The 139847-nt window shown below is 38.4% G+C and overlaps 3 protein-coding genes across 5 annotated transcripts; 1 reads left to right on the forward strand and 2 right to left on the reverse strand.

Annotated features, from left to right (window-relative positions):
* The first annotated feature begins 47661 nt into the window (after nt 1–47661).
* On the forward strand, nt 47662–95045 carry RBM15 (RNA binding motif protein 15). Of its 2 annotated transcripts, XM_074262964.1 has the most exons (4): nt 47662–51607; nt 55553–57103; nt 75060–77502; nt 79589–95045. In XM_074262964.1, exons 1-2 carry the CDS (start codon nt 48772–48774, stop codon nt 55591–55593), a joined length of 2877 nt encoding a protein of 958 aa, XP_074119065.1. In that variant the 5' UTR covers nt 47662–48771; the 3' UTR covers nt 55594–57103; nt 75060–77502; nt 79589–95045. The 2 variants fall into 2 exon arrangements, with proteins under 2 accessions (XP_074119065.1, XP_074119064.1); XM_074262963.1 differs by having other exon boundaries at nt 75060–95045.
* Nucleotides 71161–95048, reverse strand: SLC16A4 (solute carrier family 16 member 4). Of its 2 annotated transcripts, XM_074262966.1 has the most exons (9): nt 94925–95048; nt 93875–93995; nt 85466–85598; nt 84189–84332; nt 83847–84008; nt 81462–81938; nt 79581–79792; nt 78592–78685; nt 71161–71614 (listed from the first exon to the last, which is right to left on the reverse strand). In XM_074262966.1, exons 2-9 carry the CDS (start codon nt 93956–93958, stop codon nt 71460–71462), a joined length of 1461 nt encoding a protein of 486 aa, XP_074119067.1. In that variant the 5' UTR covers nt 93959–93995; nt 94925–95048; the 3' UTR covers nt 71161–71459. The 2 variants fall into 2 exon arrangements, with proteins under 2 accessions (XP_074119067.1, XP_074119066.1); XM_074262965.1 differs by lacking the exon at nt 94925–95048 and having other exon boundaries at nt 93875–94048.
* Nucleotides 95049–97018: 1970 nt separating this feature from the next.
* LAMTOR5 (late endosomal/lysosomal adaptor, MAPK and MTOR activator 5) lies at nt 97019–103128 on the reverse strand. The gene is made up of 4 exons (XM_074262967.1): nt 102738–103128; nt 102483–102544; nt 98581–98698; nt 97019–97773 (listed from the first exon to the last, which is right to left on the reverse strand). Exons 1-4 carry the CDS (start codon nt 102770–102772, stop codon nt 97713–97715), a joined length of 276 nt encoding a protein of 91 aa, XP_074119068.1. The 5' UTR covers nt 102773–103128; the 3' UTR covers nt 97019–97712.
* Nucleotides 103129–139847: the final 36719 nt, after the last annotated feature.

The following is a 139847-nucleotide window of genomic DNA, read 5'->3' on the forward strand; positions in this document are numbered from 1 at the left end:
AAAAAGGGAAAAGGACCCACATGCGCAAAAATGTTTGTAGCAGCCCTCTTTGTTGTGGCAAGAAACTGGAAACTAAGTGAAGGATCATCAGTTAAGAAATGGCTGAATAAGTTATGGTACATGAATGTTATGGAATATTATTGTTCCATAAGAAACGATCAGCAGGATGATTCTAGACAGGCCTGGAGAGACTAACATGAACAGATGCTAAGTGAAGTGGTAGAACCAGGAGATCATTGTACATGGCAACAACAAGTTTATATGATGATCAATTCTGAGGGAAGTGGCTCTCTTCAACACTGAGGTAATTCAGACCAATTTCAATAGACTTGTGATGGCTCTGCACCCAGAGGCCTAAGGAGACTGAATGTGGATCACAACTTAGTATTTTCACTTTTTTGTTGTTGTTTGCTTGCGTCTTATTTTGTTTCTTATTTTTACCTTTTTGATATGATTTTTTTCTTGTGAACCATAATCATCATGGAAACACATATAGAAGAATTGCACATGTTTAACATATATTGGATTGTTTGCTGTCTAGGCGAAGAGGTGGGGGGAAGGTGGAGAAAAAATTTGGAACACAAAGCTTTGCAAGGGTGAATGTTGAAAACTATTTATGCATATATTTTGAAAATAAAAAGCTTTAATAAAAAAATAGTCAGTTGGACTATAAGCTCCCACAGAATATGTTTCACCAAGCACAGTCTTCATAGGATCAGAGGCTTGCTGTGGGAAGAAATCTCAGAGGGCATTAGTCCAACTATCTTGTTTTACAGATTAAGTTGTCTAGGATCACACAATAAGATCCCTGTGTCTAGGTAGTAAGTCTATGTCCTATTCCTCCTAAGCTCTTTTTAAGAGGAAGAGGAATCTGCATTCTTGTCATTCTAAGAGAAGAGGAAGGTCCAGATGTTTTGAAATTCTTAATAGATATTCACTTTCATAAAGAGGCATTGATTAATTGAAGGATGGACACTGAGGGGAACTTGGGTAAAACCAAATTAGTCAATCAATGAATAATTTGGAAGCACCTGGCATCTATAAGGTTTTGTGTTAGGTGCAGATACAGAAATAGAAAGAGAGCAGGATGTTCCACATTGGATCTCAAAGTATTCTCTTAGGACCTCAGGGCATCCTGAGACTTTTCCCACAAAGTCCAAATATTTTCACAATAATGATGAGAAGTTGTCTATTAAAATATGCCTCCCTTTTCCAACTACACATGTGGGTGAGGATTTTCTTCCTGTAAGACAATCAAAATAATATATTATAGTTGGCTGTTATTCTTTGTATTCAAAGAGGAACAGAAACAATTGTTATTTACATTTTCTCTAAGCCATCAAAACCCAAACGATGAAGAAGTGAGGCCCATTATTGACCAATCAGTGAAAGCCAGAGTAATTTTGGTTTAAAGATATAATCACGGAGCTTGAAGATTGATTCTTTGGGGAAGGCATACTTAGTCATCTTTTCCCTCAGTTCTTACCTAGCTTAATTGATGAATGAGTATTGCCTCAGACAAACTAAGACCTGGGAAAGAACTTAGCTTTAAAAAGACAACCTCTCCCATTGTATCCTAAGCCACTGCCAGTCTTCTTGACTGTTTTGTTTTACCACTGGACTCTGATAACTCTGGAGGAAAGAGTGCGGCTGATAATTCTGCACAGCCTTTAAATCCAATTCACTTGCAAGTCAACACATCACCTTGCTGATGTCTTTGGTCCTCTTTCAGAACCCAGGACTAACAACAACATTAACCCAATTCATAGAGGACCACAAAATTGCCACTATGTCTAGGTCAATGTTCAATGTATGTAACTGTGGTTGATCAGACCAATACAAGCTCGGAAGGTTTTGCCGTAATCAGACACAAAAACAGTCCATTTGACCATCTCATAACACATTGAATGAATGCAAAAGAAGAAAGGAGAATCTGGCTGTGTTCTATTAAATCAGACATTAAACAGGCTTGAAAAAATATATAAAACAAGGCTATTCTTCCTACTAATTTATTTTATATTAGAAAATAGTTGTTTTCCTTAAAACATGTTATTTATGTTAACATGTTAGGAATTTTTAATTCTTAAAGAAATGAATAAAAATATAGTTTGAATTTATAACACATCATATATATGGTATATAATATATTATACATTATGCATATATTTAAAGAAATTAATAAAAATATTGTTTGAATTTATAATAATTATATATAATATAATACAATATGCATATATTTAAAGGAATTAATAAAAATATTGTTTGAATTTATAATACATTATATAATGTATATAATATATAATACATTATGTATATACTTAAAGAAATTAATAAAACTATTGTTTGTACTTATAATACATTGTATATAATGCATATAATATATTAGTATAAATTTTAATAGATATAAGCCATATAATTGAAAACTTTTTGAGGTACTTAATAACTTTTAAGCATGTAAAGAAGGTCCTAAGCCAAGAGTTTGGCCTTAATTTTAATATCTTACAACCACTTCTATAACAATAACAAATGAAATTTAATGTAATAATAACAAATAAAAATTTACACAGGTACATATGTGTGTGTATGTACATATGCATAATCTCATTTGTTTCTCTGAAGTAGGCACAATTATTATTTCCTTTTTATAGGAGATTAAATCTGAGAAGAATTAAATGACTTGCCTATCATTACACAGCTAGTAAGTGTCTAAGGCAGGACTTGAACTCCAGTCTTTGTCTCCAAATCTAGTATCTGTCCACTATGCTACCTAACTATAATAGAATCAAGAAAATCTAAATTCAAATCCCACCTCAGACACTACCTGTGTGTCCTAGGGATATCATTTAATCTCTCTTTGTTACTCACTTCCTTAAATGAGAATTTTGGATTTTATGGTTGGACGACCTTCCAGTTTCAAAATCTCTGACTCGATGACAAAAGTCAGTTTCTACCATGATACCCCACTCAAGGAATTTATAGTCTGTTAGGAAGGATAAGAGGAACCTATGGAAGATAATCCACAAAAGGCTCAAAATCTGTAACAAATGCATGATGCAGTTATTGATGCTGTAGGAGATGCCAGAAAGAGGCAACCCAGCTGGAGAAAGGAAAGAACCAGGTGGTAAATTGCAGATCCAGGTTCTGTGGATGTTTCCTGCTAATGAGGAGGGGGGGAAGGCAGTTGATTTGGAAGCCAGAAGAGTCACATCAAGAGTGTGGCTGAGAACCAAGTAAAGTTTGCCATCAGGTGTGGAGGAGGAGGTTGGCAGGGTTTTGGCAAAGTTGAGAAGAGAATAAACTAAAGAGAACAGCCAAGGATAGAAGAAAGGGAATCTTGGCTGCTTCTTGAAGGCTGAGGAAGGGAGAGGGATCAGGAAGGAGAGCCCTCCACAAAATCCACCTTCAGATTAAGACAATAGTCTGGAATGAGGGGAATGTGTCCCACGAAAGAATTTTGAGATCTTTGATGCCAAATTTAGGAAGAGAAGGGTATGGGGAAAGGGAACAATGAAATGTAGAGGAGGAATCAGTGAAGCTACCCCTTATGTCATAATGGAAAGATCACTGAATCTAGATTCTGGAAACTTGGTTTTAATCACGACTCACATTTCTTAATTGTGTAAATCTGGGCAAATCCCTCATCTGTATAATGGGTATGACAAAGAGTAAACCACATCTTTCATATATCCAATTTGTTAACAAGTCCTCTGGATTCTATCTTTTCAACCTTCCATGTGTACATCTCTCCTTTGACATTATCACTGTTTTCTTTCAGACCAAGACTACTGCAATAGCCCTTTCATTGGTCTCCCCAACTCAAGTCTCTTTCCACTCCAATCCAGCTTTCACAAAGCTACCAAAATTATTATTATTATTTTCCTGAGGGAATTGAGGTTAAGTGACTTGCCCAGGATCACACAGCTAGTAAGTGTTACGTGTCTGAGGTCGGATTTGAGCTCTGGTCCTCCTGACTTCAGGGCTAGTACTGTATCCACTGTGCTATCTAGCTGCCCCCAAAATGATCTTAAAGAACAGGACTCACCCTATTCAACAAAATTTAGTGGCTCCATGTTATCTCCAGGATCAAATATAAAATTACAGCCATAAAAATATACCATTGTGAACTCAATGACTACTGCCCAATTCTGGATTTAAAAGCCCCATCATTATCTGGCCTCTTCTTACCTTTTTAATCTTACATTTTATGCCTTCCACTGTGATCCAGTGATACTTTCCTTCTTGCTTCTCCTCATGCAAGATGCTCCATTCTCCCCACTCCATGTCGCATGCCTGGAAAACTCTCCCTCTTCATCTAAATCTCAGCTAAATTCCCATTTTCTGCAAGAAACCTTTTTCACTTCCTCCTTCATTCCAGTATCTACCCTCCACAGATTATCTCAAATTTATCCTGTATATATACCATTTGTACATGTTTGTTTTCATACTGACCCCCTCCAGTAAATTTTTATTTTGCTTTTTAAAAAAATACCTCTTCCAACTCAGCACAGGGAAGGAAGGAGAAAATACCTAATACATAGTAGGTGTTTAATAAATCATTTATTGATTTGACCTGTTGATAGGGTTATTGCAAGAAAAGTGGTTTTGTAAATTTCAAAGCATAATAATTATTCTTGGAGTCAGAAGAAGAGTTGGGTCTGATTCTCCACTCTACTGGCTTCTTACAAAGGGACAAATAATAGGATACAAGCAAAATATTTGGAAAACTTAAAAGAACCACATAAAATCAACTGTGATTATTGCTAGTCATGGATCCTTAAGTCATGCTCAATTTTTTCTGAGCCTCAGTTTCCCAAATATGTAAAATGGAAATAATGACACTTGCACTACCTCCATGTATTGTTTTGAAGGCATCATGTTCTATAAATGTTCTGATTATTATTATTACTATTATTACTGTTACAGATTGAAGGATTTCTTTTTTGACCTTAGTGGTTGTATTTGCTTCTTTAAACAAGAGGACTGGTCATCAGTAAGTTTATAAGGCAGTTTTTAGGGCAATGCAGATTAACCCAGCGGATGGCCTTACATGGGGTGTTGCAAAAGGTTTCCTGTAATGCTAAGATAGTAAGACTTAACATTTAAAAATAATTTAATTTTTTTTAAATAAAAAAGCTTAAAATTACTGTAAGACTTTTGTAACACCCTATACAGAGTTTTAAAGCTTGCAAATCATTTTGTGGATGTCATATCATTTAAACCTCACAACTGTCCAACAAATGAGAAGGTACCATAAGTATTATTGTAGTCCTATTTCCCAGATAGAAAACTGAGATTCAGAGGAGATAAGTGATTTTTTTTACTCATGGTCATGTAACTAATAATGTCACAGGTGGGATTTGATCCCAGACCTTTCCTACAGCTAAGCAATCCTAAATCCAGTAAAGCCATCCAATACCCCAAGCTGCAGCTTTAATATTTTTCTTCAAAGGAACTTCAAAATATAAGTGAAGTTGACTTTCTACAAAGGAAGCTCAGGATCCAGTTTCAGAGATGAGATAAACCAGCATGAATAGAAATTAAAGACAATTCAGTTTCCTAAGCAACAAAAGAGTAAGGCTGATCAGGGCTAAAAGTCTTGAGGGCAAAGAGAGATCAAGGAAGGCTTCTGGGAGAAGGTAGGACTTGAGCTGACCTCTGAAGGACAATGAGGAGCAAAGGCCATAGGGTTATGGAATCCTTTTAGATCTGGTAGTGGGATGTCGTGTGCTTAAGGTGAGCAACCCCACCTCTGCCACCTTGTCTACAGTCACGGGAGGTACTCTGAATATATCCCAGAAGTGACAGTCCTCCATCTTCCTCCTATTATTTTTCTGGATAAGTTTGGCCTGAATTGGACCAACCAGTCTTGCATCATGTACAGGAGTGAAAAACAAGCCTTTCCCAGAGGAGAGGATAATAGAGAAGAACAAAAAAGAAATGAGCCAGCATTGAAAATGGAAAGAAAGGCATTAGTGTCTGCTTTGCCACCTCTGGTTATGGGCTGGATCAGAGAGCGGCTCACAAGTACTGCCTGATGGGTTAGAATCAGTCCCTGAGATGCAGGACCACAAATTCCTTTTACCAATTACTAGAAGATTTGCTAGAGATGCTGTGCAACAAGAAAATGGAGCTGGACAGACTTGTTCAGGGCTAATGATCATTTTGCAGTTTGTGGGGCAATAGGGGACAAGCAGACTGTGGGGCTGATTTGATTCAGGTGATCTGGGAATTGGGAAAACTGAAGGAAGGGCTGCTGATTCACAAAGAGAGTCTCACTACCACATAGACCATTCAGGTAAAACACACCCAGATCCTTTGAATAGCTTTCATATGACCCAATTTTGGCAACCATTGTCTTCGTACTCTGGATTGCCATTGCATGCCAGCTCTTCTCCCAAATTCCAGGATTTGGCTGTTCCCTGCAGGGGCTTACAAAGTCAAGAAGTCTATTTTAAGCATTCTACTATGTGCCAGCCACTTTGCTACACCCTGATAAAGTAAGAGATTTAGGACTAGAATTGAGTACAAATCTCTCTTCTGAACCAGCTCATCTGCCCATGTATCTTCCTTTTCTCTTGCCAGTCAACAAGAGAATATTAAGCATTTGCCATGTGCCAGGCACTGGAGATACACAAAGAGGCTGACCTCGGTCACTGACCTCAAGGAGCTCACATTCTTCTGGGAGAGAGGATGTACAAATAATTGTGCATGTAAGACAGAGAAGGTAACATTGGAGGAAATGGATTTGAAGGGGGGAGGAAGGAAATAACAGGAAAAGCTGAGCAGAATGTAGGATTTGAGCTGATTCTGAAGGGGAGCCAGGAAGAACAGAAAAGGAAAAGTATTCTTGAGAAACATCCCCCTGGACCCTTTAGCTCTCTAGACCAAAGGGAAAAAATATTTTTACCTTTTTTATCTCAGGGTGATTCCTGCCTCATTGTGCCACACAGGGGCAAATCACTTAACCTTCTGGTATTGCTTTCCTTAACTAGATTTACATTGTTTTATTGTTATTCATTCATAGCCAATACTTCAGATTATCCCACCTACAATAAGAGATGAGGCAGAAGTCTGAGTCAATAGCCAATGGCACCCTATTTGAGGTTTTCTTGGCAGAGATACTAGAGCAGTATGCATTTCCTTCTCCAGATCATTTTACAGATGAGGAAACTGAGGCAAACAGAATTAAGTGACTTGTCCAGGATCACACAGCTGGTATCTGAAGCCAAATTTAAACTCAGGAATTTGCTCCAGGTCCAATGCTCTATCCACTGCACCAATTATCTGCCCGTTTAAAATATAATATGATAAAATCATGCTGGTGGAACTTATTGACCCAAACATAGAAGTAAATAAGTCAGCCATTATTCTAAATGACTGTAACCTGGAACACGTCACTTGAGCAGTTCTCTCGTCTGTAAAATGTGGAGAATAATGCTTGCACAACTATCCTATTTGATGGCTATGAAGAAAGTTTTGTTTTTAGGGGGAGGAGTTTGGAGCAAATCCTTCAAATTGATCAATAATGGGAGTTCCAAGGGAGAAGCTCCCTTGACCAATGCTGATCTCTCTGTCGCTCAGAATGATAGAGAGTTTGTTTGAGGGCATTAAGAGGTTGAGGTACTTGTCCAGGTTCCAAAGTTGTCCTGAAGCCCATTCAAAGGACTCATGGTTAAATTTCCAATGAGAGCAATTACACCTCGGAAATCTGCAAAGGTCACAAAGCTAGGGCCTGATTTATTGTTTTGTTGATGTCTAGACTTAATAAAATGATGGAAAAATGTTAATAATGCAGATGAAGCTTAAAAATTCATTGTGCCTACCTTCCTCCTTGCCCTCTCCATCAATTATTAAATTTTTACCAGCATCCCTTTGCCAGGGTCACACAGACATCAGGGTTCGGGTACAAGTGAATCCCAATTTTCCTGACTAGAGCCATTTATCTCCTTATTCACTAAATCACATTGCCTCTGAAAATGGCTTTGCAAAATTTTTAAAAATGCAATACAAAAATGAGATATTATTATTAATGCTGATCATTTTGCTATAATGTACTATGGAGTGTGGAGATTAAAATTATCCTGCCTACAATAAGAGAGACTGAGGTAGAGGTCTGAGCCAATAGCATTTTATTAAAAGATCCATAGTCCCCTCTAATAAAGGGATCTTCCTCATCCTCTGAGATGTCACCTCCTTCCAAGGCCTTTTTTTATAGGGCTAGATGACCAATAATTCCAGAAAAGTCATACAAAATATAGAATAATTCCACTGAATAAGCAATATATCAACAGAGTCACAAGTTGGGTAAAGTAAGAAATATCTCCACATAAGATGGTCAGGCTTCTCTTTAATTTGAGCAGGAAGAAATGGTACAGCTATCATAGTGACCTACGTGATTATAAGATGATCATCTGCTCCCACTGGACAAAGGATTGTTCTGGAGATACAAAAATATCTTGGGGGACTTTCCATGTAGTTGTCACCTCTGCCAAGCTAAACTTGGTCATCATCACAAGGCAAAATGGGTAGAGGGTCTAAAAGCTAACTTTCTATAGTTAAGCAAGTGAACTTAGAATCTGTAGCTCACAGCCCTGGGGCCTTATGTACAAAACTTTGATATGATTCTATCAAATTGATTAATATTGATAATATTGATTGGAATAGAAATCCAAGATAAATTATGTCTCTAAAGAGGAATCCTTGAAATAACTTCTTGAGAGGTAGATATTGTTATTCTTATTTTACAAATAAGGAATTTGAGTCAAACAGATATTAAAGACAGGGCTGACAGCAAGTGTTTGTGACTGGATTTGAACAAAGACCTGCCTCATATCAGGCTCAGGGCTCTATCCACTGTACTATCTAGCTGTTGGTTTACTAGAACTCTAATTAGTCATATTTTAGACTTAAAGAGCTTCTACCTACTGCAGAGATAGAGATGCTTCCAGTTCTAGGAATTCTGGACTCTGCTGCCCTCGACTTGGGCTGGTAACAGCAGCAGAGAGGGATGGGCTTCCACTCATAGATGTGATGTTTTCAACTCAAGATGCATTTATTAAAGGCCTATTGTATACAAAGTGCTGGACACATGTGACATCCTGAAAATCTTAGCACGCAAGCTGCGACACTCCTGTCTCCCACAGTATTTTTCTTAGAGGGTTTCACTCTACCAATCCTCTATACTGCATCCAAAGTCCCTCCACAGTAAGATATGTTACTTGAAAGTAGAGACTATCCCGTGACATCTAGAACAGCATCTGAAATATAATAGGTGCTCAACTAATGCGCAGCAAAATGAATCCCCTTGTATGAGAGGAGCCCTCCTGTATTCTGGCTGCCATATTACTTCACCCCTGTTATTGCACCCACACCCCATGCTCAAATCCAGCTGGATTCCAAATTTATTCTCTTGTTAGCTATCCAAAATCTTGCTCACTTTGGGAATTATTCCAGTCAGAACAGGTAGAAGCTGGGGCAGGGGCAGGAAGGTCATTTACACTCAGGTTATTACTTAAAACAAGCTTGATTCAGATAAAATCACTCACTAGGCTGCTGGCATACTGTAAAATCTGCCCGTTACTTCCAGAATAGCAGGTAAACATGCTCCTTTAGCCCTGACCCTCACTGGGGTCAAACTTCACCTTTTGATTTCAGGCCGCCATTAATCCACCTGTGTTCTTGTTGATCCTGAACAGCAGTTTTTGATTCTGCCTCGGACTCCAAAACTGTAACTATGACAGGGCAATGAATCTTTTCCCCCAGGGCACTGCTTTTAGAGGGAGCATCTTAGTACAAGGATGAACCCTTCACTCTATCTTACCCCTCCAAAATCGAGGAACAGCCTCCCTAACCCTGGCCACATGCTTATGTCTAGTATGTGTTTCCCCCACAGCACAAAGGACAGTGTCCTTCCTCCCCCTCAACAGAGTACCTTGCCAGCTGCTGTCAGAAGGCAGGTGTACTCCCCAGGTGCAAAAATACCTACTTATAAATTATGGGTTCCACCTGGTCTTTTTATCTAATCTATTACTCTAAATCCTATCAAGTTTTTCTTCTCTAAATCCTTTCTGTCTGGACACAATCTGCTAAGCAATGCATCCTGCTGTGCAGCTTTTTCAAGCAGACCTAACAGAATAAGTACTTAATAAATCTGGATTCAAATCCAGCCACAGACACCTGCTAGCTGTGTGACCTGGAACTTTTAAACATTGACTTATTAATGGGGCAGCTAGATAGTGCAGTGGATAGAGCACCAGCCCTCAAGTCAGGAGGATCCGAGTTCAAATCTTATCTCAGACATTTAACACTTCCTAGCTGTGTGCTGCTGGGCAAGTCCATTAACCCCAAATGCCTCAGGAAAAAAAAAAAAAAAAAAAGAAACTAACATTGATTTATTCACAAATGTGAGTAGTAATAATTACTCTGTGTTACTGAGGAACGAGTTTTCCCCATTCACTATCTTTTGTCCTTATTACCTGGACAACCTTCTTGTTTTCCTCAATTTCCTCATCTGTAATGTGAGGATAATAATAGCACTTATCTCCCCAAAGTGTTGTAAGGATCAAATGAAATAATAAATAGTGTCTGGCATATTGTAAGAACTATATAAATGTTAGTTTTGTTTTTCCTCGTGGTACCCATGGTACCTGTCATTTTTGCTCTTGATTCATCTTTGCTAAGGTATCGACAATTAAAGCATTAGCTATGAATTCATAGAATGCTCCCCTAATTTCAGCAACTTATAAGTTATAATTTACATAAGTTATAAGTGTAACTAATAAATCAGCAACTTATTTTAAAAGGAGGGGAAGAATCTTGACCCCGTTTGTGCTTTCTCCCCTTGACAAAATAGGTCCCGGGGCTTTGGGCACCCCTCCAGAAGGGAAACTATGGCCCCACAGCTCCATACCATGGTGCTCAATTTGCCCTCTCACATGTAAACTACGCTAGAGCATTTATAATTGTTCAAAATAACTTAACATTTGTTACTTCATTTGATGTTCATCTATCCCTCCCCCCATAACCTCTAGGACAAATAGCATCCTAACTTCCCCATGAGGTTACCTAAGGTAGCTTTGCTCAGAAATTTGCTATTTAGTCGAGTTGGGGTTTTTTGTCGTTTGCTTTGTAGAACAGATTGTCTGCTACTCTGTTTACTCTTACTGATTTATAGTGTGCCACTGTATCTTTCCCAGGTCAGATCCCATCTAGAATTACAATTGCCTAACTTGATGCCTCCTATTTTGGGGAATGACACTAACAAGAGGAAACAGATTGAAAGTCCTATCACTTGAAACCTTAGGGTTTGAGGGTTTATGCAAAAGAATATTCTAGGTGACAGATATTTGTAGCCTTGGTAGCCACATGGGAAACATTTTCTGTGCTCCACTTGGTCCTGAAGTCCAGGTTTCAGTTCTGCATAAGCAATGGTATCTTAACTCTTAGAGCGATTCAAATGTGGAAGGGGTGACCTTAGCAAAGGAGGAACTTTTCTAGAGAGATCTATCACTGAGAAGGCTAGACCTATCAAAAAAATCATTTGCAATGTGGCTTGGAAGGGATTTCTTTGGCCCGCTGGTCCAAGCAAGTGGCTACCTAGCTTCTGCCTGAATGTTGCAGTGAATGTTTAATAATAGTTGATTTTGAAAAATACCACACCTCCTTTTTTATAATAGTTAATTTTTAAAAATACCACACTTCTTTTTTATAAGTTAATTTTTAAAAATACCACACCTCTTTTTTATGTTATTTTTTAAAAATACCATACCTCCTTTTTTATAATTGTTAATTTTTAAAAATACCACACCTCTTTTTTATGTTAATTTAAAAAATACCACACTCTTTTTTATAATAGTTAATTGTTTAAAATGCCACATCTTTTTATAATAATAGTTAATTTTTAAAAATACCACACCTCTCTTGCTCGGAGGCCCCTCTTCTTCTTGTACTTGAGCGTGAGTATTTGGATCTCCATCCTAATAAAACTGCTGTTTGTCTCAAGCTTTGGGCTTCGCTGAAGGGCCTCTGATCCTGGCCCAAAAGTTCTGGCCTTTTCACTTCCAGGCCTAGTTTTAGATTCTAGATTTAGATTTTAGATTCAACTCACACCTGATGAGCATTTCCAAAGAGTAGAACGGATCCTTGAGTCTGAGAAAATTTCATGGGTCTTTCGCAAGAGAGAATCAATCTCACCTTGTCGAAGACTTGCTGTGTCTGGAAAAGGAGTTTGAAGGGGTCTGTCTCCAGCATCTCGATGCCAGAATTCGACGTGCGTAGAAGATAGAGACGTTAGCTTCTCGTTGGACTTGAGACCAGATTGGCCCAAGCGGATGGACACGGCCTTACCAAGTAGCACAGCATCTCCTTCCATTTAGCAGAGTAATTGACATTCGGTCCACGCCATTGATCCGCATGGCCCACTGCAGAGGTAGGCGGCCCGGGACGTACTCCTTTCACGTCCAGAACTGAAGACGACTCCGCTAATTGCATTTTAATGAGAACTCTTGGAAATCATCTGGACGTGAACGTAGAACGTGCTCCCTCCTACCACAGCCCTCTCCCGCTTTCCTTTAATCTCAAATAAAAATTCACCTTCCTACTAGAAGCCTTCCTGTGGAAAGTGTTTTTCCTCTTAATTATTTCCTACTTATTCTTTACATTGCCAGCTTCCCAAATATTTGTTTGCCAGTTTGTCTTTATTTGTTTGTAAGGTGGTGAACTTGAGGGCAGGAACTGTCCATTGGCTCTTTTTGTATCCCCCGGGCTTAGCACAGCCCCCAGGGAGAAATAAGAGCCTAATGAATGGTTACTGAGTTGAATATTACGTAAAAATTGAACAAAGTTAGGAGTCCTCCTTCAGAAGACTAAAATGAAGAAAGGATTGAATATTTCCTAGAGGTCTTTGGGGAAAATGCTTCTAGTTTGTTCTAGTTTGTAAATCTTCTAAATAAATATTCTTTTGCAAAAGCTAATTGATATAAAGGGTTAAAAGGAGAGCTAGTTACAAACCGCAAAAGAATTGGGGATTAGGGGACTACCCTCGGTGGGGCTAGAGCCTCCAGGATAAAGGAATTCTCCAACCCCTGAGGTTACCCCATAAATTGTCCTTATTTGCCATTTACGTTCTTTGCAATGCCAGGAGTTGTGAGAGGCTGTACACCTAATATATGACTTAGGGGAAAATGTTGCCTGCTGGCCATATGCATAATAAATATTCAACCAACGAGTAGATAAAAATCTGGAGGATGAGACTAGTTTTAATCCCAGCCTGTTTCCCCAGCACTGCTTTTGTCTCCACTGTGGGTTTTTGTTGCTGTTGTTGTTGTTGTTGCTGTTGCTGTTGTTGTTGTTGTTGTTGTTGTTGTTGTTGTTGTTGTTGTTGTTGTTGTTGTTGTTGTTGTTGTTGTTGTTCTTTTCTTTTTTCTGCTATGGAATCCAAACAAACCCGAGAGCTCCAGCCATGTTCCCTTGTTCAGGTCTTCATTGGTTTCCCAGATCACGGAAGAGGAGGTAGCTTTCAAGGAGCAGCCTCTGAGTCCTGAGCCGCAGACCGAGTTTTCTCAGTTTCTGCTAACACCAGCTCTGACTGGCGCTGCCTTAGGCAGCAGCCCACATCTTTCCCTGGAAAGCTCCGGGCTGGGATTGGACAATGTCAGCTCAGAGATAGCTTTGGGGGGGGGGGGAACCCTACAGCAACATCCAGATCCAGCCCCTCCTGTCATAGGGAGAAACAGGAGGGAGTCTTGGAATAAATGCCATACTTCAAATGATGCCGTTTCTTGTTGGGATGTTAAAGAATGCAATCTAGACAGAATGACCTTGTCATACGTGGCTCTTGCCTCTGTCTTGCCTGCTAGTTTATTATTTTTTTCCAGGACAGGAAATCTTTAGCTTATTCTCTCCCCTCTCCCACTGTGTTGTCCCTTTTGGTAGAGGATCAGATGTGGAGGAATAAATGATGGAAATCTCGTGTTTCTAGGTCTGAAGAGAGCTTTGGAGGTGGAAGTGGGGGGAAGAAGGGAAGGGCCAATGGGAAGATTTCCCTAGTTTAGTAGAAATGACATAACACTGTCCCAGCTCTGTCCCTGATTGGTCCAGGTACTCTGAGCAATATTTAATCTCCTTCTGGTAGAAGACTTGGTTCACATGCCATCTCCTTCAAGAAGCCTTTCTTGATTTCTCCCAGTTTTTAGCATTCATCAAAGAAAACATTTTGTATTTTTTTTCTATAAAATATGTGTATATTTAATAGATGAATGTGTGTGTATATACACAGAGAGACAGAAACAGAAAGAGATACAGACAGATGTAATTTGGACTCTAAACACCTCCGGTCCCGTCTTATCTTGGAAGATAAGCAGGATCAGGTATGATTGGTCCTTGGTACCTGGATGGGGACAGTCCTCTGGAAAACTGTAATCTGAGCTTTAGCTTTCAGAGGCAACATGACTGGATAGCCAGCCTGGAAGCCAGAAGGTCAGAATTCAAGTCCTCTCTGATGAATTCTGTGTGACAAGCAAACACTGAGCTTCTAAATGTTCTAGACCAGTGGTCCTCCTCAAACTTTTTAAATGAGGGCCAGTTCACTGTCCCGCAGACTGTTGGAGGGCTGGACTATAGTAAAAAAACAAACAAACAAACAAACCAAAAAACTCACACTCTGTCTCCGCTCCTCAGCCCATTTGCCATAACCCGCATCTGGGCCGCATCTGGCCCGAGGGCCATAGTTTGAGAACCCCTGAATCTAGACAATTCTCCAACACTAGAAATTGCAGAGAAAGCACCAACCTGCATTGGTATAGTTAATTTCCTATACAAATGAAATCATAGCTCTTGTCCTTCTATCCCTTTCTATTTGATTTGAATCTATATCATACAATCTATATTATATTAAAACTTGTATTTATCTGTGAACAGCTATCTCTGAGAGCAATGTGATAAAGTGGATAGTCAGTCCCTGAACCAGGAAGACTTAATTGCAGGTATTTTTAAAGTAGTGATTACCCTCTAAATGCCCAAGGGTATTTAGTTAAGGCTATGTTCACCTAGTGGTTGATAAAATGAAATCTTCCGGGTGAAAGTGCTTTGTAACTATAAGTACTTTGTTGTGGCTGTGAGTGTTTTAATTATGTCTGACTCTTCTGGGAAAATCCATTTGGAATTTTCTTGGCTAACTCCTGGAGGGATTTACCATTTCTTTTTCTAGTTCATTTTATAGATGAGGAAACTAAGGCAGTGATTTTCCAGGGTCACATAGCTAGAAAGTGTCTGAGGTCAGATTTGAACTTGTGAAGATATCTTCCTGACTCCAAGCCCAATGTGCCACTGTGTTTCCTTACCACCCACAGAGAGAAGGTTATATATGAAACTGGAGTTTCTATTATGTTCTCTTTCCACAAGGATCCTCTTGCCTTCTTCTGTGTTGTTGAACTGTTTTTCAGTTGTGTGCAACTCCTTGTGATCCCATTTGGGGTCTAAATGGAAACAATAATCCATCTGTCTTATGAATCTCAAAATTGTTGTGAAAATCAAATAACAATGAATTTTGAAAAAAACTGCTAAAGAAAAAATACATTAGCATTACTTCTTCATGTCTTATTAATTTTTAAAAATTTCATTGGTATTATGTCTGTTTCTACTTGTGTCGATCAAAATTTTGGATGGTTTCCAGGAATGTCTGGGAAAATAAAATTATATGATAAATGGTCAAAGGATATGAATAATTTTTTTTGATGGGAATATCATATTTCTTTTTATTTCAATATAGAAACTTAGTATTTCCACATAAGAATCCTAGGAATTAGGTTGACTGACACAATAAATGCATTACATAGGATACTGGAGATAGAAGGCCCCTGAGAGATCTTGGAGTTTAACTTCTTGATCTGATTGATAAGAAGCTTAGAAAGATAGACTGACTCATAGCCATGTTGTTTGTCAGTAGCAGAGCTGTACTACAATCCAAGTATTATGTCTCCCAATTATGAACAATTTTTAGATGAAGAAATTGAAATCATTTTTAAGTCATATGAAAAAATGCTCTAAATCACTATTCATCAGAGAAGTGCAAATTAAGACAATTCTGAGATAAAACACATCTCTAAGACAAACCTTTCAGGTTGGCTAAGATGACAGGGAAAGATATGATAAAATGTTAGAGATGTGAGAAAACTGGGACACTACATTGTTGGTGGAGTTGTGAAGTGATCCAATCATTTTGGAGAGCAATTTAGAACTATGCCCAAACTCTTCATACCCTTTGATCCAGCAGTGTCTCTACTGGGTCTGTGTCCCAAAATGATCATAAAAAGGGGAAAAGGACCCACATGTGCAAAAATATTTGTGTCAGCCTTTTTGTAGTGTCAAGGAACTGGAAACTGAGTGCATGATCATCAGTTAAGAAATGACTAAATAAGTTATGGTATATGAATGTTATGGAATATTATTGTTCGATAAGAAACGATCATCAGGATGTTTTCAGAAAGACTTACATGAACTGATTCCAAGTGATGTGAGTAGAACTGGGAGGACATTGTACACAGCAACAAGATTATATTATAATCAATTCTGATGGATGTGATTTTTTCAACAATGAGATGATTCAGGCCAGTTGCAATGATCTTGTGAAGGAGAGAGCCATCTGCATCTAGAGAAAGGACTTGTGGAGATTGAGTGTGGATCACAAACATGGTATTTTCACTTTTTGTTGTTGTTTGCTTGCTTTTTTCCCGTTCTCATTTTTTTCCTTTTCAATCTGATTTTTCTTGTGCAGCAGGATGATTGTGGAAATATGTTTAGTAGAATCACATGTATAACATATATTGGATTACTTGCTGTCTAAGGGAGGAGGTGAAGGAAAGGGAGGGAGAACACAAGACTTTGCAAGGGTGAATGTTGAAAATTGCATATAGTTTGAAAAGAAAAAAAAGAAAAAAAGAAAGAAAAGAAAATTATTATAAAAATGAAATGATGAAACTAACTCATCTGAAGATAAGCATTCCCAAAAGTTAGGCTATACCGCAGACTGTATCCATTGTTAGACCCATATTTGAAGACCTTTTCTCCTTGGTAAGACTTTATAGGGTTTATCATAGGGAATCCAATCTCACTTCCAGCTATGTTGAGGCAGGGAGGAAGATTTTAGCCAAGAATTATTATTTCCTACTTGAGAAATGAACTTCCTCAAATTTGTCCATGGGCCAAGTACTATCATTTCTGAGCTTTTGTCATGTAAGGCTGGAGAAATGCATGTTTTGGCTAATGGAAAAGCTGAAGGGAGTAGGGGGCCTCTCTCTAAAACTTAGGGATCTGGTTACCTCCATACAAATTTAGAATACAATACATGAGTCTCCCCCTTTCAAGTGTCTCTAGTAATCTTCCTAACTCATGAATCTGACTGCATCACCACTATTTAATAAATTCCAGGGGCTTCTTCTCATCTTAAGGAATTTCTCTGTCTTCCTTTCAAAGCCTTTCATAACCTAGCACTTTCCTGCCTTTACAATCTCCTTACACTTTACACCTCTCCAATACTGTAAAATCCAGTCACATTGGCTTCCTCTCTGTTCCTCCCACACAGCATTCCATCTCCTGACTCCATGCATTTTTGATGGCAGTCTCCCATGCCTCAGTACCCAGTTCTTTGGATTATGTACTGGAGGGCAGGAGGAATTGAGGATGGCCAGAACAACCTTCTTCCCATTTCTCACTAATCATTCTCTGGGTATCTTCTCCCTTCTTTCCCCATTTCTCTCTGGCTTCTCAAGTGTGATGTTTTAGGATGTAAACTCCTTGAGAACAAAGATTGTCTTTATTTGACCTTCCATTAGAAGCCTTTCCCAACCCTCTTAATGTTAAATGCCTTCCCCCTGTAGATTATTTCCAATGTATCCTTATATACATTTTTGTTTATATCCTGCCTCCCCCATTATACTATTATCTCTTTGAGAGCAGGAACTATATTTTACCTTTTTTGGTAATCCCTAGTGTTTAGCACAATAACTGGCACATAGTAGGGACACTCACTGATAGACTGAGATTAAGATTCCAGTAACAAAGGGGAAAAGTAGCAAAAACAGAGATTGGGTAGATAGAGAGAGGAGAAACTAGATTAATTTTCTAGACTTGCCCTTCCTATGCACAGTAAGATTTCAATTCAGTTATCAAAGGCCAAGTTAAAATCAGGTCGGGGACCTTCTCTTTAAATCTCTGCTTATCCAGGAAAAATCTCACTTTACTTTGGTCTCCAGTATGTAACCATGCAAGTCAATACAGTTTCTGAACAATTAGATCTTATAAGAGATCAACTGAGTTGCCTCTTTTGCTCTTCATCCCAGATTTCTCTTTGAGAAATAGAATCAGCTGATTTTTCTTGTGCAGCATGATAATTATGGAAATATGTATAGAAGAATTGCACATGTTTAACATATATTGGATGACTTGCCATCTAAGGGAAAGGGGAGGAGGGGGGGAGAAAAATACTTGGAACACAAGGTTTTGCAAGGGTGAATGTTGAAAACTATCTATACATGTGTTTTGAAAATAAAAAGCTTACAAAAAAAAAGAAATAGATCAGTTTCATATATTCATTTCTTATCAAAACAGTATTGATCACTGGTTAAGAAACAATATATTTTTTAAATTATGTAGCTATTGGTAGCTTGAATAGTCATCACCATGTGGAGCCTTACAGTCTTGGCCCTAGGCGATCCACAGGCACAATCCACAGGCGCCCTCCTCCCTTGCTGCTTGGAGGGACTGGTCGACCCAGATTTCCCCAGCACCCAGTGGTATGTAGTCTGGACTGGCAGAGAAAGGCTCGGACATCTGTGTATCATTTCTGCCCTCTGCTGGTCTCCGTAGAAGGAGAAAAAGCAATTATTTACGCAATCTCACTGGAGATTTTGTGAAAGGAAATTGACACTCAGCTCAGTAAATATTTGTTGAATGAACTGAACCAATGAGTGTCCTGAACTGGATTTTAATAATCTAAAGGGACGTGAAGACAGGAATAGAGGGAATGCTCTTTGACAGCATCCCATATTCCCTTTCAAGGACCCTTCCTGGCCTTTCCTTCTGTCTCTCATAATACTGAGGACCATTCTCTCAAGGATGTTGGGCTTGCCAGTGTCCTCTAATCTAAGCTGTTGTTGTTGTTGCTGCTGCTGCTGGAGAATAGTGAGAAGGATGAAATAATTACAAGGATACTCACTTTTAGTGCTTTAACAGTCTTCATTTAGGTTATCCGATGTGGTTTTCCTCCTGATCCTAGGAAGTAAGCCGAAAGAGCATTAACCTCATAATACCTATCTTACAAAATTGGTGTTTTTCCTTTTCAAAGAGGCCCGATGACATCAGGCTATGTCTTGACTCATGCAAGAATTGGGTTTTAAATAAGACAGAGTTGCATAGTCATCAGACTCACTCTCTCTTCCAAAATCATCAAAGTCTAGCGGCAAGACAAAAGTCAAGATGATGATGGTGGATGACTTAGGAATCTCCAGGGTCTGACCAGGCTCTCAGCTCTCCGCAGGGCCTGCTTCAGCCAACTCCAGGGCCTTTGGAACAAATGGTTCCCATTCTGCTCATTCCATTGGAGGAAGTCCTCACATGCTTGGGGCAGATATCCCTTAATTCACCCACAAGTTTAAGACTTGTCAGTTCTTCATCTTCCAAGATGGTTTTACTGGGGTATGGCTGCTTCACCTGCTACACCTTCTTGGACCCACAGATCAGAGCTGGGTAAAGATAGACAGCAAAGGTGGATGAGCAGCTCTGAAAAAAGCTTGGCAAGCCTTCACATCAGAGTGCTAATCTAGAATGTCAGGCTTGGAGTCAGGAAGACTCATCTCCATGAGTTCAAATCTGCCTAACTGTGTGTTCCTAGGAGAATCACTTAACACTGTTGCCTCAGTTTCCTCAGCAGTAACATGAGTTGGAGAAAGAAATAACACTCTTGGATCTTTGCCAAGAAAACTCCATATGGGGTCATGAAGAATAGGATGTGACTGAACAACAACAATACAACTAGCCAATTTAAATATATATATATATATATATTGAGTGCTGTATGAAGATATATTCTGATGGAAGTGGATATCTTCAACATAAAGAAGATCCAACCCACTTCCAGTTGTTCAATGTTGGACAGAAACAACTACACCCAGAGAAGGAACACTGGGAAGTGAATGTAAATTGTTAGCACTACTGTCTATCTACCCAGGTTACTTACACCTTCGGAAGCTAATACTTAATGTGCAACAAGAAAATAGTATTTACACACATATATTGTATCTAGGTTTTATTGTAACACATGTAAAATGTATGGGATTGCCTGTCATTGGGGGGGAGGGAATCGAGGGAGGGGGGGATAATTTGGAAAAATGAATACAAGGGATAATATTATAAAAAAAATTACTCATGCATATATACTGTGAAAAAAAATTCTAAAGAAAAAAAAAAAGAAAAAATATATTGAGGCTTAGGAAAGTTAAATAGTTTTTAGACTGACAAGTGATAGCCCAGGGATTTAAAATCAGGTGGTCTTATTTTATTAAAAATGTTAAATATCAAAATAAATAACTATATTTGCTTAGTAGCTATTTACACTTAAATTTATTGCCTTAGTGGAAGGATTACTGACTCATAATAATAGCACCTGCCATCAGGATTATTGTGAGGAGGAAGTGAAATGATGTATGCTAAGTAGCTTATAAAATATAAATCCTGACGATTATTATTAGTAGTAAAAAGAAAGGGTAGTACTAGATACCTGTAAGGTCCCTCCTGGCTCTGTGTTTATGATGCTATTTTCCTAGTTTCAGTACATGAAGTATCGTAATATTTTCTCAGGTCTTTTAGTTCCTTAACAATTTTCTTTGTACATACATTTTCAATCATATTAGACAGAATGGCTTAGTGATTTAAGAGCCAGCCTTCCAGGTGAGAAAATCCTGGTTTTGTTTCAGACACATATTAAGTGATAGTAGGCAAATCACATCACCATTTAATGTCCCAGATAACTCTCAAAGAATTACAAATAAGAAATAAATTGCCATGAAATCATAAGTTCATACCTTCTAGGGAGTTTACATTTTAAAAGATTACTCTTGAAGATGAAAAGGCCTGTGTCTAATCAAGTATTTATTTATTTATTTGAATATTTTATTTTTTTCTAATTACAAGTAAAACCAATTTTAACATTCATTATAAAAATGTTAAATTCTAAAATCTATCTCCTTTCCCCACCTCCCCTTTCCCTTACATAGTAAGCTATTTGCTATAGCTTATATATGTGCAATCATGTAAAACATTTCCATATTAATCATATTGTATTTTTCTTTTACAAAAAGAAAAAGAAAAAAAAAACAAAAAAATTAAGTAAAAAATAGTATACTTTGATCTGCATTCAGATTCCATTGTTCTTACTCTGGAGGTGGATAGTATCTTTCATCATGGGTTCTTTGGAATTGTCTTCAATGGATATTTATTAAATCCCCACTACATTTAAATACTTGTGCTAAGTGCTAGGGATATAAAAGGAAGCAAAACCAATTCTTGCTCTCAATTCAGTCTAATGAGAGAGACAATATGAAAACAAGTATTTACGTGTTTATGTGTGAATATATCTGTATGTGAAAAATGGAGCTAATCAATAAAGCAAAGGCTGTAGCACTAAAAGAAGGGATGGGAAAGATTTCTCATAGAAAGTAAGATTTTGGCTGAGATATGAAGGGCTCTGAAAGCAGGGGACAGAAATGAAAGGAGAATTGCTGGCTAGGGGAACGTCCTGAGAAAATGCCCCAAGTGCCACTAGGATCATAGAGTTTGTATAGGGGAAAAGGTGTAAAAAGACTGAACAGTAGGAGAGCCAGTTATGATGGACTTTTAAAGGCCCATAGAGGATTTTGTATTTGATCCTGGCAGTAAGACAGAGCCAATGGAAGATTTCTTCATAGCTGAAGGGGAGGTCACCTGGAGTGGGGAGACCAAATCTGCCCTTCTTCTGAATTTCCCTATTATTACCCAGAACACCATTATCATTCCAGCTGCCTGGGCTGGGAAACTTGGCATCATGTAGACCCTCATCATTCCACAATGCATCAGCCACCAGATTTTGTCATTTCTATCTCAGCAGTATTACACTATATGTCCTCTGCTCTCCATGCACACAGATATACCCCATCCCCAACTTAGTCCTCATCACCTGGTGCCTGAACTGATGCAATAGCCTCTGAATTAATCTCTTTTAGTCAAGTCTTTCCCTATTCCAATCCAACCTTTACATAAATGCCAAAGTAATTTTCCTAAAGCACAGATTTGGCTGTGTGACACATACCACGCCTCTCTCCACATACTAAGTTCCAATAGCTCCCTTTTGGATCAAATGTAAAGAACTTTATATTTGACTCCTTTCTACCCTTTCTTACACATTCTTTCCCTCTCTTTTATGGCCCACACTGGCTTAGTTGCTATTCCTCACACTTGATTCCCTATTTCTTCAGTATTGACTATCCTGCAAGTCTGGAATGCTTTCCCTCTTCATCACCAACACTTAGAACCCCTGGCTTCCTACAGAGTCCAACTCAAGCTCCTCTTCCCTCTTCACCAACACTTAGAACCCCTGGCTTCCTACAGAGTCCAACTCAAGCTTCTCTTTCCACTCCAGATCTTTCTGGTACCCTAAATGTGAGTGGTTTTCCTCCAAGCATATCTAAATCTATCTAGTGTGTATATACTATAGACGAATACTTCTGTGCATATATCTTTCAGTAGAATGTAAACTTCTTGATATATTTTCACTTTTTTTTGGTATCTCCAATGCTTAAAGCCAGTGTCTGGCCAGAATAAAACTTAATAAATGTTTGTCAACTAGTTGTTATACTATGTGACATGGCCAGATCCTCAGTTTTTTTCATTTGTAAAATGAGGTGATAGATTATATTAAGTACAACTGTCTTTACAAAGTTTTTCCTGATCCTTCTTTCCTAATTACTAGCACTTTTCCCCACCCCAGGTACTATTTGTTTTGCATATATTCTGTATACATTATTATAATAATACCAATAAAGGCTCATGGGAACATGGAACTTATTTCTGGAAGGACCTGATTATCTGCAATGGAAAGGTTCCTGCTTTCTACTTGAGAGCATATGCCGGTGTTATATGACTTTTCCATTCAAGTCTGATAGAGGAATGGATTTTTGGTTGACTGATGAGGAAATCGAAGGCACTTCTCTAGTCACAAAACCTACTTCACATCTCAATGATAAGGAAAGGCAGCTTTTCTAATAACTCCCTCTAATCCTTTGAAAGGCTCTGTTTCTCCAGGGTTTTAGTGAGAAGCTCAATGTTTTAGAATCTCTTTTTCCTCTTCCTTGGCAAGTATCCATAATCAGAATGTAAAATCTTGAGATACTATGACAAAATGAAGGAAAGAAGGAAGAAGACCACAGGAAGACATGTTTCCTTTCCAGATTCCTGACTATTTCCTTGTCCTGCTGTCTCTTCTTTATAATTTCCTGCACTCTGTCTACATTAACCCATTCTTTCTGACTTTTCTTCCGAGTCCTCAGTTACCCCCTAGACTTAGGAAAAGTTCTAAGGAATAAATACTTGCAGGGACAAGAAGCAAGGCCCCTTTTATCTCCCTTTCACAGGGCCTTCTCTCTTAGAGTAGATATTATATGACCTACTATGAATGGGTACTATTGGGTATTATATGGCTACTTTGGAGTACTATGCCCAATTCAGGGGACAAATAAATAGGCAATTTTTCTGGGAAGTAGGAAAGTAAGGTGTGTTAAATTTGGAAAGGCAGGCTGTGGGCAACCTTTGATCTTTAAATGCCAAGCTAAGTTGTTTTTATTTTATCCTAGAGCAGGGATTCTTAACTTGGAGGCTTGTTTTTAAAGTTTTTTGATAACTATATTTCAGTGTATTTTTCCTTTGTAATTTTAGGTATTTTATTTTATACATTAAAAATATTATTCTGTTTTGACCCATTATATGCTAATAAAACTGACATAATAAAATTGATGAATATTTATCTAAAAAAAAGCATATTCTGAGAAAGGGTCTATAGGCTTCCACAAGGGTCCATGACACACATACAAACTTAAGAATAATAGACCCAGAGGTAAAAGGGAGTCTCTGGAGCCTTTTAAGGAGAATATAACAAGGTTAGACAAGTGCTTTAGGAACATTGTACTCGCAACCTATGTTGGAGATAGATTTGAGAGGGAAAGAATTGGAAGCAGATGCCTAAATAGGAGGTGGCCACAATAATCCAAGAAAGAAGTGATGAGGTCCTGAATCAGGGTGTTTAGCTGAGTTGATGGAGAGAGAGGGGCCCTAACGATTGCAAACAATCAGAGAGAGAGAATGAGATAAAGGGAGAAGGAAAGCTGAAGCTGCTTGGAATCTGGGTGTATGGAAAAGTTGTTTTTAATGGAAAGAGGGAAACTTGGAAGAAGAGTGGTTGTAGAAAGGATGATCATCAGCTCCATTTTACCCATATATGTTTGAATTACCCATCAGATAGCATTCTATTGCAACCTGAACCAGAAAAGTAAGCTTTAGAGCTGGAAGGAATCTAATTCAATCTTCTCATTTCTTGGGTAAATTAAGACCCAGAGGGGTGAAGGGAATTGCTCATTGATATTAGGCAGGAACTACTTTTATGATCAAGTCTTTTCTAAGTATCTACTGGCCACCAAAAAGGAAACTATAAAAAGACAAGTTCCAGATGCTATGAGCTCTTTTCTATTTATGCTCCAGGTATAATAGAGCTATCCTTAGGTTTCAAAGCCTCCAAGGACCAGAAAAATAGTTCTGGCTTCCACATGGTTCCAGAAAGGACAAACTATAATTTATCTTCCTCCCTTGACAGTGGCCTAGATGCTTCCTCTCCAGGCAAAAATAATTTCTCATCATAATTATACTTGGCATTTATGTAACATTTTACTGTTACTAATTAGTTAAATCCACACTATACCCTGGTGAAACATGCAAGCATCCAAAAATTATCAGCTCTATTCTATAAAGTGGCAAAGGGATGAAAGACAAAACTTCAGGTCACACATCAGTGAGTCCTGGATCTGGTACCTACTGTTTGTGTGATCTTGGAGAGATCGAGAACTTCTTTGGTAATAAAGAATTTCTTATTTATCAATGGCTCTGAAGTCAGGAAGACTCTAATCTGGCTTCAAACTTGTACTACCTGTGTGACCCTGGGCAAATCACTTAACCCTGTTTACCTCAGTTTTCTTATTTGTAAAATGAGCTGGAAAAAGAAATGGCAATATCTTTGTCAAAAAAACAACCTTAAATGAGTTCAAGAAGAGTAAGACCCAATGAAATGACTGAACAACAAACCAAAGGAGTTTGACCTAACTCATGGGTTCTTAACTCAAGAGTCTTTAAACATGTTTTTGTTTATTTAATAATTGTATTTCAATATAATTTCTTTCCTTTATAATCCCACATATTTTATTTCTTGAATTTAAAGATGTCATTCTGAGAAGAGATTTGTAAATTTCTCCAGATTACAAATAAGACCAGTAAATACAGGAAAGGTTATGAATTCTTGGATAAATTCCCAGGACCCTTCTAGTGTTTTTGATCTCTGTGCTTTTAATAATGGCTCTAAATTGCAATGTCCAGGCTAGCTTTCTGGAAGATCTCTGGACGGGCCGTGGTCTTAGCAGCAGAGTCACCACAAGGATGGCCAGGGATAGAGTCTGGAGTCTTTATTCTTGAATCTCAAATCTGGAGTCTGGAGACTGAGCTCGAACTCACACCACTCACTCTCACACTCTCCTTTACTCACTCTTATATCTCTATAATCCTCTCAGCCCTTAAATACCTTATTAGTACAATTACAGCACTACAGCACACTGAGCATGTGCCAACTGTAGAACCATTACATCACCATATCGCACTAAGTATATGTGAACTAGAGAACTATTAGATCATCAATCACACTGAGTAGATACCCTGCTGTTAAGTATCCTTGTTTCAAGTATACTTTTCTAGAGTTCTGGCTCTCTACATCAAGCTATTTCTTTTAAGCAAAGGCAATGCTTTGGACATTTTCTAAAATAATTTTTAAAGGTCCAGGTATTTGGCTCTACCTCTAACTATATAGATCTGTTAGTAAGTTATTTCTTGGTATAGTGAAAAAGATCACTGGCTCAGTGGTCAGAGGATCTGTGTTCAAATTCTATCAGTGATCCTTACTACCTGGATGCTTGCCAAGTCATTTAACTTCCCTGAACCTCAGTTTTCTCCCATGGATATCCAGGAGGTTTAATTGGATGGCCTGGATAATCCCTTTTTGGTGTATGATGCTGTGACCCTTTTGGGTTTGTTTTCTCTCATATAAAATGAGGGACTTAGACCAAATATTCCCTGAAGTTCTTTATAATTCTAATTCCAAGATTCTATAGTGGCTGATTGATACCACTAACAAAAATAAGAAACCTGGGAAAATAAATCGGTTTTAGAGAAAAGATAATGAACTCAGTTTCAGATATAATACCAGGTCATGTTATATACCACTTTATAGTTACAAAATGTTTTGTCTTATATGTATATAATGCTGCTCAAAAGGACACCTCAGCTAGGTAAAATGATAGATGAGAGAACTGAGACTTAGGGAGATAAAGTCACAGAATGACAGCTTTAGAACCCTAAGACTCTGACTTAAAGTCCAAAGGGGTTTTTCTTTTTCTTTTATTTTTTCATTATTATTTTATTGTTAAGGGACAGGTCAATTCTCTGAGAGCCTTTACAGTTGTGGATCATAACATCTGAAGGAACTGCAAGGCAACCTTTGCTGACACAGGTGTTGCGGACTGGGAATGAGATAAATTGGAGGCAGTGGGAGAGGAGAGAAGTCAGAGAATGCAATGTCCTCTCAGTCAGAGAGGTCAGAGAATGGCAACTGCTTTTCAATCTCCTTGTAACATCCTCTCACAAGAGGACATCCATTCTGGGTTGGATCTCCAAGTAGCCACTGTCAGGTGGCTCCTGTGTATTTCAACAGCTCTCCTGTGTATGTGAACAATTTTCCCCAGTTACATGTAAAAACATTTTTTGTCATACATATAGAATCATTTTCACAAATTTCCATATTATCATGTGGGTAGAGAAAAATAAAAATAAAAGGGGAAAACAATGAGGAAAAAAAAAAGGTGAAAATAGTTTGTGTTTATATATATTCAGTGTCCACAGTTCTCTCTCTGGATGCAAATGGCATTTTCCATCCAAAGTTTATTGAGATTGCTTTGGATTACTGAACCAAAAAACCTATCATAATTGATCATCATACAACCTGGGTATTGCTGCATATAATGTTTTCCTGGTTCTGCTTGCTTTGCTCAGCATCAGTCATATAGCTCTTTCCAGGCTTTTCTAAAATCAGCTTGTTCATAATTTTTTATAGAACAATAACATTCCATTAATTTCATAAACCATAACTTATTCATTGCCATTCCCTAATTGTCAGGAGAATTTTTCTATCGTGGCAATGGACATGTTAAATTGGGGGTGACAATGGGATATCCAAGTTGAGATGTCATAGAAGTAGCTAAATCTGTTCTACTCCAGGCAAAAAACATTTTCTCTTCATAATTATGCTTGCCATTTATATAAGCTTTTATTGTCACTAATTAAGAAAGTCCTCATTACTCTAGTGAGGCATGCAAACAACCAAGATTTATCTGGACTCTAGAGAATGAATGGTTAAAGCTGATTGGAATCTTCTGAAAAAAAAAAAAAGAAAGAAAAGAAAAGAAAATCTGGAAAATACAGTGCTATCAGTCAAGAACAAGTAGGCCAAATGACTCAAGGAGGTCAAATATAACAAAGACAGAAGTTGTAGATTTGGCAAGGAGTTAATATTGAATCTCATTATAACAAGAAAAATTATAAGGTAGGTTACCACCAAATTTGTATACTTTAAAACCAATATTTACTAATATTTAAATTATATGACACCCCTTAGCCAATAAGTAGACATCCAGTCTTTAAAGATTTACTATTTCATACAACCTTTCAAGTTTGGTTAATGTTAGCCAGCTAATCTTTATATAAAACCCAGCACTTATTATCACTTAAATTATATGATACCTCTTTAAGCCCACTTAATAATTAGCCTCATTCTTTGAAGATTTACTATTGCAGAAGACCTCTCTAGTTTAGTTAATGTTAGCAAGCTTATCTCACCATTCCCCAGAGTTTGCACGTTAGGCTCAATTATACTGCACACATCACTCTGGGATTCTATGACACTTCTTTCTATTAAAAGATAGAGCCATTCACAATGTTGTCTGCTCACCTGGGATAATATGATTGTTCCTTCTATTAAAAGATAGAACCACTGGCAATGTTTCTATTTATGAATAGTGAAGTGAAGACACTGCAGTCTTTTTCACACGGTTTAAAAATACCTTTGCTAAGGGGATGGGGGGAATTCCTCCTTGTGGAATCTGGTACTTAGGGCTCCATTGTTTGATCTCACATACTGGGCTACTCAGCATCAACTGATCAGACTACGATTTTTTTTGGCAAACTAAATTTCCCCTTGTGCTGTTGCCAACCTTGATAACAGCTTGTGGTAAGCAAAAAGGTCCACAGAGAAGGGGCCCCAAACATTATCGACTTTTGCCTTTCCTTCGAGAAATAATTCCATTTCCACGTCTTCCATGAAGTATTTCATGATTAGCTCAACCTAGAATGACTCTTCCTTTTTAAAAATTCCTATAATACAAAAAAAGACATTCTACAACATTTATTGTCCTATAGCCCTCATTTACCTATATCACATCCTGCGCATATGAATTTATATATACACATATCTTATATTTGTATATATGTACATATACATGTATATATGGAGATATATGTATATATTTATACGTGTATTTATACGTGTGTGTGTGTGTAGTTTGCAAAAACTACCTTCTCAATTAGTCTACAAGACAACTGAAGGTATAAATTTGTTTCCCTTGTAAGCACTGTGTTCTATTAAGCAGATATTGTTTAATATTGCTTGAATCAGATATTAAAATGAATAATCCACCAAATAGAAATAAAGGGTTGGCGTTTGTATTATGGATTTAAAAAAGAAGGCAGGCAGCTAGGTGGCTCAGTGGATAAAGCATGGGGCCTGAAGTCAAGAACACCAGAGCTTAAATCCAAACACAAATAGTTAGTAGCTGTGTTACCCTCAGCAAACCATTTAAACCTCTGTTTGCCTTAATCCACTAGGGAAGGAAATGGCAAACCACTCCAAGTACCTTTGTCAAGAAAATGCCATTGTCAAGTATTGGTGTTATATGGTCAATAGATTTAACTGAATAACAATAGATTTAAGAATATATTTTTAAAGAACTTTAATAATAATAGCTAACACTTACATGACACTCATTTTATGTCATGTAAACTGAAACTAATAAGTCTTTCCAACTCTTTTCTTCACAGAGCCATCTAGCTTCTAGATATACAATAGAATTACTAATTCATTTCAAATCAGGAATTTTCTTTTAATATAAAGGGTTAAGAAAAGCAATCCTTGGCTTGGTTCAATCAAACCCCAATATTCTGGGGGTGGGAAGTAGAATATAAATGTTATTTGGGGTTTTCTTGGCAGAGCTCCTGGTGTAGTTTGCTCTGTTCTTCTCCAGCTCATTTGACAGATGAGGACACTAAAGCAAGAAGGGTTAAGTTGACTTTCCCAGGGTCACACAGCCAGTAAGCATCTGAGGCCCGATTTACAGTCATAGAGATGAGTCTTCCTGAGTTGGGGCCCAGAGCTCTATGCATTGTACCACTAACAGAGAAGTAAACAAAAGTGAACAAAAGCAATGAGCAAACACTAACAATTAAGGGGAGAAAGAAAAGTTGAATGTAGGCAGTTTTACTTGAGTTAAGACTTTAAGGGAGCTAAGAATTCTAAGAAGCAGAATTGAGGAGGGAGGGAGTTCCAGGCATTAGGAGACAGGCTCTGAAAAGACAGGGAGATTAGAAGTGACTTGCCAAGTTCAGGGAAATTAATGGTTCTGGCAGGTTGGTTGGATCAGCCTGGATCAAGAGGAGCAATGGGAAAGGTGTCAGGAAATCTAGAGCAGGGGGAGACTGTGAAGAGCGGTACTGGCCCAGCAGAGCCACATGTATCCTAAAGAAAAAATCCTAGGGACCTCCTAGATGTTGGTGAGCTGGAGAATATCATAAGACAACATTACTTAAAAGTAAAGTTGACCAAAGTCTGTGACTTATATTGGAGAGTCTGTATTTTTTTTAATTCTTGATCTACATAAAGGGTGTTGCCAGGCTTGTGATGGGTGCTCTGCATTTGTGCCAGAATTTCCTTTTGTTGACTACTTAGAGACTCAGTTTTGTTTCAATAGCACAAGTTCTATTGGGCAGGTGAGAGAGAGAGAGAGAAAAGAAGAAAGGAAATATTTCAAAAGTGAGGCTAAATTCCAGTCTGGTCATCACAGGGGAGGATTCCCTTTTCATTCTTGAGGAATGGGTTCATGAAGACAGTTTCTGGGATTAAGGAAACAGGTGGTAGCCATTAATTAGTGCCTGCCTTCCTGCTCTCTAAGACTTTTATGTTGTTTTAAGTCTTTTTATCCAGGAAGAGTTGAGAATTGCAATGTTTGTCTTTGATATTCTTCCTTTTCAGAGGCCTCCCATTCATTATTGCTGCATGGAGCTTGACCTAATCCAGGTTCATCCTTCCCAAAGTATCCCATAGAGAAAATCCTCCTCTTCCAAGGTTCTTGATTTTAGGCATGAGGAAGTGAACTGATCAAACCATATTGAACAATGTATAAATTGATTCATAGTACTATTCCACCCCTGATCCCTACCAGAGGTATAGACATTTTAAGTCATGAAAACTTTTAAAATAGAAAGAATTGTAAAGAATTTTAGATGGTAGAAAGGAGATCTGTGAACAGGGGAATCCTCTTCTCCCCATGCCCGAGAAGCCTATCCTCAAAAGTCATAAGGCTTTGTGAATACTCTGGGGGAGTCTTCACAGATTTTCTTCTTTACTTTTCATACAGCCCATTTTGGAAAGTTTTCTCACATACCACCTTCCATATTCTTTGCAACTCCCTCCAAAGGCCCAAGATATTTTTTGAGAGCTGATGCCTTTACCAAGACTGAACTTAATATAAGACCTTGTAAATTCATATAACTTCAATTTTTAAAGTTTGTCACTCACTTCTAATACTTTTCTATTTTGCTGTTTTAGTGATAAAACTCTTAAATAGTTATCATTACATCTATGCCCTCTCTAAGGTTAATCCTACTTATATCTTTAATTTTATTTCCCCCAGGATTTTGTCTTCTTAAAAGTCCTTTTCATATGTCTTCAATCTCTTCTCTTCTTGCTTCTTCTCAATTACTTACAGACATGCTTTGGTCTTCATACCCCTAAACAAGTCCCCTTTGACCTTACTAACCCATCAATCCCATTGCCTCTCCCCTACATTGCTAAAAATTGCTAAAAGTTGCTTACTTCTGATGGCCATATTTCCTTGCCATCCACTCTATAATCACCTCTTTTCAAGGGAATGCTTTCACCACTCACTCTACTGAAACTACTTTCTCAAAGGTCATTAATGACCTCATAATTACCAAATACTTTTGGAAAGCTGGGAAAATTTTATTTTCTTAATTCTCTGCCATTTTGGACAATATTCATTGGTTCCTTAATGGATATTCTCTCTCAACTTCAAAAATACCACACTCTTCTCGTTGTTCCCTATCTTTAACTATTTCTTCCTTCACTTTTCATCCATTTGCAGACCCTTAAGAGACTGTGCCTCAATATTCTATTTGACCTGCTTTGTCTTTATTCTCTGTGATCGCTTCTTTGGCCAAAAAAATAATAATACTTTATTTGGTATCCTTGAGGTCAACATCAGGTGACAGTCTACAAATTAGTAAATACAGATGACCTTTTAGCAAAGATTTACTTGTAATCTCTAGGAGGGAACACCTGTGTCAACTACTTTTCCTCATCTGATTGGCTGTATAGGCATTTGTTTTTAATCAATCTTTATTAATACACCTGGTGAGTGAGGGGAACTTAAGATGTAATACATATGAATTCCACATGGAGCCACATAGAGCAATATCCATAATCCCTTAGTCCACAAGCAATTCCTAAGTATTTTTTATTTGCCAGGCATGGGGGACACACAGAAAGACTAGAGAATATTTCCTGATCTCAAGGATCTTGCTATCTAAATGGGTGAGACAACATGCAAGCAACACAAGCTACATGCAGAAGAAATTGGAGATAATTAACAGAAGAAAGGCATTGGGGAGGATCAGGAAGGCTTATATTTGGATCCTTAATCTCTAAGGAATCATTGTTGTTTAACCTCAGTTCCTGGAAACAACCACCATCTCCAGGAGACAAATCTATAACCATACCATGATATGGATAAGCAAATATTAAATGTTTATGCCATTGCACAAGTTGTGATTCCGTGTTTCTAATAAAAAAGCAATCAGTTTCAATTTAATTCTTTCTTCAATATCTTCATTTTGTTTTATTTTAGCTATCAATTGAATAGGGTATCCTTAAATAAACGCATTGAAGTTTGAATCACTTTGTGTATGGCATCCAGTTTTGGCTAGTCTCTTCTTAATTTTAATGATGGACAGAATCCAGTACCATTAGGGACTTCAAAAACTTTTCTATTTCAATTCCTACATGAACCAGAATCCTCTCCCCAACAAATGGTCATACTACTTTTACTTAAAAACTTGTAGTGAGAAAGGAGAAATACCTCTAGGATAAGCTATGCTATTTTTAAATAGTTAAGAATTTTAGGAAATTTTTCTTACTTGGAACCAAAATGTGCATCTCTCTACCTTCCATTAAACATAAGGAAGTCTTCTTCCCTATGAATGAGATGAGGTGAGATCTTTCAAGACAGTTGTGAAAATCCAGTAAGGCTTCATCTACTTCAGAGTTTGAGTAGGCCTGAAGGACTTTGAGGATTGAGTCAAGGGCATACTTGAGTCCCCTTCCTGCTATCCTCTCATGACACAATTTCCTCCCTATTTCAGTCAAATATGGGCAACTATGTACTTATTGGTCAAGTTCAATTTCGTGGGTAGATCTCGAGTTTAGAATGTAAGACTCTCAGCCAGTTAGGATGAGGGTCAGTGGTGGGAGGGGATGTTTTGCGTTAGGGATTAAAGGTGCTGATCCTGCCCACAGGAGGCACTTCCTCTCTTCAATGGTCTGCTCGAGGGCTGGGACGCCCTTCTCTGGAGAAAGTACATTAAACTTTGCTTTACTCTAGAGATCTCTCCAGCTTTTTTTATTAAATGGTGTTCCCTCACCATTTCCGTACCACACACCTATGACAGCTACAAAGAGAGCCATCATGTTTTCCATTCTTCCCACCTCTGTAAGTCTTCCTTTCTCCAAGCTAAATGTCTGCTCTTCCTTCAAATGATTCTTGTACACAACCTCTTTCAATCTGCACACCATATTGGTTAGCTTTATCTATATTTTCTCAATATTTTCCCTAAAAGATGGTTCCCATAACTGAATGAACACAATCTCATTAGTTCGGGGAGTAAAGGCCAGTGGTAATGTACTGAATAAGATATTGGGTATGGAGTCAGAGAGAGGAATTCTAATTCTTCCTCAGATATTTTGTAGCATGGGGATCCTGAACAAATTCATTAACCTTTCTCAGCTTCAGTTTCTTCCTGTGTAAATTGAAATAGTAACAAACACCTATGCTATAGAGCTGCTGTAAGCTAATGAAATCATATTTGTCAGGTGTGTTGCAAACATCAACATGCTATTTATACAGTCAGGTTCCAATGAATGCAAATAAGGAATTCCCTGAAGTAATTGTATTATTTGATTTGTACTATCTGAGATGATAATTATATATTAAATATTATCCTAAAATATAATTTAAAAGGGAACAGAACCTACTTGTACAAAAATAATTACAGCAGCTCTTGTAGTGGCAAAGAATTGGACATTAAGGGGATGCCCATCAATTGAGGAATGATTAGATGAGTTAAAATATATGAATGTAATGGAATGCTATTTTGCTATAAGAAATGATGAGCAGACAGATTTTGGAAAAGCCTGAAAATACTTGCATGAATTGTTAAGTGACCAGAACCAGGAGAACATTGTACATAGTAAGAGCAACATCATGCGACAATCAATTACAATAAATCTAGCTCTTCTCAACAATGCAATGGTCCAAGACAATTCCAAGGGACTTGCGATGGAAAATGCTATCCACAGCCAGAGAAGAACTATGGAATCTGAATGTAGATTGGAATATGTAATTTTCAGTTTTTTTTTCTTTCTTGTGGTTTTGCCCTTTTGTTCTGAATATTCTTTTACAACATGACTAATGTAGAAATATGTTTAATATGATTGTGTATAATCTATATCAGATTGCTATCTTGGGGTAGGGGAAGGGAGGAGAGAAGCAGAAAAATTTGTAGCTCAATGTAGTATCTTGTCTCTCAATTGTAATCCTTCACTGGGAGGAGGTTTCTTCTAAAACCTATTCTCAGGGAGTAGATTTCTTGGAAGGCTTCTGGAGCCTCCATCCAGAGCAAAGGTAGAATCTCAAATCCTTCTTCTTGAATCCTGTCTCTGAATCTCCTCGAGCTTTCCTGAAGTTCTCCTGGGAAGTCTTGCCTTATCCCAATCCACTGTTGTTCAGACTCAATGTTGCCTCTTTTTATCCTCCCAGAGAATGGGCTTATGGGTACTCCCAGGGCCTTATGGGAACTCCTACAACCAATGAACTTGGTCCTTTTAAAGGTGTAAACTCCTTTAAATGTGTAAACTCCTTTCCAGAAGTCTAAAGGTGTAAACTCCTTTTAAAGGTATGAACTAAAGGTGTGAACCCTGAGCTAGAGAATTGTTAAGTACTGACTTAGCACCTAGAAAGAACCTAACAGCTCAAAATCCTACAAAGGTGAATATTAAAGCATATTTATATGTAATTGAAAAAATACAATTGTTAGGTTCTTACTAAGTACTAATGAGATATTGGGTTTTTACTAAGTGCTAAGTCGGTACTTAATCTTTAACATACAATGAAGTTTTTAAAAACCCCAATAAAATGAGATCATTGATTCCAGGTCAATGGAAATATATAATTACAAAACTTAAGTTTTGATATATAGCAACTATATATATAGCATACTATATATAGCAAATATATACATATATCTAATATAGCAACAAAAAATAAGAAAAATGTGATTTAAAAATAATTTGTGAACAAAATTTTTAAAAATAACTGAATATCTGATCTAAAAATAAGTCTGCATTGATAATAAACCTTGTTATTGTCATTTAAACTATATTAGCAATAAGACTGAACTGTCTTCTTTCTTTAAATTTTTATAACATCCACTGGGAGGTGCAGAGAGTTTCATTCACATCTCAGAAAATCTGCATGTTCACATTCTCACAAAGGTGATCTGTTTCTTTGAAATACTTTCTAATTAGCTGGTCTAAAATAACTTGCATATCAGTTTTCAAAAACCCATAGTTTTTTTTGACCATTAAAGAACTGGAAGCAATTGATGCTTGTAGCCTCTGAGTTCCAGTTCCAGGATTTTGAGACTAATAAACAAGTATTGCTTTATTTGGGAGGTACATTGCTTCCCAATAACAGTGTTAGACAATATTTAGGTAATTTACATCCAGATTAAGTTTTCTTTTTCTTAGAAATGCAACTTTTGGAAGGCATTTTTCCCTCCTAGAACAAGTCTGTTCTATCTATATTAAAAGTCTTTTGATCAGTGTATTCACCTTCAATTATTTTCTTCAACATAGCTGCTGTGTCCTCATCTGCACTGGTTGCCTTTCTGGTAATTTTAACATTATGCAACTGGACTCAATTTTTGAGAAAGAACCTAAAAAAGCTTGAAATAAGTTTATTCACCACCCACTTTATTTCAGATTTTTTAAAATTACCTTAAATAAACTTATTAGAAGTTTTGTCTGAAAAGCCACTTTGCTATAAGGATCCTTCAGTCCCAACAGCTGTTGAGATATCACTTCTACTCTGTTGTTGTTTGCAAACAGCAAAAGACTGAGATAACTGCCTTTTTATTTTCTTATTTTTATAACTCTAATTATACACACACACACACACACACACACACACACACACACACACACACATATATATACACAGATATAAAATTTTATGTAACACGTAGATTCAGGCATTTCGACTTCTTGTCTTATTTTCACTACCATGACATTTACATCATTAAATTACGTCAAATGCTATTCGTTTTGTGCTAACAGTTTTTTCCACTCTGAAGTATTCTTTCTCTGTGTGGTATTTTGCTAAGACTTCTTTAAAAAATAATTAAATCCACTGTAAATGATGCAGTATTCAGTAGCACACAGATCCCCATAAGAGGACATGCCAGCCCAGAACAATAAGAGGTTTGATTGCAAGTTCTAGCAAGCAAGCAAGAACTCTAGCTAGAACAGTGTCATCTAAAATTGATATTTTGACTCATGTTAAATGTGACTTGGTATCTTTTTTAAAATCTACACTAAGAAAATTTTAAATCATTTGAAATTAAATTGTGACCTCACTATCAAATAACCAGCTATAATAAGTATTTGCTTGTCATAGTTTGACCTGACATGGACTTTTCAGCTCCAAATCTATGATCCTAAGTAATTTTTGCCTTGTTATGCCTCAGTTTCCTCATCTGTAAAGTAAGGGGTTTGGTCCTTCTATTTCTCTCTAGTAGCATGGTAAGTTTTTTAGAGAATGTTTTGCCTAAGTATACTATGTTCAATAGCATTTCCTTTTACCAATCTAAGTGTTTTTTTTATTTGAGTAGGATGGGGTGGGGGTGGGGAAATAGATTTATGATGTTATTTTGCATGGGGAACGCCCAATGTGGAAATTCTTGTCAAAAAATTTAGTGACATAACTTCCTTGAAGTGACCAATCATGACTTCAAAGAACCAACTGTGAAATATTCCTCCTGATTCTTAGTAGACAGATGATGGATAGACTAGAGATGTGTAGTATATTATTTCAGGTACAGTAACTATGTTGATTTGTTTAATCTACTAGAGAGGGTACTATGATGAGAAAAAGCAAAGAAATATGTGAAATATGACATTTTTTTATATATCGATAAACAATTTGTTTTTATTTTTTATTTTAGTTTTTTTTGTTTTCAAAATATATACAAGAATAATTTTTTTCAACATTGCCCCTTAAAAAACCTTGTGTTCCAATTTCCCTCCCCTACCCCCCCACTTCCATCCCCTAGATGACATGTATCCAATACATGCTAAACAGGCAAACCATTTATTTTAAGGGAACACTCCTCCAACATTGCAAATAGGTAATTCATCTGTAATTAGCTCTTAATCATATAGTTGGTATCTATAAAAGGCAGAACTTTAAACCCTGGCTTTTGAGACTCCAATACAAACTCTTAGTTTATGACCTACATACCAAGATGCTTCTTTAGAAGTTATCCTGTTTTTCTTTTTAAAAAAAAATCAGTTTAGTCTACTCTGCTGGCTTTTAATGATCATTGATTTCTTTCCTAATAACCCTTTTCAGAATTTTGGCAGGAATTGAAGTCAAGCTCACTAGTGTGATTACAACAGGAGTATCTTAGATGCTATTTTTGTGCCAATACTTAACTTCCAGATTAAACTTAAGAGATATCAACCCTAGGAAAAAGCTAATCACTCTTCTTAAGCATGTAGTAAATGCTAAGAAAGATCCTCAGTCTATTGTAATTTTTCATTAATGTAATTCCTTTTGTCACATTGCCTGATTATGTAGAGGTGAAAATACTCGTTTCCTGCAAAATAACATAACATAGACCACAAATAAATAGGTGGACTTAAAAAAATATATTCCATGAGTCTGCATTTCCTCCAGTACTGCAAACTGGAACTCATCCATGCCTGCCTGTTTAAAAAAAACATACCAATTCTTAAAAAACTTGTTAGAGGCTGAGTATATGCCTAGTTATAAAAGTGTACTTTCTTTTTTAGTCAACAAAATATATCCGGTATCAAGAGACTATTTAGTTTATGGCGTGGGATGAGGTATAAAATTTATGCTACTGCTATAGGTGGAAAAAGTTTTTTCAAATTCCTGTATGAACACCTTCTACATCTGTTGGGAAATCAAATGGCATATAGCTTCCAAGATAAATTTCACACTTCAATCATAACTTGTTTTGTGTATATTGAAAATATAATTTTTTAAATGTAGGAATTTTGTGAGAAAGGAACACATGAGAATTGAAAGCCTGAGCTTTTTAAATTTTTATTATTATTATTATTACATATTTGTTATTTTCCATATGTATACTATTAAGCAAATTTTATGCTGCTTTCTATTGAAGCTAGGGCTGAAGAAGCAGCAGGAATCATAGATCTAGAAGGAACCACAAAAATTCATACTGCTCCTTTTATTGTTGAGGAAACCAAAGCACAGGGAAGTTGAGGCTTGCTTGAGTTTACAGAAACAGTAAGCATTAGCCATTCAGTCAGTAAGCCAGCATTTATTAAGCACCTATTATATGCCAAATACTGTGGAAACTGCTCTGGAAGAGCTTTCAGTGAAATGGGGGAGCGACATGTAAAGTACTATGTGCAGACCTGACGTATATAGCACAAATTGGAGAGAATCTGTAGAAGGAAGGCCTTAGCATGAGGGGGATCCAGAAGGCTTCTTACAGAGATGGGAGATTAACTGGGACTGGAAGGAAGCCAGGGCGGGAAGCTGAAGGAGAGGAGGGAGAGAGTTCCAAGCATGGGGAAAACAAGGACCTCAGAGTCCAATCCACTCTCTCCATTGTACCACTTTAAAAACTGGGTGTAGCTTCTTCATGTTTAAGCATTTTTAGACTGCACAGTGGCAACTTTTTGCCAACACATGGACTAGTCTTTGAAGGGAGCCTAAGCTGGGAGGCTCCAATGCTGCTAGATTCAAGCTCCTAATCTTGACCTTCTAAAGGCATGTGTCAACTCTGTCTCTCTTAGAAAAGTGTGTGTATTTATTGTATGTATACACACACACACACACACACACACATATATAGATAAAATGACTTTCTATGGACATGAACATATAGATTTTTTACTTTACTTAATGGCTATATGCATATACACAGAACCATATGTTTTGCTAGGTCTTAGGGCTTTCATACATGTTTGCTGAATGAATGAATGAATAAACATATAAATGAAAGACAGCACATATTTAATTTTATTCTTGGTACTATTGTTACCTCATGCTTGAGCATTTGCTAAGAAACCAAAGACCACAAATTTCATGAGGAAAAACAGCTCAACTCTTGTTTTCTCTAGTGCCATTAAGATTTTCATCATTCTTTCTTGTTTTAAACTACTTAAACAGATACACCCTTTGTTTAAAAAAAAAAAAATTTAAGGACCTGGGAGCATGTGAAACCCCACTCTCTTCCCTTTCCAGTCTTCCATAGCTAAATGCCTTCCTCCCCAGCCAGCCTGGAGAATACCAGCTTCTAAATACACTGCACCCTTTCAAACTCCAGGCTTTATTGTCAAGCTTCAATTGCCTCTGCATAGCCTTAGAATGTACTTTTTTCACATTTTCTTCCAGGCCCAACTTCTTCCTCACTGTTTCTGCCATTTTGAAATTTTACCTATCCATAGTATCTAACATTTTTTTGAGGGGGTAACTTTTAAATTTTACACTTTAAATATAAAATATAGAAAAGAAAAAAAAGTTGCCATGTACACAGCAGACCATAAGAGAGGATTCATTATAAAACAATACATTTCCATTTCAAGAAAACTCATATTATTTTCAAAGCTGCCCTGCTTTTCTTTCTTGTTGGTTTTTTTTTTTTTTTTTGGTCTGCTGTGCACTTTTTGCTTCATTTATTTTTCCCCCTCCCTCCCTCACTGACCCTAAAGGTGGCTATAATTAAGCATGTATGTATGTTTATGTGTATAAATACACATAAGCAGATATCTATAAACATACATATACACATACATATATACATACCTAAGCAGATATCTATAAAAATTCATACACATAAGAACTTATTAAGTTTATTTTTTCCTGTTTCTTTTTCTTTTTATTCTTTTTCCTGGCATGTAGTATCTGTTTAATAAATTAACTGGACTGAATTCTTCAAGGCCCGTATCAGTCAATAAAAATGCATTAAACGCCTACTATGTTTCATGCACTGAGCTAAGTGCAAGGCATGCAAAGAAAGCAAAAGACAAATCTTGTTCTCATAGAGCTTATAGTCTAATTGGGGAGACAAAATGAAAACTATGTACAAACATGCTGTGCATGTATATATAACATATACACAGATCTTTTCCAATTTATCATATATATGAATATGCATTTGTATATATGACAAATTGGAAGTAATCAATAGAAGGAACTAGAACTAAAGTGGGGTGAGGACAGGTTTAATGTAAAAGATTTTGTCAAACACCTACATCTCCATCCATTCAACAATAAGCATATATTGAGCACCTTTTATATTCAAAGGCACTGGAAGTTCTGAAAAGACTGCTATGAATTAAAAGAATTTGAAATTTTTTCCAGGTCTGAAATTCTATGAATCTATGAAAATGGTCCTTTATTCTCCCAACTACAAGTAATTTCTCTCTACTATGTATGTGAATTCCCACAAGAAGTTGCATAAGAAATGCCTGGCATTAACTGGGCACTTAATGCTTGTTGAATGAATTAATATTACTCAAAATGTATCTGTGGTCTCATCATTTTGGAAGTTCGATGATTCAGGATTCACCCTATCCATATCTCTCGGTGAGATGCTATGTTCTCCAAAAAACTTGCTATATAGAGGCTTCCCTCATTTTCTTTCAAAATCATGATGGTACCAGTGTGACCCCTTAGTTGTCCACTTCTTGAAATGACTAACCCATCTCTTTTGGACATACAATTCATTGATTTTATTTCTGTTCCTTTTTGGATGGAGTTTCTGATTACTAAATGGATAGTCTGCTCATACCCATTATCTGCCTCTCCAGAGCCTTGTGTGGTGCTCATTTTTCACTTGGTGGAGATAATATTCCAAGAATCACTACTATACAACAACACTGGCCACATGTTAGTATTGAAATGATTGGTCTTTGCTTTCAAAGGAAACTTGGGGGTCAGAAAAATAACTTTGCAACTTCTCAAACAATCCAGTTCACTTTCCTCCCTTTTTACTTTGTGACTAAGCTTACTGTCTTGTCTATCCCTACCATTTGTCCCAGATAAATATATTGTTGGATGTGATCCATAGGGTATCCATCCAAATGCATATTGAAGTCTGGGCAAAAGACATTCTTCATCCACTTGATATTTCCTGGGTGGGTAGATAAGCCAACTTCTTGGAGATTTCTTCCAGGAGGCTCTGCAAGATCCTGGAGCCTGATGCAAACAGCATAATGTCATCCATAAAAAAAGAGGATCTGGAGGACCTTACCATCCACAGGAAATCCATCCTTAACCTGAATCTGGGCTGGATCTCTTCCATTGCTTTGGTAGATAACTTGGTGAGCTTTTAGCTCTCAGTTTTATGCTTTGCTTAATGTTTATGACTACAGAATCACTGAATAAAGTTATTTCTATTATCTTTCAAGGAATCTGTATATTTTAATATTTGAACTGCCAATATGCAAGAATGATTTGTTCTACCTAATTTTTTTCATAATTAACACAGCACAGTAGCATCTTACATTCTTTATAACTTTCAGTTATTACCAATATATCCAAATTAATAAGGTTAGTGAAGTTTTCTTGCAAAAACTTCAATATTTATGTAGTAAATTATGAACATTTTCAGGAGTACATTGTTTACTATGACTGCAAAAATTTGACTTTGATATTCTATGCCTTTTGATATCTTCCCCTTCTTCAGATACCTCATTATGTCCCTTTAGAAGTAGATCTCCTCCACTATGGATCTTCTCTAGATATTATTGTTCTAATTTGGTTTATTTTAAGAGAAAATAAAGTAGCCTTTTAGCTGTTCTAGAAGCACCTTCAGGGAGTTTGAACTAGCTGCTGTCATAAAAGATAGAGATCTAGGCCCAGAGTCAAGAAGGCCTTAGTTTGTCTGGTCTTACTTAGCCACTGACTAGCTGTGAGACTTTGCATAAGCCATTTAATAACCTCTGTCTGCTTTAATTTCCTCATCTGTCCAATGAGGATAATAATAGAACCCATCTATATGATAGTTTTGAAGATCAAACGAAATATTTTATAACATACTTAGGACAGTGTCAGGCACATACTAAGTTTTTAAAATCTTTTGTCTTCCCTTTCTCCATTGTGATATTCCACTATCATCAGTGGAGAAAACAATTTAATAAAGAGGTTTTTGAAAATATTTTCCATTTTCACCCCTGAATGTCTTTGAGATGACTTTACTCAGTAAGATATTTTGCTATGGTTTTTAAAAACCTGACTTTACCTTCCATTGCTTCTCTGTATTATGAGTTATGCTCATAATCATCAATTTTCTTAAGAATTTACAGATAAGTTTATATGACCTTGGGTTTGGAAGGGTTATACCAGGGGAGTACAATGCTTGGCAGATTTTATCATGCTGGAATGATTTCAACTGGAAACAGGCCAAGCCTGTTTTATGAAGACTAAACTAGTTAATTACAAAGAGGTACATTACTAGTATGCTTGCCTGTGGTGATAAATTTATTTTGGCCATTGCAACCCACAAGTAAACATTATCATTTAATATGTTTAATGGTTTTTTCTTCTCTTCAGAGTCGTTTATGAACAAGGTGAATTATTAACATTAATATTTTACAATCTTTTCAATTCACTTAAGAGTTTAAAATGACAAATATTTGTGTAATAAATGTAGCTTTTTAAGAATAAGCTATAGACTTTTTTAGAAACTTAATGAAATTTTAGACAAACTATTGAGTTACATAATGGAATTTTTCTTGACATCTATTTACAGATTGTTTCATAAACTAAAAAACTCTCATATATGAATAGCTAAATTAATAACTAAGGTTAATTAGTGAATAGTTTTCTATTGGAAAACCCCCAATATTTATATAGTAAATTATGAACAACATTTTCAGGAGGCACACCTGTCAAAATAGCTAACAATTATATAGTACTTAAAGGTCTACAAAATGCTTTACATATAATTTTGATCCTCACAACAATCCTGGGAGGTAGTTCCTATAATTATCCCCGTTTTTTACAGAGGAGGAAACAATTTAAAAGAGATTAAGCCACCTGCCGAGGGGCCAACAGTTAAATGGCCTTGGCTGTTCAAACTCAGGTTTACCTGATTGCAATTCCGGAGCTCTCTTTGATATTAAGCTGCTTCCCCTTGAAAGAGGATGCACATCTGAACGGATGGCAAGCACATTCTGCTTGTTTTGTTGTTCATGACCCTATTTGAGGCTTCTTTTGACAAAGATACAAGAATGGTTTGTCATTTCCTTCTCCCACTCATTTTACGGATGATAAAACTGAGCAAACAGGGTTAAGTAACTTGCCCAGAGTCAAACAGTTTGGGAGTAACTGAGGTCAGGTCTTCTTGACTCCAGGCCCAGCACTTTATTATGCCAATTGGAATAATTCTCCTTCTGCCTAGAGACACCGTCAGTATTATATGCTAAATGTATTTAAATGAAAAAATAAGGTACTAGAGATCTATTTTCTAATTTTGGCTCTGTCATTAACTAGTTGTACGATACTGGAATTTAGACAGACCTAGGAGAGAGGTGATCATTTGGAGACTGAACAGCTGGGTTCAATCTTGCTTCCAACCCTTTGTGGCTCTCTGGTCACACTAAGTCACTCAACCTTTGGTTCCCCAAACAATTTTTCCCCTTTATTACAAGGCAATTGGGGTTAAGTGACTTGCCTAAGATCACACTGCTAGTCATTGTTAAGTATCTGAGGGCAAATTTGAAATTGGGTCCTCCTGACTTCAGGGCCAGTGCTCTATCTACTCCAGCACCATCTAGCTGCCCCCCACAATTTTCTAAGATCATATATTTTCCACTTGGATATCGGAGGGTGTTTCCAGACCAGAAATTCCTGCCCTAATGAAATACAGACCTGGACAAAATCTTCATAAGGTCCCAGACAAGTTTGTTAATATTCTTGCCCTCAGCTTTCTCATTACAAAACAAGTAACATTTGACAGTGTTTAATGTCACTTTCAGAAATGTATCTCTCATCTGTTCCCTACTTCCTAATAAATGAATCCTGTCTAAAATTTTTCACCCACTTCAGATTCTGATTTATTGTGACAGATTACTCCGTGGTGGCAAACTCATCCATTCCCTCTGGAGGCAGAGAATCATAGAATTTCCAGGACCAGCTAGAAGGGCTGTAATTATTTAGTCCAGGCTCTTCAATGTTTCATTTTTAGATAGCTCTAATGGTCAGAAGGGTCTTCCTCTTTATTTCAGTGCTTTAAGCGATCCACATCTTTTAATGATGTGATCCTTCCAAAGGTGCATTTTGCAACTCTTACATGCCTTTACTTCTTTTGCTATTTTTATCAAAGTATTCCCATAACTCCTTCACAGTTCGCCCAACATGCTGGTGGCTTTCCTTAAGCTCTTTTAATATTCCATCAAGCATTTTGACTTTCTATTATCCCTTGCTCTAAAATCCATGATGTCCTCCCTTTTCCATTCATCTATTTTCTGAATGACATCTTCAATGGTCTTCACTAAGAGCTCATGAAGATGCTCACCTCACTGTGGTGAGGTGTCTATCTATACAGGTTCAACAGAAGTGCTGGTGGGCTCTACCAAGCTGGAACGATTTCTGGATCTGCAGCCTTCACTGAATCTCAGATATCATGCTGGACATCTGCACTTAGCATCATGCTATCTACGTCCACTGAGGGATAGCCATCTTTCCAATCACCTGTTACTTCTTCCTCTCTTCTTCATCCAATCCAGGCCCAAGTCTTGCTGATTCTGCAGTCATTTGTATTCATCCACATCTCTCTATTCACAGCCACTAGCCTAGGACTGACTCTGATCTCTGGCCCCGCTATTGCCACAGCTTCCTAATTGGTCTCCTGGCCTCAAGTCTAAACCCTCTCCAATCCATACTCTTTGAAATTGCTGAAATAATTTCTTCAAGGCATGAATCATTCCCTCAAGCAAAAATCTGTGTTTTTTTTAACCTGTAGGGTAAAATACAAACTACTCAGCCTGGCATTAAAAACCCCCATAAGCAGTCTCTAATATAACTTCAGAGTCTGATTTCACATCAACTTGCTTTATATTGTCCATCAGTTGTTCCTGAACTTGCAGGCTCAGGTGTTTCCTCCGGAGGACAGTTTTTCCGACTCTATCCACAACCCCTCCTCTCAGCCCTATTTGCATATAAGGTCTTTAAAGGCAGGGGATGGCCTTAGGGTGTAATAGCATACTTAGTATTCCGCTGAGTTGATTTGAATAAAATGTGTCAGAAGATGGTCTGCCCCAACCCCTCTCCTCCCCTCCCCCCCCCAGTAACAAGGGTTGTCAAACAAAACAAAGCCACATTCGGAGTAACCTTCAGAGTTGGGGGGGGGGGGGTTGTCAGTCAGGACCACGTGAGGACCTCCCCCAGCACAATGGGCAGTTGGGAAAAATATATTCCAAAGCCATGAATGCAGCTGCACCAGATGTGGGGCCCTTAGATGCCCTTGGCATCCTGGGGCCGCCATCACCAGTCGCCTTGACCTGTGTCCTGCCACTGGACTTTGATGAGTGAGGCTGCCCATGGGACTTCTGCCAAATTTCAATCCCCAGGAGTCCAGACCTCACCCCGTGAGGCCACTGGTAGAACCATCAGTATCCGGTGAGCTTCTCTCCCTCTACTGTCTACTGTTGAAAATGCTCTTATGAAGGCTCTGATATTTTCATTTCATGGTATTGTACAAATCCAGACTTGGTGAAGGGGTTAGTTGGTGCAGGGGAGAGAATGGGCTCAGCAAATCCCAAGTTCAAATCCTTGGTTACTAACTTCCCAGCCATGACCGTGGTCTTCCTTAGTCTGTTTCTTCTTGATATAATAGCAGCTTTCTCACAAGATGTTCAAATAAGATCATGTATCAGTGATTTGCAAACCCTAATTTAAACGCCATTATTATGGCGACCTGAAACAATCAAAAATTGATTTCCTTCCAATCTCGGGATATATTACCTATATTTTCTAATTACCTTATTTAAAATGTAACCCATTTAACAGTCAGGCTCATGGAAGGATAGATTCACATTATTCAAGAATTATAAAAGTGGAGGGCCCCACGTGGTGCCATCTCACGCACCTTGCCTGAAATTCAAGACCCAGGACCTTCCCTGCAACGTCACCCTTCATCCTCACTTTCTAACGTTTCATTTCAGATAATTCAAAGCTCCCGACACCCTTCTCCTCTGATCTAGTGACCTTCCGTCCCCCCATATTGTTGGGGGGCGGTAGCCCCTTGGTATTCCTTGTTTGATCCCCACCTCCATTTGGGACTTGGACCTTTGATACAAGATCTGGTCAAACTAGTCTGGGCTATCTGAGCTGGCTGGGGTTTTACAGCCCCCATTCTAATCTGCTCAGATGGACCAAATGCCATCAGGAAATGGCATGAGGAAATTCCTTTTTGGGAAGAGACTTCTGTCTGTCCCCCAAAGATAACAGGAGAGTCCTTATCTTATTTACATCACTCTCTGGAACCTCCCTACATCACTGCATCTGAATGATTGTGCTCTGGTATAAAAGAGAGAGCTCGGGGATTTTCTCTTTGCAAAATGGGCCTTGTACTTTGCAGCCATTTTGCCCACCGGCTCTCCGGTGTTCCCATTCTAATCAATGAAGACTATGTTTCCATACAGCATTGAGTAGCAAATTCCTTTGCTGCCGACCCCGCCCTTGGTTACTTAGGGGAAGGAAGGAGAGAGAGAAAAGGAACTGAGCCCCCTCGGTCTAGACCTCAGTGTACTCCTCATCAGTGTCATTCCCATTACAACTGGCCGAACCTTGGGGCCTCTTGGCCCTCGGATTTTACAGAAGAGAACTGACTTACCATTTGCAAAGTGCTCTTTGCAGGCCCGGATCTAATTCTCTGAACCTCATAACCCTGTAATATAGGGGCTTGTCTTTTTTTTTTTTTTTAGTAAGTTATTTTTCCTTTTCAAGTTTACAAGTATTTCCTGCTCATTAACCACATCTAGTGCCATTCTTACCCAAATATTGCAAATAAGTCACAATTTCATTATTGTCAGTTTTTATGCAGTTAAAGGCCCACTTTCCCACTTGGGGGGATTTCAGTCTAGGACACCGCGGGCTGGGTCCGGGTCCTCCCCCTCCGGGCTTGTCCGGGCAGGTCCCCTAGCTCAGCGTGCCACGGGTTAGTAAGAGCAGTACTCGGGCTGTCAGGAAGACTTCTCCAGAAACTGGGCCGCAGATCGGAACTGTCAGCTGGGACAGGGCACACAACTCTCCCCTCCCGACCCCCACCTCAACTTCCTCCTTTACAAAATGGGAAAATTAGCATTTCCCCTTGTTATGAGGATCAAGTGAAAATGTTTAAAGCACTTTACAAATGCTATTACTGTTAAAAAAAAAATTTAATACGATTGGGGATGACTCAGTCCCTTGAACCCTCGGCCAGGACAGTCCCGAGGTCGGAAAACGTGCCCTATCGCTATCGAGAGCACGGAATACAGTGGGAGCTCAAAGCTCACTGTAATTAAGCAGGCCCCCAAGCCTTGGCCACTCCCCGGCTGCGGGGCAGGGAAAAAAGCTGGGCGTGGAGAGGTAACCCAGCGAGCCTCCCCGGAGCCGGGGCGCACCCCACCCAGCCCTGCGGCGCGTCGCGCGCCGGGCTTAGGGCCCACCAATTTCCGTTGGGATTGCAGGGTTCAGGAAACGACGTAAGGCGTCCCCTCCTGTCCAGCTAGGGGAGGTGGGGGGGATGAAGCGACGTAGTGGGAACCCGCGCCGCAAAGAGGACTAGAGGTTCCGAATACCCTAAGCACAGACCGCGGCGCGGGGGCGGGGCGGACTCTCGCTTCTAGACCCGGAGTTCGTAACGTCACCCACGCAACCACGCGCTCCGATCTTCACCTTCGCTCTCGGTCGCGAAACCTACCCCTTTAAGGGAGGAGGGGGGAATAGAAGCGGAAGGCTTAGCAACTTGATTGACATGCCTCAAAGCCTATCAGATTCTTCGTAGGCGTCCAACCAGATTTAAATTCTCTTTTCAGACACCGGATGAAATGAAGGAAGAGGGAAAGGGGTGGGGTGAGGTAAATAATTTCTCGCGAGATATTCGCCTAATCTCGTCTCTAAAAAGTGCTCGAATGATAGGGACGCTTTCCAATTAGAAGTCAAGGGGAGGGGTTGCAGACCAATGAAAAGGATGAAGAGGTGGGCTCACTATTCTCCCCGCGCGAGATGAACCGTTACAGGACGGGCCTATTAGCCAATCAACCTCGCCAGAATTAAGGTCAAATGACTCTACAGTGTAGCAGGGGCGGAACCACCGACTGGCGCGAGGAACCGTTAATACGGACAACGGCAACAACCAATAGGATCCTCTCGCTAGGACGTCAGGAATCCAATAAGAGAAGTTGGGCGGGATTCTTCACTTTGCGCTGGGAGCTGGGAAGACGGACAGAGGGAGTTCCCAATGACTTTGAGGAAGAGAGGCGTTCACTGACCAATGAGGGCGGTGGGGCGGGGTCCATTGCCGCGGCGGTGTCCAAGATGGCGGCGTGGGATTCCGCTGTGTGAAACCAGCGCGGGCAGGCGAGCTACCCAGTTCCGAGGCGGCCCCGGACAGTCCTCAGCAATGAAGGGGAAAGAGCGCTCTCCTGCGAAGGCCAAGCGCTCCCGCGGCGGCGGGGAGGAGTCAAGTACCCGCGGGGAACGAAGCAAGAAGCTCGGCGGCTCTGGCGGCAGCAACGGCAGCAGTAGCGGTAAGGCGGACAGCGGCGGCACCCGCCGGAGCCTGCACCTGGACAAGGGCAGCAGCCGGGGCGGCAGCCGCGAGTACGACACTCCGGGCGGCAGCTCCAGCAGCCGCCTGCACAGCTACAGCTCCCCGAGCACCAAGAACTCTTCCGGAGGGGGAGAGTCGCGCAGCAGCTCCCGCGGGGGCGGGGAGTCCCGCTCGTCCGGGGCGGCCCCCAGCACAGGCGGCGATGGCGGCGGGGGTGGCGGCGAGTACAAGACTCTCAAGATCAGCGAGCTGGGTTCCCAGCTGAGCGACGAGGCGGTGGAGGACGGGCTGTTCCACGAGTTCAAGCGCTTCGGAGACGTGAGCGTCAAGATCAGCCGCCTTCCAGGGGGCTCGGGCGACGAGCGCGTGGCCTTCGTGAACTTCCGCAGGCCCGAGGATGCCCGGGCTGCTAAGCACGCCCGGGGGCGCCTGGTGCTCTACGACCGGCCGCTCAAGATCGAGGCGGTCTACGTGAATCGGCGCCGCAGCCGCTCCCCGCTGGACAAAGAGGCTTACGCGCCAGCCACCGTGGTGGGTGCGGCCGTGGGGCACCGGCACCCCCCGGGGGGCGGGCAGCGGGCCCTGTCCCCCGGCGGCGCGGCCTTGGGCTACCGAGACTACCGGCTGCAGCAGCTGGCCCTGGGCCGCCTGCCCCCGCCGCCTCCGCCCCCGCTGCCCCGGGAGCTGGAGCGGGAGCGAGACTATCCCTTCTACGAGCGGGTGCGCCCGGCCTATAGCCTGGAGCCCCGCGTGGGCGCTGGCGCCGCCCCTTTCCGAGAAGTGGACGAGCTGTCCCCCGAGGACGGGCAGCGCGCCAACCGCACCCTCTTCCTGGGCAACCTGGACATCACTGTGACCGAGAGTGACCTGCGCAGGGCCTTTGACCGCTTTGGGGTCATCACCGAGGTGGACATCAAGCGGCCCACGAGGGGCCAGACCAGCACCTACGGCTTCCTGAAGTTCGAGAACCTGGACATGTCCCACCGCGCCAAGCTGGCTATGTCCGGCAAGGTCATCATCCGCAACCCCATCAAGATTGGCTATGGCAAGGCCACGCCCACCACACGCCTCTGGGTGGGCGGCCTAGGCCCCTGGGTACCGCTGGCAGCCCTGGCCCGGGAGTTTGACCGCTTCGGCACCATCCGTACCATCGACTACCGCAAGGGCGATAGCTGGGCCTACATCCAGTACGAGAGCCTGGATGCGGCTCACGCAGCCTGGACCCATATGCGTGGCTTCCCGCTGGGGGGGCCCGACCGCCGGTTGCGGGTGGACTTTGCAGACACGGAACATCGTTACCAGCAGCAGTATCTGCAGCCGTTGCCGCTCACCCACTATGAGCTAGTGGCCGACGCCTTCGGACACCGTGCCCCTGACCCCCTGCGGGGGGCCCGTGACCGCACCCCACCCCTGCTGTACCGGGACCGGGACCGGGACCTCTACCCAGACACAGACTGGGCACCACCCCCGCCCCCAGTCCGTGAACGCAGCACTCGTGCAGCTGCGGCCTCGGTGCCCGCCTACGAGCCTCTCGACAGCCTAGAGCGCCGGCGGGATGGCTGGTCCCTGGAGCGGGACCGTGGGGAGAGAGACTTGCCCAGCAGCCGGGACCCTCCACGCAAGAGGAGACTGCCCGAGGACGGTGGGGGCCGGCATGTGGACAGGTCCCCCGAGAGCGAGCGCTCCCGGAAGAGACACTGCCCCCCCACGCCGGACCGCAGCCCGGATCTGGGCAGCAGCCGAGACCGCTACAACAGCGAGCCTGACCGGTCATCCCGCCTACTGCTGCTCGAGCGGCCCTCCCCGGTGCGGGCTGACCGCAGGGGCAGCTTGGAGCGAGGGCAGGGAGACAAGAGGGACCGCAAAAACTCTGCCTCGGTGGAGCGGGACAGAAAACACCGGGCGCCTGCGCCCACGGAAGGCAAGAGCCCCCTGAAGAAGGAGGAGCGGACAGAGGCCTCGGTGCCCAGCACCAGCAGCGCGGCCAAGCTGAAATCACCTCCGCCGAAGACCGAGCCTCCCCCGGCTGCCCCGCCAGCGGCTGCCCCCAAGCTTTGCCTGGCTTGGCAGGGCATGCTTCTGCTCAAGAACAGCAACTTTCCCTCCAACATGCACCTGCTGCAAGGCGATCTCCACGTGGCCAGCAGCCTGCTGGTGGAGGGCTCCACCGGGGGCAAGGTGGCTCAGCTCAAGATCACCCAGCGCCTGCGTCTGGACCAGCCCAAATTGGACGAAGTGACCCGGCGCATCAAGGTGGCCGGGCCCAATGGTTACGCCATTCTGCTCGCTGTGCCTGGCAACTCGGACAGCCGCTCCTCAGCCGTGTCTGAGGCCACCACCTCGACTCAGAGGCCGCTCAGGAACCTGGTGTCCTACCTTAAGCAAAAGCAGGCGGCTGGGGTCATCAGCCTCCCTGTGGGGGGCAACAAAGACAAGGAGAACACCGGGGTCCTCCATGCCTTCCCACCCTGTGAGTTCTCCCAGCAGTTTCTGGATTCTCCTGCCAAGGCACTGGCCAAATCTGAAGAAGATTACCTGGTCATGGTCATTGTCCGTGGTGCGTCCTAAAAAGTCCATGTGTAGCTTGCATTTCCTACTTGACATGGTTCCTAATGTGTGATGTGTTATGGGATACAGCATCAGACACACAACTTTTATTATTATTTTTTTTTAATTAGATGTTTATTTGTAGCTATTTCCTCCTTACATTTCTATAAACCACTTTAAGGTAGACGTCAGGAAAGTTTAGCTGTTGGCATACAAAAGTGAAGGGGATCATCCTGATAGATAGTGGCAGGCAGATAGACCTGCTTTAACAAAAAATTCCCATCTTTTTATTTGTAACTTTTGTCCTTTATCCTCATTTTTGTAAACTTTAGTTTAAAAAAATATCCTCTAAGTTACATACCCATATATTGGAGAAGTCAGAATTTGGAAAACAAGTTAAAAAAAAAAACAAACCCAAGACTGGCAGAAGAAACCATATACACCTAAGAATGACATGGCCTCTGTCGTACTTATTAATCTGATTGAAAAGTCTAAATGTTAGGTTTGGTGTATATGTAGATTATTCCTATGTCACAATTATTTTGTTTTATTTTGACTAAAATTTGATCAGGGAGTGCAAATGTCAGGTGGTACACTGTACAGCAGTTTAATCCTATTAATCAGGTATTTGAGTATTTCACATAATATACAAAATTAATTCCCAGAAAGTATGCTTTAACACGTGCATTCTAGCATCTATTCATGAGTTCTACTGTATCCCATATATGCACTTTTGGTTTGTAGCTGTGACTGTTCAGTAAATATTGAAGACTATGTTACAAACCATATATGTCTTGTGCTTACTTTAGTATGCAAGAAATAAGTAGGTGCTTTAAGAAGAAAAAAAAAATCTAGTCAGTATAGGTGTTTTTGTTTTTACTGACTTTTCAAAGAAGTGTAAGAGGTACAATTCATACTTAGTAGTGCATACTCCAAAATTAAATGTTTGTCATCAAAGGTGGGTTTTAATTTTTGTGACCATTTAAGGTTCTGGCTTCAGAAATAGAAAGAAACAGTTGTCTACAGGCTTTTAAGGTGTATCTTAGGTCATTGGGCAGTAATCAACCACATCTCGGTTGTAGAGTTTTTGGTTGGTGATCTAAAAAATGCCTTAGACCCTTTGTGGGATTTTTTTTGGGGGGTGTCCCCACACAATACTTAGACATTGAGTTTTAAGTATTACTGATATTCATGTACAGTGGGCTTATCTGGTATCTGGCAAGTTTAAAAAGCTGAATAGATTCCAGTGTTCTTAAAGCCCATTTTTTGTTTTCCCCAGACAGCTTATTGTATACAGCTGGTCCCCAAATGTAGATGTAAATGTAACACCTCTTAAAAAAATGTTTGCTCAATTGGATTTTGAATTCTGTCTCACAGTCCACCTTTGTGAGTTCTTTTAACTGAACATTATTTCTGTTTTATAAGCAGGCATTCTGCTGCTTGTGTATCTAGCAACTCATCAGTGTCTTATTTATTTATTTTTAATATATCACTTTAACTTTGACTGTATTTTGCATTTTCCTTCCCACCCCACCCCCCATGGTGATGACCTCCACTAATATAATGCCTGTAGTTCATATTAAGTTATGAATAGAAACCTCAGGAAGTTCTGGATTATGGTCACTATTAATCTGTGAAACTATTTTACTTGTTGAAAGCCTAGTAGAGCTTGGCTGTTCTTTCTATTTTCAGTGAGGATGCTGATACTTTGAAATAGCACCAATAATTACCCAAGGGAAACTTCATATGTTAAATTCATCATTTGCTTTTTAAAAGATTGTATTCATTGTTTTCCATTGTGGCAGGTGTCTAGTGCATGCCAGCATGACCCTCATCACTGCTGTAGTATCATCCTTTTGATTTTCTTTATATATTTGTAAGGTTTTTGTTTTGTTTTTGAAACTGTGGGAAAAATTTCACAGTTTTGATGACTGTTGTGGAAAGAAAGTAAGTGCTGGATTTTGAATTTGAGGTCCTTGGTATACCTTTGGGGAGAAAATTTGATTAACATTAGGCCTTTTATGTTTAATGCCTTTTGAAAAGCAGTGATTGGGACTCAAATATGCAATAGACACCTGTTTTAAAAACTGATGCCTGTATGGGGTCAAAATACAGTTAATGCTTAGAAATACTTTTATCAATTTATTTCATTGAGTTTTTGGAGCTCCTTTTGATAAAATGAACAGGGAAAACAATTTTTTGCTCATTTTGAAGAGTAAGCTTGTGGCATCTAGTTTTCACTATGATCCAAGGTATTTTTTTCAATCAGGTTGATTTGAAGGGTAACAGGAATGGGCAGTACTGTGCTTTTACTTCCTGTTTGAATGTGTATTTGAAGTTTTACAGTTTTTGTTAGATCTGGTAATTTGTGCTTCCTGCTCTATTTGTGAAATAGGTTTAATATTCTTGAGTGTGTAAGGTAAAGTAATTGATTATGTCTAGGACGGCAATTATCTGGGTGCCATCAATTCACAATACTGCCGTCTTATCTGTGTTGTCTATCCTGTTGTACAGGTGTGTAACATCAGTAACTGTTCATTTCATTCAGAATTGGGAAATTCTGAAAGTCTAGAACCATCTTGGTGGTGCTCAACACGATTAATTTAAGCCAGAATTTTATAATCCCATCATTGGATTTTCTACAACAACCAAATTTTCTTCATTCTGGCTGTGATGCAGTTGATGTTTCTAGAACTTAGTTCAATTGAAAGAACATTATTTCTACAAAGTATTTAATGGCTTGATACACAAGAAAAGGAAAACATCAAGATAATTAAGCCTTTTGTATCAAAATTCTGAATTTTTAGAGGAATGATTGGTTCCTTAATTGTCTCAACTGCTGGTCAATAACTTTACCTAATCTGTTTTGTTGAATGAAAACAGTTCTTCCAAGGGTTATTATTATAAAAATTCAGTTCTTCTTTTAAGTTAAATTTATAATTTGAAGCCCTTTGTTTCCTACCTGGTATAGTTGAAAATTAACTTTTCTTTCTAAGTATAAAAACCATCAGAAACTTTCAGAAGTAACAGAATGAAAAACCACCTTAGGAGAGGGTCTTGAAGACTTTTGTAGAAAGGACATTTTTGGTGTGTGTAATGAACAAAATTTGGGGGGGTCTCTCTCATTTCCATGACTGGTTTTGAGATATTTTCAAAGGAGTCCACGGAAAATGAGAAGCAGCTATTAGATTTATAGACTTAACTCCTATCCTCTTGATTATAGTGGCATCCTTCAAAGCAATATTGTCACAGGTAACTAGTGAACTGTTAAAACTTGGTGAAGAATTTGTATATAAGATTTAAATAGTGTTAAAACCAAGGATCTTAAAGGGTTTGCTGGTTATTTAGCAGTTCTGTATATGGAAATGGTTCATCTTGTCTTTGAAATGGTAACATAGCCCATTACATTTTAAATGGCTGTGTACATTGACCCCTTTTCTATGCTATCTGAGTGACCTATTGCTGGAAAGCTTATGATAAACAAAAACACCACAGAGGTGAAAGTTTGACTAATTCATGTAGTCATCTCCTCCCCTCCCCCCACTTTTAAGTTGCCTTCAGGAAGACTCATTTAAAAAAAAAACAATGCAAATTATAAGCTTTCACTAGATTTTTCTCTGTGGAAATTTTTTGTTTCTCCTTTTTTTTTTTTTTCACACACTCGATTGTAAAGGATATTTTCAGTTCTATAACCCTAAGCTTAGCTTATTTAAAAAAAAAAAAAAAAAAAAAAAAAGCAAAAACAAAAACCAACCTGTTGTTCTACTTGTTATGTGTCTTCATGGAATGAATTCATTTCAAGGTTTGTGCCAGTGGGTATTATTGGTGCTTTTTGAAATCAAAGTGGACTATCCAGAAAGGCCTTGTAGCTTATGTTCATCTATGTATTGTAGGGAAAAAATATGTTGTAAACATTTGTACTTAATAACCTTTTTTTCCCCCTCTGCAAGCAAAGCTGGTGGACAGCGGATGAAGATTTGGAATTCTAAGCTCTAATGGACCTTTTTGAAGAGAAGTTGAGGCTTATGTGGAATTTACATGGGCCTCTTGATTGGAAGAAAGCTTATCTGTTTAGTATTTGTGCATTTTACTAAAATGGCAGCTTTAAAAAGTTGTGTATCTGCTATTGTGATGCCAATGCCCGTGTTTTAAGTGGAAAAAAATGACCTCTTTGCTTTGTGCTGTGTACACAAGATTTCTGGAAAAGTAAAGGAAAAACCCTTTTTATGGCTCACACAGCTTAAAAGTAGCTGTCACTCAAACGTGCGCTCACAGTTGAGCTGATTTTGTTTCATTCTAAATAAATTGTTTCTTTTGAGGAAAATGTTTTTCTGCTTGGAAGTGAATTGACGACAAACCTTTGACCCCTTTGTTTGCAGCGGAGGGGGTACTTGCTGCTGCTCAGATCTTGTATGTCTTGAGCAAGAAGCAGTTAAACCATCATTTCATGTTGACAAGCCTGGTGTGTCAAATCTGAAGGATCTCTAGTGAATGTGTTACTGGGGGTCATTTGCTGCTCAATCCTCATCCTTTGGAGGGAATGGTGCTGTTTGCTGGGATGCAAGAAGCAGGGAGAGCACCTTAAGCCTCAGAACATTGCACAAGTCTGGGGCTTTGCTGGTTGGAAGAGCTGGAGTTGCTGAATTTTAAGTTTTGATTTATTTTGTTCACCCAACACGTTTGGCCTTAGTTTCATTTTTAATTTGAAGAAAAAGTTTGAAATTGCTTTGTCTTGCACTTAAAACGCTCGCACCAAATTGCCAAAAGAAAGAGAAATGCTCCGTTTGCTTTTAAATGTTAATGATGTTAATAAAGCCTTTGCTGACACATTTGAGGAGCTCCTCCGTCTCCAGGGGCTTCTCACCAGTTATGCAGTCATGGGTTTAGTTCTGAATGGATGAAGAGTTCCTGAGAGCTAGCGTTTGTAATTAAAACCATTCATTGGTCTCAGTGCCTTATTTGACCTCTGGTTCCACAAGCCTTGGATGTGCATGCATCGTGATGGTTCCGTAGGTACGAACGCACACTCAGTCCCTGTCACTCCGGTTTGTAGTACAGATTGTGAGGAAAAAAAAGGCATTCCTAAGGAAAGCAAGGGTTTGCCTTAGTTCCTGCGTTGTCCTGTATGGGGGCTCCTGAGTTTTGGAAGGCTGCTCCCTGTATAGGAGCACAACTCCCATGTTTGCCGCAGGAGACATCATGGCACGGGGACGACGCCAGAGCCCAAGAGGAAGCTAACCTTGCTGCACCATTCTGGCTTCAGACACCTTTTGTTGTTGTTTGCCAATTTTAACATTAACTAGTTGCAGACGAAGACAACCCTGAAATGCAGGCTTATCTGGCTTGTATTGAATTTTAACCTCGGATGGAAGAGCCCTAGTGCTGTCCGTCTCCATGCAGGATGTTGATTGCTAGGCAACAGGTGCTTATCAACAAAGGATGCCACGATTGTACTCTGCACAAGGTGGTGTTCCCGTGGCAAACAGCTGTGTAAACTTGTAAACAGGTAAGGGGGGTTTTCAGAAGTCAAAATGCATTGTAATCTGTAGGGAGAGGGTTTTTGCTTGTGTTCCCTGCTGGATTTCTGCAGATAGAAATTCTCAGGTGCTTGTAAGGCTCTATTACTAACACCTTCCTCCTCGCTAAAGTACCATGCTACCAATTTCCATATGTGGGAGGTAGAATGAAAACTTCGGTACTAAGGCTATTTTTTACTCTCCTTAGAAGAACTCCTTAAAGAATATTCTTTTATAAGATATTGGAATCTTAGATAGCCAGCTTGGACTTCTGCATTAAAAATCCTCTCCATATTTTAAATATTGCCAGGGCCCTAGTTTTCTTCCCAGGTCTGAGATACTTGTTATTTACCTGTTCCCTGATGTTGGGAGCAGAGTGTTGGGGGGCAGGTGCAGAACCTGATCTTGAGATGAACTACTTAGTATTAGCAGAGTAAGATTTCTTTTGTAGGGAAATTTACTGTCCCATGAACTCAGGAAATAGGAACATTATTCACTTGTCTATTCTGACAAGAGACACCTGCTACAAGAAAAAGTATTCTCATCCATAAGCATTGAATCTTAAACCCAGTTATCAGTAGTATTGCCATTTTTCTCACAGGAATAATCAAGAGTTTAGGACTCTGGCCTAGAAGGGATGAGATTGCAGGGCAAAATTCATAGACCTTATACCAGAAAAGGAGATAGGTTATTTGTATAAATTTGGTTAACTCTACAACCATTTGCTTGGAGAAAAGAATATTTGAGGAGTTTAAGAAGACTGGTTGCCCTCAATTATTTGTACTTTTTTCCCCCCTGATCTAAGTAGTACGCTCAAATTCATTACTCAAATCCTATTACTTGTGTCTGTTTGACCAAAGATGTAATTATTTTGGAGTTTTACCTACCTCAAATAGCTTAACCTATTGTAGGGAAAAAGGCAGTTTCATTAGAACTTAGCTATTTTAGTTCTTCACAGGATTGGACAGTCCCCAGCTCACTATTACATAGCACTTAGTATGTGCCAGTCACTGTGCTAAGTACTTTACAATATATTAACTCATTTGATCCTTGCAGCAAGCCTGAGAGATAGATGCTGCTATCACCCCCATTTTACAGACAAGGTTATGAAGGTAAATAGAGGTTACATCATTTGCCCAGAATCACAGCTAGTAAATGCCTGAGTTCAAATTTGAAATCTGAGGCTTTCCTGACTCTAGGCCCAGCATTCTTGGCTTCTGTGCCACGAAGGAATTTATTTTATGTATATTTCAGAGTATTCAGGCTTAATTTTTGAACAGGAATACTTAAGACATTTAAAAGAAACACCACACAAAAGAAGATTTTCATTGAAGATTTTTGGAAAGTGATTTCTTATCTCAATTTAAAAAATATTTGTATTTGTCATAATTGCCCTTTTATTAGTAATAGCATGTTAAATCATAGGTATCTCACATACTCAAATACGTAACAAGTAAACAACTCTTGGGGAAATTCATGTTTTGGACTTTTATAAACTTTAAATGCATTTCAGGTTGTTTTATACAAAAGGAAATGGGAAAAAAATTATATGCGTAAGGAGTTCACATATTTTACCTAGATAAGGACAGATTGACCACAGGCTGATGAATTTTTTGGTTTACAATGAGTCTGAAGACCTAAGTCAGAGAGGAGTTTTGATCTGAATTAGAGTTAGATGTAGAGATCCTACATCAGTGAAATCATGTTATTGGGAGTCTGAAGACCTCTTATGGAGGAAAATACAGAAAATAATTAAAAAAAAATTGGTAAAGGGTAGGGACAAGTAGATAGCACAGTAGATAGAGCACCAGCCCTGAAGTCAGGAGGAGTTGAATTCACATCCGACCTCAGACACTTAAATTACTAGCTGGGTGACTCTGGACAAGTCACTTAACCCCAATTGCCCTGGGGGGGAAAAAAAAAAGTAAAGGATAAAGCCCTTTCCCCACAACTGTTTTGTTTTTTTTGGAAAGAGATTGCCATTAATTGATTTAAGGATATTTTATGAAGACCTGTGATTATAAAGTGATTATTTGTTTGAAATAAATAGCCAGCTTTCCAGATGATTATCTTTGTTATGATTTAGGTTTAAGTGCTACTGTAAATAAAGAGCACTTCTAAGGACTTGTATACCTCTAAGCTGAACAAACACATTAACATGTAAAAAGAGGTTACTCAGTAAAACATAGATTTTTTTTTTCTTGCTAATATATTGATAGGTCACAAGTTAGTATGACAGTCATGTAATAAAATGACATCCTTGATGGTGACCAATCTCCTAAATTGGTGGTCTTTACTTGAAATAACACATTATTTTGAATATATGGATTTTGCAGTCATCGGGGCCTAACTCTTGATAATCAAGGTGTGAGTGAATAAAACAGTCCTAGGTGAAACAAAGCCTACTCAGTTGTGTCCTTTGGTGAGATAAGAAGTTCTTGACTCCATAAATTTACAAGTCATTTGGGGAAGTCAATGACATTAAGTAGAAAATCTACAACCATAAAAGAAATAACCCTACAGACAAATAATAGAGCTAATCCCGGGAAGTATGTGATTATTATGTAGGCAATCACTGAAGATTGGAAGAGGGGTCGTGTCTGACTGGGGAACTCTGAAGACCATAGACATAAGAGAGAGGAAGGCAAGGTTGGGAGACAGTCACTTACCTTTAACAGAATAACAAAAGGTTGGGGGAGGGACCTGGGAGAGAGTAAGTTTTGAAAGGGAGGTATTTTAAAAACTGAAGACTTAGTTTGAGCTGGAAGTCCATTTGGGAAAAAGGAGTCGGGTCGTGGATGATGGCAGTACTCCCGTGTACTCAGATGGAGCTTTGACTATAGGGGAGAGAGTTAAACAGTCTGATCTTATACTTTCTCCCTTTGAAGGGTTGTAAAAGAGATAGGAGAAAGATAGTCTACCAGGAGAACTTGGAAGTAGAAAAATGACTGAACAAAAGGGGTAATTTGGGTATTTAGGAAGTCATGTTAAACAGGGTAGGGATAGGGACTGGGGTGATATTTACTGGCTTAGAAAATTCTTGACCAAACCAGAGCAGTAGCTGCTAGTAACGAGTCCAGGGTCACATAGCTGTAACAGTTTTCTGCTGGCACTCAGTTGATCGAAGTTGTCCAGCTTAGTCTTGGTGAAGAAAAACCCTTATGTTAGAGAGCTAAACTGACCCCTGAAGAAGTTAGATAAATTAATCAAGGATATTGTCAATGGCTGAATCATTCTCGAGTCTGTAGGTTAATCTCCAGTGTTAGGACTACGTTAAATTGAAATCCCAACTGAAGGCCAATGTGCCTTGAACTGAGAATTGACTGGTTATGTATTTTTCAATTAGCTATGATCCTAGCTAGGCTGCTAATAGTAGGATTAATGAAGAAAAATTAGAGCTAAAGGTGAGTGTATATGTATTGACTAGTGTTCCAAAACTAAAAATAAAATTGTTTTCTGTTTTGAGTGATTTATGCATTATCAGTGCAAGATAATCAAGTCATTGCCTATAATGGGTACAAATTTAGTCTTATATTCACATATTTAATCAACAGTTATGTGCCTGTCTTGTGCCAGGCACATTGCTTGGTCTGTACAGATTCAAACTATGAAATTTGTCCATCCGAAAGAGTTTATGTTCTGTTGGGAAAGATGGCATGTGCCAAGGATAAAAGGACCAGACTTTTGGTTCCTTTGGGGTTTGGAGCTCTGGGGTGAGGCTCTTCCTCCACCCTAGAGGTGCATACCTCCTCCACCCCTTAGTTTCAGCAGCCTGGAGCAATGAGGCAGGTGGCAACTTGACCAGGCTCATGTGGCCACCACTTGGACTCTAGTTCTTCAGCCCTGCTACCTCCAGCATAAACATGGAGGAGTCCTTGCTCAGAATCGGGAGGGGAGAAATTGGGGTAATCAGGAGAGCTTTCACTTAGATCACTTGAAAGGAGGGAAGGTACTGGAAGGACTTTAAGGGTGGGAAGATGGCAAAAGAGCTAGGGCAGGGAAGGCTGGAGGGCTCTAATGGCTGGAGGGCAGCAGAATGCTCTTCCCTCCAAATGTAGTTTTTTTCAACAATTGTTATCCAGATTAAGGCTCTAAGGATATCTCTAACCCTATTACTCCCTTTAGCTTTCTTCTCATGCTTTTTAAAAAATTTCTTCTTTTCAACTGTAGTCGAGATATTATGGCCTAAAAAGTTATAGTAAGTTTCACATTTTATAACTTAATGTAACTTAATGTCCTTAGACGATTGTCTTTTCCTTGTTGATTTGACACAGGTTCCTCTTTATAGAATGTTATTGTACATGAATCAAGTAAAGGGATTGTGTGTGTGAGTGTGAGAGAGAGAGAGAGAGATTAAGAGATTAAATTTTTATTCCTCTATTCTTTTCGTTCACCAACAAACTAAAAACATTTTTTTTTTAGATCCTGAAAGACTTAATCATATATAGAGTCATAGAATTTCATAGCTGGAAGAACCATGTAACATAACTAGAATGGAATTTAAATGTAAAAGTAACACATTGTAGACACCTATCCTCTAGTAGATAGATTTAAAGGAGTTACAAATTAGTTGAACTTATATTTGAACTTAATTTTTGTCCTGTTATAGGAAATAGGAAATATCACAGATCCTTTTACATAAGGTAAGCAAATACCTGATAAATGACTATTTTGAACACCAAAATAAAACTAATGATTCAGAATCCAGCAATCCTCTTTCAACAAATTTTGCTATAATCTATTTTTAATAGTGGCAAACTAAGAAAGTAAACTATATTTTATTCTGAGTCATTTGTCGTGCAGAACTGTAGCTTTGATAATAGCTAATGAGGATTGATGGTCAAAATCTCTTCCCTCCAGAAAGACAAAATTATTCAAAGAAATATTATATTTATTGTATTCTCAAGGTAAAGAAGCTTACTAATATGTATTAGAAAGATTTTTAGCAAGTAAGATTCAGGCAAAGAGTTTTCTAACTCAAAACCTCAGTTAAATTAACCTCAGGAAAATTAACCAGAATGTTTACTTTCTGGGTAATAACTTTTTTATTTTTTATTTTATTTTATTTTTTTAGGCTGGAGTTAAGTGACTTGCCCAGGGTCACACAGCTAGGAAGTGTTAAGTGTCTGAGACCAGATTTGAACTCTGGTCCTTCTGAATTCAAGGCTGGTGCTCTATCCACTGCACCACCTAGCTGCCCCCTGGTAATAACTTTTTTAAAAGTTAGAACTATTGTGTATTTTTTCAGGTAAAGAAATCATTGTTTTACCGATAGTTGTTCAGTGTTTCTGTAAAATTCTAGAGTTGAGCCTAAAAACCCTTAAGCTAATTCAGTATAAGCTTTTTCTTGATTTCATTTTGGCATCCCAGTAAGCTGTTGTGCCTTCATTTCCTAATCTATGTAATTAGGGGTAATAACTGATGTGCTCTAGAAATCAGCATACATTTTAAAGTATGAAGCAGGGATCAGTAAACTCAGGTTCCTCCAGTCTGTTTTTGTGTGGCCCATGAACTAAAGATAGTTTTTACATTTTAAAATACATGAAATAGAAAAACAGGCAATGGGCTGGATTTGGCCCTAAGGCTTTAGTTTGCTGACCTTGGTAGAATGTAAAAGTATTTAAATTATTTTTTTTTTCAAGGGGAATGGGGATGAGAATGAGGAGTCAACATTATATATAATGTGGGACTTTTTTTTTTTCCCCTAAGATATATGATAAAATTTTTAGCATTCCTTTTTACAAGATTTTGAGTTCTAAAGTTTTCTCCTTCCTTCTTTCTCTCCCTGCTCCTCTTTCAAAGAAGGTAGGCAGTTTGATCTAGTTTATACATGTGCTATCATGTAAAACATTTCCATATTAGTCACAATTATGAAAGAAGAAACAGATTAAGAGGAAAAAAAAGCCATGAAAAAGTATTAAAATTTTTAATGGAGAACCAGTAGACATGTGAGTTTTTTAAAGATTGCTTTAACTTGCATTATTTTAAGTCATTCTGGGTACCAGAAAGATGTACTATGTATCTCAGGTTCTTTATATTGCCTTGAATAATTAATTTTTTCCATTTTAAAAGTTGGGGTGTATACATCTGTACTTTGGGGAGTAGTGGTAGAAGGGGATTTTGGGAAATACTGTTTTTTCATCCTATACTTGGCTGGTACTCAGGGCTGGCCTATAGGTTTTCATTAGAAGTAAGAGAATCACTTTTAGTTGATGAAAAACATTATAAGAATCACTCTTCCTGGACATTTTTGAGATCAGATGGACAATTCATTCTATAAAATCTTTGTGGAACTTAATTTGATTGTTTTTGAGTAGGGATACTTTAGAGTGCGCATTTAAAAAAATGATATTAATGTAGTGATCATGATTACAGTTATATAACTTCCTTTTATTCTGTCTGCCCTTCAATGAGTATATAGCTCTAGTTCTGTAATCCCAGTAAGTTAATTGTTCCGCTAAAAAAGAAAAAATATTTTTAAGCAAGTAGTAACAAAATGATTGGTTAAACAGTTTGTTTTTTTTTTCCCTCCTGGGTCTCTCTTTAGGCACTACTGACAATCAAAAATGTTATAACGGGCTTTGGAATCTGGTTATTTTAACCAGCGGCTAAAAAGATAAGTTCTCATGGGCAGACTTCTGGCAGGGACACTTGTCCTTCTGTTTCTTTAGAAAATAGAAACTGGGTTGGAAGTCAGAGCTGCACAAAGGGAAGAGTAAGTTTCCTTTAAATTCCATATTTTAACCCCCCCCCCAACCTTATTGATGGTGGCATAATGTCAGTTTGATTCCATGAGTATACAAGAGCTCAAAATCTGAGGTCTTCTCAAAGAACACTGCTGATTTTTTTCTACAGTGGAAACTGACATCAGGTCCCTCAATGAAATGAAAGGGTTTAAATATGGATGTGGTATTCTAGGGATCCTGGGACCCCAGTTCTTGAGGAACAGGGTTAGAAGAACTTGTTGTGAGAGCTACTTTCAGTCATACCTACTTTCTGGAATGTCCGCATTTTGCCTTTTTCTATGTTAGCTTGTTGTACTTCTGTGATAAAAAGCAAAATTAGGAACACAAAATGAAATAAATGACATACAAAAAGTCATGTGGATTATTCTCCACAATGCACAGTGAATTTAGATTCCTCTTTTTGCAAAATAACGAGCAATACCACTGGCTAATAATTAGTCTGTCTTCTGTGTTTTAGCCTCGTAGGATATAGTTTTCTATTTGGAGACATAACATTTGATCTTCTTTAGGCAGTTGCCCCTTTTTTTGTACAACCTGAGTCCCCTGCCAGAGAGTGAGTCATTTCATTGCTATGGTATTAAAGGGCTCTGTTCCAAAACTGGGACACATTATCCCAGAGTGTGAGAAAAGAAAAACCCTTTACCACACTTGTACAAATTGTTTTATAAGTTGTTCCCAGTCACCTTGGAACAGCTGACATTTTCTTACTAATTAATAATTACCATTTGGCTTATTTCAGAATTCTTGATTTTTGTGATATAGGATGGCATGGGATGTCAAGATTAAGATATAGACTCTGTGCCATCTTTGAGAATGTCAAAAAAATTTTATTTATTTATTTATTTTTAGCAATTGCATATCAAACCATTCTTAGGAATAATACAAGTAAAAAAGGAAGCTATCCCATTCAGGCAGAAAACATAGTTTCAAATTTATCCCTCTGGGACATTTAAAAACTCCTAAGTTTGGGATCTTTTAAGAGTTCTTTGATACTTTTTTTTTTTTTTTTTTAAAATCACAAAAGGCAGACTTGTTTATAACTTGGGCTGATCTTGAACTGTTTTGTGTAAAAGTGTCACTCCTGTGGTTTTTTTTTTTTTTTTTTTTTTTTTTTTTTTTTTTTTAATTCCTTCATAGATTGTTCTTTTTGGCCCTTAAAATCTGGAGAATTTGGCTTTGGCCTCCCTCTCCAGGCTTATTTCCCATGACTCTGTCTCCCATCGAAAGTGTCCCAAGTGGCTTACTTGTTTTTCCCTTTTAGAGGCAGTTTGGTAAACTTGGTATGAGAGTAGGGCATAACCTCCCCTCTTTGGCCCAGTGTAGCCAAGCCTGACATATTCTCCATCCTTCCACTGGTCTTAGCCCCTTGCAGAACAGCTTCCTTCAGAACTGCTCTCTGCAAAGCTAACAGGGCTGAATCCAGTGGCCTTTTCTTAGTCCTCCATTTCTTTGTAGCCTTTGTAAATCACTTGCTCCTCTAGGTTTGCAGGACTCCCTCTTCTACCTCCAATTGCACCTTCTCTGTGGTTTTTGTGCGATCTTCTGGATCACAGTCTCCAACCATAGGGGTTCCTTGGGATTCTGTCCTAGACGCTCTTTTTCTTCTGCACTCCTGCCTTGCTACTGAGGATCTAAAGGTGTGTATCTTCCCCTGACTCCTCTTGCATCTCCATTGCCTTTCAGGACATCCGGTTAGTTGCATAGGCCTGTCAGTTTCACCTGGCAGCTCATCTGTCTCTTCAGGGCCTGCCCTGCCTCAGGTGCAGCCCTGGTCATCTCCCTTGGGGGCGCAGGTGCAGCCGGGAAATCTATAGGTTGGACATTTCAGTCTGTGTGTTTAGGAGTGGGGAAGATTACAAATTGCTTTCCAGAATGCTCTGCCCAGTTTAGAACTTGCACCAGCAATACCTGGATGTGGTTTATCTTTCCATAGCACTTCCATCTTTGATCATATATGTCCATTTACTGGGTGATTTTTAGTGTCCTTTTATATGGTTGCTAACCGTTGTAGGTTTTCTTTTGAGAACTCTGTTCATAACCTTTGGAAATGAATGGCCTTTGATTTTATATTTTTATGTTGGTTATCTATATTTGGATATCAGTCCCTTAGAAAAATTTTTTATAAAAAAAATTTTCCTACTTGACTACCTTTTTTTAAGCAAACAATTTCATTTTAAAATTAGATTTTTTTTATCATTATCTTTTATTGTAATGTCCCCTAGATTTCGCTCTGTGTTTCTTTCCCCATTCTTAGTCATTCCTTATAATAAAAAAATCCTTCAAAAGAAGAAATAGAAAATGAAAAGAAAATAAATTCTGCAAAACTGATTGATTCTTTGGAAAATCTGACATGCAGTGTTTTATACAAATGGACCCATCTCTCCAAAGGAGTGGCAAAGGAATTTTCTCTTAAATATCTTCTTTGGGTCTGTGCTTTCTTTGTAATTTTGCCATATTCAATTTCCTTTCTTTTTAAATACATATTTATCTATAATTTTAAAAAAATTGATTGAATTTCCTCTACATCTCTCCTTTTCCAGAGAACCATCCCATATATAAAAAATATTTTTTAATAATAAAAAATATATGGAATATTTTGTATCCATTGGACTAAGTGGGTAGAGGGAACAGGATGTCTTCTCATATGTTATTTGGGGACATTATAGTTTTGTGGTGGTTCTTTGCCTTTCACATTACTGTCATTTGTAGAAATTTTCTTGGCTCTGTTTCCTTCTGCATCAGGTTTTATAACAGGTTTCCATGTTTCTCTGTGTTCATTAGATTTATCATATCTTATAGCTCATTACATTCATATACCACACTGGTTTAGCTATTTTTTACACTCAGAAGGATCCATTCTCTCTGGTTCTTACCAAAAGTTATTGCTGGTATACATGGAATCTTTTTGTCATTGACCTCTTAGGGATAGGTGACTTCCCAGTCCTAATCAATTATTTACATAATTCCAAATTGTTCTTCAGAATGGTTATACTGATCCACAGCATCATGGCTGTGTCTTTATCTCTCCTTGATCATTCCATGGATTTCCTCTATTATACTGATGAACTTGTGCTTTGGCATTTTTTCATTTTGTTTGCAATTTTTCTCTTAAGAGCTTGTCTTTAATTTCTTTTGACCATTTACCTACTGGAGGAATGGCTTTTGCTTTTGCTTTTTCAGGAAGTTGTCTATGGATAAGACAATAGGAGATGAATTCACAGCTAGAGAAGATAAAGGCAATTATAAAAGCCAGTGTAGATAATATTTATTACCTGACCTTGAAGATCTTTTGCACAAGCAAAATTAATGTTTCTTGAATAAGAAGGGAAGCAGTTGACTGGATTGGGGGGGAACTATTTTATCAGATAATTCTGAAAGAGAGAGAGAGAGAGAGAGAGAGAGAGAGAGAGAGAGAGAGAGAGAGAGAGAGAGTGTGTGTGTATATACATGTGTACACATACCACTTATCTTCTTTATCCATTTTGTATTTTATTTATGCAAAAGCTTTAAGAAATTTAATTAAATTTAATTTTTAACCATAGTTATCTATTTTGGTTTTTATAAGAGCTTCTATCCTTTGGTCAAGAGAAAAAAAAATGCTTCCTCTCCCACAGCAATAGCCGTGAAAGATATTAGACCTGCTTTTTTCTATTTCTGCATATTTTAACTGTGCCAAATTTTATTTCATTAGTTTTACTGCAAAGTTACAATCTATTGATACTTTTTGAATCTTAGCACTAATGAACACACAGATTAGTAGCAGGACTTTTAGGTAATACAAGTTAACACTATGTAAGAACATAAAACTCAGAAATTTTCAGATAAACTTGACATCAATCACCATTTATTTACTATGCTTCTACTCTGTCAGGCATTGTGCTAAGTGATTGGGATTAAAAAAAGAAAAAAGAAAAAAAATATAATCTCTGCCCACAGGGAGTTTACAACTAATGAATATTTTATACATATAAAATTATTAAGGCAGTCTCAGAGCTTATCAGGAAGGGCATCACTTGAGAATCATTCCTGATACTTTAAATTTTTTTTTTTTGAGGCTGGGGTTAAGTGACTTGCCCAGGGTCACACAGCTAGGAAGTGTTAAGTGTCTGAGACCAGATTTGAACTCGGGTCCTCTTGAATTCAAGGCTGGTGCTCTATCCACTGCACCACCTAGCTGTCCCGAGATTCTTTAAATTTGATAGGTAGGGAATAGCAAATGTTACAGTCAGTATGGTATCTGCCTCACTTACAAAAATGAATGTCTGCATAGAAGTCAATGAGCCCTTGCTGAAGGTAAAAAAATAATCAGAGCTGTTTAAAATTATTTTCATTGAATTAAGACATTTAAGCATCAGCTAGGTGCCGGGCACTAAGTGCTGGGAATACAAAAAAAGGCAAAAGAACTTGGAATCTATTGGGGAGATAACAAGCAAGCAGACATTATAAACATGCTATATTTAAATTAAAGGGGGACCACTGGAAGAGGGAAGGCTCTTTGAAAGAGAGAAGGCACTAAAAGAAAGGCTTCCTATAGAAAATAGAATTTTACTTTAGTCACCAGGAAAGTGAAGAGGTGGAGAGGAAGAGGAAGAGCGTTCTAGGCATGAAAGATAGCCAGAGAAAATGCTCAGATCCTAGAGATGGAAAGGCTTGTTCATGGAACAGCCAGGACACCATTGTCCTAGACCAAAGAGTCCACATGTTGGGGACTAAGATACAGGAATTCTGGAAAGGTGGAAGGGAGCAAGTTTATGAAAGTCCTCAAGGGAAAGTAGAACATTCTGGGTTGACTTTGGGGAGGAGTGATGTGGTCAGAGCTGGCCTGTAGGGTAATCACTGGTGGCTCAATGGAGGACGTCTGAACCCTAAGGGATGCCATGATCAGAGGGGTGGTCAGTTAGAAAGGAAGGAGAACCACGGGAGGGGTCAGCAACATCAGAGACTGCTGAAGCTAGAAAGAAGGAGGGAAAAGCCGCTGGCTGTGGCTCCTGAGGTCGGTAAGGGAGAGCAGTGTTGGGAAGTAAGGAGGAAAGGAGGGAGAATGGCTGGTATCATGTAGGGAGCCCTCATCTCAAGGAGGCAGAGGAGAGGAGGGGTGACTTTGTAGGCCCGAGGAAGTGATCTGGGGAGGACTGTAGGATGGAACGGGATCCCTTTTAGAGGCAGTTTGGTAAACTTGGTATGAGAGTAGGGCATAAAGAGAGAATGTCTGAGTGACGAAGGGGTGGTTGCAGGAATGGCCTCAGCAGCAGGGGACAGTGAAGAGAGAGCCCTGAACGTTTGAGGAGGGATGAAGGAGCCTGGAAGAGCAGCAGTGGTGAAGGGATGCTGGGTGAGGGAGCTCCGGTAGGACTGCCTGGCAGCTGGAGGGCCTAGCTGAGGTCGGATGTTCGCAGTTTCCTGGCTTTTCTTCAACTGTGTTCAGCATGAGGGAGGAAGAGAAGGTAGTGAGTGGTTCAGACCTGAAGGAGGCTTGGCTGGCCAACACTGCGTGGAACTGGCTCACAAGGGGATGGGCTAAGAGGAGACTGGCCAGTGTGGGGGAGTTGGCCTGTAGAAAACTGCAGGCCAAGGCTTTAGAGTCCTGGTGTGAATCAAGGGAAAGAAGGCAAAGGGGAAAGTGAGGAGCTGGTAGGTGATAGTCAGGAAGAGAAACTTCTAGAAAGTGCAGGTGACTGGTGTCTTTAAAAAGCAGAGCATGTTTCAAAATCAAGAGAAAATAAATTCAGTCTTGTTTATGGGAAGCATTTTTCATGTCATCTGTACGTTATAATATATAGGGCTATATTTTTAATAAGTTCTAGACTGGATGCTTTGGTATTAACTTGACATTTCTATCTAAACAGTGTTTTATTTGATCAATTTTGTTAATCTGACATTCTATGGAACCAGGTGCTGGAAGGTCTTCAGAAATTAGTTAGTTTAACTTGCCTGTTGTTTTCTTATAGTAGAAACATATTATGTAGCATTTTTCTCATGCACTTTTATGTGCATTGCACTCTCTCCTGTCCAGTTCAACATACTTCATAATACTTTGTAGCATTATGAAGAATCTCATCTTTACTAATAGGAGTTAGAATAGTTTAATTATAGAAGACCATTGCTGTCATTCTAGTAAAAGATAAGATCTCATTCTTACCATCTGTGAAACAGACATTTGTTTGTTTATGCTCTTTTTCCTTAGAACATCTCCACAAGGCAGTTGGGGTTAAGTGACTTGCCAATGGTCCTACAGCTAGGAAGTGTTAAATGTCTGAAACCATATTTGGACTCTGGTCCTCCTGACTGACTCCAGGGCTGGTGCTCAGTCCACTGTGTCATTTAGCTGCCCTGTTCTTAAGTTCTTAAGAAGAGTTCTTAAGAAGAAAGCGCACGGGTTCTCAAACTATGGCCCACGGGCCAGATGCGGCCCGCCGGGTTATGGCAAATGGGCTGAGGGGCAGAGACAGTGTGAGTTTTTGTTTTTACTATAATCCGGCCCTCCCACAGTCTGAGGGACAGTGAACTAGCCCCCTATTTAAAAAGTGAGGACTACTGGTATAAACTCTTTGTAATGATTATCATATTTATTGGAGTTGATTAGCTAAGTAGAGATCTCATAAAATTAGACAAGTAAAGTAGCAAATAAATGAGGACATGACAGCCACTGTTGGAAACTTATAGAAGAAATACTTAATTCCTTAATTTGTTATAACAAGTCCTAGAGCCTGGGCTCTTCTAATTTTTAAATGTCACAGGTGATAAAAATACTATATTTTCTAGAGTGGAATCCAGACTTTTAAATATTGCTTGGACTTGTAGAGTGAATTAAACCCAACCATTCTTTAGCTAGTCCTGATTTCAAGCTCAAAGGTCTAGGAGTAAGGCACTCCCAGAGGGATTACTATAAGAGTGTTTTCCCTTTTAGGGGGAAATACTACTGCTGTAAGGCAATAGAGGTCCTAGGAAGAGGAAGAGTGGCTCTGTTTAACCACTAATCCATGTACTGCTGTTTTGTGGGCAGGAATAGCAAACATGGCCATGTTGCTGATGATTCTAGCTCTAATTTATTTCTCCCTTGAAGGCAAGCAAAGCTATTAGCAAACATTTGGTGAGAAAACTTAATTGACTTAGTGTGGTGAACATGTGGAGAAGCTACACAAAAAGGTGGGGAAAACATCAAATTGAACATGTATGCCACAAAGTAATTAAACCATTCTGGTTCCAGAGAAACACCGATTTTAAGCTAGGATAACAGTTCTCTTGATTCAGTTTATGGGAAAATAATAGGGCTTAACAGAAAGAAAAGATTCTTCAAATGATTGGGAAACAAATTACAAATTTATTAAAATCTTTTTGCAAGTCGATGTATAACTAAAAGTGGAAAAATCCAGGATCACATGTTTTCTAGATCTAGTTGCCCTTTTTTTGAACTACAGGACTATTAATTTTGCAGTGTCTGGTGGTTAGAGAATAGTAGTCCACACTAGCCACTTCAGTTAAACTGTAATTTTAATTGAACATTTAGTTTTCACTTCTTTATTGGCTAAAAAGTGATCATTTTTTCTTAATGCCAGTCAGGGTTTTCTAGTTTTTCTCCAGGCTTTAGTGATTATAGGCTTTAGTTTGAATCTCTTGTTTTGCTGCTTTTTGTTTTCCTCATTACCCATTTTGTGGCCAAGGGCATAAAGAACAGAGGAACTGATGAAAGCAGAAAGCACGTTCCAGAAAAGATAAAGGAATAGACATAAGTCTCCGTCCTATCATATAGCCAACCTGAAAAGAAAGAGAAATTTCTGTGAAGGAGACTGTCCTAAAGTAAGACTCTTCTTGACTAGAACCTTCTTGAAATAGCAGTACCATCCCTCAGTCATATACCATTAGGAACTTAGTTTGATTTATTTGGCATTTCACATAGATTTCAACGCAAACAAATCTTAAGGCAAAATTTGGAGTTTAAAAAAAAGAAATTTAATTTCGAAAATGACATACAAATATAACAGTATATAATTGAAGGAAGAGTTATTTCAAGAAGGTTCTGGTCAAGAAGAGGCAAGAATTGAAAACTTTCTGAAGTAGTCAACATCCCATCTGGTTTCCACCATCCCATGCCCCAAAGTACCCACTTTCCTCCATATTTAGTGATCTTAAAATTTGGGGAGGATCAAAAGTAGATCTTGAGAACAAAGGTTGTTTGTTGATCTCTAGTCTGTGCACTTGAGGGCAGTTAGATATTTTAAGGAAATATCTTGAATATTGTTTAGAAATAGAGATAATAAAGGTGATTGAGAAGAAAAAAGAAAGGTGATGGAAAAGGAAAGAAGGAATTAAGCATCAGCTATTGGGTTAGTATTGACTTTTACCAGCAAAGACTAAGTAAAGATGAAATGCTATTTAATGTAGCAGGTGACTCTGGGATAGACATGTGTCAGAAAGCTCTGTGTCAAAAAAGGCTTAAACAAATGTTTGTGCATTGTCTCATTTAATAAGTGAGGTCTCTCAACTTTTCTAGACTTTGCTGCCCACAATAGCAAGTTGAGAACTACTTTGTGGCCTGCCAAGTCTAGCCAGATAAGGAGATGTAAGATCAGTTTGGCAGATTTATCAGAAGGAACTGGAATGCCATTGACACCCTTTTTTTCAGACTATTCACAACATTTGACAATGGCAATGAACTGTGACTCTAGAAGCTTTTAAATTGTTGGGAAATCCAGAGTAGAGATGTGTGTGAGAGACTTGGCTATACAGAGTTTGAGTTATGAGTCCTGTTTCAGACTGGACTCGAGATAATAGGGATGTGTTTTGAATGTCCACTTTATGCATTAGGCAAGCTGCTTCTGCCCAGAAAGAAAGCTAATTTCTGCTAACTGGAGGGCAGCATCTGGTTTCCCACAGAGGCAATATACAGGACAGTGACTGTGCCCAGCTTATTTCTGTTTAGGGCTATGGGCCTTGGACCCTGTTATTTTAAGGCTCTGTGTCAAAAAAGGGCTTAAGCAGAAATGTTGGTGCATTGCCTCATTTGAAGAAAAAGAATTCTTATTTGGAGTCCAGGACATTGTAGTCTTGATAGTGAAACATTGCTCCATAGCTCTGAAAGTGAGGTACTTTGAGTGATTTTGGAAACATTGATGTGCCAGGGTCCCCAAGAGAAGTCCTCAAGGACAGACTCAACTGCAGGCTTTCACCAAGCCTTAATTGAGTAATCCTTTTCATTAATTTGTTGGCTGCAGGATTCCCCAGAGCCTTGGGCATTGGCAGTATCTTGAATATGATAAATGCCTGTTGAACTATGCTGAGTGTTGGACTGAGCTGTCCTAAATTTAACTCATAGGGAGGGAACTCTTTCCTATTCCTGTTCTTACATCTTCAATCTAAACTGAAAAGCCCCTCACTTGAAAAGATAATCCTGTCTCTTTCCTGGAAGGTAGGTATTAAGCACTTTTAAGTTCCTCCCACCCCTCTCCTTGACACACCCGTGGAAGGCTTATCTCCTCTGTGTGTGTGTGTATTTAACACTTTGTTGTTAAATACTTTGTTGTTAATATCATGTTTTTAAATCATCCACATTTCCCATTGGATTCTCTTCCCAATCCATTTTAGTAGTTTATTTCATTTAAGCACGTGACATTTTGTGGGAGAAGGAGTGTCTCCCTGTTTAGGTCAGAGTGCTCTGCGCTTTCCTCTATTACCTACTGGCCAAGTGACCCTCTCAGTGCCCCAGGAGGCTGAAAGTTCCAGAGAAGTTTCTTTTTCTTGTTGGTAGAAGGAACTCTTCCTCCTCCTCACAATAAGATCTGTTCTGGTCCAAAAAGAAAAGTTAAAGGCTCTTTGGAGGTGTACTTTGGTTTTGATTCAGGGACTCATGAACTTCAGGGATAGCCGAGTTAAATAGGATTTAGATATGTTACAACAACTTGATGTAAATAAAATAATTTGTAGTTTGTCTTTTGCGGCTGCAGGGCACAATAGGTGCCTTGTGGTGGTATCTGGTGAGCTCATGTGTAAGCCTCCAGTTCCTCTTCCCCCTCACCCATTTGGAGATTAGAGAAAATGGGTTTCAAAAGATTAAGAACAGTAAGATTTAATCTCTTTAAAAGTTTAGCTATTTAGCATAGTGATCAATATCTGGAAGTACTTCTCAGGTGGCTGGTTAAAACTACTGAAACTGTGCATGGAGCTAGGAGAGAGGTTAGGGTTAATAGAAATTCTTGAATATGAATAAAAGTATTCTAATATTCTAAGGCGTGAGAAGGGTGATAAGAGAGCAAAATTTCATTTTGCTAGCATTTCATAGGGAGTTGCCGTGCTTAATGTGTTCTCCCCAAGTCACAGAATGTCCTATCTAGAAGGAGCTTGAAGAGGACCTTGCCGGGACCCCCTTATTTTATGGATGATGATGAGGTTCAGAAGAGAAAATGGCTTACCCCTTGATTACCTGGTTACCTGGCTGGTGTGGCAGAAGTAGGATTAAAAACCCAGGTCTAACTGTACCAGACAGAATTAGGGAACTAGTTCCTGAATGAGATACTGGCTCATGATTTACCTGAGATTATAGTCAATTAGTAATTATTCACTTTGGAAACTGGATTCTAAAATAGAAGTTGCCCTGAATTCCACTATGGACTGAATAAGTCATTTAACCTTTGTTGGATCTGTTTTAGAAAAAATACAAAATTCCACCCATCTGAAAGATAAAATAAAAAATGGAAGGAGGAAGTTTAAGTGCCTTAAGGTTTAAGGCTTGCATCATTAGTTAGAGGACTTAACACTTGATGAATTGCAGAATTTCAGGGTTGGAAAGGGCCATTAGTGATTTTAGTCCAGATATACCCCCAAAAGAATTTCCTCTACAAAATGCCTACTATATGAATAGCCAGCCTTTTGTTTCAACACTTCTAATGAGAGGGAAATCCAACACTTCTTAAAATAGCAAATTCCACATGTAATTCATAGTTCTAGATGTTTGAGTGAATTGCTATCGATAATTAGAATTTGTGGTAAATGCAGCTTACTGATTCACTGTATGCATTTCTACATTGTTCCTTCTCTAAGGGTTTGCTCAAGCTCAATAAATATGAGTGAAAAAAATTTTTTAAAAATATTTTAGAAGGAAGGAGAAAAACCTTTAAAAGTTGAGGATGCATATTAATCTAGTTTTTGTGTGATACCATAAAGTGAATTGGGGGAAAAACGACTTACTTTTGTACTTTATTGACAGGTAAGTTTTAATTCCAATCCTTGATGGGACAATTTAACAGATTTGAGCTTTTAGCAGTTTAAAGATTAGTCACACATTGTAGATGGATCATGAAGAATTGAAGGTAAGTCATTTCTTTTTTTTTTGCTTTGTATTTATATTTAGGATTTGATGACTATTTGCTTCATAGCCTGCCCAGGTTTTTTAAGGGTATTAGAATTTCTTTCAGATTTCCCTAAATCAAGAGACTCCTTAAGATGAGATTAATAATCAAAGAAAACGTTCTGAGGTTTGAGCAATGAAATTTTAAAAATTATCTCAGGTAGCAGAACCTAGTGATAAAGTTTGGGTAACTGTGAAGGATATTTCTTATTTTAAAGAATACATGGCTCAAGTCACAAGGGCAATCCTGGGATTAACCCAGGGTGGGTCTAGGAAATCTGCTTCAGGCTGGGATCTTGCTGAGCCAAACTTCTTGGAGGTCTCCTTGATGTATTCCTGAGATCTGACAGAAATCACATTGACTTTTTGGGGTTGGAAAGGTTGATAGTGAGCAATGTCAAATTCATTTTTATTCTGTGAGATATTTATGCAGTACTCAGACATCATCAAATTTCAGTTAAGTTCTAATTATGAATTTATCTATTTTTTGGTCTTACATCCATAATAAAGAAATGGGTGAAATAATTTTTATAAATACTTGAAAGCATATGTGAGTATACTTGGATTTTAAAATGGAATAAATGCAGTTATGTTCTAAAATTTCCTCATACTGTTGGCCTAAATTGAATTAAAAACATAATACAGAATTAACTTTTTTTTCCCCCCCGTTTCACTTCCATACAGGAAGGGGGAAATAAATTTTCTGGTAAGCAATTAACCAGTGGTATTCAGATTGAGGATTCCTGGGAAAAGTTGTCTTCTGCAGCAGACTTATTATATAAAGAGACAGAGGCTCTAAGAGTGTCATATATTTAAGTTAGACCTGAGCAGGAAAGAGAATATTCTTTGTAACTTGCACTGAAGTGGAAAGATCCATCTTTGGCTTTATTTCTGGCATTTTGTCATAGATAAATTCTTAAGACAAATCTTAAAATGTTCAGTACCTGCTGGAAAGACCGATTCAGTCAGTGGTTTAATATTTCTACTGCTTCTTTACTACTTAACATTAGAGTAGGGATAAGAGCCACAGACTTGATTGCTGCTGTTCAACAAAAACCTTTCCAGTCATTTGTGTCATTTGAGTTGAGCTAAAAGACCAGGTTGATGTCTGATGATTCTCCCTTCTCTGCTGCTTTTAATCAGATTAGCACAGCAGTAATGGTACAGGGAAAGGAGTTTATCATAATTTTGTTTTAGCTGTGGTAGTTTAAAATTAAATCTAAAAATCCCCATGATTTAAAAGATCCCTAGATAAACATTTGTTTTCAACAATAACTTTATCCTTTTCTTTTACAATAAGAAAAAATCAGAATTTAAGATTTACAGGTTGGATGGTTAGTTTTAGAAAAGAAATACATACATAGGTTATGGTACAAAATTTGGAAGTTTGAACATTTCTTAGATTTCCCTGCTCATTTTCTAAGTATTTTGTATGCCATTCTTTCTTGTTTTATAATTCTTTTTTTTTTCTCCTTTCCTTTTATCTTTCAAGCTCTTCTTTTAGTTTTTCAATATGCTGATATCTTTAAATTTATTTTTTAAAAGTTTGAACACATTAGAATTTCATATCTGTGTTCTACCTTTAAAATTAGAAATGAAATTATATTATCTCTAACTTATGTATTATTGGGGGACATTTTCTACCCTGTCTTCTTGGCCTGAAAGGTAAGCCAATTAGGCAATATTCATATTAGAGAGAATCAGATTGAATTCAGACTCTAATTAGTACTTGTTGGTATTGGAATTAATCATAGGAGCACTCTGCTGGGTACTTTCTAATACTTGGCTTCCTCATTGAAGTTTCCTGTAAACTTAGTTCTGATATTAGATCTTAAAATGCTGGTCTTCTTTCCATATATAAAATAAATAAAGACAGTGTTCTGCCAAATAGCATTTATCTTTGCTGGTAAAAGAAGGGTGGATAAAGGAATCTGATGTATACATTTCTCTTTTCTCCATTCACTAAATCCATACTGGTTTTTAAATATTTAAATTAAATATTTAATTTATTTAGTTTTTAAATTTTAATTTAATTTAATTAATAAATTAAATAAATATTTAAATTAAATATAATCTGGTCCTTTTTTTTCCCCCTTCTTTATAACTTTCTTTAAAGGGGTTTCCTAATTTAACTTCAGATGCGAAAATAAACTTTCTGTATAATTTTTATTTTGATCTTTGTCCTTTATTGAGTCTTAAATTTACAGTGTCTGAAATAGGGCTACCTAAATGAAAAATGAGAGGTTCGAGCTCAAATTCCTCCTTGTCTTCGATACTGATCATGGCTGAAGGAAACATAAAAGTGAGTTTCTATTGGCTGTATTTTTACTAGATGATTCAAAAGTATTATATTCTCTAGTATCTGAACATTTTCCCCTAAAAGTTCTTTTCCCCTTTCCCCAACTCTACTCCTTAAAATACTGACCTTGTTCAAGCACAGCTATGCAGGTGTAATTTTTTTTTTTTTTTTAAAGGTGAATTTAAGTTGGATTTTTAGTCTGGAGAAGGTAACTGAAATAAGCATAGACCTGCCTTCATTTTGCTCAGCTTTCCACATTTGTCAGGGCCTATGTTTGTTAATGCTCTTTCTATAAGGCTCCCCTGTCACGTTTTATTCTCATTTTATTAATCCATATAGTATATTACACACAGTTTCTCATGACAAGTCAAATGACTGGTCTCTGGGCTGTTGTGGAACAATCAGAATTTAGGGAGATGCCTTTGACAATGGTCCTGCTGCTGAGACAAGGAAGAGACTGGTAAGGAGGAAGCTATTGGGAGTCTGCCTCAGTGATGATCTGGCAGTTCCACAACTCAGGAAGCTGTGACCATGGAGTTCTGAAAGGCCCTGAACTTAGGGTAACAGGGCACAAATATTTGCCTATAGAAGTTGGGCCAATTTCCCCCCCAAACCCTATTCCTATTCCTTTGAGGAGAAGATGCAATTCAACAAGCATTTATTAAGTGTGTAAGCAATAAGACATGGATATCAAGACACTTGGGGATATAAGGACTGAAAAAAAGTTTCAAGTTTCTTGATATCCCTCCCCTATTTTGTAGGGAATCCTACATGTACCCAAAGGAATGAACAAAAGAATTTGAGGAGTGAATGACCACTAACCTTGGGTGATCAGTAAAAAGCTTCCCATAGAAAGTGGCCCTTGAGCTGATTCCTTGAAGGAAGCCTTAAGGGATTTTAAGAGGTGGAAATGAGGAGAAAGAAAATAGCTGAATCTGTAGGAATCTATATTGATGGAGCATCAAGTTTGGAGGATTGTGCCATTTGGGGACGAGGAGGAGGAAAAGCAAGAGAATAAGTCAGAAGTGAAATGTTGATAAACTTAGGCATGTATCAATATTTTCCTGGTTGTTGATCTACTCAAATAATTACCTGCTATTGGTGGTCCAGAAAGAATAGCCAGTCCAGTAAAAAAGGCAGTAAATCCCAAAAACTTGTTTAGTGCAGAAGGTCCAGCAAGATCAATCTGTTGGAATCAGAGAACCAGTTGGAATATGTTTAAAAAAAAAAAAAAGTCTATGTCATCCCAAGTTTTATTTTAAAAAAAAAAATGAGTGCTGAATGATCACAGATTTCTGGTATATTTCATCAAAAAGCTACATCCTGGAAGTACTTGAAGAAAGGGCTCACCTCCAGGGTGCCATTCCCAGCGCTAAGTTGGGGGCTTCCCCAAAGTAGCCAACATATAGAAGTTAAGATTTTAGAACTAATTTGAGGATGCTGTAAATAACCTGTTTTCTTGTCCTAAACCAGCTTAAGTAGCAAACAGTACTGAGAGCCTCCTGGTGGCAGCAGTGATACCATTCTTATTTTTGTAGGGTTCTTTGATATTGTCCCAATTAGCAAGGCCAAAACAGCTAGAAACCCTTTTCCTGTACGGAGAAGAAGCCCCTGCTAATAATACCGGAGAAAGTAAAATCCCATGAGAAGTGCTGCCCTGGTTCCATGTTGAATCCACAGTATTTGGGCAGCGATTTTCAGGACTTGCTGCCTCAGCCTGGAAAACTGGCACAAAAGGTCAGGTTAAAAACCCCCTTCTAGTCCACAAATATTTCTCCATTTTTATATCTTGTCAGGAGTCAAACATAGTTCTACAGTGGATTCAAAAGAGTTTCTGTGGTGATTAAAAGCAGATTTGAGGCTCCTCCTGATTTGTCTTTGCTCTCTTTAGTTTCTTCTTGGCCTTGGAGGGATATAGTAATTCTTTGCCATTATTTACTTTCTAGCCATCATAGGCCCTAGGGCAGTTTTCTCCAGCCACCAAATTCACTTTTAACTTCAGTCTCTTGAGGGAGATAGCAATACTTCATTGCCTTTCCTTGATGTTTCTTCTAACAGTTTTAACGAGGATGCTTACTCACCATTACAGGGACTATGAGGGCCATATAAGAGCCACAGAAAATGGCAAAGAAGATGGAGTAGGTCATGAGTAGAGGAAATGTGGTGGCTAAAGGTGCAAGCAGGTTGGTGACACCACAGAGGATGAGGTAAGCCTTGTAGCAGTGATAGATATTGATCCACTTCTGATCAGCGACCCATCCAGACAGCAGATGCAGGATGGTCTCTGTGAAGCCTGGAGAGACATTGGGAGAGATCACATGAGAGCCTGGACCCCACTGGCTCACCTCCTCGAAGGGAGTGACTGTCCATGGCATCCTGGTGTACATGTACAAGGAAAGCCGGGTGAGTAATGGGAGGGAGCTGGGAGAACATATTAGATTTTCTGGGTTCTGCCATTAGCATCTGGCTTTGGCTCATTGGTTCTAAACACACCTAGTAAAGTCTCTTGAGAGGAACTCCCTTTAGAATTGATTAAAAGTCATATTTCTTCTGAAATTCTCTAAAAGAATTCAGAGCTTCAGGGATACCCTACAAGAAACTCAGGCCACCCATTAGCTCCCAAAGGGATCCTTTCTGTAGAGGATCTTTCTAGTTTTCTTTCTGCCAAATGAGTAAGACTCTTTGGGGAGACTCTTAGAACTTTCAAGCCATTGTGCTGTTGGGCTTGGGTAGTTGTGAGATGGAAAGATGGTTAGAGCATAATCAATAAAGTTTTTTAAAAAGAAAAATTGGGACTCTTTTTTATCTCCTAATATAAAATTTTGATAACTTATCACTGTATTCTATGGTTTGCATGCAAGTTAAAAGTACTGAGTAATAATGAATGACTCAAGTAAGACATTAGAAGTGTGTTGTCTTGCACAACACTGGCTTCTTCACTATAATATGTGAATTGATTGGGAGACTAGAGCATAAATCATATTTGTGGGTTTTTTTCCATAATAGAACTTCGTAAGATTTCTTCTTGAAATCCTTTATCTTGCTGTGAGTTTATATAAAATCAAGACATTCGAATCAAGAATTTGATGAAGAAAAGAATGAGTGGTGTTTTTTTTTTTTTTTCTTTTTTCTTTTTTTTTTTTTTTACTGTATTCAGTATTATTAGTTTGGATTTAATATAAATTGTCATAGGACTTACTTGCTCCAGGAAAAATGTTCATTTAAAGCCCCCAAACCATACTTTTTGTATCAATTTCACATAGCTAAAGGTAATGGAGGATTCTTATAGACAGTTAATCTGTTTTTGTTTGGACCAGTTGTATTGCAAAAGCCTGAGTGTAAATTTACAATATATGTAAAAAATTAATTCAGTAAGCATTAAGTGTCTGCTTTATATAAAGTGCTGTATTAGAAACTAGGACTGTGAAAACAATGAAGAGAGAGTCCCTATACTCAATTAGCTTGCATTCTACAGAGGAAATAATCTAAGTGAAAAATAATCTGAGGAAGGTGAGAACAGTAATAACTAAGGGGATCAAGAAAGGGTTATTTCTCATAGGAGGTAGAATATGTGTTGAACCTTGAAGAAAGCTCAAGATACCAAGAGTCAGGAGAGCCCAAGCAGTGAGGAAAGTCTGAGAGATGTGAAACTTGAGTGCAGGCAATTTGACTTACTAGAACTCATCATTTAATAATATAGTTTCTGGAGATCTGTATTTAGGGAAAACCTTAAGTAGAATATTGAACTCTCTTCCAGGCTCTTTATTCTTCAGGGGTCTCCTCTTTCTTACTTTTCTTTTCTTGTTAGTCTTTTTTTTTTTTTTTAAATTTTTAAGAAAATGACAGGTTGGACTTTATACTAAAAAGGAAAGAAGGGCCTAACTCTGGTAAAGTCCGTACATCTGGTAAAGCTTAAAAGCCTGGAAAACAACCAGTGTAAAATAGAGTTTTAATTTTCTTACCAGCCATTGAAATTAAATAGGAGGCATCCATGGTGTCCATTCCTAGAGTTTTAGCTCTGGCTACCAAATGGAAAGTAGGGATGAAATATGCTATCTGGCTGAAGATAAAGCACCAGGTGTATAGATAAAGCGAAGGGTTCTTAAATAGAGAGAAATCAAGATGCAGCTGATGGGTCAGCTGGTGGGTCCATGGGATGGCATTTTTGTCCCCAAAACGAGGCTTGTTGTTAAAGACCTCTCCGTCATCCTCTTGGTATCCCGAGCTTGTTGCCCCTTGACCAGTTTGTCCATCCTTGTTGACTAAACACTTTCCAGTGGGAGACTGCCCTTCATCATTGCTGGCTGGAACTTCCAGCGGTCTTATTGCATCTGGACTTCTGGTAGCCATGAACTTTTCCTTTTTAAGGTTGATGGGTCTTAAGAGCATAGTAGAGGGCACTAAATTTAATGAGATCCCTCCAAGTAGTAGAAGAGCACCTAAATAGAAAATATGGTTAATGTTGCAATTTAACCTTTCCTTCACATCTTGTTTATAGATTTGGTAGAGATTTCATTATCAAAAGTTTGAAACTGAAATAATCATATTACCAAAGTTGAAAAAATTCTTTGTAGTTTGAAATTATAACTTGAGGCATTACGCTTAGTTATAAGGAACCCTGCTGGTTGTCACTGAGGAAGAGGGAGCCCCAGAAGGTGAAAGAGAGATGAAAAAAAATGGAATTGGAATTGGGAAAGTTCTTAGAGTTGCCTATCTCCTTTACTCCTACTTCTCCCTATTAGCCCCCCTTTTTTAGGGACTAGATAATAGGGGCTCAAAATAAGCCCACTCTTATTTTTCTTCCCTTAAAATCCTGGGGCAGCCAGGTGTGGGGGGAAAAAACCTATATTCTACTAATTAGAGATTAATTGGTACTATAAACTCTTTTAAAAATTTAAGCACATTTAAGTATTATAAGGTATTTATAACTTATTTTGAATTGTTTTAACAGTATATAAATAAGAGCACAGGTTTTCAGCAAAGAATCTGGCATTTTGCATATTTCTTAAGTGATAACTAGACAGTGCAGGGTTTGGGGGGTTCTTTGTAGCTGGGGTACTGGGAAGGGAGAGGGGTGAGGTGAAGTTATGGGGAGTAAGAGAATGCAGAAGGGGAAATAGGAAGTGGCTACAGTTTCATCTAGGAGCACTGAAGCCCATTTTTATATATTATCCATTAGTTAAAAAATTCAAATAGGCATTTGAGAGTTAGTCTAAATTGAATGGGCCAAGTGTTCAGTGGGTAGTACACCTGAACTCTGTAGAGCTAATGTGAAAGAGAACAATGTACTTAGGTTTGTTATCTTGGTAGGTGCTTATGCAGCTTGGGTTTCATTAGAGTCATGTGTTGTGTGACAATAATGCAGATTTACTTTAGAAACAGGTAAGAATGAGCGATTGATTGTTTTTATAAAGAATAATTAAAAGGAAAAAACTTTAAGGAGGATATTTCAACTACTAATACTTTGTAATACTTCATAGTTCCCCTTTCTCTCCCTGATCTTTTGGGATAAGGTCATATTGATTGGTGATGTACAATTAACCAGTTCCAAAATTTTTGGAACTCATTCCACAGGCTACATTGACTGCTTTTCATCCCATGACAATTTAAATTATCTTGGAAGATAACAAATGTCCATGAAGCCCAGTTATTAATTTCAAAATGTCCTGATGAGAACTGTAAAATTCACTTCTTAGTTTTGTACAGTGAATCCCAGCACTTCAGTTATCTTAGGCTGTGCACTTATTATTATTTTATTATGATAAACATTAACAAATATGTTAGTAATGTATTAGTGTCTCTGGAGAAGGATTTTTCTAAAGGAGACAGGGATTTCCCCCAATATTGTTGTTATTATTTCTTCTTATTATATAACAATTAGTTATTGTTATTATTATATATTAAGCTTAGATTCCATTTTTCTTTTTTCTTTTTTTGCCAATCTTGAAGAAAAAAAAATACTGGAAACTACTGAGATGTCCATTTTTGATTCGTCATTTTTATTGTTGTATGTTTCCAAGTTACACAGTGTTTCTCTCTTGTGACAGAACACTGCAAGTTACTTGTGACTGAACACTGCAAGTTAATAAGAGATTGATAATGAGTTCTAAAAGCCTCTGATGCCTGCTGATAAGCACTGAAAATATTTAGAGATCTGTCCCTCTAGTCCATTTTTAGGGGAGTAGAAAATTAAGGGTCTTTCTGTTTCTACTCATTTCCCATTAAACTGGTTGCTACAACGTCCAGCCATCAAGTTGCCAAGGGAGAAAGGAATGTATTTTTAAAAATACATTCTTAAGTCTAACAAAGTTTAAAATGTCAGTAGAGCTATTGTCAGGATGACTCACCTGGCCAGTCATATTCATCAATCAAGATTTTTGTGAGAGGTGCCAGAAGAAATGTCAACCCCATCCCTGAACGACCAATAGCCACTGAAAGACCCAGTCGTTTTTTGAAATATTTAGCAGTTATCACAGTAGCAGCATGGTATATGTAAGCAGAGCCCAGACCTAAAAATAATGCAAAAGCAAAAACTTGGAATCAAATTCATTTTCATCGATAAGTACGGATTCAATAAACATGTAAAAAAAGATATATGAGTAAACAGCCCTCCTGAGAAGAAATAATAGAACTGAACCAATGTACAACAAAAGTGATCAGCTAATGTCATCAGGTAGCTTTGGACTCACCTGGTAGAAGTCCCATAGATATACAGAGGAAGGAGATGCCTGTGGCCAAGCTGCTGATAAAATATCCAGTGCAAATAAGGAGAGCACCAAAAATGGATGTAGATTTCTCTCCTAATTTTTCACAAAATATGGCAGCCAGTGGACCTTAGGAAAAGGGAATGAGATTTGAAAAAGAAAGATTATTCTTGAAACTAAGACAATAGATGTCAAACTTTGTAACATAAATGAGGAAGGAGAGTTCTCAGCACCATTATTATTTTGTGATTTCTAAAGCGGAGGGTTTGAAGGAAAAGTTAATTTAAGGCCTACCACTTTCAAACTGGATAGTTTTGCTGGATTATCTGATGGACTCAGTTGAATTTCAAAATGTGTAGACCAAAAGGAGGATTAATTAGGAGCATATGGGTTTTGAAGCTTCATTTGGGGAACACCCTGAGGGAGGTGGGCTTTGTAAAAGTATTAGAAGAGACCGAGAGCAATGAGGGATAGAAGTAGTATTAATAGAATAAGAGAATGTAAAGGAGAAGTGTTCTAACAAACAGTATGTTTTGGAAAGCTCTAGTATTTCAGGAAAGACAAGAGGAAGAGCTTGAATGGAAATGAGGGTTCAACAGGGTGAATAAGGATTTATTTTAGTAGAGAAGTTGAAGCTGAAAGAGAATCTCAGACTATTTGGGAATAAAAGGTGAATCACCAGTGTAGGGACAGCCCATTAAGCTATCTTTTTATTAATAGAAAGTCCATAGCATTTTCTGCCCTTCCTCTTTATATCTAAGGGGTATTCATATTGTGTTAGATACTAATGAAGTTGGGATGACTAGTGTAGTGAAAATTCACTTTAAAAAGTACTTCAGCAGAAAAGTGTGAGTCAGTTTGCTGTGTTTCAGCTTCCAGTCCATCTCTTGGGATCAAGGTGGTGAGCTGTGGATAGGGGAGAATAGTTAGTTGCATCTACGGTGCGCCCATGAATGTATTATGGAACTAGACCTTGAATATTTGACGTGATGTTGTTCAGCTTGCCAAACCGTGCTAATGCTATGGGATTTGCAAGGTTTAAGAAAGATACATAAATCAGTAATTTTGGAAGTTGGGTCTGCACTGTAATTAGGCACTTAGTAGAATGTAGATGAAGACTCTCCTTGAAGGAATTAGGTGCTGAGCAGATATTGTGAATTTTGGTAAAAGTTCCAAGGTCAAGGGGACCTTGCCCAATGTCTTCCTTCAGCCTCAGTGACTGGTTTGGGGCACCCACCCAGAGCCGCCAGCTTGTCTGCTACCTGCTATGAAGCGGAATGAGGACATTAAAGAGCCAATCCAGCTGATCTGCTCTGAAGTGCCGTCAAATTCTTCTTGAAACACCACAAAGAAAATGGCAAAGGTTTTGGTCATTCCCATTAGAAGCACATTCACCTAAACCCAAGCAGACCAGAGAGTTCAGGTTAGTGACTTTGCTGTTAGATAGTCCCTGGAGGAGGACGGCAGAGCTCACATGAGAGGCAGTAGAGACGTTGGTGTTTTATCCTGAAGAAAACTCAGATAAAATCACAACGTGTAAGGAGCTGCAGGCTTCAAGCTCAGCTCTGGGGGCCCCAGCTACCTTATATGCAGCCTCGGGAATCGGGTTCAGATTTCACATTTGCCCTCCAGCTCCACAGCGGCCCAGGATTCTGACGGCTCCAGCTGATACTTGTAGAGTAGCTTCCAGCTTATTCCCCATCATTAAATCGCTCACCTGCCTTGGTGAGAACTGTGTAAGGACCGTCCGAGAGGTACCAGTAACTTAGCTGTGGGACCTGGGGCAGAGGCTTCTATGAGTCTTAGCTTTCTTATCTGTAAAATGAGAGGCCTGCACTCTGTGTGATCTCAGAGATCCCTTCCAGCTCTGGATCTGGGGCACTGTGAGGGCTGATTCCTGCTTATAATTATATAGTAGCTTCTGCCCTGGGTCTCTGAGAGAGATGAGTTATTTTAATTTTTTGTGAATTAATCTAAGTATTTGTTTTCAATTCTAAAATAAGAGGAATTCCTTTCCAATTATCTTTTAAGGGAAAATGGTATTTAGCCCCAAAATGATGTTGATCCAGAGTCCAAATTGTTACCTAGTGAAGGGCTCCCTTTCCAGGGAGGTTCAATTCTTGTTCCCTCAAGGGCTTGTGTCTGCTGAGCTAAATGGGGAACAATAGACCTGCTCACATTATATCAACTGCTGAACACTGTGCTCTGACTGATTTCATTCTGGCTTTATTTTGGAATTCTTGGAGCTCTGAGAGTGAATGAGGAAGTGAATGTATCTTATTAAACCTGCACAGACTGGACATTGGCCATGCGCTATGCACAAGCATTTTCTTGTTGGCTAGAGTTCCTTTCCCCTTGTTTAGTGCATTTGGGGGGGGGTGTAAACCACATTTTTGTCCCCAAAAAGAACAGACTAGAAGAGTAACTAGAAGAGGAAGTAAATTGTCATCACTCTAGGTCTCTGAGTCTGGTTTCTGTTACCCATGAAGGCTGACAGTGACTTTTTTGGGGTGGAATATTCATTTCTTGCAGGCTAAATGACAACCTCTCTTTTCTCTGAACCAGGAGTTCCTCAGCAACTGGATAGGTGTCCTGCTAACTTTGATCCTTCATCTGTTTCTCCCAGAGTATCTTTGAGAAGACACCTCAACACCTTAACACAGAATAGAATACCGATTGGCTTATTCCCTTCTTCTGATAAATGGCTCCTTAAAAGAATTTTATTTTCTCCCTCTTTCCATGCCCCCTGTCCAAGTCACATTGTGGACACTTGTGATGGTCGAACAAAAGCAAGATTGGCTGGCCAGAAAGGCATATTTAATGCTTTTGAGTCTATTTATCTATCTACAAAATTAAATGAAAATCGATGTGTAGAGTGCTTTACTATATCTTGTTTGGTCTTTACATTAGTAGGTATTTCAGGCACAGAGACACAAAGCAGTTAGGTAATTTACCTTTAGCCAAGAGATACCAGTATCTGAGGCAAAATTCAGTCTTAAGTCTGACTTCAGGTCTGTCATTGCACTATGGGATCCTGCTTCTAGGATGATACTTGTATCAACCACTGCTGTGTAAACTGTAAGGTACTAGATGGAAATTAATGAATACAGGAGATAATTCCTTCCTGGCTCAACCATGTTCTCCTACCCCTTCAATTATTAAGCAGTGGTTAGGCCCGTGTACATGGCTCCAGGAACACAAAGGTGAAAATGACTCTTGTCTCATCCTCTGCTTACAGGGGGACATAAGGAATATCCACTGATTACCATATAAAACAAGTGAATACAAATAAGAGCAGTTTGGGGATCTCAGTTGTGTCTGACCTAGAGGCAGCTCCACTTACCAGAGAAGGGAAGCTTGAGTTGGAGGAACTTTGGTAGCAAAATCTGATTCTGGGTCAGTGTCATCCCAAATAGAATTATGGCAAGATAGACTGATAGAGGTCAAAGCTATAGAAAAAAGTGGGGAATTATAACAGCAAGAAAGATCAAGAGAGGATGGTGTCCTGTGGTGGTTTAAACTTGGGTAAAGTTGTGGACTCTGTTCCTGGTCTCTCCCCTTCTCCTCCCCATGTTCCTGTCTCCCCTACCCCCACCCCCACTGGAAGCCATTCTTCCTTATCCCCCAAACTCATTTTGTTTTATCCTATCTTTTGCATATTCTTCATAGATGTTATTTTCCCTTACTAAAATCAAACTGCTCAAGAGTAGGACTCATTGCTATCTTCCGATTATCTTGGCACAGTGCAGCCCAAATGGTCTTTGGATTGTACATCATCTTTAGGTCCAGGACTAAGATCCTGGAGTTGTTCCCTCCCTTTTTTTTCTCATTAACTACTTGTTCCATTGTGTAGCATGTCAGAGTACTGGGCCTGGAACTAGAAGGCCTGTGTTCAAGTGCTAGTCCTGCTGCTTACAAAAAAAAAAATCCAGGATCATATATTTAGACTTTTTCCAGATGCTTCCTGTTGTTTGGTTCTAGGTATTAGAAATCTCCCTAAAGTATCCATGGTTGGAGATGACTTGCTTCACTGAAGGGGATTGCTTGTAAATCCTTATGTAGAATGCTTGCTCCTCAAACAGGTTTGGGTTAGTTTTTTGTTCCCACTTGTATTCTGCTGATCTCAACAGTAATGATTTATTTCCCTAGGTGCTTAATTATTACACCCTTTGTCACCTAGTATGCACACTAGGTCCTTGGCACAAATTTTAGTGTCATGCGATTTCCTTGTCATGTACCCCAGGCTACCACCTTCCTGGAAGTCCACATTAGAAAAGTACAGTATATCTGCCAACTGACATTTGTCCTAATTGACACTCCCTTCAGGTTTAAGAATGGTCTGTTGTGTCCTTGCCAGTCTGACACCTTATGTTTCACTGGGCTGGTATGTCCCCACTGGACACTTGCACTAAGCACTCTTAGCATTAACCTGTTTAAACTAACAGTCATTATTTATTGCTGAGAAAGCTTCTCATCCCATCAGTTAATTAAGGTGGCCTTATATTAACAGAAAGGGAGTTCATTCCCATTCACTCCACATCTGGGCCATTGAGAAGAGAGTTCTTAGACACCTGTCAGCCCTTTGTTACTGAACCAGAGGAGAGCTGACATTTCCTAGAAATGGAAGGTGGGGTTAGGGGGAGAAGGAGCAGGGGAAGATAAGACCAAGGAGTATTCCCTTGAAGCCTCCAGCAGCTACCCTCAGCCTCTTTGGGATCTATTTAAGAGAGTGTTCCTGCAATTTAGTTCAGACATTTATAAGCCTTGGTTAATAAGGTATGCTCGTGATTGTTAGGTAGGGACCCAATTTTTTGTTTTTGTTTCCTCCACCAAAGAGAATGATCTTCAGTGAAGGTTAAAACAAAAGGGTTTGGCAGGAAACTGAAATCCTCCCTGAAAGCTTACTAAATTGCTTTTATTCATCTTTGAAGCACTATTGGGAGAGGTGGCTGACCAGGATGGTGAAGAGACTCAGTTGTCTCATGAGATGGGCTGAAGGAGCTGGGGATGTTTCTCTGAGAAGACATGGGGACATAAGCATTTCTCTTCTAATATTTCAAGATCTCCTTCCGTAATGTGATTTCATCAAGCCTTTTCTTCTCTCCTCAAAACTTTGAATCCCATTCCTGTTCCTCCCACTTTAAGCAGACGGCTTGTTCAGTTCCAGGTTGGATTAGGTTGTCTCTGAAGTAACTTTGAATGCTGAGATTTTATGTCTCTATTGTAGATGCCTCATAAAAGCTTCCTGAAGATATTTGTCATTTCTGTCCTCCTACCCTGACAAATCAGAGGAAGAAGTGTTTCCTTACCTGTGGCCAAAGATTCAAATTCTGGGTCCTGCAGTTTAGGGAAGGACATTGATAAACTGGAGTGGATAGAAAGGAGTGTGAGTAGTTTCAAAACTTCCCCCAAAAGAATGGATTGAATTACGTTACCTGTGTTCTTGACCCCATTTTCTCTCCCAAGTTATTCCAATAATCATCTTTCTCTCCAGGGGACTTTTTCATCTGCTAGGTTTCCTCAAATTGGGTAGCTTCTTTTTGACCCTTCTGTTTTCTTACAGCTAGCAACCATTTTTTAATTTCCCTTCACTATCTGTTTTTTCTGAGGTATTCGGGGTTAAATGACTTGCCCAGGGTCATACATCCAGGAATTGTTAAGTGTCAGAGGCCAGATTTTAACTCAGATCTTCCTGACTTCAGGGCTGGTACTCTTATCTACCTGTCCCTATCAGGTTTTTTAAAGACTACATTTGATTGCCTCTACTTCCTCACCATTTTTCTTAAAATTTGGCTTCCATCCCTCTCACTTGGCCATTATTTTTTAGTCCTCCTTGACATCTATCTCTGCTGTATCAGATACTCAAACATGGTTTCTAAGATTACTTACGCTTCTAAGCTGACATGCACTTATTAAGTACCAACTTGTCCTTAGAAACTGAAAACAGCTTGTCCACAAAGAAGTCACACTGTAAGTTAAGATGGGAACAGTGTGTAGAAAAACTGATTCAACCTAAAATGAAGATTGGGGTTATTTTAACTTGTATGGAATTATGCAAGAGTCCATGGAGAGCCTGGCGCATAAAAGGAACCTTAAAGGGAAATAAAAAGATTGAATGGAACCAAACTCTATAGTGCAGTTTGGCTGGGATTCAGAATGTGAAATAACGTGGGGAAGGAGTAAGGCATGTTGGAGCTGCATTGTCAAGGCCTTGTTAGGCCAGGTTAACTTTATAAGTAAAATATTTATAACTATCCCAAGGAAAAAGGACTTGACCACTTGCTTCATAAAGCAGTTGTAGAACCTTTCTCAGAATCTTCTTGAAAAAAGGGAATTCCAAGTATGGTCTTTCAACCTCCAATTCACAATTATCCCTAATCTTTTAAAGTGGTTCTTCCTCATAATGTTAGCTCTTTCCTAGGATAGTCTCATTCACTTCCATAATTTAAATTAACAACTTTATGTAGGTGACTCTCAGGTACACATTTCTAACACCGACTTCTTTTTGAGCCTCAGGAAGCCAGGAAGAACACCTTGGCTAGACCATAACATGCACTCTTGAATAGATTTTTGCCTACAAAGCTGAGCTGCCTGGCAATTTTGAATAGACGGATGGATGAGTTGGGTCCAGTCATTTTAGAAACCATGTTTGAATGTCAGATACTGCAGAGATGTCAAGGAGGACTAAAATGTTATAGTTGCACTCCCTTTCCCTCCCTCTCCCCCCCACTCCTGCTGGTGATGTCTAGGACATTTAGCAACAAGCCAGTTTTCTTTTGATGTTGATAGCTGTGACATCTTTTCTGATTTTCCATGGTGTGGCCTATGGTTTTGCTGGTTTGGTTTGTTTTGACATATTGCTTCCCTGCCTGATTCTCAGGCTGGAGAGGCCCCGGAAGGGCATCTGAGAGATGGCACCAAGACCTTCACAAATTAATGGTGGTAATCATCTGAAAATGAGGTCAGTGATCTCCTTAAAAATTCTGGGTATCATGAAAGTGATTTTACTGTCACAATTATGTGCCTTTGGAAAAGTTTTCCTGGAAAGTGTTTTTTCAAGTAGCCTAATTGTAAGCTTTCAATGTGACAAAAAAAAGGGGGGGGCGGGGAGAAGGATACAGAATATTTTCTCAATTTTTTTAGTTGGAATTATTAATTTTATGAAGTTACTTTGTAGCATCTCATGTTGAAAAAAAAAAAAATCTCTCCACTAGAGAGGAAAAAGTGAAATTAGGATTTGGCATCTGGTTTCTTCTAAGGGCAATTGTTTCTATTTTGGCTAGAAACCTTGAGGATCTTCCTGTCCCAGATTGGGTTTTTTTGAGTAGGTAATAGTGATAGTTCTTTGCTTCAATTCCTACCTAGTCTTAACCACCAAATAGGCGTTGCCTCAATCAAACTTAAACCTGTTAAAGACCTTAGCTTCAAAAGTCCAGGATCTCCCACTGCATCCAGGGCCACCTCCAGTCCTCCTGATCTGTACCTGGCTCCTGGACCCAGAGGGCTTCAGAGGAGAAAGCCAGGATGGTGACCTTGCACAGCTTCCCTCACTTCACTCCCACTCACTTGCATGTCACGGCATCATCTTCCTGATGTCAAGATCCTCTTCGAGAACAAAGGACAGAAACAATCTTCTAAGGACAATTTAAATTTAGTCTTGTGGTTCCCATGCATCTTGTGGCTCCTTCCCGGACTAGGTAGCAATAGACTCCTTTTTTCGTCCTCCCCTTTATCCTCCCAGGTTCTTTCTTTCATCTCTCCAAATGTCCTCCTTCCCTCCAGCTGCCAAATGAAGTACAAGTTTGACTAGACACCCTGCTCAGGAAGCTTTCCGCAGCTTCTAGCTTTTAAAACCCTTCAGTCTGATTCTGGAGTATCCTAGCTGATTATACTTTACTTGCTGCACACACTGCCTGTGTGCTTCAGAGAAGGGACCTTATTGATGCTTCTCATGGACATCATCTCTAGCTTCTGTGCTTGGAGTGGTCGCCAACATCAGTCCTCTTCTCTTCTGGCCCAGCTTATGTGCTGCCTTCTCCAAAGTGCCTTTCTTGATTGTACCTGCCCTCATTATGGTATATTTATTTGTAAAATCTCCTGCACTTTATATTGTGTGTATCCTGTATTTCTGGACACTTTTCTCTCTGGTAGAATATTGAGACTGAAATTGGCTCACTTTAGTATTTTCAAGTCCCAAGCACAGTGCTGACTGGCACTTAGTGTCAACTTAATAAGTATGCATTGAATGAGAACTCCAGCCAAGGAATATCTGTCCTGCTTACTGATTTCTGGGGCCATTTCCTTTCCCTCAAGAGAGATAGATATGATAGCTAACTGGTTATTGCCTTGAATTGTAAATTCTGGTGTCTAGATACATTATGAGCAGCTAGGTGGTGCAATGGATAGAGCAATGGATTTGGAATTAAAAGGACCCATTTTTCTGAGTTTAAATCTGGGCTCAGACAATTACTTAGCTGGGTGACTCTGGGCAAGTAGCTTAACCTTCTTGCCTCAGTTTTTCCATCTGTAAAGTGAGCTAGAGAAGGAAATTGCAAATCACTTCAATATGTTTGCCAAGAATACCCCAAATGGCATCACAAAGAACCAGACGTGACTGCATAAGACATGTAGTCTGCTCACTATTGGACTGAGCTGAGACTCAGTATGAAGACCTGAGCATTTTATTTTCTGATTCAAATCTAAAACCATATGGAAATTACTTGGAGCCCTCCTTCATTTCCCTATTACTAGCCAATGTATACAATGAAGTTCTGCTCTTAAGAATGGCAATAAAGCTTGATTTGCATCTGGTTGTATGGACTCTACAGCTATCATTCTAGGAATGAGTGGTGGGAAGGTGATAGAGACAGACATGAATCTTTTCTGGGGGATATCTCCACTGTACTGTGGGTCGACTTGGCCCTTTCCCCCCTTCCTCCTCCTTCAAGCTCCTGGGGGACTAACTGTAGAACTGAGTGTGAAGGCTAGTTACTTTTTAACAAAGGGAACTCAGGATGAAGAAAGGTCAGTTTCCTGGTAGATTTTTTTTTTTTTTTTTTTTTTAATTAAGGTACAAATAGTTGTATATTGACAATGGATTTTAATCTGTCTTTCTGAAGAGAATTCAGCTACTCTCTTTGTCCCTTTCCGTAATGATGGGTGCTACTGACTGGGTGGTCAGTTATCTCTCAAAGAGACTCAAAAATGACATCACATGTTGGGATCAGAGCAGCGGGTCCAGCTGGAGCAAATCAGACCAATATGAGCTTGGGAGGCTTTACCACAGATCAAGCACAAATAGTTCACTCAAACATTTGGAATGGAGATACTTCTAAATTTGCACATCTCTCATTTCTTCTGAGCTACTGCAATTCTGCTTTGTTTATAGAGCCGAGTTCCTTCTTTAATGTGGGTGTGCCACGCTGGGTAATCCTGTGCCGCTAACTCTCATACTTGCATACATACTTAGGGAAGGGAGGCAGGAATGGACATTTGCCACAGAATTAATTTTCCTATATGTATCCTTGTAGCATCCCTTTATGTTTCCATGAAAGGACCAGCCTACTTTGTGACATCCCCATGGCCCAACAGCAGGAAGCTTAAGTAAAGCAGTTGATCATAGTTTGGATATTCTAGTAGGAAGGAGAAATCATAATCTCACAAACTTTTACCAGAAAGAAATGAAACACTATCATCCATCCCCATCCTCCATCAAGGGGTTCAGTATAAGGATGTAACTTTGTCCCCTTCAGCATGACGATTGGTCCCACTTCTCTCACTCGTAAGAAAATCCTGTAAGAAAGTGCCCATTTCCTAGTTAGTAATTTAAGCTCAATCTCAATCATTTTAGGGTATTCTACAGTTTACTAATTTAAAAAACCCACCACTTTTGAATTTATTTGCTCCTTTTTTTTCTGAACTTGGTTGTAAGAAATATTGTTTTTGCATTTATTTTTTCTTTTAGTTTTGAGAATTTTCTTCAGTCCTGTTTCTTTTTTTTTTTTTTAAAGAAAATTATGCTCTTTGTGGGTCAGATGAAGATAAGAGTCATTCAGATTGTTTGTTCCACCAAAAGGATACCAACCATCTATAAAATTCTTGACCCACCAACATGGGACATTCTTGAAATTCTCACATATTTGAGGAAAAGGAACCTGAGGGATTCCTGATCCCTTTCTTGAAATTCTCACATATTTGAGAAAAGGAATCTTGAAGGATTCCTGATCCATTTTTTGGTTAAATTTCGAGCATTCCTGGTCCTTTTCACCCTATTCTCCCATGATGGATTTGACCAATTCCTCTGGGAAATACTTTATAATTCAATAAACGATTAGCATGTAAATCTGTGGAAGTGATTAAAAAGATGAATTGTAGGTTCCTTCTTTTCACTAATATCCTTAATAAGGTCTGATAGTTAGCCCTTCCCCAACCCTCAAAAAGCCTAAGATACTGTAAGGCACCTCCAGAGAGCCCTTTATTAAAGATAACCTTAGAATAAGGTCCATTTAGCACACTGCATTGGCATGAATTAGTTATCAATCCTCTATACATCAGGATAGGTGGTGGTAATTGGGTTGGACAGACCTAGATCTGGGGCAGCAGGGTAATACCAAATGCTTGAATTTTTGAACTGAGATGGGGAAGGAGATAGGCTGGTATTGGGGGAGGAATATATCACAACTGTTCATCAAATGAAGCACAAAATTACATTTTTGTCTTACCTTTTGGTGCGAAACTCAGGAAAGAAAGCCTCATCAAGTAAGGCAGTTTAAGAAGAAAAGCAAATATACCATGTCTTGTGTTTTTACTCCTTTTCAACAAACAGCTTCTTGCTTCAGCATACTGTGAAACGTAGCACAAGTGAGCATTTATAGGAGCCTGAAAAAAGAGCAGACTGAGCAAAACCGGGCTTCATTCCCAGTGGACTTTACTTCCTGAAGGGAGGGGCGAGGACTGTTATTTGATCCAAGCAAAAATTTTTCCCTCTGTGGCCTCTTAGCTCTCATCCCTATGCCTGGCTCAGACCTATCCTGCCTTTGCCTCAAAAACCCTATTCTCTTGCAAACAACCCCAGTTCCATTATTAATCTCTTAAACTAACATCCTTTGGATTTCTCCTAAATATTCTCAGCTATCCTTTCAATGATTCTGGGAGCTCTTTCTCTCCACTTCTTCCTCCTTGAAGCAGAAGTCAATATACTTGTTCTCCAACTGCTATACCAGACTTGCCTCCTTTGAAATTCACATCTGGTTACTTTATCCTGGCCTCCAGATTCTTAAGTTACTTGAGCATGTGGCTGAACTTTCCATTCTTATCTCTGTCTTCATCAATGGAACTTTTAAAGTTGATGACCAAACACCTTCAAATTTCAAGTTTCTCCGCTTAAAACAACTCCAACTCATGACTTGCAGCCAACTGTTGAGTGAGAATGACGTGTAAGATGTAATCATTCTCCAACTCTAAATTTTACATTGCTCACTCCGTTCCCCCCCCCCCCCCCCCCTTGGCTTTTGTGACACCATTTTCCTGCTTTTCCTCTAGTAACAGATCCTATTTTTTGGCAGATTCATTATCTTGTTCCGTAAGTGTCTTTGTTTTAAACTCAGTACCATCCCTTACCCATTGGAGCCTATTAACTGCTTGGTGATTCTGATGTAATTATTAGCTCTGTGCAGGTAGCTTCTCGATATACCTAATCCAATTTTGCTCTGAATTAACCCCATAACTTTAATTTACCTATTGAACTTGGCCTGTATCAAATATAACTCCAAAACTGAACTTGCCTATCCTATTTCTCATGATGGAACTACCATCCTCCCCATTATCCATGCTTAAAAGATGTCAGCTTTCTTTTCAGCTCAGGTGTCACCTTCAAAACCTACTCCTTATCAAAGTATTATGCTTTCCTTTTTCTGGATCCCTTAGTAGGATTTATGATCCTTGAGAACAGTCATGGGTATGTCTTTTTTTGCAGCCCCTGTAAAGTGATACTTCAGTTCCCCATTGTGGTGCTGTGACCTTGAATTCTGAAGATGCAGCCGGCACAATTAGCCTGCTTTAAGTGTGGACAGGCTCATAACTAAATTGGCCACAGATTGATAAAACCTCTGTCATGATAGGACTACAGGAGGATGTGAACATCATCAATATCCATCCTGACAAAAGCCCAGATCCTCTTAAATATTTCCAATTGCTTTTAATATGGCAGGCACAAAAATTGCCCTTTAGAACTGTGTAATCACATTTAAATTAAGCTAAAAATAACTTATATAACAATCTTGTAAAGTAGGTAATGCAAATAAGTATTTAAAATGGGGACATTGGTTCATATTTCCAGAGTCCAATTTTTTCCCCTCATTACACTGCATGGTAAGACAGCAAGACCCAGAAATATCTCAATAAGTAGGTATGATGAACTGAATAGAACATGCTGGCATTCACTAAGAATGTGAAATCATTTAGGATTAGGAAAAATTAAATTCAGCATAGGGACAATAAGGCCAGACAACAGCTCAACGTCCCTGTCCTATGTTATCTGTAGTGGTGTCTAATGGCTAGACTATGAGAATGAGAGATGATGTTTACTTCTAGGTGTTACAATTTAGGAGAAACACTGATAAAAATGAAGAGTTCCAGAAGACAATCGAGGTGAAGACTTAATGTTATGAGGTACACTTGAAGTCATCTTCAAATTCATGAAGACTTGTCTTCTACAAGCATCTTCAGAGAATAGTGCTAGCATGAGTTTGGAAAATAAAGGGCAAATTCTGACTTGATAACATGGAAGACCTTCTTAAACAGAACTTCAGTGAATATTTATTGCATTAAAGTATATTTATTAGAGAAATATTTTCTCTTACTGTAGAATTACAATTTCTTCCTAACACTGGTGATAGCTGTTTTCAATGTAGAGTAATAATTAAATTTCACTCGCCTACAATCAAAAATCTGCTTGCTTGTTTATACATGATTACAATAAGAGGACACATTCCCTATTTTCAGAAAGTTATTTTAACAGACAAATGTAGTACTCTCACACATCTCCCATTTTTCCTTAAATGTCCTCTTTTAGCGAAATAAATTGAAGTTAGTCACCATATCTCCAATGGAAATCATTTTTATGGAGAAAGCAGGAGCTTTAGGAAAATTTGGAAAGATACACATGTGGAATCATAGGCCTTTTAAAAAACAGGAAAATTTGATCCTATGTTATCTAGGCTGTATGATAGAAACACCTTACACAATCTAGGAAAAGCTAGGTGATTTTCTCCAGCTATATTTATTGACCATACCAGAGTTTAGTGATACAGAACAATTTGATTTTGACAGGCGCCTTAAATATTACCACCCTTTCTCACTAAGTGCTTACCAAAGATAACTTTAAAATAATAAACAGAAAAGAACAAGTGTTACATTTAATGGTTGGCCTAAATACTGGCACTTAAAAGTGGAGCAAGATAAAAGAGATGGAAAGATTGGTTTGAGTTCTATGTTTTGGAGTCTGAGAGGTCAAGATGCCATTTTGTGCACTGCCACGGTGATGCCATCATGTTTCTGGATCATTATATTCCTGAAAGGCAAAGCAAAGGAAATTTGATAATGTTTTATTCAAATAGGGGGTGTCATCATAGTCTGGTCTCTAGCTTAATGACCATGTAACCACTGTTCAAAGTCATAGCTAAGACAGCAGAGCCTTCACATTTGAAAATAATTTAGGTACATGCCACTACTATCAGAAAACTGAATACAGTTTTTTTTTGTTTGTTTTTTTTCTCTCTGTGCTACTCATTTCTTAGTTCAAGGGAATACATTAATTTGATGTACTACTAAATCTATCTTTAGGCTTTTGTTGAATTCTCTTAAAGCAATATTTAGACTGACTTACTAATGTGATAACTGAGGCTCTGAGATCTGTTTAAGGCCATAATGGATTAACAAAAATAGTACTAATCATAAATAAAAGATAGCAATCCCATTTGCTATCTTTGTGGTTCTAAAGTTGAAGTTGTTAATGTCTTTAGGGATCTGTGAATAGGTTAGAATTTGGAATAGAAATTGAAATGGAAAATGAATTTTTATGAAAAAAATTACATCTCTACTTTTATTAACCTCTAAACTGAGCATTTCCTTTAACTATTAATTTAGGAGAGAAAAATTTTTAATTCTAAGAAGGGGCTTTACTAGCTGCTAAAGGAGTTCACAACTACAAAAAGATTAAGAACCTCTGCTTTTAAGTTCCCCTAAAGGATATATGGAAAACCTTCTTTTCAGTCAGTCCACTGAAATGGGAATAAAAAATGAAAAGATAACTTTGATTTGATATAAAATTTCTCAACAATAAAGGGAAAGGGATTTAAAAACCTAACTACATACTCACCCATTGTCTGACTCTAGACAGACTACTGGAATGTCTGTTGGGTCAGAGGTTAGTTTAGCTGCTTGTTGGGCTAAGACAGAGATCACCCCTGCATGTTCATCTGACAGGGTTCCACGGCCTGAAAGACACAAATGCTCCAAACTAAGCATCTAATATTTGAGATGAAGATGATAATATGTAGAGCTCCAATTAAATGAAGAATATATTGATTTTGACTGCCAGCTACACTAACTGCTGGCTGTACCTGCACAATCAAGTAAAGTGACTTGTCAGTTCTTATAAAGGGTCACTGGAAGAAAGCTCTGCCCTAAAATTTCATGATCCTTTTCATAAGGGGGATGAAATCTGAAAGTTACATAGGTTCATGCAAAGTCAACTGAAATAAATAAGAGACAATAAATAAATAAACAAGTTAATTTCTTCGGGAGATCTTATTTATTGAACTCAACCACACATGTCCCCTAAAGCCCTTTGTCTTAAGATCATCAATAAGGCCATTCACCTTGACAATGTGTGTGCTTTACTTCCTGAAGCTGAATCCTCCTAAATTAACTAATGCTAATAAGATTGAGTTTTTATTGATGCTTTAATTTTAGTCTTGGGATAATGGGTAAGCCTCAAGTCCTATAAGCCAAGAGTAATAAACAAGTTTATTTTGAAATATGGTAGCAGCTACAAGAAACAAGCTTTCCTTAATAGTGTCTGAAACTAAGCCAGTAATCGACATATCACAACAACAGATTATGTGGATTTATTGCTGATGTGCTGCCTGAGACATAAACCAAAGGGATTTAAAGAGTTGTTTCACAGGACTGGAAGAAGCATCTTGGGAACACAGTCAAGTTTCAGAACTTAGACATCTAAATTCTAAACAAGCTTATTTAGCAAATGAGTCTAAAAAGTTTACTTTAACCCTTTAACTCTTCCTTTCCCATCTGCCTGTATAACAGATTGCAGCAATACCTCTTCCAAATGAATTTTTCATACAATACACTAACATATGTTTAAGCAGGGTCTGATGCCACAGACTGTAGACAAGTTACAATTTCTGTTGTCCCATATGCCTTATTTGTATATTGAATGGCTGACCTCTAAAGTTCCTAACTTAGGATATTGCTGTTATTTTAATGGAAACGTAGGATTTTGCTGCCAAGGCTCTCACAACCTCAGTTTCTCTGAAGTTACAAAATCTTCGCAATGGTTCACTTCTTTATAGGTGCCCTTTTACAAAAGTATTTTAAAAAGTTTTGATTTAAGAAAAGAAGCATTTCCATATACAAAGTATTATCAAGAGAATTAAGTATAAATCACATCTAAGTACAGCTTGGTTTTCCTTAAGTTGACCATGGTTTCCTTCAGTGCGCTTAAAAAAAAAAAAAAAAAAAAAAAAAAAATGATCTTACTGTGAATACCTGCCTGAAAGATTTCAAAGGCCTGGTGAAGATCTATCATCATTTGACCTAGTCTGGCTTATTTGAGAGACGAAAAGTTAAGTTTGACTGCTACTTTTAGCAGCAACAAATCAATTATTAAGTACCTAGTTGTTGTACCTATTCTAAAGTGACAGGTAAACAACTGGAAAGGTCTCCTATAGGAGTTGGTACTAGAGTTGAAACTTAAAGTCAGCCACAAAAAAATTCTTAACAGGCAATTCTGAGAAAGTTATCTCCTAACCAGGGTGGGGCAACCTTTGCAAAAGCAGAGATGTGCCAGATTCCAGAAATAGAAAATTTGACAGTATAGTGGAATATAGAATGTATAAAGCAGAATATATGTAACAAAACAGTAAAGATATGCCAGGCCGGAAGCAAAGAATGACTTAGGGGACCAATGTGCTATACTTTTAAATATATGACCATAAGTAAGCCACTGAACTTCTCTGAATTTAGGATTGCTTAGCTGTAAGAAGTAGTATAATAATAATAGGACAAGGGCTTGCTTCACCAGGTTGTTTTTGAGAACCAAATGAGACATCTACAAAGTAGTGTCACTTATTATGGGAGGCCTAGAAAACGGGGAGACAAGATTTTTTGGGAAAGTTTTATAGTCAAACATCAATTAGCAAAGTAATTTTGGTAGCTGAGGAGAATGGAAATACTGGGAGCAGAGAGATTAAGAGGCTGTTACAGAAGTCTAGGCAAGAAATGAGATCTGAACTAGTGAGGTGTTAGGATTACCAGGTGAGAACTCAGGTTGTCTGGACAGTGACAAGGTGAGAATTCAGGTTGTCTGGACAATTACAAGGTGAGAACTCAGGTTGACTTGACAGTTCTCTGGCTTAGACCTTTGGGAGGAGATCTGCTGTGTCAACTCAAATCTCTCGGACAGATTCTTCTTCCTGTAGAGAGCCGACTTCCCTTCCTGCAGAGAGCTGCCTCAAGTCTGTCTAGATCAGAGACTTCTTCTATCTTTGGAGTGCTGTCCTCTTTTATCCTCCCAGAGAATGGGCGTGGGATAATGCAAGGGCTTCTGGAAAGAAGTACTCCAACCAATGAACTTGCTCCTCTTAGAATTCCTAAGGTGTAAACTCCCTTTAAAGGCCGAAACCAAAGGTCTCAGCCAGAGAACTCAGGTTGACTTCTCACCTTGTCACTGTCCAGACAACCTGAGTTCTCACCTGGTAATCCTAACAGTGAGGTGGCCATTTTGAGTGAAAAGAAGTAGAATAAGACAAGTGTTATCTAAGGTTGAGGGAGAGGAAGAAGGAAAAGTCAGGGGATGTAAGAATATTTTGGTGCCCTTGGCACTAATAAAGAACTTTAGGGGAAGAGGTTTAAAGGCGAAGGGCATAATTGTGTTTTGAACAAATTAAGTTTGCCATAAACTATCCTATATCCAGAAGGTGCCCAACAAACAACTGATAATGTAGAAATGGAGTTTAGGAAAAGATCCCAGTTGGAAGCACAGGTTTACAAATGGCGATTTTAGAGAAAGACTGAACCTGTGGGAGACCATGTGCATGAAAGAGGAACCAGGAAAGCCCTGGAGGAACAGTCATATTAAGAAAGCATTTCAGGAGATTACACTGCCAAGGAGCCCAAATAAGGAGAATATATTCAAGAAGGGCTGATCAGTAGTGTAAAAGTGCCAGAGAAATTAAGGGAGAAGGGCCCTGGACCTGGCAGCTAGGAGATCCTCGGTCATCTTGGAGGAAGACCAGATGTGGGGATCTGATATTAAATAATAAGCAATTTTTTCAAGGACGACAGGGGGAAGCAGCTTTTCGAGTGGAGTTACCTCCCAAATATTCCTTGGGGACCTGAGGTTGGAGCTGGGGAGGGAGGAGGACGGTGGGCCTGAGGGCACAGGTGGAAGGGCCTCTGCGGAGCTGAAGCAAGGAAGGGGTGAGTGCAGCGGTCTGGAAAAGGGGCATCACCTGCTTCCGCCTCTTGGGGAGGCCCGCAGCCTCCAGGAGAAGCAGGAGCGAGGCTCCGCTGGGGCCAGGTAGGACTCAAAAATCCAAGATTAAAGGTCATTTTTTTCTAACGGGAAAAGGGCAGCTCTACACCACGAAAAAGGGTTTTTGTTGTTTCTTAAGTACTGTTGACACTGGCAGAAGAACTCCCAAGCGGGGCACTTGGAGCCCAGGATGCGGCCGCGGTAACCACTGCGCAGCCCGGCGGGGGCCGAGGCCTTGTCACCTGCTCCTCCACCCCCCCCCCCGCCCCCGCCTTCCTTTTCCATCGGGCGCCGCAAGCACGTACTCTTCCCCTAGAGAACCCAGGGTGCTCCTCTATCCCAGACACCGGCACGCAGAGGGCGCTTTACACACATCTCAAGTTAGGGAACCTCGGGCAGCCTGAAAGGGGAGGGGCGTGCTGAGTTTCGGGGACCGCCCCCGCCCCGGGGACTCACGGCGGGGTAACGGGGCAGGGATGCTCGCACTCGGAGGCGCTACTTACAGCCCAGGTTCAGTCCCTGCGAGTCCGTGCACAGGACGCCGACGATGGACGGGTTCTTCATCCTAGCACAGACCACACAGTTACCGGAGCGAACCACGCGGAGCCCCCACCGAGCCGCAGCCCCACCAGGAGGCCGGGGGCTCCCGACGCGGCTACCCGTGGACGGGGCTGGACAGCGCCCCACTTCCCTCCCTTCCTTCCAGGCCTCGAGGGTGTCTCCCACAAGCTCGGCCCGCCCGTGCCCGCACTACCCACGTGTCCTCAAGGTGCTGCTCCAGGGTCGCCTCCATCTCGGCCGGGGACCGTAGACTCAGGCCAGGCCGCTACCGGGGCGTCGCGTCATGTGACCGGCCCCTCCTGCCCGTGGCGCTCTCACGTGACTTAAGCGGGCCTGGCGCAACAACTACGGGACGGGACTTCCGGCGGGACAAAAATCACCAACTAGCGTTCGAAATTAAAAACACTTCCTTTCTGTCCACTTTCTCCCTGCTATGTCTGGAGTCAGTGCGGACGCCGCCCAGAGAACGTTATTCCCTGGGCTCTCGCTGCGCTGGAGAAGGGACGCTGCCTCCTAGCGCTCGGGTGGCGGAGGAGCGTCCTCCGAGCGTTAAAGTCCGGTTGTCATGGTTACCCTCGAGGCAGCCTCGAGCCCCGCCCGTTGGCCTTGGCCTTTCTTCCCTCCTTCCCCCTCTACCCTCCCTTGGAGTGGCGGACCCCCTCCCCCCACCCTGTTTAAAAAGTTAAGAAATGGAGAAAAAACTCTGACTTCCTTTTTTTTTCCTCTTCCTTTTTACATTATAATGATTATGAATTGTCTTTTCTGTAACAAAGAAAAACAGTGAGACAAAACTAGCTCATAAGTGACCTGTGCCCACACATTCTTGACCGGGAAGACTGGTCATTAAACTTCTGTACAATTCTTTCCGTTAGAAGTAGAAACTTTCCTTAGAATTCATTGATTTCTTTACTTTGTATCATTTCATGCAAATTTTACCATGTTTCTCTGGGCATATGACCAGTAATAGAATCTCTGAGTCAAAATATGAACATCTTAGCAACTGTTCTCACATAATTCCAAATATTTTAACAGAATGATGGAGCAAGAGGCCTAATCCTCAGAACTGACAACGGACAAGCACAAAGAGAGCTGAAAGAAACGGGGGTTTTTTTTTAATAATTTTTAAAATTAATTTTATAATTATAACTTTTTTTTTTGACAGTACACATGCATGGGTAATTTTTTTACAACATTATCCCTTGTACTCCCTTCTGTTCCGACTTTTCCCCTCCTTCCCTCCACCCCCCCCCCCAGATGGCAGGCATTCCCATACATGTTAAATGTGTTATGGTATATCCTAGATACAATATGTGTGTGCAGAACCGAATTTCTTGTTGCACCGGAAGAAGGTAAAAATAACCTGGGAAGAAAAACAAGAATGCAAACACTTTACACTCATTTCCCAGTGTCCTTCTCTGGGTGTAGTTGTTTCTGTCCATCATTGATCAATTGGAACTGAATTAGATCTTCTCTATGTTGAAGATATCCACTTCCATCAGAATACATCTTCATACAACATTGAAGTGCACAGCGATCTTCTGGTTCTGCTCATTTCACTCAGCATCAGTTCATGTAGGTCTCTCCAAGCCTCTCTGTATTCGTCCTGCTGGTCATTTCTTACAGAGCAATAATATTCCATAACCTTCATATACCACAATTTATCCAACCATTCTCCCATTCATGGACATCCATTCATCTTCCAGTTTCTAGCCACTACAAAAGGGCTGCCACAAACATTTTTGCACATACAGGTCCCTGAAAGAAACATTAAGTCGAGCCCCTTTGTGAAGATGAGGACTATTAAGTGATTTGCCAATAGACATACAAGTCTGCCTTGAATCTAGGTCCTCAGACTCCAAACCCAACGTACTATACTGTAGGTAGCATTTTTCCAGGGCTTTGCCCTCTTATACCCGTGACCATTTTATAGACAGAAAATAGGGCTCCATTAGGGGCTCCATTACTTATAGCATTGTGATCGAATGCCCCATTCTCTTTTGTTCCCTATGGATTCTGGAGGGCATCTGCTGACAAGTGGAGAACCCCTGCTTGGAAGCTAAGATGCCCTTTTAGTAAGAGGGAGGAGGGGCATGTGACCCTCTGGGCCACCAGAGGGCAGTAAGACCACAGCCAAAACCAGTCTACCATCCCAAAAGGAGGCTGCTGGCTTGAGAGAACAACGAGCATTCTTTCACAGAATCAGCAGATGTCTGAGCTATATGGAAACTTTGACAACATCTAATTAGTTCAGCCCTCTAATTCTACCTCAAGGAGGTGAAGTCACTTGTTCCAGATCACTCACCGGAGCAGAGGACACATCCACAATTCTAGCCGTTACTTGTCCTTTTTTCTTTCAGTCTAGTATTTTCAGGATATGTTGGGCTTGTAGTGATTAAAAAATAATTGTAAGACTTTGGTCTTTGTTCTCAACGTGCTTTCAATACAATTGGAAATACATGAAAAAAGATAACAGGATAGTTACTGACACAGGAATGATGAGGCTCTTCCCTACCCCATGGGAGTCTGCTAAAGTTTCTTACCATTAGTTAATGAACATAATGAGCATCAGTTAAAAAAAGTCAGAGTTCCTCATGCCCAAGTTGGGCCAACAATACCACCAACATTAACATACAATTTTAATGCTATTCTATTTAAATTAACAACAGGCTACTTCACAGAGCTGGATAAAATAATAAGGAAATTGTTTTAGAAAAGCAAAAAATGAGAATATCAAGGAAAATGGTTAAGGAAAAAGGAAGAATAGTATTTTCTACACCTCAAACTATACTATAAAGCATCAGTCATCAAAACCATGGGATATTGATTTAAAAATAAAGCCAGATGAGTGGAACAGACTAGACAAGTGAAATTCAGAAACAATAGAATTCAATAATGCAGTGTTTGATAAAATAGAAACATAAGTAGCCTAAGGGGGAAAAAACTCCCTACTTGATTAAAACTTCTAGGAAAATTGGAAAAGAGTCTGACAGAAATTTGATTTAGAGCAATACTTACATCACATTCTACAATTCATTCTGAATGGATGTGATTTTAATATTAAAGCTCATACTATAACAAAATTAGAAAAGAAACCTACAACTGTGGGTAATATATGTATTCTTAATCAATCAAGAAGTAGAGGCAAAATAGATAACTGATTACTTGAAACTGAAAAGCTTCTGCACAGACAACTTTAAAGCATCTAGTATAAGGGAAGGTGTTGAATGGGAAAAAAAATCTTTGTATCAAATTTCTCTGACAAGGGTTTGGTATCCAACATATGTAAATAAACATATATAAGATTAATAGACATTCCCCAGTAGAAAAATGACCAAGAATATAAATAAACCATCTTCAAAATAACTACAAAGTATTAACAACCACATGAAAAAATGTTCCACATCATGAATGAGAAAAATGCAAATCAAAATAATTCTGTGGTTATACCTCATATCCTGCAAATTGGCCAAAATGACAAAAATTGGCAAAAGGAAGGGCTGTGGAAAGATAGCCACAATGATATATTTTTGGTAGAGATGTAAAATAAAACAATGAAAAGCAGTTTGTAATTATGCAAATAAAGTAATTAAAATGTCCATACTATTTGAGGCAGAGACTCCATTACTGGATTTATATCCTAAGGAAACCATTGATTAAAAAAATAAGTCACCATTTTTTTCAAAATATTTGTAGTAGCACATTTTGTGATGGCTAAGAATTCAAAATAAAAGTGCCTTTTTTTTTTCTTTTTTTGACCGAGATGAAAGAGGAGACTTTTTGCCTCAATTGTTACCTGGGCTTCATCATTGTCAAACTGAGAGCTGTTGAAGACTTTAGCTTTAAAAGCCCAAGGTCTCCCACTAAATGCAGGGTTATGTCCAGTCGTCCTGATCTCTATTTGGCCACTGGATCCAGATGGCTCTGGAGGGGAAAGTGAGACAGGTGACTTTGCATGGTCTTCCCCTACTTAAATCCAATTAATTTGGACTTCATAGCATCACCTGCCTGATGTCATGGTCCTCCAGAACAAAGGACAAACCACAACAGCTAACCAAGATGGACATGAATGTAATGGAATATTATTCTGATATAAGAAATGTGTGAGAATCATAAAAAGATCTATATGAATTGATAGTAAAATAAGCAAAGTAAAACATATACACAGTAACTACAATAATGTAAATGGAAACAACTACAGCACACACACACAAAAATCAAAAGTGAGTGACAAATTTATAAAGATCAACTGGGAATCAAATTAAGAGGTGTGAGAAAACACTCCTAGCCTGCCCCTTTGTGGAGATCTAGAGGTATTACACAGTGCACATGTTTTTGGACTTTCTTAATGTATAGCTCGCTTATGTTAACTTTTTTTTTTTCCTCTGTAAAAAATAGATTTTATTTGTCACATTTGATGACTTTTGTGGAAGTAGATACATAGGAAGAGGCATACATGAGATACTAAAGTGATACCAAGAAACAGAGAAAATACTAAAGTGATATAAGAAACAGAAAATCAATAAATTTTAAAAAATAAATTCATGGGCCCCCATTTTTTTTTCTTTGTCAGATCAAATCAGAGGATACATTTACTCAAAACAAGCGAAAAACCCACATAATTATACAGACTAGCAAGATAAATAAGAGGGAAATATCTTCCTCTAGTACACAAAGGAGCAGACTCTTTCACAGATGCCCAGGGCAAGGAGCAACACCATGAGAAAGGTTCAACTTAAGCTCCTAAAACACAACTAGCTAAAATACCTGTCTTAGAAGCTGCTACTTATTGTTTCCTGAAGAACTAAATTTGTCATGGGCTGTGATTGGCTGAGATCACCAGGGGGCTTCTTTGTCAATTAAACTGTGATTGGTTCTCTGCCAGGGGGTGACTGGTATTTTTTTGTCTCTCCAGCTTGGTTTCCATTTTGGAAATCAGATTACAGATTAAGAGGAAAAGTAGAGACCCCAAAGGATGATGGTTTTTCTCAGAGTGGCTGAGGAGACAGAGAGTGCCTGAGAAAGAGGGGAAAAGAATGAAATGGTAGTCTTAATTTAGTTAGTTGTCTTGTTGGGGTGGAAGAGGTAGGGATGCTGTTAGAAAACTCACAGGAAGGATGGTAGAAGAAACCTTGGAAAGGTTTGGAGATGCTGGTGAAAGAAACCCCAAGTTGCTCCTGGAGAGTTCATGGTGGGTGTCAAGGACCTCTGGGATTCTGCCAGGGAGCTGGGGGTGAAGGAGCCCTCGGGATACCTCAGCCAAGGCTTCTGTAGGAGAGAATCCATGAGTCAAGGAGCTCCTGAGCTGGGCTGCTGCTAATCTGTAAGGCGGTCAATCTCTGAGGGCCTTAGTCACCCAAGTTATGACTCTGCTAATAAATGACTTTCAGACATCTCTGAAAGGGCCCCCATGGCATCTTCCTTGATAAATCTGGTGACCTTCAATTAAGATCTTTCCCAGCCTTCTTGTGGTATTTAACCCTCCTGAATGCTGCTTTCTCCCATGCCCTTTGTGTCACTGAACTCTAGTGTGTCTCACTATACCTGTCTCCTCTGTGGGTTTCTCTTTGATAAACTTTTATCCGATGTCTCCTGTGTCCAGTAAAGGATGTGAGAAACTAGGAATGCAGAGATGAAAAATGACATCCTCCTTAATAAGGGCATTCCTCCAGATTATCCTTAGACTTTTATATTCCTTTTTCTATTCTTCTCTAGGTATCAACCTACCCTCCCACTTTTGTCACAAATATTTAGGAAAACCTCTTTCCTGCACTCCAGACACACTTATCACAGTATCCCTGAATTTTAGCTCTAGAAGAGATTCTACTGGCCATCTAGTCCAACCCAGATGCATTAAGCAATCACCATTCTTTTCTTTTTTATTAAAGCCTTTTAGTTTATTTATTTATTTTTGCTGAGGCCAATTGGGGTTAAGTGACTTGCCCAGGGTCACACAGTTAGGAAGTGTTAAATGTCTGAGAGCAGATTTGAACTCAGGTCCTCGTGACTTCAGGGCTGATGCTCCATCCACTGCGCCACCTAGCTGTCCCAAAGTCTTTTATTTTCAAACATACAGATGGATAATTTTTCAGCACTGGCCCTTGCATAGCCTTGTGTTCTAAATTTTCTCCTCCTTCCCTCCACCCCGCCAGATGGCAAGCAATATAAACATATTTATAAAATTATCTTGCTGCATAAAAGATCAGATCAAAAAGGAAAGTAAAAGAGTAAGAAAACAAGATGTAAGCAAACAACAACAAAAGGAGTGAAAATGCTATGTGATGATCCACCCTCAGTTCCCACAGTCCTCTCTCTGCTGTAGATGGCTCTCTTTATCACAAGATCATTGGAACTGGCCTGAATCATCTCATCGTTAAAGAGAGCCACATCCATCAGAATTGATCATTGTATAGTATTGTTGTTACAATGTACAATGATCTCCTGGTTCTACTCACTGCACTTAGCATCACTTCATGTAAGTCTCTCCAGGCCTCTAAAATCATCCTGCTGATCATTTCTTATAGAACAATAATATTCCATAGCATTTATATACCGTAAGTTATTCAGCCATTCTGCAACTGATGGGCAGCCACTAAGTTTCCAGTTTCTGGCCTCTACAAAAAGGGCTGCCACAAATATTTGTGCACATGTGGGTCCTTTTCCCTCCTTTAAGATCTCGTTGGGATACAGGCCCAGTAGAAATGCTGCTGGATCAATTTGGAGTTATGTTCAAAAAGTTATCAAACTGTACAGTTTTTTGAACATAGTTCCAAATCGCTTTCCAAAATGGCTGGATTCATCCACAACTCCACCAATAATGCATCAGTGTCCCAGTTTTCCCACATCCCTTCCAACATTCATCATCATCTTTTCCTGTCATTTTAGCCAATCTGAGAGGTGTGTAGTGGTATCTCAGAGTTGTCTTAATTTGCATTTCTTTGATCAATAATGATTTAGAGCACCTTTTCATATGATTAGAAATCATTTTAATTTCTCCATCTGAAAATTGTTTATATCCTTTGACCATTTAGAGAATGGCTTGAATTTTTTAAAAACTTGAATCAATTCTCTATGTATTTTAGAAATGAGGCCTTTATCAGAACCCTTATGTAAAATGTTTTCCCAATTTATTGCTTTCCTTCTAATCTTGTCTGCATTCATTTTGTTTGTACAAAATTTTTTTAACTTAATATAATCAAAATTATGTATTTGGTGTTCAATAATAAGTTCCATTTCTTCTTTGGTTACAAATTCCTTCCTTTTCCACAGATCTGAGAGGTAAACTATCCTATGTTCTTCTAATTTGCTTATGTCTAAATCATGAGCCCATTTCAACCTTAGCTGGTATACTGTGTTAGATGTAGATCAAAGCCTAGTTTCTGCCATACTAGTTTCCAATTTTCCCAGCAGTTTTTGTCAAATTGTGAGTTGTAGTTCCAAAAGCTGAGGTTTTGGAGTTTATCGAACACTAAGAAATCACCATTCTTGACAAACTCTGAGCATTTTTACTGGCCGCCCTCCATGCCTGGGACTAGCTCCCCTCATCTCTGCTTCTTAGTTTGTCGGCTCCTTTCAGGCCTAAGACAATATCCCACCTTCCATAGGAAGTTTTTCGCAGTTCTCCTTCAGCTTAGTCAGTGCCTTCTGAGACAGCAAGTTATCCTTTCTGTACCTTGTTCCTATATATCTGGTTCTATTTTGTTTTCCCAGAGCAGGGAGTGCCTTTGTATCCAGAATGCTTAACCCAGTGCCTGCCCTACAAGACCTTAATCAATTCGAGTTGATGGTCTGACTGACTTGTAACAGCCTCAGCTTGAGGTTCTCTAGTAAGGGAGGACCCCCACCTTCTGGGGCAGCTCACTCCACTTTTAGTGGCTCTGGGTGTCAGGATGGTTTTCTCCCTCTCAGACATGATCTTTGCAACTTTCACCTGGGGCCAAATATTTGATGATAGATAACATTTTCTCTGAGTCTTTCCTTCTCCAAGCTAAACTTTGTCATTTCTTTCAAATGATCTTGCTATGGCACAGACTCAGGCCGTCCATCATTCTCCCCCACTTATGTCCTTATGTATGGTGCTCAGAATGAACATGATATTTTGTAATTATTAAGGAAGGGCAGGCACCTTCCTTAAAGTTGTTTAAGAATGAACACAAGTTTTTGTCTTCTGACTCACATTGACCCTACTGTCCACTTAAATTCCTAGATCATTTTCAGACAAACTGCTATCTGATGATTTCTCCCTTTTCTCACACTTGTAGGAGAATATTTTGAATCCTGTAATCCTTTAGGAGAGTTAGATGGTACAGTAAATAGAATGGCAAGCTTGAAGTTGGGAAGATCTGGGTTCAAATGGAGCCACAGATACTTGCCAGTTGTGTGATCCAGGGCTTACACTTAATCCTGTTTGCCTCAGTTTCCTCATATATAAAAATGAGCTGGAGACAGAAATGACAAACCATTCCAGTATCTTTGCCAAAAAAAACCCCAAGAATCAGATAAGACTTAGCTACAACAATAAAAAAAAACTACGTATATTCCTATTAAACACAACCTAATTTTTTAGCTTGTCAACATCTTAATGTGTCCTATTTCTGTCATGTAGTTATGTTGACTATCCAGCTTTTTTGTCAAATGTGAATTTGATGGGCATGTCATTTATGCCTTCATCTAAGTTATTGAGAAAAAATATATAAAATTGCACAAGGCCAAACAGAGATCCCTGAGACAATCAATCTATTGAAGATTTCTTTCCAAGGTGACATTAACTATTAGGTTAGCCTTTGAATTTGGCCATTTATCCAGTCCTGAATCTATCTGTATTATCATTTAATCCACTTCTCTCCATTTCTACCCACAAGAATATCCTAAATACTAGCTATTATAATGTTAGCTAAGCATTTATAGAATATCTTAGAGTATTCTTGTAACATTTTAAATGATTAGTAAATACTCACTATTATTATTTTCTCAATAATGTTAAAATGCAAAAATGTTAAAACCAAAAAAATGCAAAAAAAGCAAAAATGTTAAAACCAACATTTATTGGTTTCCTATTATACCAGAGATGCATTAAGATAGCGATAAGTAAAAGAGGATAAAAGAGTGTCTGTTTATGACAAGTTTACTTTAAAAAATTAAATCTGAGATTTCTTGTTCTTTTTACATTACTAGAATTTTTCTCTTCTCCTTCCTCCTACCAGAAAGCCATCTTTTAATAAATAATATTTTTAAAAACATTATTATTTATTTTTAACATTTTTCCTTTTCACCCTCATCCATCCACTGAGAAGGTAAACAAAATGATATCATTATATATGTGAAATGTATTTCAATATTAGCCATACTAATTTTTTAAAAGTAAGAAAATCAAACTTCAGTCTTCACTCAGTTCATCACTTTTATCTTTGGAGATAGCTTTTTTCCCCATATTATTCAGAATTGTCTTAAATCACAATAGCAGTAGCAAGTCTTTTATGGTCAATCATCATTACAACATTGTAGTTATTGTACACAATGATCTCCCATTCTTACTTCATTTTGCATCAATTCATATGACTTTTTTTTCCCTGAAACCATCTTCACTTATCATTTCTTATAGCTCCAGTATTATTCCATAACAGTCATATTCCCCAACTGATGAGCAGCCCCTGAATTTCCAATTCTTTACCACCACAAGTTTCTAGATATATATTTTGTACATATAATTCATTCTCTTTTTTCTTTGATCTCTTTGTGGTATAGACCTGGTAGTGGTGTTCTTGGGGCAAAGTGTATGCATAATTTCATAGTTCTTTGGACATTCCAGAATGACTGAATCAGTTTACAATTCCATCAACAGATTTTTTGTTTGTTTATTATTAGTGTAAACTGTCTTCCCTCAACTTTTCTAGCACTTGTCATTTCTGATAGGTGTAAGATGGTACCTTAGAGTTATTTTAATGTATATTTTGCTAAACAAGTGATTTAGTGCATTTTTATATAGCTACAAATAATTTTGAATTCTTCTCTTGAAAGTTCCCTGTTTATATCCTTTCATTATTTATCATTTGGGGAATAATTCTTATTTCTATAAATATGACTCAGTTTCCCATATATTTGAGAAATGCAGCCTTTTTTCAGAGAAACTTGCTGTAAAAATTCCAATATTATTTCATTGTCAATGGTAATTTTGAGGAAAATGTTGTTTCCTTGAGTATCTCTTTTAATTAGGTCTCTTTTTGCTTTTGTCCTAAGATCTTGATAGTTACCACTACTTTTTTTAAATAGCTTTTTATTTACAAGCTATATGCATGGGTAATTTTACAGCATTGACAATTGCCAAGCCTTTTGTTCCAATTTTCCCCCTCCTTCCCTCCACTCCCCTCCCCAGATGATAGGTTGACCAATACATGTTACATATGTTAAAACCACTATTTTTTTTTTTACTTCAGCAGAAGCATTAAAAGATTCTGCTCCAGCCCTTCACTTTAGCTGTGTCTTTCTGTTTCCAGTATTTCTCCTCTCTCCCTCCTCTCTGTCTCTGTCTGTCTGTCTCTCCCTTTTCTTTTTCTTTTCTGTATGAGGCTATTGGGGTTAAGTGACTTGCCCAGGATCATGAAGCTAGGAAGTGGTAAGTGGTAAGTCTCTGAGAGTGGATTTGGACTCCAAGACTGATGCTCTCACCACACACCATCCAGCTGCCCCTTAAGCATCTCTCTTAGAAGCAGTATAATTAAATTTCTGGTTTCTAATTCATTCTGACTTTGTTCTGGTTCTACCTTTTGCACTTGCTTCCCTCACTGACTCTGAGATGTGGTCCCTGGTCTCCTTGCTATCCTGGGCACATAAAACTTTTCTCTCCATGGAATTCTCTCTTTCCTCTTCTTGCTTCCTTCAAATTCCAGCACCAGCTGCACCTTCTACAAAATTCCTTTCCCAAAGAGACCTGTATGTGCAAGAATGTTTGTGGCAGCCCTCTTTGTACTGGCCAGAAACTGGAAACTGAGTGGATGCCCATCAATTGGAGAATGGCTGAATAAATTATGGTATATGAATGTTATGGAATATGATTGTTCTGTAAGAAATGACTAACAGGATGATTTCAGAAAGGCCTGGAGAGACTTCCATGAACTGATGCTGAGTGAAATGAGCAGAAACTAGAGATCATTATATACTTCAACAACAATACTGTATGATGATCAATTCTGATGGACATGGCTTTCTCAACAATGAGATGAATCAAATCAATTCCAATAGAGCAGTGATGAACTGAACCAGCTACACCCAGCAAAAGAACTCTGGGAAATGACTATGAACCACTACATAGAATTCCCAATCCCTCTATTTTTGTCCGCCTGCATTTTGGATTTCCTTCACAGGCTAATTCTACACTATTTCAAAGTCTGATTCTTTTTGTATAGCAAACCAACTGTTTGGACATGTATACAATATATGTATTTAATTTATACTTTAACATATTTAACATGTATTGGTCAACCTGCCATGAAGGGGGGGAGGAGGAGGAGAAAAATTAGAACAAAAGGTTTGGCAATTGTCAATGTTGTAAAATTACTCATGCATATATTTGGTAAATAAAAACTATTAATAAAAAAATCCCTTCCCAGTGCTAGAGATAACACAGAATTTATCTTTCATGTATCTTGTTTATGGATCGTTGTTTGCTATAGGTGAGAGCAGAGATTGTTGGGGGATTTTTTGTGTCCCCCGTGTTTAGCACAGTGCTAGGCATATAGTTGGTGCTTAATGAATGCTTATGCAAGGATTGACTTCCATGTCTTATAATTAGCCACATTCTATTGATTCTGCATTTTTGGAGGGAGGGTCAGAGAATTATAAATTGTAGGTTTATAAGATTTAAAGATAGAAGAGAATATAGAAGTTACTTACTTCTCTTTCTTCCTTTTATAGAAAAGAAAACCTAGCAGGTTTTCCCTAAGCTTATGCAGCTAACGAGTATAAGAAGTGGGGTTCCAGAGCAAGAACCCTGATTTTACCGCTAGACCCTTTCCACCACACCATCATGCATCTCATTCTTGCCTTCCATTTTCATTCCTGTTCAGATATGTATCCTCATTTTTCTTGATTGTAAATTCTAACTGGTCTCCCTGCCTGAAAACTTTTTCCTTTTCTTTGCCATATGGCAATGACAAGTAATTTACTTAATGCACAACTCGTATGTCAATATTCTCTGATGTCAGTTAAAAAAGCAGCTTGGTGCTGGCCCACTCCCCAACACTCTGAAGGCTTGGGGGAGGAGGAGCACACTGCATTTGCTTTCCAAAGCCCTTGATTCATAACTCTGTTACATAATGCTTTTAGCATCCCAGGAATCATGGGACTTCTTTGCCACAGTTTCCTTATCTATGAAATGAAAAGATTGACCTAGATAACTCATGAAGTTCCTTCTAGTTTTAAATTCATAATCCTATGAGCCTTTTACCATGCTTTTGCACTGCCTATACTTCAAAAGCTCTCTTCCTAAAATCCTTTGTTTCTGTCAAGATCCAAAGAATCAAAAGCTTTTCCTTCCAGATACTCGTGCTTCCCCATTTACCTTCTATAAATCTCACATATACCTATAGATGTATATTTTGTATTTCTAATAGAACATAAACTCCTTAAATACAGGGACTGTTTCATTTTTCTTTGTATTCTTTTTGCCTAGCGCAGTACCCATCATATAACAATAAGTGCTTACTAGTGGCTTGCTGATTATTTTCCTTTACTATCATCCAAAAGTGAATGTTGATTCTTCTTACCCCCACAGCATTCTGTATTCAATTTTCCTTGAACTACTTGAAATTATATTGATTTATGTCACTTGCTGAACCATAAGTTCACTGGAGACAAGACAGGAACCAGGTTTTATTTACTTTGCCCCCACCTCTTAGTATGGTTCCTTAGATGTAGTAGATATTGAATTGAATGAACAAACTCCAGGTACCTTTCAGCCTTATCGGTTTATACAATGAAGACTTTTCCTTCAATTGACCTTAATAGATGGAAAAGGGGGCTTAGATTCCTGACACCAAACATATCAAACAGAGTGTGCTTGTATGGTGAATTCAGGGGTCTAATATTGCTTCTGTAGCCTTTCTTAAGACCAAATCCTATAAACTAGAAAAAAGAAGCAGACCATACTTCAAATGATTCAACCCAGAAATCTATTTCCCATCTGGTTTACTTATTTTTCTACCCAAGAGAAATGAGATATTTTCCAATCGAGTTCAGCATGTAAGCCTTCGTTGGCTATTCAGTTAATGTGGCAGTAATAAATCAATATAAAGCCCTTATGAATAAAAAAAAGACTCAATTTCAGCATAAAAAAATCATTGACCAGAGAAAGGAAAATTGAGAGAGGCTGATAAAATACACTGTCCTTAATTAGAGTGTCTGCATCACATATCAAATCAGCTGTAATGCCCAGATTTATTGGCCCTGGGAAAATGTATATGAAATAAGCTAGAAAATGAATGGAAAATTCATTACCTGTATTAAAATTTATCTGGGATGTGGGCCTGGGCAATGATGCTTTCAGTATATTACAGAATTTCAGTAACTTGGGAGTCTTTGTGCCCTTCTCTGGATGGTTTTTGTTTTGTTTTGTTTTGTTTGTTTGGTGGTTTTTTTTTTTTTTGCCATATGCCTCTGTATTGCAATGATTTCTCTCCTGAAACTTCAATCATGTCTAGGGTATGGACTTTCTTGTTTGAAAGCAATGTTCTAATGTTAAAAGTCTATTGAAGTGTCCTGAAAAATCTTTCCAGGAATGTTTATATCTCCATGCCTTGGTTTCTCTGTGAAATGGGAACATTTGGTCTGTTTTTAGTTACAAGAAGGAAGACATTGAGGCAAGGAAAAAAATAAGAGTTCACATTTCTATGACAATTTAATATTTCCAAAGCTAAACAAAATTATATTTGATTCTTTGAAAAGATTAGCAAAATCAATAAAACTTTAGCTAACCTATTTTTTAAAAGGGAGGAAAATCAAATTCCCCCCCCTAAAAAAATGAAGTGAAACCATTGTAAAGAAATGAAAAAGAGTTGGAGGATTATGTACAGAAATATAAAATGCCCAAGTTAACAAAACATGTAAAAGAACTCATAAATAATCCAATTTTAGTTAAAAATTAATTGAACTAGTTGTAAAGGTACTAGCCAAGGAGGAAAAACCCAACCAAACAAGCCCTGGTCCACAAGTGTTTATAGGAAACTCCCATCATATATTAAAAGCATAGTTAATACCTATACTATATAAATTATTTTCAAAAATTAAGAGAAAACTTATTCTCATACTGTTTGTAATTATCAGGAAGGGATAAAGGAAAAAAGATAATATACAATATTTGGCAAAAAAAAGTCACTGAATCAATCAAAAACTTTAGAAAAGTACTAGGATATAAAATAAACCCACAAAAACCATGGCATTTCTATTTGATAAAAACCTAATCTGGGACAAAATATTAAAAAGGAAGTCCAATTCATAGTAACTACAAAATGAATAAAATTACAAGAAACAAATTGAAAGTTCATTTGATACCTGTAGCAAAACAATTTAAAGAAATGAGAAACATTGAAATAAATTTAGTGATATTGCTCATGGTGAAACTGTGATAATATAATAGAAATGATACTACCTAAATTATTTTTCTAAAAGTGCTATACCAATCAAACTACTAAGGATATACTTTATAAAATTAATCAAAATAATAAGGGAAATTATGAAAAGAAGTAGGAACAAAAGGAGAAAATAGTATTTCCCAATTTCAAATTATAACTATAAATCAATATTCAAAAATTATTTGGAACGGATTTAAAATATACAAAAAATAGATGAATGAGACAGGTTTTATAAGAATGAGAAAAACAAGCTCAATGATGTAATGATTAAATTTTGAGAATATGCAATACTCAGGAAAGAACTGAATTACTGGGAAAACTGAAGTGTATTTTACAGGTAATTAAGCTTAAATCAATAATTTATAGTATATCCTACAATAAGATCAAAATGGATATGTAACCTAAATATTAAAAATCATACCAGAAAACAGTTATAAAAGCACGTAAGGTACTATTCTATAAACAGATAAGCTGTTCACGACTCTGAGTAGGATATATCAACTAAAAAAAAAGATGGTATCACATGAATAGGATAATTCTTAATCAAAAAAGAGTTATGATCACAAAAAGATAATTTTAATTTCATTAAGTTGAAAAGCTTTTGTATGAATAAGATTAAAATAACTGATTGGAAAAAAATCTTTGTGTTGAGTAGCTCTGGTAAGAGTTTGCTATTTAAGATGTGTATGGAGCTAAATATAGAAAAATGAGAACTATTTTCCAACAGATAATATTTATATGAATTCAATTCATATTCAATTCAATTCAAAATGTGAACAAAAAATGCTTGAAGGAATGACACATTATTAATCATCATATAAAACAATGCTTTGAATCTTTAATAGTGATACAATAGTAATACACTGGAAATCAAAGCAATCCTGAGATTTAATCTCCCATCCAACAAGTTGGCAAAAATGACAAGGAAACCTCCTTAAGCTGAGAGGGCTCCCTTTCCAACACGGATGGATGTCCTGGGCCTTAAAGGGCTCCTTGGGGTTCTCTGCAGCCTGGGATGCAGCCCCATTCAAGTTCCCTCATTTCTGAAGAACCACGGACACTGAATCAGAGGACACTGACTCTGTCTTCACAATCTTTGACTTTTGAGATCTGAGACAGGGATGCAGACAGAGAACAATTATAATTGGCCATCTAGAAAGCCAGAACTTTCACTGCAAGGCATCCATCTCAAGGATCACAAGCTTAAAGAAACTTTGGAAGCTGTCTAATCCATCATTTTACAGATGAAGAAATTGAGGTCCAGTTAAGCCAAGTGATTTGACATATCGATCTGGTCATGATGTTACTCCCTATTGCATTGAATAAATTTCACTCTCCATTCAAGGTCTTCCTCTATTGATACCATCTGCTTTTACAAATATGGCCTGTTACGTCACCACATACATTTAATATTCCAATAAAGCTCAAATATGTATTAACAGTCTGCTTTTCTTCTTCTATGCCTTTGCAATAGGAGCTGTTGTTTCTTTTGCCTGAACCTTCCCTACTCTTTTCTCCCCTGGCCCCTTACTTGATTCAGTTGGGGCTGATGGCACAGTTCTGTAATCCAGGGGTGAAAAATAGAATAATATGATAGAAAATAGAAAGAGGCTATTACAATATTATTATAATATCCCCATAGATAACATATTGACTTGAAAAAACACAGATTAATATTATCTGTATTTTATTCTCTTTATTTATTTATTTTGTTAAACATTTCCCAATTATATTCTTTTTTTAATTTATTTTTTCTTTTTTTTATCATAGCTTTTTATCTTCAAAACATATGCATGGATAATTTTTCAACATTGATTTTTGCAAAACTTTGAGTTCCAAAATTTTCCCTTCTTTCCTTCTACCTCCTCCCTGAGATGGCAAGTAATACAATATATATTAAACAAGTTAAAAATATAATTAAAACCAATATATGTATACATATTTATACAATTATCATGCTGCACAAGAATATCAGATCAAAAAGGAAAAAAATGAGAAAGAAAACAAAATGCAAGCAAACAACAAAAGGAGTGAAAATGCTATGTTGTGATCCATACTCAGTTCCCACCATCCTCTCGCTGCATGGAGATGGTTCTCTCCATCACAAGATCATTGGAACTGGCCTGAATCATCTCATTGTTGAAGAGAGCCACTTCCATCAAAATTGATCATCATATAGTCTTCTTGTTGCCATGTATAATGATCTCCTGGTTCTGCTCGTTTCCCTCAGCATCAGTTGATGTAAGTCTCTCCAAGCCTCTCTGTATTTCTCCTGCTGGCCATTTCTTACAGAGCAATAATATTCCATAACATTCATATACCACAATTTACTCAACCATTCTCCAATTGATGGGCACCCACTTAGTTTCCAGTTTCTTGCCACTACAAAAAGGGCTGCCACAAACATTTTTGCACATGTGGGACCCTTTCTCTCCTTTATGATCTCCCAATTACATTCTAATCTGACTCTAGCTCACTTGAGCATACTGGGGCTGTAGACTATTCAGTCTTTGACCCTTCTGGTGTAATCTCTGCTACTGGAGAGGCTGAAGTTGGCATATTTCTTAAATCTGGGATTTGGAGCACTAGTGAGTATGTCAATCAGGTATCCATACTAAGTTTAACATAAATATGGGCAGCATCAAGGAATGGAGGATCTGATGAGGGTCCAACTAGACTGAGCAGGTTAATACTCCTGTGTTACTCAGTAATGGGGTCAGGTTGTGAATAGCACTTGTGTTGTCAGGCCTGGAGAAAAGTGGAGATTCAGCCTTAAAATGCAAAAACAAACACAAAAAAGCCCCTCTAGTTATGTCAGCTCCTCCTTTATTACCCCTTCATTACTCTCTCAAGTCTGACCCAGAATTCCCCCTGGGACCTCACAAAGCATTTTGTTCTAACTCCTCTGAACTACTCACCCTTTATTGTTGTATATAGTTATCTGTTTCATGACCTTCATGAAAAAGCGAGGTAAAATGGATGGATGGCTTAGATGCCACATAAAATATCTACCAGAAGAAGGCATTCAACATGTTGAGAGAATTTAAATACGTGCTTTGTGAGACTATGTTCCATTTTAGTATATACAGAAGTATAGTTATTTGTGTTTGTGACTTACTCCTCCCTAATAATCAGTCAACAAATATTTATTAAGTATTTACTATGTGCCAGCACTGTGCTAATTACTAGAAATATAAAGAAAAACAAAATTAGTTCTTGTCTTTAAGTAGTTTACATTTAAAAATTGGTGGGGGGAGCAAGAAGTAAACAAATAGGTACATACATATACATACACATACATATATTACATATGGTATATTCAGAATATAATAGATTGAGGGCTATGTCTTTTTCTCAGTTTCTTATTTCTATTTCCCTATGCACCCAGTGCAGTGATCTAAACACAGTAGGTATTTAATAAATGTTATATTTACTGAATTTATTGAATCAACTGGGACTCTAGGAGACACAGCTTCTAGTCTAAACTTTGTGAGACTACTACCTCACTTTGTAACATGTGAACAAATCAGTCTCCTTGGGCCTCAGTTTCCTCAAATATAGAATAAATCAAGTAGACTAGAAGATCATTTGGGTTACGCTAAACTCTAACTTTTTATAATTCTCTAAGTTTGGCTAGATGTATGCCAGTATAAGGCTGCTTCTTGCCTCTTCCTTTTGTAGTGATTGAATGAAGCTTCCATGCTTCTATCAGGCACCAGACATTAAATCAAATGCCACATTAATTCTGGACCATCAGCTCTCACCCCCACAAGTACACCAGAGGCAAGAAGACTAATGTCTCTCTTGATATTCTCAATTGCCAAAGGGGATATGAGAAGAATAGAATCCTATCTGTCAAAGGAAAGCAGGGTGGATCTGAAAGCAGAGTGAATTACTTTAAGAGATAAAGGTTTATCATTTTGTAGACATGAAGCTATGAGATTAAGACTAACCTTCTTTATTATTCTGTAAAAGCACGGATCAGCAAAGAATGTTTCCAGGGATATCAGCAGAAAGTTCCCTGGTGAACAATTCATACCCCACTTAGTGAAAGATAGCTCCAGTAGCTCCAGTCTGTAGGTGGATTCATACACATACTCAGTCAGCTACTCAGACAACAACAGGCTACCTTTCCCGCTTTCCTCTTTAAAATCACTAGAACCTTGCAAATTTAGTTTGGACATACTTTGGAGTATGCTATGTAGCATCGTGACACAGTGGAACAAAAGTGGAGAGAGCAGAATGAATACATCGGAATTCTAATCCTGGCCAGAGCATTTCCTAGTTAGTCATTTCTGTGCCTCAGTTATTTCTTACATCAAATGAGTATAATTATACCTGGACTATCTCTCAGAATTGTCCATGGGGAGGAACTTTGTCAATCCTAAAGTCCTATGTAAATATAAGCTGCCATTGTAAGCTCTTTCTTCTTTTTTCTCTTCTTTTTTTTTTCCTCCAAAAAATTGTTTTTGTAAGGGAGCTGAAGGGAAGTGGGAAACAAAGGGGACATTTACACTATACAAAAACAAACAAACAAAAAAGCAATAAAATGTATTTTAAAATGCAAAACTTCTTTTTACAACATTTATACCCTTCTGGTTAATTGAGCTAAGCAAGTATCCTGTTCTTCAGGGAAAACATAGTTCCCATGTGTAGGAACTACACCTAGACTTGGTGTAGAATTATTCCTGGAGGCTCATACTGAAGGTTTACTGTCTCTGAATTAAGGTGAACAGGCACCTGCTGGCAGCGAATGAGACAATGGGAAGACACGAATGCCTGTCATGTTTCTCAGTTCACAACATATATATTTTTGGAGCAACAAACTCTGTTTGTTGGTTTGGGGAGAGGTGAATTAAGCAGTCTTTATTCCACTCTGAATTTGAGGACTGTGCTGCTATTCTGAAGCTTCTATGGCTACGAAATAGCCTGAAAAAACAGAGTGACTATTTGATAGGAAAGGACTTAATTTAAGCAAGTCACTTTCTTTGGCTGGACCAGTTTCTTCATTTGTAAAATGAGTAGGTTGGACTAGATGGTCTCTAGGGGTCCTGAATCTTTGGTCCTCTGAAATCTGAGAGAAAAGAGATGCCGGTTTCAGCAAAGGAGACTAAGCAGCTAAGGAGGGATGGCGGAATGGACCCAGACCTACATTTTGTTCAGGTTTGATGCTGATTCTCTGGCTGAAGGCAGGGAAGGTGCCCAAGAGGGGGTGGCACTCGTATAACCAACCCCGTCAAAGAATAGATGATGTACCAACACTCACTGGCAGAAAATGTCTCCCAATTAATAAATACTCCTTTGGAAGTAGTGATGGTTGCTCTGGCTCTGGGACTATTTGCAATTTATCCCCGTGATTGACACTGTAGCATTTACTGCTTGACAGGGAGATATTTCAACTCTTCTGGAGGATGGAGGAAGCCAGGAAATGCAGTTCCCCACCTGAGGCTTCCTGCCTGTACAACAGGTAATGAATCAAAAATCAATTGACTCGGTCAGTTCAAGGCCATCCCATTTTCCAAGTTGCTGATTTGCAGGGACACTGGGAGAAAGGGCCAAGCTGCTGCTGACCAAAGGCAGAATTTCCAAGTCTTGTATGTCAGATGGCTGTGTGAAATCCTGGGGAAATCAGTTCTTAATGTGACAAACCATGTCTCTTCCACTAGACTGGGTCTCGAGGGAAGATGGTGTCTGGGTTCCTTTTGTATCTCCAGCACTGAATGCTGGGCTTGGCACATAATAGGTGCTTTATAAGTGAGTATTGATTGAAATTAATTGACCCCTGTGGGCTTTTCAATTCCCTCAATCCCATCAGGTGACAGTGGGGTACTGACTCTGCTTATTAAAAATCCCTAATAGAGATGTAAGTCAACAGCAGATTCTAGGCAGTGGTCCTCAAACTTTTTAACTAGGGGCCAGTTCACTGTCCCTCAGACTGTGGGAGGCTGGACTGTAGTAAAAACAAAAGCTCACCCTCTGTCTCTGCCCCTCAGCCCATTTGCCATAACCCTGCGGGCTGCATCTGGCTCTCGAGCAGTACAGTTGATAAGAATGTTTAATGTTTATGAATTATTGTAGAGAAAGAAAATCATTTAGTTAACTTCTCCAATGCACAGGTACCCAGGAAGCGAGGCTTTTCTGACTCTTACTCCATTGTCCTATGAGTGCCACACTGGCCCCCACCAAAAAAAATTGGCTTATGTTGTCATAAAGGTGAGAAACAATTCACTCCACAATTGTCTCTAAGAAAAGAGTACATTTTTTTCATGAACTGCTTACTTTTGTTTGGTTAAGTTTTTTTCCCCTATCCATTTCCATTTCCACTCATTTTCCCCTGGGCATACTTTTTTAAAAAATAGCTTTTTATTTTGAAAATATATGTAAAGAGAGTTTTCAATATTCACCCTTGCAAAATCTTGTGTTTCAAATCTTTCTTCCTCCCTTTCCCCTCCCCTAGACAACAAGTACTCTAATATATAGTAAATATGTACGATTCTAAACATATTTCCATATTTATCATGCTGTATAAGAAAAATCAGATCAAAAAGAAAAAAAAATGAGAAAGAAAACAAAAAGCAAGCAAACAATAACAAAAAAGGTGAAAGTACTATGTTGTGATCCACATGCCGTCCCCTCAGTTCTCTTTCTGGATGCAGATGGCTCTCTCCATTATCCATATTGGAACTGGCCTGGATCAAGGAGTTAATTTCTTCTCAAAGTTTGGACACTCCATCTCTACTCCGCTTTTGCACCTATTGCTTTGCCTGATTCCATTACCATGGAACAGACTGTCCCTTCCAGGATAAACTCATCCCTTCTCAGCTTGCTACTCTGCTGCTCACTCCAGCCTGACTGAAACCACCTCCCTCAGCCTCCTCTCTCTTCTGTCTGGAGGGTGGAGCACTAAATCCTCCCAGTGACTTCCTGCAGAGAGAGCAGCAGCTGGAATTTCAGCCCACTTCACTTTGCATCTGCTGCTGGGTTTGGTTCCCATCCCCATTCCTTCTGGTCTTCTCGACCCCTGCTTCCTGTCCACTGAGGGGCTCTTTTCCTCTATTAGATTGTAAACTCCTTTCAGGCAGGGCCTGCCTGGTGCACAGTAGGCCCTCGACAATGTTATCTGCATTGGAAGGGAAGTGTCACTAGTTTCAAAGTGGGTACTAGCAATGGGACTTGAAGGATGCTGGAAAGGTAGATGGGGGAGGGAAGGAGAGAAGGAGGGAAACACTGCAGAGAAGGCAGAGAGCAGAAGGTACAGAAGGAAGGCCAGTGCAGTCAAATCTGAGAAGGGGAGCCACGGATGAAGGAGGGAGGGGGCAGTCCTCCTTGGGCCTAGGCACCTTTCCTAGGCCCCAGAGACTTGTGTTGGAACATCAAAGAGCATCAAAGATCCACGGAATATGCCAACTGAAAGGATGTTAGAGACCCATACTGACCAAGTGTGGGAGCAGATTAAATTTTTTAATTTTCCCAAGTTTTGGCTTTCTCTGTATAAAGGGGACTATGGCATGAACTCAAAGGCTGTTTGATCAACCAGTTGGAAGGTATAAAGATGAATGGAATCCCGTCCTCTCCATGATAGTCAGGCTTGTCTGATGGAGGTAGAGAACCTGGCTTGGAATCAGGAAAACCTGAGTTCAAATTCAGCCTCTCACACTTTTTAGGATCCTGGGCAAGTCACTTCATCTGTTCACCTCATTTTCCCCAGTTGTAAACTGGGAATAATAACTTCAAAGGACAACAGATTGTTGTGAGGACCAAGTGAGATAAAATTGGTAAAAAGTGCTTACACAGTGCTTGGCAAGTACAGCCACTGATAAATGCTTATTCCCTTTTCTGCTCAATCAGAGGCTCACCTGTCCCTCATCCATTATCTCCCAGCTCTCCCCTCCTCTGCCCCATTCCCATTGCTGTATAAGGTTCCATTTGTTTTTCAGTTGGTTCCGTTGATTTTTAGTCACATCCAATGCTTTACGACCCCATTTGGGGTTTTCTTGGCAGATATAGTAGAATTATTTCTCATTTCCTTCCCCATTTATTACCTGGACTCTTTCAGTAGTTTCCTAATTAGGTGCCCCACCTCCATCCATCTTCACAAACAGGTGCTTGCTAAGAAGAGAGAGAAGGTGAACAGGGAACAGTAAAGATGAGAATAATCCAGGCAGAAAATAGAGATGTCCAAACAGACCATGTACAGAAAACTCAATCCTTAATTTTTGGTCACTGTATACTTTGAAATACTATTTTAATCAAGTTTTATAAAAAAAATGTAGAATTTCAGAGCCCATAATGATTTTCCAGAGTACATATCTGTCCATGTCACTGGCCTACTAAAACTCTAGAATCAAATTGTTTTGTATTTAATTTACATTTACATTTACAATCTGGCCCCTCCTATTTTTGTGGCTTTAATATATACCTCTACCTTTCCTGAACTCCACTCTCCAGCCAGACATGCCTTCATGTTGTTCTTTAATAAGTCAACAAGCATTTATTTCTTAAACAGTTTTTACTGTCAGGCACCATGCTAAGCCTTAAGGAAAAAAAGAAAAGTTTTCTTGCACAAAAACATAATAAAAATATCCAAACATGAATAGGGAATTTAACATATAATTCATCCATTAAGCCAAATCACATAAAGAGAAATTAATTCATGTTGAAAACTTTCTGTAAATTTGGAATTGGAACTAGCTGACTTTTGTTTGGTGAATATCTACACACAGAGAAACTTGACTCCTGCTGTTAGGACTTAGTAGTTTGCTGTATTGTGCGTGCTTCAATAAAAGAAAAACTTAAAAAAATTTTTTTTACCTGTTTTACTCACTACAGTTAAGTCAACTAAAACTTTTTTTTTTTTTTAACAATCTCCATGAATCTCTTTATCCACTAGGCTCACCCAACTTGGGACTCTACACCTTAGAGGTACTAAAAAGGGAAAAAAGTAAAGCTTTAACTGGTTCCTTCTAAAATCTTCATTTTAAGGATGCTCAAGTCAGTCTTGTCTTCTTTCTTCTTCTCCCTTCCTTTTCAACTTCCCTTTATGCATTATTTTCTCCTATTAAAATGTAAGCTTCTTACAAATGTTGGAAGGCATGTGGGGACACTAAGACACTGGAGTTATGAACAGATTCAACCATTCTGGAGACAATTTGTTATTATTTCCCCAAGGACAACCAAATTGTGCATATCCTTTGACCCAGAAATACTGCTACTAGATCTGTGCCCCGAAGCAATTTTTTTAAAAAAGGAAAAGAATATATATAATATACAAAAAATATTTATATCATCTTTTAGTTGTAGCAAAGAACTGGAAATTGAGAGGATGTTCATCAATCGGGGAATGGCTGAACAAGTTGTTGTTTATGATTGTGATGGAACAATACTGTGCTCTAAGAAATGATGAGCAGGATACTATCAGAAAAAGCTGGAAAGACTTAAATGAATTGATGCAGAATGAAGTGAGCAGAATCATTATATATTAATATTTTATTCTGATTAAAATGTCAATATTTTCAAATATATTCATATTTTAGTGAGAAGAAAATGATTTTGTGCCACTAATAAATAAAATTTAAAAATATAATGTGTAAAATTTTATTGAGAACGGTGTTTGAATATGTTTCATTGTTTAAGGGGAAAACCCCTCTGTGTGCTGTCTTGGAAAATAGAGTAGATTTGTAAATAATTATTTCTTAGTAATTACATATCTATTAATAGTTTAGTAAGTGCAAAAAGATTTTTTTTAAAGACATCTTTAGGGGTAGCTAGGTGGTGCAGCCCTGAAGTCAGGAGGACCTGAGTTCAAATTTGATCTTAGACATTGGCTCGCTGTGTGACCCTGGGGAAGTCACTTACCCCCAACTACCTCAGGGGGGAAAACATCTTTAATAAAAGTTTTTGAAATACTATTTCACCTATCTCTTTTTAAAATTTTATGTTGTTTCATATATTTTATAATGTACATGATATTAATACAATAATCCAAACAAATTGGATCATAGATGTAAACTGTATATAATTTATAAATAAATGCACATATATTAAGATTAAGGATTACTTTTTTTTTACATTGATAAGGGCACAAGATCAGAAAAGTTTTGAGAGGACTTTTTTTTAAACTACCTACCTCATAGTAGCAATGCCAAAAGGAAAGTGTTCTGTCAATGTTAAAGCCCTGCTTTTTTTTTTTGTTTTGTTTTTTTTAATGGATTGTGACTTTATTGGCAAAGAGAATTCCTCCAAGCAGTTCATCAACTACCCTGAAACTTTCCAGTTAAAGGACAGTTGCCTGGGGCCTCTGAGCTGTTCAGAGACTTTCCAGGGTCACACAACATGAGTCTGAGAGAGGCCAGACCCCAGATCTTCCCGGATACAAAGCCCATCCTCTGAGTTGTGTTTGTCTAGGGGATACATGAAAGAGTGATTATCTAGTTTATGATACCACTGACATCAACAAATACTTTAATTGCACAAATAAGGCTTAGGGGCTAAAATAATTTACCCAAAGCTCCATGAACAATAATTTGTGATAGAGACTTCCTTGGAATCCAGGTCTCCAGACTCATACTCCAGGGGATCTTTCAGCAAAATCATAGCACTCATTAGCCACAGAGATGATGACCCAAATGAACTGTGCTTATTAGGATTACAAGGCAACCTTGTAAGGTGAGTGCTGACTACTGGGATGAAGAGATCATAAAAAAGGGGAAAGGACCCACATGTACAAAAATGTTTGTAACAACTTTTTGGGGGATGGCAAGGAATTGGAAATTGAGTGGGCACTCATCAATTGAGAACTGGCTGAAGAAGTTATAGTAGATGAATATAATAGAATGCCATTGTTTTATAAGAAATGATGAGCAAGTTAATTTCAGAAAAGCCTGAAAAGGCTTACATGAAATGATGCTAAGAGAATGAGCAGAACCAGGAAAACACTATACACAGCAACAACAACATTATGTGATGATTCTATGACAGGCTTGACTTTCCTCAGTAATAGTGATCCAAGAGAATTGCAATAGACTGGGAATAGAAAATGCCATCCACATCCAGAGAGAAAATTGTAAAGACTGAATACAGATGGAAGCATACTCTTTTCATCTTTTTTCTTTGTTTTTTTTTCTTATGATTTTCCCCTTTTGTAATGATTTTTCTTTCACATGACTAATAGGGAAATATGTTGAAAATGATTGTACATGTGTAACCAATATCAGATTGTTTGTTCTCTTGGGGAGGAGGGAAGTAAGAAAAAAAGGAAGAAAATAAATTGAAACTCAGGATTTTACAAAAATGAACTATCTTTATGTGTACTTGGAAAAATAAAATATTATTGAAATTTAAAAAAAAGAAAAGACATGGGGAATATAGTTGGGAGGAAGTTATTAAGGAAAATTAAGAGGAACTTTCGTTGTTTTGAGAAAACTCTCTAAAATTAAAATTATCTTTTCATGATCAATGAAACAGCATGAATATTCTCCAAGTGGTCTCTGGTTGTTTTGGCCAGCGTGGGAGGGGATGTTTTTCCTTAGGTTAGAATTCCAAGATGCATTTTTGAAAACAAATTTTGTTAAATATTTTTATTTTTACATCACCAAAATTTCTTTTGGAATTCTATATAAACAATTATTTCATATTACCAATTTTTAAAGAAAAAAAGAGGAAAAATTTAGCAAAATCAAATAATACATCAAAAAGTCTAAGAATATATGCACTGATCTCTGGACTTCCCATTTTTGCCAAGCTTGTATTTGCATTATATATGTTGTTTTTGCATATCTTTTCTTTAGCGCCATGATTATTCTTTTAATTTTTTGCAACATAAAGTTCAACAAAACAAGTTGGAACCTTGACCGTGTCTGAGAATGGGTCCACTCGATCCCTACTCTTCCTCTATCTCTACTACAGGTAGGAATCAAGTATGACCTTAATGTCATAATTGATCTTCACACTGATCAGTTCTGAAGCCTTTCAGTATTTTCTCTTACACTATAATGAGCATTACTGCCCTGGTTCTACTTATTTCACTCATCAGCTCAGAGAAGATTCCACCACCCTTTTTTTAATTCTCTCATATTCATCATTTCTCATGGTACAATAATATTTAATCATATTAATGTGCTCCAGTTTGTTCAGATATTTCTCAAATGATGGGAACCCACTTCATTTCTCGCTCTTTGCTATGACAAGAAGAGCTGATGTATTTTTATGTATTCACACAGGTTCTTATATAAGGTGGCTAGGTAGCACTGGGCCTAAAGTCAGGAAGAATCCAAGTTCAAATTTAGCCCTAACAAGTGGGGGTGAGGGAAGATGAGGGGACAGAGAAGCAGTTGGCTCCACAGGCCACCAGAGAAAGAGAAGACAATAGCAATTTAAAAACAAAACAAATCCCCCAAAGAGGCAGGTCTGCAATTGGACAAGTTGATGAATTAAACATTAATTGAATTACTGAGAGGCACCTCTGGGAACTCAAGCATGAACAAAGCTGGGAGTTCTCTGGAGCAGAATTTCCCCTGGTCCTGAGCATATGGTTATTGTCCCACTGACATTTCCCTCTAAAAAAGGGAATGTTTTTAATAAAACTTGTCCCAGTTTGGCAGAATGAGATGGTTTTTCTCCTTTGGCTGTATTACAAGCTCCCAGTAGCTAGAGGCTGTAATAGATGCTGTTCAAATGTACATTTGGGGGCTTTTACTTTAATTTAAGAGAGAATAGTAAGCGGGAAATGGCCAAGTTGGAAGGGGAAAGGAGGAAGGAGAAGGGCCAAGGAGAATGGGACAGAAAATGCTTAACCAGAGAGGCTGAAGCTTTCCCAGGTGCAGCTTGGTCTGTCCCAAGTTCATTGAGTCTTGCTTGGGGACTGAGAGAAGAGAGTTTCCCCTCCAGTGGAAAGGGCCAGAACCAGGACTCCTGCAGCTCATTAATATCCCCCCAGCAGACATGGATGGGGGACCTGTAGGAGGGAAGGGGAGTCACATAGTTGCCTACCCTGGAATACCTTCCAGTTTTCCGAAGCCTCCTGGAGAAGCTCCTTCCTACCTTAGTTCCTCTATCTCAAAAGCAAATTTGGTTATAAATCTCGTGGGTGGAAAAAGTGGAGGAGGAGGTGGAGGATGGCAGAAGAAAAAATACGAATTTAAAAACTCTAATCAAGTTCCCCCTCCACCTTCCAGAGAATTATTCTTTAATGAAGAATAGACTACTCTCAAGCCTGGCCTGGGACTCTCTAAATGGACCTGGGTGAATTAAGACAGTGGGTGATCTCTAAAGCCCCTTCCGGGCTTAAATCTATGATCCTATTTTAGCAGCAAGTTGGCCAGTACAGATTTATCACCCAATAAGAGGCCGAGGGATGACTGCATTCCCTTAAGCAGCTTCTGTTTATTGCCTAGTTAAATCAACTCTGCGTAGAAAAAAACTCTCTTCATCTCTGCAGGTCCCTGGGTACCTTGCATGGTACAGGTTGTATAGGGAGGTAGAGATTTTATGCTTTGGCTTTTGAGAGAAGTTTGTAAACTTATTTAAAAAATGTTTATGCTGTTTTGCTTAGAGGAATGATTAAGGGGCTTTGTCACCCTACTATCTCAAAGTTACTGAGTTCCAACCTGCACTCATCATCTTCCTTCTTAGATGGACCCCCTCTTTATTTTTGTGGAGGACACTGCCTCTCTCCCAGCTGGCCAATCTCAAGACCTCCATTATCTTTAACTCTTTCCTTTCCTTCACCCTGAAAATAAAAGCCATCACTTACTGAGAGAATGTATTTCTTAAGTACCTTTTATTCTTTGCTCAAATGACTATCACCCTTAGGTCTCTATTGCCTCCTGTTTGGACTTTTGAAATGGAACCTTAACATAGTCTTGTCCCTCTCCAAGTCTACTCTTCATACAAGTGCCAAATTAATCTGATTATATATATATATATATATATATATATATATATATATATATATATATATATATATATATATATATGACTACATGCTATATACTTACAATCACTAAACTTCACATTGAAGGTTTGAAAAAACATAATCCTCTCCTTTACATGGAAGACTGTGGGCAGAGAATATTGCATGCATTATACTCTTGGATAATCTAAGACCCTTCTAGCTTTACATCTACTTCTATAATCCAACTTTTGCTGAACTGTGTTTTTCTTTTCATTTTAAAATCTTAGTCACAAAGAATGTCAACTACTCATAAACTCATCTGTAGTTCTCTACAGCTTATACAATAGCTGGTATTTAAGACCTTCCACAATCTGGACAGCAAATCATATCCTATTGTTTTCTATTTCCCAGTTTTCACTGTTGAAATTTCTTTCTTCTCTCAAGGGTCAGCTTAGATGATATCTCTTTTCATCATTTTTTTAATTCTGATGTTTAGAAAGGCCAATGATTTTTATGTGGTTTATCTCACAATCTGCTATTTTGACAAAGCTATGATCTCAAAGTCTTTGCTGTAAAATTTCTTTGGTCATTTTCTAAACAAATCTTCATATATTTTTTTATTTCCATTTTATTTTTAAAAAAATTTAAATCCATTTCCCTCAATTACATATAAAATGCTTTTATTCTTTTTTTAAATTTTGAGTTCAAAATTTTCTCCCTCCTCTCCCCCTTAATGAGAAGATAATCAATTTAATTTGGGTTATAGATGTGCAGTGATGTGAAACAAACAAATAATTGTATATTTTCAAATAGATTCTTTTAACATTTCCTGGCTTACACTTAGTCCTTTTTGAAATTTAACTTAATTTTTTATTTTACTCTTTAAAGCTTTTTTATTTTACCAAATACACGCAAAAATAATTTTCAGTATTCACTTTTGTAAAACTTTGGCTTACACTCATTCCTTAGTAACTTTCCTCTTTTTAAAGTTTTTTTTTCTTGTTTTTACCAATGCCTTATTTTACAGCACACTGATTTCTTATAATATCTTGCTTTTGCTTTATACTAAGCCATTCCTTGTAATCAAGATTTTAAAAATGAAAAGAAAAACACAGTTCAGCAAAACGACTCATGAAAGCAGATTTAGATTTAGAAGGTTCTTGGATTGGCTGACAGTGCAATTCATGCAATATTCTCTATTCATAAATCTCCCATCCAAAGGAAGAGAATTTTATTTTCTCAATCATCTGAGGCCAAGTTTAGTGATAATTACAAAATACTTAATTTCTATTTCAATCCTTCCTTTATGTGATTCTTATGTATGTCACCCTGGTTCTATTTATTTTATTCTGCATCTCTTTGTGTAAATCTTCCTATGTTTCTCTGAATTTTTTACCTTTATTGTTTCTTATGGCACAATAATAATAAGATTCCATTCTATTTTTAGCATCCCTTGCCCACCCCTAACTCCTTTTCCCCATCTCTGCACATTTAATGAGCTGGATTCTAATGAAAGAGTGCAGGATACTTCAGTAGTAAGGCACACATGTAGGGAATATCTATGGCCAAGACAACTCACATTTTTTTCTACTACAAGGCAGATGGCTCAGTAGATAGAATACTAGTCCTGGAGTCAGCAGAATTTCAGTTCTGTTAGATGGTTTGATTCTATCAGAGATGTCAACCTCAAATAGAAACATGGCCCACTCAACTGTATATAAGAATCCTGTAGCAACTACATATTGTGTTCTATTTTATTTTTTACTTATTTTATAAAATATTTCCCGATTATATTTTAACGTGGCTTTGGGCTACATGTTGGATACCTTTGGACTAAATGTTTTATGAAGTCTCTTTCAGCTTTAAATCTCAGATCCAGTGATATTCTCATCTCATTTAGGGTTTTCTGAAAGCATCAACAACTCTGGCTCCTCTCTCAACCATGATTATTCAGACCTTACAACGACTGAATATGAACAAGTTTTTCCAATGTTTGCCTGGGAAACAGATAGCTCCTGTCTGGAAAGGTCTCCTTCCCATAAGGAGAGGACATATGTCAAGAATATATTGACTTTTTAAAAAAATGCTTTCAACTCTTCTAGACCGGGTACAATTAGGAAAGAAGCAGTGGTTCATGCTCTCAGATGTGACAGTCTGAAGCAGGTAAAAATCTTGGGAGTAAAACCAAAGTGGGTGAGGGGCAGCCATATGATATAGCAAGAAAAGACTTGAGAAATCAATAAATGGTACTTTGCATTTCATAAAACTTTCCCCAAAATTTACATAGCATAGACATCCTGGGAGGAAACAAATTCAGAGAAATGATTTGCTCAGTTACACAGCCAATAATAAGGGTAAGTCATGAATCTACATCTTCTGACTCCAAGCCATGTACTTTTTTCCAGTGCACTAGATGGAAAATTAATGACAGGACTGGTCCTCCTGGTCCTCCTGATTCTGCATCAGTGTAGGACACAGAGCCTAAAAGGAGTCTGGAACAGATACCCCTCTAACTTTCCCTCCATTAACTGGCCATTTCTGGGCTCTACTTCTTCAGCTCCTTCCCTTACAATGAATGAGGTAGGATAGGAGGGGAAAGTTAATACACTCATTCAACAATTGTTATTTGCTCATGATTAATACTTGTAGAACACTGTGCTGTATTTCTTTTAACCTTACAAATCTCCTTTATGACTGTGTTGGTCTTTGGTGTACTAATTAGATGATTAGCCTCCTAAAAAATAGATTTGACCATGTCATTAAAATGCCAAAAACCCTTAGCGCTTCTCCAATGCTTGCAAGAGAAAATGGCAACTCCTTAGGATTTCATTTAAGCCTCTCTTGCCTCATTCTTTTATAATATTCCCCTTCAAAAACTACAAGCCGGCCAAAATCAACCTCTGGGTGATAGAATGGTGATGCCCTCAACAGGAATAAACAAGTAAAGCAGAAGGGAGGATTTCGGTGAAAAGATAATGAGCTTTGTTGTAGAAATACTGAATTTGAGTTCCTGTTTGGAAACATCCTGTTTAAAATGTCCAGCAGACAATTGTTGACATAGGACTAGAGATCAGAAAAGAAACTCAAGCTGGATATGGAACTCATGGGAACTGAGGAGGACAAAGAAAAAAAAAACGAGGAGAGGATAATGATAGTTGTAATTTCTACCACTTATTTTTCATTATCAATAACATTTAAATAGGTCCCAATGGAGTTGTTTTAATTAGGTGGTACATCTTTTTCTCATTATTATTCTTTCTTCTACTAGTTTTTGATCTTTGTTCTAATAAGTTGGTGGTCTAACTGTACACAATTGGCTAATTCAAGAATGACCCCCATATCAGCAAGCAAGCTTTTTGTTTTCAAATTTAATCAATCTCATTTTTATATGATGTAATTCAATGTTAGTTATGATCACTTTTTACTGAATCAAATACTATAATATATAAAAGCACTCTGTCAACCTTAAAGTTCTTTGTAAATACCAGCTATCAACACTCTTGTTTTATTAATGATTCTAATTTACTATTTCGGAGGTAGAGGTGTGAGGCTTTTATGAGTTTCTACAAGTCTTTAGCCTTGCTTTATTTTTGATTTCTGTTCTCCAATATATTTCTCATCATTGCTACCCATCCCTGAGCACCAAAGTATATATTAATGTAATTTGGAGGATCTATTGAGTTCTTCATAGAATTTCTCTATTTCTTTGTCCTCTGCACACTAAAGTTTTCATTATTTTTATGGTGTATTTTTTGCCACTACTTATCATGAGGACTACATTAAGAGATAACTAAATATCCCACACAATGATGCTTCTTTCTGCCTTTGGGTATATAATAAAATCATCTCTAATTCTTTTCTTTGCCTCTTCAAAGGACAGTAATAAGTCTTTCTTTCAATTGGCTGCAACTCTATGTTTCCAGCATATGCATGTAGGTATATGTATATTAGATAGATGAACAGACAGACAGACAAATAGATAGCTAATATCTAACATAGTTGTTTCACCATTTGAACCCTTAGCATTTAGCACAATTTCTGGGACACAGTAAGTACTTCATAATTGCTTGTAGAGTTTTTCCATTTCTCTAGTATTATGCCCACTTAAAGATGACTGGATAAGAATCTTACATTTAGAATATCAACAGCCAAATGAAAGTTTATAGATGATCTAAAAACTAACAGTTCTCTGTCTTGTTTTCTGATATTTTACTTCTGTCATATGAAAGGTGCCCATACAGGACCAAGAGTTCATTTATATTTTAGTTTATTTCATGGGTTAACAGAACCAAAGAATTCATTGAAGTGACCAACCTTGTGCGGATTGATTCCCTCACATTTGGTCAAGCCGGGCCTGGGGAAGCTGATTTGATGTGTAGCCAAGATCATACTCAAAGATTTTTTAACATGGCAGAACCTGTCAGGATTTAGATTCTGTGGGACAAACCATGATGAGATATCAAAGTAGAATGTTGTGGAGGACAAGAACGACCAAGGTTGTGGATAAAATTTTTCTTTAAAAAGAAGGGGAAAAAAGATGCTGCTAATGCTCCAAATGGCTCAAGTTCCAGTTACAAATTAAGTTTTCTAGTTCATGAAGATTGAACACCTAGCAGACAGCCAATGTGTCTTGGCTTGTCAAGTCCCAAAATTAAAATGTTATTGATGGAAATAACTTTCAGTGGGTGCTGGAAAATAACTATCCATCAGAGATAAGCTACTGAATTTCCTTGGAAGCCACTGACTCATCCCTTAGGCCTTAGGCTCCCTTCAGGCAGGTAGAAAAAGGTCTCATTGCATCCTATTTCTAATCTTCACTTCCACTCATCATTTCAGTTCCATAAAGAATAGTCTCTCAACTCACTAAGTGGAAAAAGGTGGAGGAAGTTTTGTTACCGCTTCACAGCAAAATCAGCAGTAATGGCCCAAAGTCCCATTTCCTACTGGCAGGATATCTGAATATCAACTCATCATTAATTCTCCGGGAATTTTTTCTTCACCTAATACCATGAATTAGTACTGGTCTCTAGGTCTAGACGCATGTCTCCCTTCTCCCAGGAGATCCTCGTGCTACATTCAAGTAAGAATCTTATAAAACTCCAACAGAATAGGTCTCCATCAAAGTGCCTGATTTGAGCTGGGTTCTCTGCAGACATGTTTGCATAATTCTTTTTGCCTGCCCTTGATTTTGGATTTCCCATCAATAAAACTAGATTGTTTTATTGTCTTCTTGTGAGTACCATGTTTCCTTTTACACAGCTTCTTTTATTCTGAGCTTTGTATATTCTGACTCTGTATTAAGACAAACTCCCATTTTCAGGGGTTTTGGGGCAAACGTGTTTCTTTTTGCACTTGGCAACCCCAATTCCATTCATACCCACTGTTATGGTGTGGGAATTTTGGTTCCTTGAAAACTAGGGAGAATCTCACTTACCACCATGTTTGCAAAACTAGCGATCAAAAAGGAAATACCCAAACTGAAATGAAAATAAATTTATTAGTGAACTTAAGGAAACCTATTTCTTGGTAACAGCTTCATCTTCTTAGAGTGAAGATTTTTTTGTTTTTCTTTAAAAAAAAAACAGATTTTAAGCTTGCTTAGAGAACACAGATAGTCAGGGTATTCCCTGACAAAAAATAAATGGGGGAAGTAAGCAAACCTTGGAATCACAGGAATTGCTAAAGATTTGTTCTGTGAAAAAATATATTTCTCTGTGGCTAATCTTATTAGAATTCTTTCTATTGGCAGAAAGTCTCTAAGATGGTGGATGCCTTTTTAAAAATAGAATCACTAATTTTCATTCTGTTGGAGATAAGTATAAAGCCCACAGATCTGTCTCCTTGGTCTTAGCATTTAATTGGGGAGAAACATGTTTGCTCCAAACTTGCTGTCCTGAGGTTCATTTATTTGCTCTACATTTACATAAAATCTTGTGATTCCAAAGCACTGTGAAACATTCTTTTAAGCCCAGGAACTTTAAAAATGTCCCATTAAGAAAAATGAAACTTGCTAATAATTTTTCATTGAAAAAGACCTTTGAGAGGAAACAAGTTGGTTATTGCATTGATCAAAGACTTTTGAATATATTTGTCTTTGCAATATTGTTGTTATTGCATACAAATATTGTACATTTTTTCTCCCTCAATTCTTGGGTTCTAATGTTTTTAGAATTAATTTGAGAGAGCTCTGCATTGTAAGATTCTCTTTTGGGATCATTTCTGTCCGTGATAGGAAGGAGAATTAAAGGGTGATAGATGGGTATTTGATTGTAGAACAAAGAAATTGGGAAAAGCTCAGCTCCAGATCCCCTCCACTACTTAATCAATGCCCATAGGGACAAGGTTTCAATACTGGCTAAAGCATTTAATGGCCTGTTAAGTGGTCTTTGATATGTTGCTGATAAAATACAAAGTCCAACTCCATAGGACTTTGTTCTGGTCTTGATATTCATCTATGAAAAGTATAAAAAAAATTATTGCCCCCTCAATGAGAAATTTGTTCAGGAGTGGATGGTATTTTCCTACTAAAAGTGTGAAATTAATCTGAGATGGTTAAGTCCTTATAAATGTCTTGCCCTGTCCTGGGTACTATTTGGCTCAATTATGTCACAATGATGTTGACTGCTTGATTCCTGGACAGTTTATTTATGATGGTTTAGTTGTTTTTCAGTTGTGTCTTATTCTTGGTCATCCCATTTGGGGTTTTCTTGGCAAAGATCCTGAAGTGGATTGACCTATACATTTCTTGGGCTTGGCCTTTTTGTACCATCTCTCCCAGTCCTCCCCAGAAAAGATTCTCATCTGGTAGCCACTGAGGCACAAGTGCTAAAAGAACTCATTCCCACCTTGTCCATTCCAGGAACCATTGCCACAAAGAAGGAACCCCTTGTCTTGTGGTTGGAGCTGATGACGTTAAACCCATGTGGTTTTTTCCCCATTTTCTTTATGTAACAGTCTCTGGTAAAGGGCTGGCTGGCCACAAACCTCCTGAGATTTGTAGCTCTTCCAGCTTTGGGAAGAGAAGAAACTAATTCCAGATCATCTCTGTTAGGAGGGAGAAAGGGGGCCGTGTTTTTTTTTTTTTCCATGTGCCCATGGTGAGAGTTTGCTGGTACTGGGAAAGACTTGAGAAAAACAAGAAGAGAAAAAAGATCATCCCACATCGGCAGCAAGAGACCTGAGCAGCAGCTGATGCTTTATATATATCTATCTGCAGTTCACTTCTGAGACATAAGAAATTACCTCCATCTTTAAAAAGAAAAAAAGAAAATTTTATCTCTGTCATGGTTTTTCCCTTTTTCTCTGATTTTTCTCTCCCAACATGATTCATAAAGGAATGTGTACTAAAAATTATAAAAGGAAGGAAAAGATTTGTCAATCAACCAGAGCCATTGATTATCCCAAAAAGGGACTTCTCTCTCAATTTAAGGAAAATATAAGAAAATGAACCATCTGGCATAGGACATGTTTTCTTATAAGCATATAAGAATAAAAAGAAAGTGGTCAAATATGAAAAAAAAAGAAATTACTCCCTCTGAATGGATAAACTGAGAGGTACATCTACTTGTGTCTTTGAGTTGAGAGGTCACTCTCACAAACAGCCCTATTTGCTATCCATCTGTACTTCCTTATGGGTTTTTTTTTTTTTTTTTTACATTCTCAAATTGGATTTCCTAAGTCTTTCAAAGTTATTATCTTTACATTATTGCAATACACTGTTCTGTTTCTCCTTACTTCATTCTACATCAATTCATAAAAGTCTCAAGTTTCTCTGAAATCACGCCTTTTATCATTTCTTATAGCACAATATTCTATCACATTTATATCTAACATATTTAGTGATTCTCCAATTGGTAGATGTACGCTCAGTTTCTACTTCTTTTTTTAACCACAAAAAGAACTTCTATAAATATTTTTGAATATATAGGTATTATTCCTTTGTTTGATTTCTTTGGGATAAGGCCTAATACAGCATACCTCATTTTATTGTGCTTTGCTGACTTTTTAAAAAACAAATTGAAGGTTTATGGTAACCCTATTTCTATTGATACCATTTTCCCAATAGCACGTGCTCAGTGGCTCTGCATTACATTCTGGTAATTAATACAATATTTCAAACTATATATTGTTATTATGTCTATTACAGTGATCTATATAGTGATTATAGTGATCTATGATCTTTGATGTTACTACTGTAATTGTTTTGAGGTGCCACAAATAGCACTCATATAATATAGTGAACTTAATCCATAAATGAGTGCTTTGACTCTTCCACTAACCCAGCCATTCTTTCTCACTCTCCCTGGGTTTCCTTATTTCCTGAGATACAACAATACCAAAATTAAACCAGTTAATAACCTTACAAGGTCTAAGTGTTCAAGTGAAAGGAAGAGGAAATCAATATGACAAACTTTATTATCCTATTTTAAGAAATTGCCACAGCTACCCCAACCTTCATCAACTATTATCCTAATAAGTCATCAGCCATCAACATCACGGCCAGGCCCTCTACCTGCAAAAAATTATGATTTGCTGAAGGCTCAGATGATATTTTAAAATTGATATAGCTATTTTTAGACATAATCCTATTGCATCCTATAGATTACAATATAGTGTATAATAACTTTTATTTTCACTAGGAAACCAAAAATTTATATGATTCTCTTTATTGCAGTGGTCTGGAACAGAACCCTCACTGTCTCCAACTTATGCCTGTAGTAATGTTCTAGGTTAAATGATATGCATAATTTACTAGTTTGGGAGCATAGTTTAAGATTGCTTTCTAGAATGGCTGG

Source organism: Sminthopsis crassicaudata, chromosome 4 (genome assembly GCF_048593235.1).
Source record: "Sminthopsis crassicaudata isolate SCR6 chromosome 4, ASM4859323v1, whole genome shotgun sequence".
Taxonomy (NCBI): Eukaryota; Metazoa; Chordata; class Mammalia; order Dasyuromorphia; family Dasyuridae; genus Sminthopsis; species Sminthopsis crassicaudata.

Coding starts and splice junctions, on each gene's coding strand:
- SLC16A4 (XM_074262965.1), bottom strand. CDS start 94,048: ATGATTGAGATTGAGCTTAAATTACTAACTAGGAAATGGGCACTTTCT. Junction 84,333..85,465: donor CTCATTCCGCTTCATAGCAG/GTAGCAGACAAG, acceptor CCTTTTCCTAAG/GTCCACTGGCTGCCATATTT. Junction 84,009..84,188: donor ATCTATGGGACTTCTACCAG/GTGAGTCCAAAG, acceptor CATTATTTTTAG/GTCTGGGCTCTGCTTACATA.
- LAMTOR5 (XM_074262967.1), bottom strand. CDS start 102,772: ATGGAGGCGACCCTGGAGCAGCACCTTGAGGACAC. Junction 98,699..102,482: donor GCAGGGACTGAACCTGGGCT/GTAAGTAGCGCC, acceptor TGTGTCTTTCAG/GCCGTGGAACCCTGTCAGAT. Junction 97,774..98,580: donor TGTCTAGAGTCAGACAATGG/GTGAGTATGTAG, acceptor TTTGCCTTTCAG/GAATATAATGATCCAGAAAC.
- RBM15 (XM_074262963.1), top strand. CDS start 48,772: ATGAGGGCGGTGGGGCGGGGTCCATTGCCGCGGCGGTGTCCAAGATGG. Junction 51,608..55,552: donor GGTCATGGTCATTGTCCGTG/GTGCGTCCTAAA, acceptor CTGCAAGCAAAG/CTGGTGGACAGCGGATGAAG.